A 144,179-nucleotide genomic window follows, 5' to 3' on the forward strand; every position below is an offset into this window, starting at 1 on the left:
ATTAGGTATGTTTGCCACCTTGACTTATTTATGAAAATAATAAAGGCGGGTTTAAAAATCTTTTTAAAAAAGCAACTTTTTGAATATAGAAAACATAATCTCTCTGCACTGAAAAGCATTTCTCTCAGGCCTTGCTTGTGAGCTTCCCACTGGCATCTCTTTGGCCAAGGTGGGAACAGAGTAGACATTTAGAAAGATTGAGCTCATTTCTTAGATTCTTATGGAAACAATGGAGCATGACTGAAAGCCCATTGGCTGCAGTGGGAGGTCCTTTGTTCCAAACAATCAGAGCATACACTGATGGCTAACTCTTTTTGTATGGGTAACCAGCTGCTCTTAAGAGAATTTAGAGACAAATGCTGTAGAATTCTCAAGGCATAGAACAATTTGCTGATGCATTCCAGTAGTATCTTTTCAACAGTTCAATTTTATAAACACAAAGACACCCCGACACGCACATATATCTTGCATTTTGTCATGGAGGAAATCTGGGTGGTCTTTAAGAGCCAACACTGATTTGATGGCACGTAAACAATCAATCTTATTGCATTACAATGCAGCATAATCCTAAAGTTAAAAATAAATCAATAGAATTAAATCAATAAAGCTATAGATTAAAAGAAGAAGAAGGAAGCTCTTCCAGAAGAAACGGATCTTGTAATGGTTACTTTGAACTTCGCATAAGGGTTGCAACTTAGTCAGTTTTACTTTTTCTCCCTTTTTCCTGTTTGCCGATATATGAAGCTTGTTTGATCTAATCTGGATTTTTTTTTTTAAGTTTGTTTTGCATTCTCTGTGCTTTTAGGCCTATTTTTTTTTTAAAAAATACGCTTTTGGGGGGTGGGTATATTTATCAAACTGACACAGTCTTCAAAATGTCATAATATAATGGGTAGGTATATATGCTTTTCATAAATAGACGTACCTTTGTGCATGTCTTCCGCTACTAATCATTCATGTTAGGGTTGGTGACCAGCACTGTAAAAGATGGAGAGCTGTACTTTTCCAACCTTTGCTGTATTTATTAATATTCCTCCCTTATTCTTTTGAACAGCTAACTGGCACTTTCCTTCTCTCTAATCTGCACTCACAGCATCACCCCTCTCAGAGTTATTCTCCAGGTAGCATATCTAGACCATTGCACACTGGACTTTACTGTCCAGGGAAGGCTGATTCCATGAACTCTGCATACATTTCTGTAGTGTTATAATCCTCTCCAAAACACACCACTGATTCAGTGTGAAGGATAGGTCATTTCCTCAAAGGGTTTTACTTTTAGAATTATCTGGTAATCCTCTATTACCGAGTTATTCTCTCTTGCCAGCGAGAGATGACAGAAACAAATGTTTCGACCACAGCGTCTTCGGGGGCACACTTGGGCTCCCATCGGCTTCATAATAATAAGTCTCTCATGCCTGAACAGAGAAATGTTTTGGTGTCAAATGATGGTGGTTCTTTTTTGTTTTTGCCTTTAATAATATATATTTCCATTCCATTCCCAAAGGAGAGGTTGTTCACTTTGATTAATTCAGAAGCTGCAATCTCACTGTATCTTTTTCACAACATGGTTCCCAGAGGAAAGATATACAGGGCAGTCACCTGAAAAGAGTGGAAATAAATTCAGTGTGCAGGAATAAATATCTAGCAGTCAGCAAGACGCTTAGGAAATCGTTGGTGTAAAGTGGCAAAAATCTTGTTGCTCTATAAGCCACCTAGGGAAGTTGCCAAGGTTCAAATCCACCCTGAGGTACAGAAGCTCACTGGGTGAATGTGAGACAGTCCCTGCTTCTCAGACCAACCTACGTCACTGGGCTGTTGTAAGGAATTATAGAAGGAGAAAGCATTCTGTATGCCACCGTGAAGTCTTAAATAAAACTTATAACATATATATCTAACAAAGAAATTCCACCCAGAAGAAACCAGATGAGGCTTTTTTTTTGTTTTGTTTTTTACAAGCAGGGTTGCAAGGAAGTGACAAAATGTATAACTATGATTTTCATAGTGCTATGTCAAAATTTTATGATGATGATGGTTGGTTACACAGTCAGCCAGATGTTCTGGCATTTTTATCCACTTATTGAGTCCTTCCCAATGACCTGGGATAGGCAGATGTCGTTGTTGCTATTATTAGTAGTAGTATTATTATTTTGAATGGTGTCTTCTCCTGCAAAAGCTGCTGTTGCCTGTTTATGGGCCTCTCTGTCAGGAAAATATAGAATTTCATTTTGCTGGGTTTTCATTAATGCTATATGGTGGACAAGGATGCTGTCTCTCTCTCTCTCTCTCTGTCTCTCAATCCCTCCCCCCCCCCCCAATCTACTACATAACTCTGCAGCCACTCTACATCGACTTCTTGATCTGAAAATCCTTACAGAAAGATATTCTATGGGAAAAATTTTCTCTTAAGGCAGCCTTCCCCTGGACCATTACTGAAATATGGAAAACGAGGGAAATGGCAAACTGCCAAAGAGAGAATGACATAAAATGGCGCCTTTCAATCCTGAGAACCAACACCTGCAAGTGAATGCCATCCATTCTCCTTTTGCAAAAGGTGGGGAGCTCAATAAAGTTGAATGAATATGGCTGAAGAATGCATGGCGGTTTTTTGGGGTTTTTATTTTTTTTGTCACCACACTGGCTATCAATGATCTTTTAATGCATACAGATGTAGCAGGATAGTTTTAGACAACGAAGTAAGTGGGCTGCATGGAGCCTATCTAGCCAGGATTCATTGATTTATATATGTGTTTATTTACCATCCTAATTCCAAAGACTGAGTGTGATTTACAGACTGAGAAGGAACAGTAGATCAAAGATCTTTATATTTTACTGAATCTTTAATGCTACTGATTTCCAGGTTAGGATAGATATCTAGCCACTCTGTACATCTGATGAAGGGCGCTGCCACTCATGAAATTTTTTTTTAATTAAAAAAATGCTAAAAGTTACTATCAGACTCCTTCTGACTTTCAGGTCTAGGATGTGGCCCTCCAGATACTGCTCAGTTACGATTCAAATAGGGACAATGGAAAGCAAGACAGAGAATTTTAATTCAGCAACACCTGGAGGACGACTTGTTCTACAACATGATCCTGAGACAGTTTTCAATTCCCTGCACCATTTTTATGCATGTCACATGCAAGGATTCCATCACATGCTAGGTGCTATCTTGAGGTATCTTTTTTTACTTGCCTCCCCCCCCCCCAACTCTCCTGATGGGAATTGTGAGTGACACACAGGAGTCAACACATCACTATCAAGGAAGACAGAGATGGCATCATCATTTCCAGAGTTCAGGTATATTTTTTCCTGCCAAGAACTGGAAATTCCAGATTCCATGATGGGAAACTCATGCTATTAAGCACACTGTTTCTGTTGTGAATAGAAGGTGTTTGTATTACAAGGCAGTTGTAACACTAATGTGCTTTTATTGTTATTTTGAACTGATGATAGATTAAGGTCCATGGTTAGTATTTGCATTGCTAAGTGGGACAGGACATGACTCAAAACAATGAATGCTTCATTATCTTTCCTGAATGATTAGTTTAATCCTCTTGCCTGTTTTGGAAAGGATATTCTTTCTTTCCTCAGCAAAAATTCAAAATTGGGAAACCCAGTTGCAGACTGGTGCTTTTCAGGGTGATATTTAGCTCTTCTTCAGTAATCAATGTACTTCTGAGAATCAGGTTTTTACAATGTCATGAAGGCTTTTTCCATTCATATAGTTAAATGACCCAGAGAAGTTAGGGTTTCAAGAAAGACAAATGAAGCGAAGTGGGAATTTTAACCAAAGTTTCTGGAAGTTTAGCATTGCTATTATTGTGGCCCAGCAAACAAACAAAACACTCTATACCTTCAAATAGGAATATAGTGTTTTAAATGACTCTACAAAACTTGTTACTTCTCCCGTGATATTCTTTTTCCAATAAGAAAAAATGTGGTTCCTAATCATGCTATAAAAACTGGATGAATGCTATCTTTATCTATGAAGATCTCTTTCCTATATCATTATGTTCTGCAGTTTTCTGTCTGAATGGCTCAGTTTGCTCTTGGCAGGAATCTTTTGTTGTTATTTCTGTTTGATTAGGTAGTATCTCTCCTGCTTTATGAGGGAATATTTGCAAATGGATAAGGTAATTATGTGAGCCTTTGAACCATTGTTTAAATATTTTGACAATTTTGCTGTATGCATTCGGATCCCCAAATGTTCCATTAAATACCGGTTAATATAATTGCACACATTTCTTTCTTGCTTCTCAGCAGTGGAACAATAGAAAATTACTGCTCAGAGACATGGAGAAAAAAATTACCAAAAAAAACCCAAACCACAAAACCCAACCTTCAATCCAGTATAGTTTGACAATAATAATCATAAAAAATGTTATTGCCTTTGGTGAAATATTGGATGGTTCTTACATTCAGAAGAATAAACAAAAGAGCACTGGTCTGGGTGTGAACCCTGAAAGTGGTCACAGGCAAAAAACCTTAGTTTCTAAGCACATGCTGTGTGATTAGGGTTAAACTGGCTCATGAATACTGTTGTATTTGTTTCTTCTTGCATTAGAAGAAACACAGAAGAAGCTACAAAATTATCTAGAATATATGAAGGTACTTCAAATCTATGCTGGAAATGTGGACAACATGAAGGGTCCACATTTTATCATGCCTGGTGGACTTGTAAAAAAGCCAGGAAATTTTGGGTTTAAATACATACAGTGATACAAAGAATTTTAAAGATCAACATTCAACTAAAACCAGAACTTTTCTTGCTGAGACTAATGGATAGACAGTTAGAAAAGAGTTATGGAACATTGTTTTTGTATATGATAACTGCTGCAAGACTATTATATACACAAAAATGGAAAGACTCTGAAGCACCCACAATGGAGGAATGGCTGATGAAGATGACAGAATTAGCAGAGATGGCAAAAGTGACTTGTCTGATTAGAGAAAGGACAATAACTTCATTTATTAGTGACTGGAAAACTCTTATGGACTTTTTTGCTGAAAAAAGAAAAAAATGAACTTGTGATTTATGAGTTTGATTATTAGAAAGGTTAAACTATGGAAATAAGGAAATTATGATGTAATCTTAAAGAAAGAGGGTAAAATATAAATGCATTTATAACCACTGCTACGAAGATCGGAAGACACTTCTTTATAATATTTTCTTTCCCTTTATCTTTCTATTTTCTTTCTTCTTATTATTTCCTTTCTTATCTAATCACTATTTTCTTTATTTCTTCTCTAAAATGTGTATTGTTTTTATCTTGTTCAAAATTTCTTTAATAAAAAAAGAGAGAGAGAGAGAGAGAGAGAGAGAGAGAAATACAGAAGAGGGAGAGTGAGAGTGAGAGAGAGAGAGATGACCTTGGCCAATCTTGAAGCAGGTTCATTTTTCTCAGGATCACACAGCTGTTCTCTGCAGATGCTGTATGATCCCAGGAATATATACATTTGGTTTCAGGATCTGCAGACAAATGCTACAATCATACTCATGCGTGTGCCAAAGCGCCTTCTGCTTTGAATCCCAAATGCTACACAATCTTACTGGTTAGTGTCTGGATAGAAGTCCACCATAAAATTCTACAGCAACAGGTGAGACCAAGAAGTCAAAAAATATCTGAGAAGAAGATTATGTCAAAGCATGTTTCCATGTAATCTCCAGGATTTGACCTTGACTTTAAGAAGTGAGTTCTCAGAGAAGCATATATAACCATGTAGTGTGTATCAGCTGATTCAGCTTATTAATCTAGGAAATATTTCAGATCCAGCAACCAGTAGAACCATGCTTCCATGTTACCAGCACTGTATTGAATCCTTGTAATTATCTTGGTAAAAATGGCTCTCAAAAAACTGATGGTGGGGTGATGGCAGGACAAGATGGGCTGACACAGTACAATTTTTTTTTTTTGGTTGTTGTGTTGATGGAAATCTATTTGTATCTTTAATTTAATCAAAAATACAGAAGGAAGGTAGGTTGTTTTTCTGTAATAACAGACTGTGGTTCTTTGCATTTTCTAGGTAGTGTTTATACCTTATTCTTGCTTCAGTTCACTTTGATGTTCTGCCGCTTGACGCTTCATACTTCTTTTTAGAGACTTAAATGGTACCTACTGGCCTATTATGCTACTTCATCCTACTGATTTAAGAACCAAGAAGAATTTCCTTCCTTCCTTCCTTCCTTCCTTCCTTCCTTCCTTCCTTCCTTCCTTCCTTCCTTCCTTCCTTCCTTCCTTCCTTCCTTCCCTGCTAATCTATTTTCTCCCTTTATATTGAGAGCAAAGAGTCAACTTATCTTTTATCCTGATCAAATTGCAGTTTTGTTCTATTACAACATTTCGAGATTATTGCATTTTATTCCTGTTGTGTCCCCTTCTTCTCTGACTTTCATCTCATTTCATCTCAAATGAACCCAACAGTTCTGTGAAGCCTCTTGTATCCACATGTATCTTTTACAATCTCCCTCACCAAAAAAAAAAAAGTCTGGTCTTCATTAAATAGCCTATAGGGTTGGCTTATTGTATTATGAATTAGAGTCACGCAGAAATGACCTTTCAATTATTATTTTTTTAATCAATTTGTCTTGGAGGAAAAAATGAGCGAATGATTTATGTAGATGAAGGAGAAATTTTCCAACAATTTCTAAAGGGAAGCATATTTCTTTTTACTAGCAATTGCTCCACTCATGGAGAAACAACAACAATGGGAGAGTTTCCTCATGATTTCTTCTCTTGGAATGTCGTTAAAGTATGGAAAGACAAAATGTCTGCAGACTACATTTATACACACACTACATAACCCAATTAAGTGCACAAAGACTACACTTTATCCATTAGAATTTAATTCAAACTCAGCTCACCTTTGAAAGAATTTCTCTGAAATTGTTTTCACTTTGAAAAATCTAGAGCAAAATAATTTCCCTCAAATTTAATGAGAACTTGAAAAATGTGGGAGAATTCCTCAGCTTGTTACTACTCACCCTTCAGAACTGCTTTTCAGAAGAAATGGTTACTGGGGGGAAGACTAATGGGCAAACTCACTCTTTCACCTCCTTCCTTGATCTCAGGAAGAACAGCACTGAGCACAAATTTGGACTCAACCCTTTTATTTACTATAAGTAATTTATTTAAATCTACATGTATACCACTGACTAGAGAAAAAATATCTCTCAGAGCTATGTTTATACACACACACACACACACATACATGCATACAGTAAGTGTGTGTGTGTGTGTAAAGACTATCTTAATAGTGCTATATTTATTTGCAATATGTGCGCTCTGAAAACATGGGAATGTCCCCAATTCGTTTGCCTGAACCTTTAAGAAGATATGATACATTAATACTCAAAGTAATGGGCTTTGCCATAAGTAAGTGTATACAAGTGTATACAAATGATGATAAACTGGCTTCAGATAGCAAAACTGAGGCTAATCTCTGCCTGCAGCCTGAGATGCTAAGTGCTACTAGTTGAAGGAGACCACACTAGCAATCTAGACCATGGAATCAATATAGAAAAGCTTTACATCTTCATAAATTATTCATTACCCTACTGGTCTCCTGCTAGTATCACAGAAGCCCAGGTTTTATCCATACTACTCTCATCGTGATTTTTTTTAAAAAAGCATCAGATTTATGATGGTCAAAGACCATCTACCAAAGGTAGATCAGGGTGATTTGAGTGAAGGATGTCAATTTAATTTAATTAAGTGTGCCTAATATTTACATTTTAAATTTACACATTTTAAATTTTGGGGGGAAACATTGATGAGAGTCCAACATTATTTGCTGAATCAACACTGATGGCTGGGATTAGTGCCATATAATTCTTATTAAATATTTGATCTTTCACCCTCTTATGTTAAGTGGGAAAATAAATCTTGGTGTTTTTTGTCATCATATCTCTTCTCTGCCAAATGTGGATAAAAAGAGTGGCTAGGTAACCTTTAGCTGTGATCTACTAAAAACCAGATGGCAATTTCATCAAAGGACAAAAAAGCATTCAGAAATTCAGCATTCAGTACTCCAGCTCGTGTAAATATTCAGGTCAACTACAGATATCTTGATATACCCTACATTAGTCCTACACAAGTTCCGTTGACTGAACATTGTAGGATATGGTGGGCGATCTTTCTGTGGTCAGCAGAGGCACTTGGCGCTGAATAAATTTCCTAGTTGAGGGCTGCAGAACATTGCAGAGATGGAGAATAAGGCTGAACTTTTTGCCATTTCCTTCACTTTATTTATTAATTTTAGGGAAAAAATTTTAGGTGCATTAACCTTTATGGGGTCTGAAGGATCTATTTTCCTCCAAACAGTTTTTTTTAAAATAATGCTAAAAATGGGCAGTTTTGTTACTTAGTTTTGACTGCATGATCTAGGGCACCTTTGGAGGTCTCACGGGAGGAGGAAGAATTAGAGTTGTGTGTGAGATGGGCAGCTATATAAATGAAATGAAATAATGAAATAAATGAAATGAAATGAAATGAAATAAAATGAAATGAAATGAAATGAAATGAAATGAAATGAAATGAAATGAAATGAAAAGATGGCTATAGCAAGCCAACCTTGGCTAGTTTCATAAAATGTGTTAAATACTTGGACAGCTACCAGGAAATGCCAGAGCTGGGATTTTTGTTTTTTAAGTCCTAAAAGAAAGGATGACAAACCATTTCCTTACTGTTACTAAGGAAACAACATGAAATGACCAAGAGTCAAGCTTGAATTAAGAAGTCTTTACTTTAGAGGTAGGAAATCACTTGGCAAATTCTTCTGTTTCATAATTGCCTCCATTTTTTATAGAAGCTTCAAACCATCCCCCTAAAGTATTTCATTCCAAACATCACAGAGGGTAAAAAATGGTGGCTAACACAGTTGTAGCTAGAGAGAGATAAGGAAAATAAAAATTGGGGGGGGGGGACACATCCTGTGCTCTGCCACTGCTAACAGTGTGTCCTGCCTTAAAGATAGTTGGGTAAGTTATCTTTCCCCTGCCTCTGGCGAAATTTCATGAGATAGTTCCCCCAATTTCTCTGCCTACAAGTAGAACTGAATTTTAGAGATAATTTGGACAGAACTCTAATTTACACATAAATCACTTCAGAAAGAGTCTTATGTCAGGGTCAGACTATTTACCTCCCTGGCCCAGTGTTGTCTACTCCAGGAAAGCCACCCTGCGCATTCCACATGCTACTGAACTAAAACTCCCAGCCTCTCTCGAAAACATGGCCAATGAGCAGGAATGCTGAGAATTGTAGTCCAACATCTACAGTGCCAGCAGTTGTTCTAACCGGCATTATTTCCTAGGAGCTCGAGCAAAATTTCTTGGTCTATTTCAGAACAGACCCCGTTTCACTGGAAGACATGAAAGATTGAAGCTTACAAGGAGTATGTTCTGCTGCTGAGCTATGGAATCAGTAGAAATATTTTTTTAAAAAAGAACTAAGAAACATCAGTGCATTTTTTTAAAAAAACCCACATAATTAGACAATAACAAAAGGAACTGACTCAGGAGATTTTGTTATATATCAAAAGAAATGTGATGAAGACCATGAGCTAAAAATGAGAGCACAGAGATACCATGGCTTTGCTTTATGCTACATCTTTTATATTGTGTATCAAAAAGCAATGAATTCAGGAAAGCGAAACGTGTTCTGATATACACCGTCACGTTTATAAAAGGTCCCTCTCCAAGAAGCAAGCAAAAACAGCTGCAAATTTCAATTTCTCTCAGAATTAAATAAATGAATAGGTTTGAAGAGCACTTGGTGGAGAGTATGTGTTCATCTAAACCCTGAGTTTTTGCTTGCTTGCTTGCTTTTGGTGGGTTTTTGGAGGGAGAGTGCTTAGGAAGAAAGAAAAGAAAAAAAGAAAGAAGAAAGAAAGAAAGAAAGAAAGAAAGAAAGAAAGAAAGAAAGAAAGAAAGAAAGAAAGAAAGAAAGAAAGAAAGAAAGAAAGAAAGAAAGAAAAAGGCCAGGGTACCTAACTTTCTAAAAAAGCTAGTCACTGAACTGAAACAGTGTCTCAGTACAGCACTGATGATTTTAATCCTTTTCTGTCAATATATTTTCATATTAGAATACATCTGTGAAACATTTACAAGCATTACCATACAAGCTGTTTTATTTATTTACAGTGGGTTAGAGGAAATTCACTGATATCAAAGATTAAACATCCCTGATTGAGATCCTGCTTATTTCAATCAGTTTACCCTAAGCAGAATCACGTCTGTATTCTAACGTATAGCCTTTTGAACCTAAACATATTGAATCTTATCAGTACTGGTGTCTGAAGTCTCACCTTTCCCATAATATCTGGTGCTTTTCCCTTTCTAACACTTACAGAAATGTATCCAAAATATACAGCATGATTCCATTATCATTCTGTTGATAATAAAGTACATTCATATTGCTTCCAATAACTTTTTGAAAGTAGCCAAACCTGTAAATAATATATGACCTTGAAACTATCAATTTTTTGAGGTTGGCAGTAACCCACATCATTTTTATGATCCTGAATATAATTGATCTGGCATAAGTACCTACTCTGAACATCTGATGCAAACAAAATGTTTTTAAAAAATGCAGCTGATCAATTACTTGCAAGTATGAACATAGGAGCAAATAATTCTTATATAGCATAACAAATGGTGGCCAATGATGCTTGTCCTGCATTGCTGGAGATGAAGAAAGATCTTCACTACAATATTTATTAATGAAAATAATCCAATTTTGTTTTATGTGCTTTGTTTGTAAAATAAGGAAAGAAATAATCTACAGTTCCATCCAGTAACTCAAAGTGCTAAAGAAATTAAAGCAAAAGAATGTTTATGTTATATGTTATATGTTATATGTTATATGTTATATGTTATATGTTATATGTTATATGTTATATGTTATATGTTATATGTTATATGTTATATGTTATATGTTATATGTTATATGTTATATAGTATAGTATAGTACAGTATAATGTAGCATATTTTTGGATTCCATTTCCTATGTCAAAGCTTCTTGAAGTATTTCCAGTTAAAAAGTGCTAAATACATAATAAAATATATAAAAACAATATAAATCTTTATTCAATCAAACATATTTTAATTACAAGCAGGAATGAAAGTAAAATCAAAATCTTATTCCAACGTTCATTCTGGAAAGATTTCAACCATGAAGTAGCATAATATATGAACTTAACCATACAAACTGAAATGGTAGATTATTTCATTTCAGGTCATTTTTAAAAGAATAACTAGGAAGAAAACTAGAACTTTTAGCATTATTCAAATAAATCAAGTTTGAATATTCTTTCTTTGCTTTGTTCTTTGGCTATTTTCTTTAAAAGACAATTGATTTTGTTTTTAAGCAATTGCTTTCATTTTTTAAATTATTATTATATAATGGGTTAATGGGGTAATTTTTTTTCCCCCGCATTTCAAATGGTGTGGTCTTGAGATCATGGAAGGAGGATAAAGTGTCAACACTTCCTATCATAGAGACAAACATATGAATGGGATTCCTGTAGCAAGTCAGGCTGTTCCCTTCTTCCCCCTTCCCCCACCACATCAACTGGAGAACCACTTTAATTTCCTTAGATCAGTGTTTCTCAACCTTGGCAACTTTAAGATGTATGGACTTCAACTCCCAGAATTCCCCAGCCAGCATACAGTTTAAAGTTGCCAAGATTGAGAAACACTGCCTTAGATTACCAAACCTTATACACAGAAATGCTTCCATTTGAGAAAACTGGCCAGCTGTTAGCTGAAGTATTGTGGGGATCAGCTGCAGGTGCCAACTTATGTAATAGTGTATAAGTCAGAAGAACAGAGTCAGGAGTATACCAAAATACTTTTCAAATGTTTGTGAAGGCAAAATGAAATCTAAGAACATTCTCATAAGTAGAAAGCAATGAAGGATTAAGGACCTTTGTAACAGAACTGTGAATTAATTGTTTTGAAAAACACCATCAAATATCTCTGATCTCAAGGCAAAGTTGAATAATTCCAATCAGATTTTTCATGTCTTTGAAGTGGAGTAGGTCAATTTGAAGCTGTCTCCTGCAGATCAATTAGTCCCAATGTAATTCTCCAGAAATCCAAGGCAGGGATATTTATTTAATGTATTTTTTAATCAAATATGTATGGCTACCCACCTAACCAATGGAACTCTATCTAGCTATCTAGCTATTTAATCCCTCCCCATCATTTATGTTAGTGTGGTAACTAAATAAAACAAACTGAGCTTGAAGATAGAGCAAGAAATAGGGGAAAAACAATTGTTAGCCATTTAGGGATAATCATAGCTGGGAGTAAATATGCATTTGTTTTTACCTGAAGCTTTTGCAATCTTCAAAATGATAAAATCATTTTAAAAGCAACCACACCTTTTTTTACAGACCAGAGTTCAGCTTCACATAACAACACACACACACACTTACTTATACAAGCATTCTAATATCTGCCGTTCCTTTTAAAAAAATCATTAATTAGGTTCAGAAGGTCTTCAGTTTGGAGCAATTTTGCATTCTTCTTGTGAAGCCTGGTAACTGTTCTTCCAAGATAGCAGTTTGTAATACTTGGTCCACAGGGATATAGGCTGAAGGTACTTTTTCAGGCTATTATGGATTGCATGCCCTGTTATTAAAGGTGAAAAGAGGACACGGTGGATAAGATCAATGGATGAGTTCAGAATACTGTAAGCATTGATTAAAATGTAGTGCATGAGTGCACATATGTGAATTATTAATGTAATGAAATAACATCAAGGAACCATTTAAACCAAAGTGATTATTCAGAAAGTGTGCATGTAAATCAATGCAATGCAGCATGTATCACCCTATTGCTCATGAGCATTCAGCTTCATATTTTTAGGCATTAACCAAAATTGCTCAAACTGGAAAATACCTTCAGGATAACATACTATTTTCTATTTTAAAAAAAACAAAAAAACAAAAACTGAGAATCACATCACGTTGTACAATTCAATGAAACAAAACATGTGGGTCTAATTTTGTGAAGGAGAAGGAACCTTTATCAAAACAATTCTTAAATCTGACTCAACTAAACACTGGAAATAAGCAGTGAATTTGGGCCTACTTTAAAGCCCTTACCTTGTAAGATAACCATCATGTTCAGTAATGTTTTCTTAAATGCATTTTGGATGTACATGATCTTCTCCCCAAACTCTAATAGCTATAAACATGCAGCCAGTTTATGAAAAACTGCTTCCTGTATCAGCACCAACACATATATGCATAATTTTATATACTTGTACCATGTGAATCCCCTTCATGGAACACTGCTGTGTCGTGGCAAAGGGGCTTGCGTAACGCAATGAAGGCATGAGCTATGCCACGCAGGGCCACCCTAGATGAACAGGGCATGGCGAAGAGTTCTGACAAAATGTGGTCCGCTGGAAAAAGAAATGGCAACTCCCTCCAGTATCCTTGCCAAGAAAACCCCATGGACGATGTCAAAAGGCTAAAAGTTATGACCCGGAAGATAAGCCCCTCAGCTGAGCTATTTAAAATACTAAAAGAGAATTGTGTTAAAGTGCTGCACTCAATATGCCAGCAAGTTTGGAAAACGCAACAGTGGCCACGGGATTGGAAAAGGTCAGTTTACGTTCCAATTCCAAAGAAGGGCAATGCCAAAGAATGCTCAAAGTACCACATAATTGCACTCATTTCACATGCTAGCAAGGTTATGCTCAAAATCTACACCCTAGGCTTCAGCAGTATGTGAACCGAGAACTACTGGATGTACAAGCTGGGTTTTGAAGAGGCAGAGGAACTAGAGATCAAATTGCCAACATTCGCTGGATCATGGAGAAAGCATGAGAGTTCCAGAAAAACAACTACTTCTGCTTCATTGACTATGCAAAAGCCTTTCATTGTGTGGATCACAACGAAATGTGGCAAATTCTTAAAGAGATGGGGGTACCAGACCACCTTACCTGTCTCCTGAGAAATCTGTATGCGGGCCAAGAAGCAACACTTAGAACTGGTCAGGGAACAACCGATTGGTTCAAAATAGGGAAAGGAGTACGACAAGGCTGTATACTGTCACCCTGCTTATTTAACCTATATGCAGAGTACATCATGAGAAATGCCAGGCTGGAAGAATCAAAAGGTGGAATTAAGATTGCAGGGAGAAATATCAACAACCTCAAATATGCAGACGATACCACCCTAAATGGCAGAAAGTGAAGAAGAACTAAAGAGCCTCTTGATGAGGGTGAAAGAGGAGAGTGCGAAAGCTGGCTTGAAACTCAACATTAAAAAAACTAAGATCATGGCATCTGGACCCATCAATTCCTGGAAAATAGAAGGGGTGGAAATGGAAGCAGTAACAGACTTTATTTATTTGGGCTCCAAGATCACCACAGACAGAGACTACAGCCATGAAATTAAAAGATGCCTGCTCCTTGGGAGGAAAGCTATGGCAAACCTAGATAGCATATTAAAAAAACAGAGACATCACCTTGCCGACAAAGATCCGCATAATCAAAGCTATGGTTTTTCCAGTAGCAATGTATGAGAGCTGGACCATAAGGAAGGCTGAGCACCGAAGAATTGATGCCTTTGAACTGTGGTGCTGGAGAAGAGTCTTAGAAGATCCTTGGACTGCTAGGAGGTCAAACCAGTCAATCCTAAAGGAAATCAACCCAGACTGCTCATTGGAAGGATTAATACTGAAGCTCAAGCTCAGATACTTTGGTCACCTAATGCGAAGAGAGATCTCTTTGGAAAAGACCCTGATGCTGGGAAAGATTGAAGGCAAAAGGAGAAGGGGACGGCAGAGGATGAGATGGTTAGATAGCATCACTGAAGCAATTAACATGAAAGTGAGCAAACTCCGGGAGGCAGTGAAGGACAAGAAGGCCTGGTGCAATATGGTTCATGGGGTCATGAAGGGACATGACTTAATGACTGAACAACAAAAAAACCATGTAAATATCATTCTTCCTCCATCTATGATTCTATCTGATTCACCTTGACTTATGATAGATCCCACATCGAAGAGTAGTCAAGTACCACCAACTGGCAAAAGAAAGTCACCCCCTTTTTTTTAATGACAAGATTTTCTAATCAACTTGAAATCAGTGCAACTGTATCTAGAAAGCTGTAGCAGTTGAACTGAAGCAGAGCTTCATCTGTATTAATTTATAACAGAAGACAATTGCAATTTTAAACAGTTGCAGCATTTTTTCCAATTTTATGTTACATATTTTAAAAGAATATAAGAAATAAGTAACACAGGTTATCTGCAATAACGCAAAGTTGCAGCCTTTTTTTTCAATTCTTTATTATATATTTTTAGAATATAAGAAATAAATATGTTAAAAAAAAATCAAGCACAGACACTGAAATACAGGAGGAGAAACAACTAATCTGAAATATAAAACTAGTATATTCCAATACACCATTATATTATGAGATACTTCATATCCATTTTCTAGACAAAATTCACATATCACAGTTGAGCTTTAAACTAAAAAAAACCCAACTTAGTTAACATTGCTCAAATCATTAAGGAAAACTATAAATAGCAAATAATGCGTTATAAAATATGAGCTCTAGAAACCAAATTTTGGTTGTGGCAAAATTCCACAATGGTTATTAGGATTTAATAGAAATTCAGTGCAGGACGCCACTTCAGATTTTCTTACTCTTTTATTAAGAAATGTATTAATGTAAGCAGCTAAACAATTTGGTTTTCCTGGCTACACCTGGCAAGGATAACTAACTGCCTTGTGTTGCACTACAGATTCCTACCTCCTTCCAGGACTTACAGTGCAGGCAAATGGTGTAAGTACCTGTAATTAGGGGAGATTATAGTCCCATTAGTAGAGAAGAATGTAGAGGTACTTGGGTAGCCATAGTAAGGTCATCCCATAGTATTATCATTAACCACATTCTGATTGTAAAGGTCACAGTACCATTTACAATATCTCTTCTTGGATTCCTATGCAACATGCATACCAATAAAATATACTTTGTTGCATCTATCTCCAAATATCTCCTTATTGAAGTGAGCATTTTTCCCACAATGATTAAAACCTAGATCTTGAACAGTCAGAATTGTAATTAATTTCAATTGCCAGCCCTTACCTCCACTCCAGTTTTATTTCCATTCTTTCTCTTAGAGTTGACCCTGACGATTTCTTAAGACCCATCTGTGGCATTTTTTTTCTCTCTTATGAAAATCTTTCTTACAAGAAGTAAACTATTTCTACTCTCCTTGTCAAAGATAATATAAACTAGCAGAAAGCTTTTGGTTGGGTGTCTATATGAAAGTAGGGAAACATGATAAGCTGGCAAAAAGGCATGGCAGTTGCAGGCTTATTTGTCTACCTACCTACCTACCTGCCTACCTACCTACCTACCTACCTATCTACCTACCTAAACATTGGTCACTTGAAGAGCATCCACTCACTTCATGCGCAATAAGAAGTCAGCAGCCAAAAATCAATATCCAGAACTCAGTTCCATCTGAATTGATGGAAGTACTTTTCTTTCTTCCACCTTCTCCTACCCTCAAATCCAGAGAGCTATGATCATTTTAAAGTTGATTTATTTTCCATTTCAAAATTTTGTGGTTCAATCCAGGCTTCGCAATAGAACACACCATGTTTGAGCAAATGCTCAGGCCATAGGTAGTTCATTACTGATACTATTCAGATTTGGTTGAGGGCCCTTCTTTATATTTGTCCAGTCCCACCCCTGTTGCATCGTCCCCCTCCTTGCAAAAACAGTGCTGTGCAAATCCCAGTGCTTTCCATCTGGACCTTCCCAGGTGGTGGGGAGATAAGTTGTTAGCCAGATTGTAAAATCAATAACAGCCTACTGAGATCGTGTTGTTTATCAACACCTCAAATCTGATTTTATTATGGAATCAACTATACACAGTTGAACATGCCTATTCAATTTACAAATGTTCAAACTGAACAAAGTCCACTGGCCATTTATATTAATCCATCAAAGCTAAAATATATCTGAAGTTTCTTGTCAAAATTAAATTAGCTAAGTCTATGTGGAAGAACCTTATTTAATAGGCTCTCAACACACTGAGTTCAAACAATATGATAAACCGGGAATTTCTCTGGGACCTTCCAAATGTTGGGAGTTCAACTTTCAATAGTCAATTATCATGGACAAAAACATATGTCAACGTGAATTATGGTCTCTCAATTTCCCCAATATATAGATTTTTTAAAAGTTTGGATTGTGTTTATTTATTTATTATTTTTGAGAGTGTTTTAATAAGATGTGTCTAGCATTAAAATACCTTCCGTCAGGGTTTAATTCCTTTTAGAATGTCTGTAGAATTCATATGTCCAAATGCAGACTGGCCACCTCTTATGTTTCAGGCATAATAAAAGATTTCCTGCTTTCCATTTATTTTGAAGAGATTTTTGTAATGCTTTCTGAAAAAGAGAGTGAATGTGTACGCAACTCTGCTGTTCCTTCACATCCAGCCCCAGTCCAATTGCTGAAGTTCTGAGTTAAATCAAGAGGGTTTAATTGTGAGGTTAACTGTTCTAATGCAGGCATCCTTTTTATCTAGTATATACATCATGATTTAGAAGTCCAGCACAATGCACACTTACTGCAGAGTTCATGAGTAGAAAAAGAAATCCTTTGGCATCCATCTATAATACAAATGTTCAGGCAGCAACAGATAATGTGAAAATGTAGACATTACAAATCTATAGATGGTTTCAATTTTTATCTCTCAAATATCAGAAGGTCTGATTAGACCAGGTGGTAAATCTTCAGTCACGTTACTTTGGTTTAATAGGTTGTAAGTTGTGGTTGTTATCTTCCCAGCCTGATTTATTGAAAAAAACTTCTTTGATACAATCCTGCTATACCTGGTTTTGATTCTCAAAGGGTCTCTCAAAGATTTCTTATTTTGCTTTTCTATGATCATTCCTGGGTCTAATATCACATAAGCAGCTATGTTTTATGGTTTAACACCTCTATATCATTAAGGCAGATATTTATGATTATATTGATTTTCTTTGAGTGTCCTTGTTATGAATATAATATATCAGGAAACTCTGGAAATCTTTCCAGAGTTTTGAGATAGATTATCTCTATTTATTTGGACTTCAGTACCCTCCATGCCAGCATGCTTTTTGGAACACCTAATAATAACATTTTCTGCAAATAAATCAGCAGGATGGAAATTACTGTTGCCTTCCATATTTTGACAGATGCATTTCTCATTTCCACCATGATATGCATAAACTGACACACTGTTCTATTAAGAGGTTTCTGGAATATAAAAGATATAGTATGTTTATTATAAAATAAAATATATATGTTATAAAATATATGCTTTGCCAATCAGCCTATTGGTCCTGATTATTGGTCTAATGGTCCACAGGTACATAAAAACAAACAAACAAACAAACAAACAAAGATAATGAATGTAAAGCTTATATATGAATATCTGCCATATTATATGTTAAATGTATTTATATGTTGCAATTATAGTTAGAAAATATAGTCAAAGCTCTAAAGACACCTCCAAATCTGAGATCTATACTACATGCTTTTTTTTGCATGGAAAATATTTGTACTTGACTACTCTCAAGTAAAAATATGACCTTTGGTTGAAAAGCAGTCTGGCCTCCTGCACAAGTATTGACTATAACTTACAGAATTCCCACTGAACTACTTTAGATAGAAATACATTCCTAAAGCATTGGCATGGCACAGTTTTGGATAGTTGGAGAAGGCAAATTGTTGCACACATTATTTTATATAATTTGTTGTTTACTTTCCCAACAAATATAGATCTCAAGATGGAAGGAAGGAAGGAAGGAAGGAAGGAAGGAAGGAAGGAAGGAAGGAAGGAAGGAAGGAAGGAAGGAAGGAAGGAAGGAAGGAAGGAAGGAAGGAAGGAAGGAAGGAAGGGCTACAAATAAAATAGGATTGAGATTTAATATAGTTAGCAAAACATTGGTGAAAACCTCCATAAATAAAAATATTCTCACCTGTGGAGTCCTTGGGGTTCTCTGAGCTTGGTTGTTTTCTTGCAAATGTTTCATTACCCAGCTAGGTAACATTTTCAGTGCTAGGATGGAATGGGGTTTGCTGGCAGGGCATGCCACAGTATATACTGTAAACAGAGAACAAACCCCATCCCATTCTAGCACTGAAGATGTTACCTAGCCAAGTAATGAAACATTTGCAAGAAAACAACCAAGCTCAGAGAACCCCAAGGACTCCACAGTTTGACCCTGAGCTACACATATTCACTTATATTGATATTCTCACCTATCAAGGATGCTAACAATGATAGGCCACTCAGGAAATGAGTGTCACAAAGTGGATGCCATTGTGGAACACATTCTGCACCACACTGTTTTTGAACTACTTCTAGTGGGAGCAGGACTTCTGATGATTTTAATTAGAAGGAAATAAATGGAAGAAAATGCTTTGAATGCATTGGATCCTTCAAGATATGAACCAGCATGACAAATTAATCTTAAAAAGCTTAGCTGCTCTAATTATGCCAGGACTAGGATGGTATAATCTCACATTAGCCAGGCCTATGCACATCATCCCTGATCTAACTTGGAGGCTGAAGATTTGGAGGTGGCATGATTCAATTGCATTTTGCACTGCAATCAGAGGCACAGTAATTCAGTTTAAGTTGAGTCAAGATTCAAGCTCTGATTCAGAAAAAGATTTGACCATAGACTATAATAAAATTGACTTCTTGTTTGGGAGAATGAGAAACAAATTATAGCAGTTGTAGACCCCCCAAAGGATAGTAAATCAAACTTCAAAAATACTCTTAAAAAAGAAGTGCTTAGTTTTCAGTATGCCAGGTTTAACATGACACAGAAGAATGCCAATGGTATCCTATCACCACCTTTTTTTCTGGAGTGCCAAACAGCTTGATATAGTTGGTTGGCAAGCTCAGTCTCTCCTGAGAGGGCATCTCATTTGCTTCTCTCAGGTATCAGGTCTGGCATAGCACACTGGCAAGTTTTATGCTTCTTCTGGGAAGGACATTGAAGAATGAAAATTATTTGTCCTTGTGTTGTGATGTAATTTTTGCACTCTGTGCTTCTTTCACTTGGTCTTTCTCTAAACAAAGCACTTACCTAACAAAGCAAATTTTAGTAGAAAATGTGGGGGGAAGGGAATTGCAGTGCAGGAAACAGCTAACAGAATCCCAGCCCCAACATCATAGAGTTTCTTAAGGAGATAAAACTCATTGGCCAACCCGGGAACTCACTATTAGAGAGGCCCTGATAACATTCAACTGTGCAAGCTTTCTCCAACCATGAAAGGAATAACTGTTACTTTACTGCCAGTGTTGGAACTTAAGTTCCTCCAGGTTATTTCAGAGGCTCCTGATTCTATTTGATGCTTATAACTAATTTGACAGTTCTGTTTGGAAAGAGAATCAATTCAGAGATTTAATCAAATCATTGTCAAATCAATTCTTTCCATAGCCCAATTCCTTGCACTCCGGTTCCCAAATGAGATGTCACATTCTGCATGAGATGGAGCTCCTAAACTTGCTTGAAAGTCAACATTGCACTAGCTCAAAAAGGAAGTTTTTAAGAGTGGTTTATGTTTATAAGATCTTTACTTTTACTTTTATTTTCCTTTTTATAGGATTTAGATTCATATTTCTAAGCCAGTTTGAGTTTGACTGTAACACAGAGAGGGACCTATGTGTTGAAATAAAATGGTCACATAAAGGATGAGAGCTAGAATCTGATCTGAGAGACCCTGGTCAAAATGGGATAGCCCTATTTCTGATTGTACAGAGGACAGGCCCTCAAAATACAATCCTCTATTTAAAAAGGCTGTCTGATCCATGCCCCATTTAAAGAATCATACAAAGGAAGATTCAGATTGATTGCTTTTCAGGTATATAGGATTAAACTTCCTTCATTTATTTACTCCAGATAAGGCATACTTTAATTTAGATCATCAGGATCATCACAAATAGGAATTGTAATTCTTTCCTTATCAGCTTCCCAACTTTAAACTTAATTAAACTTTATTTCCCTGTGTGCTAGTCTCAGTCTAAAGCTGGTCTCAAAGATATTTGCTGGAGTATATAACAAGATGGAAGGGAACTGAACACTGTGTATACAACCAAACATGAAGCTTGATGCTAAATTACAGAGAAGATATTGATGAAACCTTATGATTTATAGGTAGGCTTAACGTGTGGGAGACGCTGCCTCCCAGCTCTGCCTTCTGCTATAACATCCCCCCCCCGGATGAATTAAAAGAAATAAATAAATGAGAAAATGGTGTTCTCCAGAACACACACCAGACTTGTAAGGTTGCTTAGAAAATTAAAGTGAGGAATATGCGCACTTTGATTGGTAATATACTCTATTGCTCAGAAAGAAGGTAGAAAGGTATGTTGGTGTTGTAGACAAAAGGCTGGTATACTTGAGGGTACGGTGGGCAACAACATTTCCCAGTTTTGAATGGGAAATTAGTCTTTTATAGCAGCTACTTTATTAGTAGACAAGTCTTCTACTTGCTGCCATTTTGTAAGAACATCCACAACATTCTATCAAAATGTGCCTACTGTTATTAGAGTACTGTATGTGCCTTTCTCTCTAGTCCTGGAGTGCCACCCCCTTCCTCTTTAAAAGAAACACACACACACACACACACACACACACACACATATTCAGATCGGATGTCTCTTTATTGTGATATCACAAATCCTTAAAGGGCTTCTATTCTTTTGGAAAAGCAAAAAGATCATCATCATCATCATCATCATCATCATCATCATCATCATCATCATCATCATTTCTCCAGCTCCATTCCGAAGATGGAATCTCTACTAAGCTTCCCAACATGCTCTCAGTTAATCTCTTAGCCAGCCTATGAGGTCTCTGTCTCTAAGGACCTAAAGTGTCTTTATAGCATCTCCTAGACATCATCAAAGTGATAGAAAGCCTGTCCTCATCATTGTTAAATCAACACAACGATGTCTGAAGGATGTTCAGAGTTGGTATAAATCACCAATGAGGGAATGACCTATATTATGAAAGGTAAGGATAAGGGTAGTTTGGGGAAAATCAGAGAAAGATTTGTTCAAGCAGAAAACAGAATCTGGCAATACAACAACTGTTAAAGAACAGAAGTCCTGGGAGTGTCAAAGACAGTAAGAGATTCAGGCAAGAAAGGTAGCTGGTCCTATGTGGTTATAGCAATTGTGCTAAAATGTCAGCAAGTAGCCTCATATATTGGAGACATACTGTATCTTTAAGTTGGAGAGAATGGCAAACACTTGTTTGCTCATCAGAGTCACATTTCTAATGTCTGGTAGTCAGGGGAGCCTGCTGGGAGAGGGGAGGGATTCAAGATAGCATCCACAGTGTGCGATTAATGCCCTAATTCTTTTTTATATGTGTTGCGAAGCATGTAAAAAGACAGCTGGGCTTTGATTGCATCGATGTGGCTGCCATTTTGATTTTTGGGATCTCCTTCCTGAATATGCCCCTGCTGGTTGTGTATTTCTCTCTCTCTCTCTCTCTCTCTCTCTCTCATTCTCTGTCTCTCTGTATATATATATGTGTGTGTATCTCTCTCCCTCTCTGTGTAACTTTCTCTCAGTAGGAAAGAAGCCATTTTCAAACTATAAGAAAGACCCTTTTGAGTTGAGTGATCTATGTAGTGACTACATAGATGTGCTCATAGTTTATTTGGCTGCAGTATAAAAATAGTTTGCTACAATGTGGGATTCCCTGAAAATCTCTCATCTGAGTACTAAACCAGGCCCAGTTCTGCTTTTCCAAAGCTGGCCACTTACCCCATTTTTCCCCCCCAAATTATTTTCAAAACAATTAAGATGCTTACAAAGTGTTCTGAACCTATCTTGAACTGAACAAACATGTGTTGAAAAAACACATTTGCAATTTTTTAAAACAGACTTTTTTGCCTTTTCTCATTGAACCATATTTTTGTTTCTTAAAGTTGACAACATAGATTTTATCTAAAAAAACATTTAGTGGAATTGTGTGTGTGTGTGTATGCATTATGTATGTACCTAAATTGCTGTTATTATTTCAGTTGGATTCAATTCTACACATCTATTTTTGGCATTAAAACTTTCTGCATGGGACATCACCTTGAATAAATTATATCTAAGCTTTATATTTATTTACTGTCATATATATATATATATATATATATATATATTGAGAGAGAGAGAGAGAGAGAGAGAGAGAGAGAGAGAGCATGCTTTAGGCAGATTTAACTGGACCCATTTAAAAAAAATATTAACGATTAATAATACAGGGGAGTATATATAGAAACAAGTATATATATATACATATAACTTTAATTGGATTATCTGGGAAACTGGAACTGGATGGTAGAGAATCATTATGTTTTCTCTTCTTTTATTCTTCTCTTCCATTGGAACTACTATGCTTTTCATTATGAAAAATTAATTATCATATTAATTATGTGTAATTAATAAGTTTATGGCACCTACAGTCACTTGAATAGTGATGTGGTGGCATATATAAATTTGAAAAATAAATAAATAAATAAATGTTTAAACCAGGTAAAAATCCTCTTCATGACATTGCTTTTTTTGGGGGGGGGGAGTGAGGAGTGTCAATTTTTCTATTAGAACAATTTTCCCGCATATGTTTATGATTTTGACTAAATGTTACAATATTTTTTATTCTCCAGCTATTATGTCTAGTGATTGGTTTGGTCTTTTCTGTTTTTATTTATGTTTAGACTGTTTTCAAAATCCAATTTTTTATTAAACATTCTGAATTATAATCTCCTCAGGTTAGATTAATAAAAATATACTGTCTTTCAATATTTATGTAAACAAAACAAAACAAAAAGAGAAAGCAACATTTGGAAGTTGCCATTAAGAAATCAACAAATTTATAGAATAATCCAAATGTCCATGGAGGAGTTAAGAACTGCTTCATTATAAACACAGCTGGAATTCTTTTTTTTTCTTTCTTTTTTTTTTTCTTTTTTCTTTTCTTTCTTTTTTCTTTTGTTCCTTGTTTCATCTCATGGAAAATTATTAACCATATTAGAATTTTTGAATGCCCTGAATTATGAAATTAATTAGGTTCTTTAGTCACAACAAAGAAGTGTGCGTGTGTGTGTGTGGCAAGAGAAAATAAAGATTATTATGACAGACAACCACTGAGCTGTTTTGCATAATTACAGGTATCTGTAGGCAAGGAAGTTTCACATTTGATCTCTTATTCTGATTTCCATATATTTAACATAAATTCCTTAGTGGTTTTATCTGAGATTTTCCAACAAGAGAATGTTTAGCAAATGATATCTTGATTCACATACATTCTGACACTGCAGCTAGTCTTAATATATTCCCTGTGCTCACATTGGAATACTTTCTGCTTATATGCAGTTATCTCTACTCTGTAACAAAAACAGTCTTAATTCACAAGATTGAAATAAATAGATAAACCCAACCTAAAAATATTACAGAAGCAGCATCAAATTAAAGACTGTCCTTTGTTAGGTATCTGAGATAAGTTCCCAGGTATTATGCTGGCAGGTCCTCCAACCCCATAGATCAGTGTTTCTCAACCTTGGCAACTTGAAGATGTGTGGACTTCAACTCCCACAATTCCCCAGCTAGCCATGGAATTGAAGTCCACACATCTTCAAGTTTCCAAGGTTGAGAAACACTGATCTATAGTTACTAGCAAATTTTCTCTAGGCCACATGCAAATCGTAACTTGTGGACAGGCACAACCTCATTCAGAAAAAGATGGGCGCAGATTTATACAGACAAGAAAATAGCCACAAATGCTGTATGGATTTGCTGATGGCATTATACCTTTTCCTTGCCAGAAACATCCCACTGTTGATTATCTTGAGTTTATTGCTTCTAAGAACAAGATGCTGTTGCTAATGAAACTTTTAATAATGATCCCCTATTACTGGCGTGTATAAAACGGCACACAGATCTATCACATATGCACATTTGACTTGGAAATCAAGCTCCCTTCAAAATAACGAGTCTGAATCAACCTATTGTCCAATCTAGCCCTATGTCCTAAAGAAGCCTGTATCTTCCACAAATTTAAGAATGTCCTGTAATTAAATGTGGAAGGTATACATTCATAAAATATTAGTTTTCTCTGATTCTTACCATTTTAGCTCTAGTAACATAAATAACACATTTGGTTACAAAATATTCACGTAAAATGCACTGCCTCCGCTAAAGCATTGGAAAGAAAGACTGTAACTGAAGATATATAATCCTTTCAAAAATGGCTGAAACATCTAAGATGTGCAGATTCTGGTACCCAGGGATTGAGCAGTTCTGCATTTTCAAAACTGTATCTGAGATGCTTCAAGGCTGACATTCACAGTCAACCACTCAAAATGACAGACCGTGTTTGAAGTGAATACCCCCCAAAAATAAAATAAAAATCCTCTCAGACATAAACTCTAGCATGTAACAAAAATAAAATCTTCCCAACCCTTCCCTATTCAGGTGGGATTTTTCCCCCCCTTTTGGAAAAATCTTGCAAGTTCTCAGGTAAGAAGGAGAAAAACAAGATGTAGCATACTAGAGTTAGGACAGAGCTAAGGTAATATTGTATCTGAGCTTCCAATGAGAAGTTGTAACTCTGCAAGAATGTGGGAAATTCAGAGAAGCAAAGAGAACCTTTTGCTTCATAAATCAATTTCTTTCCAAGGAATATTCTTGGCATATTCTTGCCAAGAAAAGTTAATGGATATTCCATAAATCCACAAAGAATTGAGCAAACCCCAAGGGCATATTTTCTTTAGGAAATAATGATATCCAAATACTTTTATGCATATGGCAGAAGTGGGCAGTTCAATGCCCTGGAATTCAGTTATTTCAAGATCTGGAATTTGACTCAGTCACAATTGCTAAAAAAATGTACAGGGTTGGCTATAAAAAAAGCTTAACATTTTTTAAAACCTAAGCAATCCACCAGCCCAAAACTAGAAGAAAATCAGAAAATCCTTTAGCATCTTCAGGTTGGATATGGACCATTACGGACTTTGCCATCCACCAAAACAGACCTTAACCGCCAGAAATGTACATTTCTCTGGTGCATTGGGTGCGGTAGAGATGCAACCATCTGCAACAGTTGGCAAAGCGTAAGCCAACAGTCAATGACAAAGCTTATCTGATTTGAAAAACATGACATTATAAACAAGGACAAAAGAAAATGACCATGTACAATGGGAGTAACAAATATCTGAGCGCAAAGCAATGGGGCGAAGCTTTATCCCATCACCTACAGTCCACATAAATCACCCTCTGCCTTGCTATATTCTAATAAGAAATGTTGGTATGCAAAAAAGTGTTGTTATTGTTTAAGACCTGTCTGGGAACAAAAGAGGTAGCATGAAAGATTATAATGGATGAGCTTACCATCCTGGCAGAGCAACAATTGAGGGGGGGAAATGTGCAAGAGCATTTGTGAAAGACCAAGATGAAAAAAGATATTATTAGAATTGTGGTGGGTGTTGACTTTGCAGTATGATAATAGGATGGTGGAAAGCGAAAGTATTAGATCATTAAGAGGCTGGCAACATTTGTGGCTCAGAGACTGTTTTAGGAATAGGCGTTCCAAATAAAATTGAGGCAGCCTTCAAATAGAACAAGGGATAATGGTTAGGTTATATATTTTGAAACACCATGAAGGCAACAGAAGATCCTTTGCTGCAGATATTCCAGTTCCAAACACATTAGAAAAGTAGCCTGAAGGTTCTACTGTATAAGCAGATTTGTCCTTGTAAGCAAGCAGGGTGGGAATAAGAAGCTCTGAACCTTTTTGATGGATTAGCCTTTATATGTCTAATAAATAAATACTATCTTCATCAGTGGACAATAGTTTCATCAGTTTCATACTGATATCCGTGGGAGCTAAGGAACTTTTAACTTTTTCTTTGTTACGTAAGAAAAAGTTAAATTTGCCTTAGCTCCCACTGATACCAGTATGATTTCTAAATTCATTTTGTGTATTATACTGTTTACATGTTCATCCATGAGCTCCATCCAGACATTCAGATAGGACAAAAAATAATAATAATAATGTATGCAAAGGAGTATGAGGACTGTGTTCTTGATAACTACTCATTAATCTGAAATTTTGCACTGAAGTTTATATGTCCCCATCCCAAATCATGTAGAATTTGAATATATCCTAGAAGAGTGGGACATGCAAGTAGAAATTTCCAGTATTGGCTCTTGTCAGTCCTGAACTTTGAGAAACTATTGGAAAATATCTCTTTCCCCAGAGAAATTCACTGAAATAGTGCCCTTCTAATTTATCTGCCGAGAAGAAATATAATTTTTATTTGCAAGCCTACATATTTGCAGTCTTTCAAATGTAGTCTCAAGAGTAACAATAATTCACACGCTACAAATTCCAGATTTAATAAGGAAAATGAATGTGGGGAAAGGGAGCATTTTCTATCTTTATGAACTTCACCAAACCTAGTTCTGTTTTGGTTTGTTTTTAAATAAAATGCTTTAAAATGAGAGTTCTCATATTTTTCAGTACTGTAATTTCTAAAACGATAAAATGAATTTGGGTGAATAAAAATATTTTATTGGGATTATGTTTAGGGCAAGAAAAAATATACCACTTATTTTAATAATTATCTATCTATCTATCTATCTATCTATCTATCTATCTATCTATCTATTTATCTATCTAGTAAAATTGCAAGAAAGAACATTGTAAGAACATTGTGAGTTTATCAAATCAAATGTTTTCATTGAACATAAACAAACAAAAATGGCCAGTAAAATTTAGAAGCATATCTTTAATAGGAAAAGTCAGTTTGCTTAATTTTGCCTAATCCCTGAAATCTGGATTTCAGTTGAAGACAAAGAAAAAATTCAGTTGAAACAAAGAAAAAGGTGTTTCCTTGCCTTAAAGCAGCTTTTCTTAAACTGTTATTAAATCCTGAAGATTGCAAAATGCTGGCAGGATGGAAATTGTTTTTGACATTTCCCCTCCCTGGAAAGCCATGCCAAGATAACCAGCCCAGCCCTCACCTGTGCTCCCTCCCTCTCTGCAGAAGGTTCCTTAGTGTAGAGCATCAGCTTCACCGAGGAGCCTCATGCTCTCAAGCAAGATTCCTCCTGCTTTGAAAGGCAAATGCTGGAGGGAGGGAGAAGGCGCAAACTAGCTGAGGCCTCCTGCAAAACTTGGGCACCATCCTACTGCTTTGAAAAGGAGTGGGAGGAAGGCTTTCTCTGGAGGTCCTCCTTCCATGGTTAGGACACCCTGGGAGTCACCATCCACATTCTGAGAATCACTGCATGAAGCTTATTTTATTCCTAAGCAGGGTTTCACTACCATAGCAAGCTTGGAATCGATTTCAAATGATAAGGTGAAGAACAGTTGCTTCTACCATTTAAGTTTTGCAATGAAAATATAGTCCAGAATTTCTCAGACTCTGTGACATCAACTAAAATAGCAAATCTTTTTTGTATTATTTATGAATATCTTTCCTTCACTAAGAATGAGACTGGAATTTCAAATCCAGTCTAGGGCGCATCTATATCAAGGATAGCAGATTTGATCTGTTAGTATTTGAGGGTGCAGGGGTAACCACAAAACTTCTTTATGTGTGTGTATGTGTTTGTGTGTGTATGTATATATGTGTGCATATATGGACTTCCGGTGGAGGACAAATGGCAGAAGATCCCTCCGGCTGAAGCTCTTCTGAAGCTGGAGCATGAAATGTGGTTAATTTGGTGTCTCAGGAATTTTTTCCGAGACACAAAGCATTCTCCAGGCAAGGGGAAGCTATCGAATCGTGTCACGTGTCTTCTGGACAGCTATAGCTTATCAATCAAACATGGTTCACAAACGGTGAGCAGTCAGCTGGGAAACGGGCGGATCAGCTTGTCGGCGCTGCGTTTAAAGCCTCTTAAAGAGACACTACTTCCGACCACTCCACCTCTAAAATCACTTTTGTTGTAAGTTATTTAAAGAATTTAAAGAGGCTATCTCCACTACAGAAATATTTCTTCTCTTGGTTGGACTTTCATTATTTTCTGGGACTTTTAGAGTGTGTTGTATTGGATTTGAAGGATTGAAATAAGAGCATGCAATCTGGAAGTTTTAATGTTTTTAAATAAGTTTTCTATGCTATTAGGAGACTACTTTTATCTATATTTTACTTTTGCTTTTAAAAAGGAAGAATTTTATATAAGTTTTTTTTCCCCTCTCTTTTATTCTTTGTGGAATTGAGAAAGATTTACTCTTAAGCTGTGGGAAAGTTCTGGTCTGGCAATTTTCACAAGTTATGATTGGCTGCAGATTCGATTCTCTTTTGTTTTGTTGGTAGTTTGTGAGAAAGCAAAATTAGATTTTTCTAAGCTGGGATTGGCTGCTGATTTGCCCCCTTCCCCATCTTGCTGTTTGTTGTGGCCATCCAGTTACATTTGCATTTGGGAATTATCACCTTTGGCCACAAGAGGGCACTAAAACATTAAATTGGACTCTATAGAAAGGAAGAAACAGCTTTCCTTGTTTCTTTAAGTTTTAACTAGGGATAAAAGAAGAAACAGAAATAATGGCCACCAAAAAGCATATAAGGCATGGATTTGGTGAACTTGAATGTATGAAAGGCATGTTTGAAGAATATACTCTCAAAATTACACAAACCATTACTCGAAGTGTTAACCAAATATTTGATCTAAGATTTGCTGATCTTGATAAAAAGCTTGACTTAAAACTGGATAAAATTGAAAAGGAATTGGAAGAAGGAAATAAAAAAGTTAATGACACAGTTAACTTGTTGGAAAGTGAGAGGGACAAAGAGTTGGATAAAGTACCACTGGAATTGAGAGATCAAGAACTTTGTTTAAGGTCTAGGGAAATTTTTGAGATTAAAGGAGAAAATTTAATAAATAAGATGGATTAAATAGAGAAAATTCTTTGTATAAATTCTAAGTATGTAACTGTATATGTTAAATCAAGAGATGTGTTGGTCTTTCAGGTACACTTTGATTTTAAATTTAATACTGAAAACGTGGATATAACTAGGCCAAAAGAAATATCAGTAAGGATTTCAAGGAAGGGAAAGGATTATACTGTTTTGATAGATACTTTGAAAAAGAATAAAATCCTCTTTTGTTGGGAAAAATTAGAAGGATAGGGTGAATTAAATTTTAAAATAAAAGAATAGTTAGAGTTATAAGGCTTTATATCTTAGTGATCTACGTATATGCAACTGTTTAAATGTTTTTGTATAAATGATGAATATGTTATTGTTAAAATGTATAAGATGTTGTTCTAGATGAATCTGGAGGATGAACAGGCCAAGGAAGATGAAAGGTCCCACAAATACCTACAGCAGAAGAATGGATTATCTAATGGACTTGGTTTAAATGGCAAAATTAATAGTATTAATAAGATATAATATTGTTTTTTAAATTTGTCTCCTTATGGCAACCCTTCTTAGATTACATGCTTGTGGGGGGGAACGAAAGTGTTGATTATGGGTTTTAATAATTAAGTGGTTTGTGTTGATAGAAGTAATGTGAATTAGGATTAACTAGTGGTAAGAGATTTTTTTTAAACAAGTTGTATTTATATCTGTATGGGAGATAGTCGGAAGTCACTTTCCATTCTATTCTATCTATCTTCACTATTTTAGTTTTTGTTTTTTTCTTTTAGTTCTATTTTCTGTAGTCTCTTTTTTGTTTTTAATTGTATTCTTAATATAATATAATAAAGTTCATATAAAAAAAGTATATATGTGTGTGTATATGCATATATGTGTGCATGTGTATATGTGTGTATATGCATATTTATTCATTTATTTATTTATTATTTATATTTTGAATTTAGATACTGCCCATCTCACGAGAAAGTGACTCTGGGCGGTTTACAATAAAACAACAAATAAATATTGGTTAACATACAATAAAAACAGTATAAAAATACAGTAAAACCAAACACATACATAAATAATAATAATATCTTCCAAGATGCTGGTGATTGAAAAGATATTAACATATGGGAACATCTTCAAGGTGTTAGCTACCTCCAGGGTTGGTTGACCCTTTTCTCACCCCATGCAAGTTGGCAGAGCCAGGTCTTGACTGCTTTCCAGAAGAACAACACAGTAAGGGCCTGCCTCACCTCTGGGGGGAAGATATTCCAAAGGGCAGGGACAATAGCATGTGTGTACAGGTGTGTGTGTATATACACACACACACATACATAGCATATATGTCTGTATGTGTGTATATATGTGTTAATGCATATTTATGTATATGTTTGTGTGTGTGTGTGTGTGCACTCTCTGTGTGTATGTCTCTCAGATCTTTTTATATCACCACAATCATGACTTTCTATGGTGTTTGTAGATAAAATGTTCACCAATTACAAATAAAAATATAACAATAAAATCAACAATAATAAAACTCTAAGGGCAAAATGGCACATAAGATTCTATAGGTGTTGGTTAACTAGTTTAAAAAGCCTTTAAAATAGTCATAACATAATTAAAAGAACAAAGGTCCTTCAGTCTAGAAACAATAGAAAATCACAACCCTCTCCATATGTGATGTGGCTCCTCTCACTGTATATTATGACTTCCCCCACTATGACTCTAGATTGTGGCAAAATAAGAATAAAATAAAATAAAAATTAAATGCAGTTCCCTACCACCAAGTGATTGTCTAACCTTAGCCCAAGTCCATTGAAATCAATAGTCCTGAACCTGATCATCCAACTGACTTCAGTAGGTCTATTCTAAACCTGGCTGATTCAATGTCTTGGTTTCAAAAAGCAGTAAATATATTTATGAAATATAGTTTATTTTCATGTGACAATTACTCTTCATGCTGATACGTTAGCATATTGAAGCCATTTAGACTTCACTACATTAATGCAAACCATAGTGGATTTTAAGATCAGTATTTTTTTTTTTCACTTGACTTTTTTTCCTTCATTTTTTTTCCTTAAAATTAGAAACCTTGGCAACCTAATTGAAGAAAATGTGAGCGTTCAAATAATAGAGTTGAGTGTGTGAGTGTGTGTATATTATATGCACAAATATGCTATGAAGTAGAAATTATATTTTAAAGTTAATTTTTATATGTATGGAATTGCTAGGCTGGATGATCCAAGAGAATTTCACTGCAGTTAGTTTTGTTTGACAGATGCTAGCATTTATATTCCTAATCAGATATTACAGTTTTGAATATTGGGAAGACAAGAACAATTTACTTGCCTTTGATAATGTTATCTTTGACATTTGAATAATATGAGAAAAGGAGTTAGATATCTAATGCCTCCTGTGTATTATTATATAGTATACCTATGCTGAAAAAGAAATTTCAGCAACCTGGAATTTGTATTAGAGCCCTTTACATGGTAGCCACACTGGAATAATTTATGTCTTCTTTAGTCCAAAGAAAGTCTGAAAAGCAATATTGCAAATGGGGAAGCTTGGATCCTCAAAAATCTATTTTGTTCTTGTGATCGCTTTGGCAGGACAGTTTTACAAACCAATATATGTATACAAATTCCCCTCTCACCCCTAAGGGTGGTCTGTGTCTTCCTCAATCTCAGGTCTTCCACCAGAGGCCTGGGAGTTTGAGGGTTGTGTGCAGGATCTTAACTGTTCCTAACACTGCACTCTTCTGGACAGAGAGCTCTGATGTTGTTCCTGGGATCTGTTGGAGCCACTCTCCTACCTTGGGAGTCACCGCCCCAAGTACTCCTATCACCACTGGGACCACTTTGGCCTTGACTTTCCACACCCTCTCTAGTTCCTCCTTCAGGCCCTGGTACTTCTCCAGCTTCTCATACTCCTTCTTCCTAATGTTGCTGTCACTTGGCATGACTACTTCTAACACCACTGCTGTCTTCTGGTCCTTGTCTACTGCCACGATGTCTGGTTGATTGGCCAGTACCTGTATATATATTTCTAAGCAATCATACACAGATCAGTCAGGTTATACTTTTAAATGACATTGGTCAGCTAATCTACTGAGTCTTTTCCTCCTTGGAATTAAAGGATCTTCTGGCTGTCACTTTTCCTTACACAGTGACAACAGATTCCAAAGTCTGAGTCAGGGATTCAGTAATATGGTTCACCAAGGTAAAAGAGTTAGTTGGAAATCTTTTTTGGATGTTTTAAGGGCACTCCTGTGCACCTTTGGTTGTGTCCATATGGTGATGGCTCAGTAGAAACTCTAAGCCATATGCTACTTTATTGCTCCCTATATAAGGACTCTGACAGAGCTTTATACATCCAATCTTGAAGAAATTTCCAGGTAGGAAATGTGATTTGTATTTAATGTTGCTTCTTTCAGACAAGGACTCAAAAATATCTGCCCAAATTGCCCAGTTTTGTGCTACCATCTGTACAATACACAGTATCATTGTCTAGGTTTGGAATTTTTTACAATAGTATTTTATTTTGATCTATTTTAGCATTTTCATTCTTAACTATTTTAGACCCTATTATATTTACTGTTTTTCTGATATGTATGTATGCATGCATGTATAAGGTTGTATTATTGATATTATTAGATATTTTGACTGTACCTGGCCTAAGGGGTGTAACAAACTTGATTGATTGATTGATTGATTGATTGATTGATTGATTGATTGTTGGAAATCCAACTCCCAGAGTTGTCCAACACAGATAGGCAGAAATCATGATGAAGGTAGGAAAAGATGTTCATGCACTGTGAGGTTGGAACATGAGTCATATAATCCAAAATCTTCAGGTTGTACGTAGCAAAGCTGTCAAGAATCAAGTTCTCAAGACATTTTGTTCATGAAGTATCTTGTTTCTTAAATAAGTGGTATGCTTTTCACCTTACACCCAGAAATAGATCTAGATTGTTTAAGGTCTCTTGGAACTTCAACACTGACATCTTCATGCTCTAGGACTCATCCTGGGTTTCTTACTCCACCACCAAAAATGAGTTGTCAAGCAGGATATGACAATATAATTGTCATGTTCTTTAATCTTATTTTTGGTCTCATAATCACTTCTCTTCAGTTTGTGTACTTGAATTCTAGATTTTAACTGCCATTTTATTTAGCTGTTTATTCTTCTTAGGTGTGTGGTAGGCAAAGTATGATATATACATTTCTATAAGCCTTAATCAATTATTATTCCTTTAAACTGAGATGGCAGTGTCCAGCATTAGATCCATCATGTGAAGTACTGATGATTGTCTGTTGTAGATATGAAGATATATTATCAATATTTCCTTAACAGATGAAAGAGCATTTTCATATTTCTGAATATAGAGCAATTTCAGTGTTTTGTAACCTCAAACCTTCTTTGCTTTGTAATTCAACTATCTATCTTCAATTGTAATATGCCAAACCTGTCTAAAGTAATGTATTTATTTTCTTGAATAAACACAATGCCTTAAGTAATCAAAATGCCATCTTCATGCTACAGTAAAGATAGAGAAGAGATAGTATTATATAAAAATATTGATAATGGCCAAATAAAATAACTCCTATGCAAACTTCTGACTTTCCTGACAATTAAATTCAAAACTAGAACACTTTCCTCATTCATTATGTGAAAAGTAAAAAACTTCACGTATAAATAGTAAAAAGTGAAAAAACATAGCATAATGTTTTTGGAAAGGAAACAAGTACATAAAATGCATTATTTTAAAAATGAATTTGTGTATATAGCTTTAAGTATAAATTCTGCATTATTAAAATTGTATCTTGCTAAGGTGGCTCGGTATCACTATAGCACTATTATTATTTTTGTCAGCTGAGACAAAATAATGTTAGGAGCATCCATATAACATCATAACACCCCCTCCTATTTGCAAACTGTATTTCTGTCTCATAAATAAATTCAGTTGACTTCAATAGGACTTCCCTTCAAGTAAATGTGCTTTGATTACAATCTCAGCTTGTTTTGTACGAATGTCATTAAGGTTATGTTGAAAGGAAAATCTTTCACTGGGCAGATATGTACATTTGCATTAGGAGAAGAACTGTAACTCAGCAATAAAGAACATACATTGAATGCCAAAAAAAAAAAAAAAAACCCTCCAAAATTCAATCCTGGTATCTCTAGGGCTGACAAAAATGCTGCCTGAAGTCGTAAATAGCCCCTGATTGTCAGTCTTGACAAAAAAGTAACTAATCAGGGATGTCCACAGGGGATGGTCAAAGAAATCAAGATGGTAGCCATGATGGTATGATTAAAGCTCACCCTTATTTCATGTGATGTTTTAATATGACATTTTTGAGCATAAACTGTGGACACCTCTGAGATTAATGATTTGATTCAAAGTAGAAAGCATTCTGTATTTTTATTTCCAGTACAACTTTGTGTGTGTGTGTGTGTGTGTGTGTGTGTGCTGTCTCTCTCTCAGTCTACATTTCACTTGGACTAACAAAGTTATTACCGCATGGATTTGTATTTTTTTTTTTTTAAATGCCAACCACATGAGTATTACTATTTTCCATCTGCAAGTGCAGTTGATTTATGACTCAGTATATTGTGCAAACTGAATCAACTGAATTAATTCTATAAACAATGGTTCAGTTAATCATGTGCACACATAGCCACTGAGTGATATTGTGATGGAACTTCATATTTCAGATGCTAATCTGAATAACCTTGTTCAGGTTTGGCTGCAGGTCTTCATACTTTATAAAAGCCACAAAATGTATTCCTTGAATGGAGACAGTTTGGCCACCATGAACTAGATGAGGGGAATAAATAAATAAATAAATAAATAAATAAATAAATAAATGAATAACATTATGTTTACTTAAGCCCAAGAAACCAGAATACTTTTATGTATATAGCCGTGGTTGTTTTTATAGTGATAGAATCATGTTAGCTCTATCTAGTGGTTGTTTGCAAAACTGCAACTTGCCTGGAGTTATTCTCTTCTTTTTTAAACATAAAGTAGCTACAAATCACACAATAATAGGAACATTGTATGAGAATCTTAAGTTCTTTGCGTTTAAAGATGTTTAGAGTGCATGACATCCAAGGACAAAATTCAATTTCAATCATTTTCCTAGATTTTCCATGTAAATCTGTTTCCACCTTGGGATACAAGTTCCTTACATTTCTGTTAGTCTTCATTCAATATTAGAGGGGGACAAAAACACAATTGATAGGTACACACTTGACAACATGCCAGGATGAGAAATAGGGACATCGTTTGTTCAATATATTGTACTACATCACGTTTACAGGGATTCCATTTCCAGCACACATTGGGTTTCTCCAGTTCTGGAGGGATATAGCCTCAGAAGATGTTAGTAATTGGGACAGAAGCAATATTGAAGACATGGAAGCACTTGCAAGCCCAAACCAAAAAATAGATAAAATAGAAATTTATCTGGCAAGGTAAAAAACCTCAAGTTAAATATAAGGTGTTGCAAAATGCTAAAAAAAGAGCAGGTCTGCTCTTACAATTTTAAATTGTACTTTGCTGCTTGTTGTTTAGTTTGGTTGAAAGCATGTATCTTGCTGAGAAATAGCAGATTATTGAATTTGGAAGGACACGAATTGAGATTTGGGTGGCACGGCTATTTATGGTATCATAAAGTTAAGGTTAATGTAGATTTTAAGAATCACTTTATTAGACGTGCCACTTTGAGAATTTGGAATAGATATAAACCTAGATTGTGTCCGAAAATACCTCTATGGTTATTAATTTATTTTTTAAATATTTATATTTCAAATTTAGATACCACCCATCTCGCAAAAAGTGATTCCACAAGAGGCATTTTATTGGAAAGAAATGGTAACTAAGAAAAATGGTTAACTTATGGCGATATTCTTGATATTCACCAAGGAGAAATTAAAATAAAATCAAAAGAGGATTTGACATCACAAGGACATTCATGTCACTGGTTTTCAAATGTACAACTTGGAGAAAGATTTAAAGTTGATAAAAAGACATATGTTTTTGAATGAAACAAAGCTGTTTTGAAATGGAATTGTGTACTACTTATTCCTAAATGGTATATGCTTTTGTTGAGATTTGAAACAGAAGATGAATAAGTTAAAGACTGTATGATAAAATGGGCCAAACATTTTGGATATAATATACAAGTGGAACAATGGGAAAATATGTGGGTGAAAGGGTCAGAATTTACACAGTGTTATAACTGACAGAATTTATATAAAATTATGTATAGATAGTGTTTGTCACTGGAAAGATGATCAAAAATGTACAAAGCAGTTTCAAACATATGTTGGAAATGTGAACAACAAGATGGGACTTTTTATGATCTTTGGTGGACTTGTAATTAAGCTAAAAAAAACTGGACTCAAATTCACATATTAATTCAAAAGATTTTGAAGATAAACCAGTCAAAACCGGAGACTTTCCTTTGGGGACTGATGGATAAACAATTGGAAAAAGCTCATGGGCCTTTGTTTTTATATATGATAACTGCAACTAGACTTTTATATGCTCAAAGATGAAAAGACTTGACATTACCTACAATGGAAGCATGGATGGTGAAGTGGATGTAGTTAGCTGAGATGGCAAAATTGGCAGCTTTGCTTAGAGAACAAACATTGACTAACTAATGCCAACTGGAAACTGCTTTTGGACTTTTTGGAGGAGACAGGAAAAAAAATGAAATTATGATATATGGATTTGATGATTAAATAAAAAGGTTATACACAATACGTAGGTTAAGAAGTTGTTTTAGAGTAAGAGTTTATTATGATTTACTTAAATCTGCTGAATGACAAGTCAGAAGTTATTCTTTTTGTAATTTTTCTTTTCTTTTCCTTTTCTTACTTTCCGACACTTTTGTATTCTTTATCTCTAACTCTCTCGCTCTCTACTTTTCTCCTTGATTATTAGTTCTTGTTTACTTTTACCTTTATGCTTTTTATAACTTAATAAAGTTCTTATTAAAAAAATGTTGTCTATTTATGTAGAACAAATTGTCTACCAATGACACTGCCATTCATCAGAAATAGTAAATTATGCTGCTAACAGACATAGATACGTAGTTGGAAAGAGAGAGAGAGAGAGAGAATAAAAGCCATGATAAAATAGTTCAGTGTTCATTGTTCTGTCACTGGATTACAGAGTTTGGACCAAAAGCTTATTACCACTATGTAGAATTTTAAAGACTTCTGTCTTTCTGCATCAATATCTATAAAGCCCTTTATATTATAAATACTGGTCAAGGCACACTTTTCTCCAAAGCTGTACACATATCCTTTTCTGGAGACTTGATATACCTCTTCTCCTGGGGGGTACAGGAAAAACTGAATGTTTTGCTTGGATTTACTAGTGCAGCAATAAGATTTTGAAAATAAAATGCTCTGGATCATCAAAGCCTTGGGCTGGAGTAAGAAGCACTGCTTGGGGGAAAAAAAAGCCACTGACTTCTTTCCTTTACAACCATCCATTACCTCAACAACTCAGGATGCAATCCTGAACTCATGGATTAGGAATAGGTTAAATACAAATACTTCTCATGATTGTGGTTGCTATTTTACAAGTTTTCATTACTGCTGTTTATAGTTTGTTCTTCTTCTACAGCACACTTTTATTCTGTCAATAAACTTCTGTTAATTTTAAACTATCTTAAACTGTGTAAAAAACATGGGCCATAAATGCTTTAAAAAAGAAAAAAGAAAACATTTACTAAAAGGCTTGAAGTAGAAAAGGTTTATAAATAGGCTGATATGCTTTTAAAAAGAATTATTTCCCACTCTGTTCTTTCTTTCGGCGGTCTTTTCCACCTAAATTCCTTGAAGCAGTTATCTGATCAATAGAAACATGGTACAAAGGTAAAGCACATACAGTACAACAGGAAAACCTGGCAGATGAGTCAACAAGGCCAACAGATCCTGTACTATAAAAATCCTGATACTCAAAGCTCCATATAACAATCAACCATACATTATTAGAGAGGTGCCTGCAAGTTCAAACTCTTGAAGGACCTCATCAATATTAGTTGCCTACATTCCTAAGCGGTAGGTGATGTCTCAGTTCAGTTCAGTTCAGTATCAGAGCATCCTAAGGGAACAAAATGGTGGATAAGATGGTTTCAGTTATGACTGATGATTGATTATGTGCCATCAAGTCATTTTCAACTCCACGAAGACCAATGGATAGAATTTCTCCATGGTGATCTAACCTTAACCTGGTCTTTCAGGTCTTCCAATGGTGCATCCTTCTTATGTAACTATATAGCCAGGTCAGAAGGTCCAAAGAGACCTTGAGTATGGGTGTATTACTGACCATGGCTTCACCTACTCCCCTTCTTTCTTCTGCAGTGGATGTGTTGTTGCCTCCTCTTTCACAGCCAACATGCACTGTAATTGTGGAACTGAGGAGCATGTTTGCAGTTTTAAGGGGAAAATAGCAGCATAGAGTTTATCAATCTGATGTTTTCTTTGATATGCGTCACCAAAGAATGCACAACAATGGCAAGGGGGTAGAACTTTTGGAACAGTTTTAAAAAGAAGGGCAACAAGGGTGACATGGGAGCTTTAATTTAGTCCCCTGAGAAGAAAAGATTGAGTAAATTTGGTATATTTAATCTCAGGATGTAATTGAAATATCAGGTCTGTTATAAGAACTGAAACATTGTGGAGCAGAGTGACCAAAATATAACCATGGAGAAGACCACAGAAGCAAGCAGCCAAAGAGATAAGGAATCAATTCTGACATTAGAAAAGGACCAGAGGGCAGCAGCCAAAGATAAGAAAGGTAACTATTCACTGCCATGCAGCAAGTCATCTCTGACCCAGCAATTTAACAGGTCAACTAAAGGACAGCTAAGGTCATGCAGGTTGGAATCCTGACGGAATGGGGCTGGCAAAGGATGAAAGGACAAACTGTGTGGATCTCCATTAGAAGACTTTCACCTGGGCATGCTGCCATCAGTATCTTCCAAGAGCTTCTCTCTTCCAAACTCATGTACATTTCCTGGTCTTCTGGCAGGGCAAATGAGAATGAATGTGTGGGGGTTAGCATGTAATGCTTAAGTGCATATAATTAATAAAAATTATACGTTAACAGAGACTTCTTGTTTGCTGGGTGTTCCCTTAAAATGCATTACTGCATAAGATCCTGAACTCCTGTTTCTTTGTTGAAAGTGTGTCAGTATATCCTGATAAATCCCACCCCCCACCCCTGACAAAGGCTATACATCATGAAGCTTCAGCCAAACCTACCTAGTGTCGGATTAGGTAGACTGCTAGGGATATGGAAAGCATATGTGCCTCAGGCACTGTCTGAAAGTGAATGAGTGAACTATAAGAGGAGATTCCAGGGCATAACATTCAACAGGTGGAGAATGAGAGCAATAATTTAAATGCTCTTGGGGAACTCAGTAGTAGGCATGATGAACTGGAAAAGCAGAAAAGCCTGGAAGGATAACTTTCATGAAGGTGAGGTGTTGGATCATCCAGAATGGAGGCATTGTTTGATTTAATTTTAAACAACCACATACATATAAACCCAAAACACCTTTGTTTCAGAGTTCCATTGAGGATATAGTAGATATAGTAGGATAAAGTAGGATAATTTTCAACACTGGTTGGATGTTGTTAAAACCCCACAAAAGGCAAAGATGTACAAATATCTGAACTTGCATCAATCCAAAACAAAGGCCTGAAACTTGCAGTCCTGGTTTCCAAGCAGGACACTAAATGTGCACAATGTTTGAGGGATTCTATAAATACAAAGAAGGACAGAGCTTCTGTGAAGCCATTCTAAGACTTTCTTAAGTGGATTGTTTTCAACACAAGGGCACACAGCACAGTGTCTGAAAAAGGGAAGGGATGAATCATGGATGTTTCAAACACTCTCCTCGACCATTTCATTCCCATATTTCATTTTTGAGGATTTAATCTCTCTCTCTCTCTCTCTCTCTCTCTCTCTCTCTCTCAAAAAAAAAAAACCAAACAAACAAAAACAAACAAAAACAAATTTCTTTTCCATCATGCTGAATGAGAATGAACTTCTGAAAAAATACATAAGCAAATTTCAACATAGCTTTAAGAACCAGTCATGCTTTGTGGAACCTAGATGGAAAAGGGTAAAACCCTGCTGACTTTCATCAAAGAGTGTACTTGAAACATAATGACAAGGAAGCCAACTCTCTAAACTCCAGAGAAAATGTTTGAAAAGTGTAAATAAATGTCAAAAGTGAACTGGATACAAATTTCTTTGTGTGAGCTGGCTCCCTATGACCACTTCTAGAGTTTCTTGTTCATGAACAGCATTCTGTGAAAGGCAAAAAAAAAAAAAAGTGATTTTTTTTGGTCAAAGATTTAATTTTGCCTTTAGCAATAAAAATGTACAAAGAGCATTACTTGGGGAATTATCTGGAAAACAACTAAGAACAATTGTTCTTCCACCTTTATAGTGCAGAGCAGAATCAGTTGGATGTCAGTAGATATAAAATGGCAAATAATCTCATGGATGAAAGATAGGAGCCATCTGCCATGTTTACCTACAAATTATGGGGAACTAAGCAATACAACTTGTTATTTATGAAACTTGCACCACTTCCACTGATTTCTTTCTTTCCATTTTTATGTAATATTTCTTTGTTTTCAAAAGGTCCATAAGAATTGCTCTCTTATTTAAGTAGACACTAAGAGTTCTCTCTTTTTTTATTAGAATTTTTCAATATAGTAAAATTATTCAAGACAAACAAAAAAGAGATAGAAAGTAAGAAAAGAAAAAGGAAATAAGAAAAGAAAGAGAAAAAAAAAACCATATAATTATGTCTCCCACCCTTCTTTCTATGAAGTAATGATTGTCCTAATCTTTCCCCCATCCTTTTCATCCCTTCTTAATTCCCAAATCCTGAAATTATCAATTCAATCTTTTCTTCTTTCAACAAAAAGTCCATATAAGGTTTCCAGCTGAAGCTAAGAGTTCTCAAGTAGCACTTGTTAACCATCTATTCAACTTGGTGGCAAAAACTCGCTGACCTTGGCTGAACCACATACTAAGTAGAACTGGACTTGATTTGTAGCTAGAGTGGAGTACACCAGGAAATCCCACACTTGAAAAACTGAGAAAACATTCTTGAAGAAGGAAATGGCAAACAGCTTCCATATTATCTTCCACTCCCCACACGATTGTGACCATGTACTCATAAGGAATTAGACTTGAGTCAAGTGAAGCTACATTTTTATATAATAATCTGCCCCGGTAGAGGTTAGCATCTTGCCAATCTTGGTTGATCTCCCAAAATTATTTATTTATTTATTTATTTGCTTGTTTGTTTGTTTGTTTGTTTGGCTTGTATGCCGCCCATCTCCCCCACGGGTGACAATAAAAAAGAAAAAATACAATTCTCTCCAAGATGGCTAAAAACTATAAATAATTAAAAAACGTATTACAAATACCCTAAAAAACCTTCTCTAATTTTGGCCCTATAAAAACCTGTAAGATGCTGGGGGGGGAGGGCAACCCATCACCCCACCAGCCATCTCCACAGGTGCGGGCCCCCCTCTGGCCCCCAGGCCTTCTGGCAAAGCCAGGTTTTGATCCCTTTCCTGAAGGCCATGAGGGAGGGGGCACACCGGACCTCAGGAGGCAGGATGTTCCATAGGGTGGGTGCTGCAGCAGAAAAGGCTCTCTGCCTAGACCCCACCAATCGAAATTAAGCAAATGGATCTCATTACTTCTTGGATGGGAGACTACTAAAAATTCCAGCTCGCCTAGGAATTTGAGAAAAACACCCCAAATATAGGTAGCAGTAAGCTAGGGGCCCGAGGGCTGCAGTCTAATGCTACCTTTACTGGGGAGTGAGTTTTATTGAACACAGTATATTTAACATCCAGTCCACATTTGTAGGACTGCACTGCCAAGTTCAGTATAATCAAAACTATTTTATCTGCATCACTGTTGTGAAACTTATTTGTCAAATGGCAAAGGAACTATAAAACAATCTTTCCATCTACCATATTGGGATCTGGATGTGGGGCTAAAAAATCAGAAGCGAAAGTTAAAACTCACAGTGGATACAATATGAACAGTGGGTCCCAACTCCTTTTTTTCCACAAGAAGCACATCTGAAGCAGACACTGAAAGAGATATCCATGGTCAGGTAAGTTAATTTCTAAGAAATGCAAATTCCAAAACAATCAGCATTTATATAAGTATGCTTATATGGGTAATTATCAAGCTGTTCAATTATTATGGGTAAATAAGTCCCATTTTCCCAGCAAAGAGATTAAAGCAGGGCTTAGATTTCTAGAAATGTTAGATTTGGGGTCTTTTCTGTGCCAGAAATAAGGTTTGCAAATAATTCTATAAACACGCTGTGTGGTAAGTGTGGTACTGAGTCATTAGTCTGAGATCATAACTTTCAGACTTACTGCTTAACTCGAATAAGTAGATACTGAATATTTAGTGCTCTCTGGGTATATTATTGTATGCCCTGTTTGTTATTAATTCTGCCCACTGATATATTGGAATCTGCTTCATTACTGACTAAATAACTCTCTGATTTAAACTGGATGCCATATTTTTTTCTAAAACTTGGCAAAGCTGATTAAAAATATTCTATTCTATTCTATTCTATTCTATTCTATTCTATTCTATTCTATTCTATTCTATTCTATTCTATTCAACATACTTAAGAAAGCAGCTATTCTTTAAGGGGTAGTACAGAAACCTATTTTCTAAAATCACAATTTTGCAATTTTGGAATCAATATTGCCCTTCATTACTATAATAATTATTTTGGAATAAAAAGTTTTCAAGCAATTGCCTGGATGATTTACCCTTTGAATTGCTTGTTTTCATTTCCCCCCCCCCTTTTACATTGTCATTCTCATATTCCTCCCAGTATTATTTGGAATGCATTGTAATTCATCAGACGTTCACTGAAATGAATGGCACTAAATTGAATTACTTCTAGAATGTGCTGAAGGCCAAGAGTGAAATGAAATCCCAGTGCAGTGGCTATGGAAGAGATGGAAGTGGGGCCAACATAAAACTTCATCTAGAAAATGTAAGACTTCAACTAATTTTACTGGAGATTGATTGAATTCTGTAGGGTACTATTTAAGGACAAATATTAAGACTTTTTGAAATTATCTGCTGTGTGCCATTTAGGTGTGTGTATCAGAGATGAGAGAGCCAGTTTGGTGTAATGGTTAAGGCATCATGCTAGAAACTGGGAGACTATGAGTTTTAGTCCTGGCTTAGGCACAAAGCCAGCTGGGTGACCTTGGGCCAGTCACTCTGTCTCAGCCCTAGGAAGAAGGCAATGGCAAACCACTTCTGAAATCTTCCAAGAAAACTGCAGGGACTGACTCGAAGGCACATACATATACCCATGTCAGAGATAAGCAACTTCATTTGTAACCCTTGAAGCATCTCAGTATTGTGTCTCTGAAATTTGGTGGCAAAATGGTTGATTTCAGTGGGCAACTGCAGGCATAAAAATGCCAAAATAAGAGTGGGAATGAATGCATCAATCATCTGTGATACACAACTAACCTACAGCAGTTCTAACTTTAAAATGGGAAAAAGAAAATATGCTGGATTTTTTTTTTACCCAGGGTCCCTCTGTGAGGTCACCATGTTATGGAAGCCTTCATACCAACCATTGGCTGATCCAAAGGGTGAATTATGGTCCCACACCCGTTCCTTCCCAAATCCATTCTCTGCAGATCTAGGCAAATTATAGATCATGACTTTCTTCCCCAAAACTCAAGTTAACACAAGTTTTTAAAAAGTCCCAATAATATATGGGGACTGGCCAGTCTTACAAAGCTATTCCATGATGTCCATTCCTACCATAGACCTTATTTTTACCAACTTTTATGGATAAGAAGGATCCAGCACACTGATTTATTTCCTTTTGTGCAAAACCATGAATCACAGATGCCTTTTGTATGAGTTCACTTCCAAGTTTAAGCAAAAATTCTATAAAGGAATGCAAATCATTCACATTTCTCTTAGTCTACTTCAAGCCAATGCATCTTATGGGAGAAAAAAAAAAAGTTTCTAGAATTAAATGTTAGAGTTGTCCATACTTCAAAATTGGCTAAGAAGAAATGATTCTGATCTCATGCAAATGCAAGCACAGCATCCTTTTGTTATTTACTAAAACAGCCTGACTTTTTCAGGCTTCTGCCCAAACCTGAAAACAGAACTGTGCATTTAAGAATAGATGTCTGAAAACAACATATTTCGTCTCCATCCCCTGCCCCCCAAGGCCAGGTGAAGGCTGAAAAAAATCAGACTTTTTAAAGAGGTACTGTGTAAAGAGGTACTGAAGCTCTGAAACAATTCTTTCCACATTTTCAAAGCATGTACAGCCAACAAAATACAATATAAATGTAAAGTACAATATACATAAAATCAGCAAGAACAAATGCGAATTCTATGTATTTGAAGCTTCTGGAAAGGTATCTAAGAATTGCATATGGAAAATAGTCAAAAGAATTTTGAACAAATATTTTACAGTTAAGCAAGTCTTGCATTTTAAAGCATTATTAATATGACATTTTAGTATGTGTTTTATAGTGTTCTTACTATTGAACAATATCTTTCTAATTTTGGCCAAATGAAGAATGCAATTTATCATACATTTCAAACTATAGAAGTAAATATATATATTCATCCATTACTTATACCTTTGTTGTTTTAGTTTAGACATTCCATTATCCCCTTTCCCAAATGAATATAACTTGATTGGATCAATGTTTACTTCGTAGCTCATAACTGTAAAAACTTAAATTCTCATACTACTCCTCATTCATTGTAACTCATTTTCTCTTATATTATTTGCTTATATGGACAATGTATTCCTTTATAAATCCCCAAGTACTCTTTTGATTTAATTTTATATTCTGTAGAACTAATAAAAAGAAAACTTTAATGTGGCAATTAAATAGGTGTCAGGCTGATTCACAAACAACTATTTTTGTTTGATTTCCAGTGTATTCATATATTCCCTTGAAATTAAACTATTAATTTCCTTTATTGTGCAAACTTCTTAACAACTATATTATCCGTACTTCTACTGGGAAACTTAAAAGTCCTACACAAAAAGAATTTGCTTTGAAATTCAATTACTTGAGGTTTTGTTTGTTTGTTTTTCCAATGAAGGTGGGGGTAAGATTGATACATTTTGTACCATAAACATAGCAGCCTTTTTGCTAATTACCTTTGGGACCATGGATCAGCTAACTATAACTTTTTCCTGTGCCATTCACTCTTTGAACCAGGTGTCAAAAACCTGATCACATGGCAAGATACCCGGTAGACAGTCTCCATGCCACATTGTCCAAATTTACCAGGGACATGGTGCCAGTGTGGGCCTGAGCCATGCCATGTGGCCAACCCAAGCATCAGATGTTGGCTAATATCAACTAGATGTTCACATATTTTCCTCCTCTTTGCTTTTGCTGTTTTTCCTTCGTTACTGTTGCTGTTCACATCATATGGATGTTAGCAGCATATGTGCCTCAGAACATATAACGAAGAAGGTCTGGAAGCTTATCCTATCTTGCAGAGCTGTTCTACTCCCCCAAATGGGAACACACAGCCACTTTTGTCAGGGATGAGCTTAAGCCTGCTCCTCCCCATCCATAGCCCAGCAATCTCCATGCAGTGGAACAAGAGCTTGACAGCATCACTTGGCTGGCTAGAAGGCAAGAAATACAGCTGAACTGTATGGTGCCTGACCTTGTGTGGAGGAAGGACGCCTCCCAGAGTCTTCATATAGATGTTAAACAGGAAGGAAAGACCTAGCTACCTCTGCAACTCATTAACATGATCATTTAAATATGTGTAAATATATGCATATATACATACACGCACACACACACATATTATATCACACTAATTAGAAGAATAAGAAACACACACACACAAAATTAACAAAATAATAAAATGTGTTGAGTTAAAAGTTACAAAACGGCGGGATAGATCTTATTCAATATCATCAGACCCTGCAGCGCTGATGAGGAAGCGTGACAAAGTGAACCACTTGGACCAGGTGCATGTTGCAGAACATCTGGTGGGTGGAGAAGCGCTTTACCTTGTGAAATTTCCAATTGCTGTGTTCAGCGGAACTGACTGCACTCTCTTTGAAAGCGATATGCATGCCTAGCCTAAACGTTGTTCTCTGTCCCTGTGTATCTGTAGAATGGATGACTGTTTGATTTCCAGATAAAAATGGTCCTGCGTTAGTTGCATTTGTTTTGACAATGGCCTTTCCCCAACCTCCCCTCTTTTACCTGTTTTTCTAATCTGTTTTATTTGCTTGGCACAAATCTCATGGAGTTAATCCTTCAGCAGCAGCACAGGAAGAAAGGGACAAGTAATGAAGAATAAAACTGCATAGACAAGCCCCCCCCCCCCAAATGCACCCTTTTCACAGGAAGCAAACTTTATTATCTTTATTGGCATTAAAACAAACAAACAAACAAACAGACAGACAATATCGATAGGCAGACTCCTAAGGGTTGCCAAAGCACAAAGCATGCGTCTTAAATGATTTCATTAAACTCCCATTTCACAGTGCTGGGACAATAATTAGATTACATGGCATCCTGTAAGTTTCTATTCTGTCAAGGGAGGCAGAGAAAATATGATTTTATTACAAATCTGCATTTCACACTATATAGATTCAAGCCTACTTTGAACATCAGTTTAGGCCTCTTTTTGCTAATAATGTGAGTAACTAATATTTACTGCTCATGAAGGGAAGCAATAATTATTATAACAGTCCTACTAGAAGCATCCAAGTGGTAATCCTGGCCAAAGTACACATGCATAGTCAAAAGATCAGGAAATGGCCTTCAGTAAGTGGCCTTACTGAAACTTCAGAAGACACAGCTACCATGTTGCACCACACAACAGTTTAGAAAGGGCACTTACAGATGCTTTACATGGCTCTGTCTTTACACACCATATGGAACTATGGAATTTGCTATCAACAATCAAGTATTTGCACTAAAACAGATAAACCATAATCCTGAGTCCCTCATATCTAATTTATTCCTAAGCATGTGACTTGTTGAGGCCTTTCAGAATAACCAGCCTTGAAAGTCAGAGGTGATTTTGCTAGGCAAGTCAAGCCAGGTAGGATAAGATGGATAAGGGATAGGGTGAAGGATAAGGGTGGCAGTTTTGAATGAGTTATTTATTTATTAGATCCTTATTTGATTTATAGTGCTTTCCTACTCAAACCACTCTTCAGGGTAACTAGCCACATGGAAAAAGAACAAGGAAATCCATTAAGTTAAAGTATGATTTAAAGTTAATTCTAAAATTGGTTAATAATGAAAAATCTGACAAAAAAGTGCCTCTTTTTTCTTCTAACGGTCTTCTAATATCCAGCCAAGGCAGGGCCAAACAAGGAAATTACACTCCATAGCCTATGAATAACCCAAGAGAAAGTTCAGTCTTGAGTGCCAAATAAGTGAGCCTCTAAGAACGGATACATCTTCAGCAAGGTATCTACTACAGATCTTAATCTCCAGGCAGATTTAGAAAGGGAGGGGCAGTCCTCCAGATAATCTGTTCCTCAGCCATTGTGGACATTAAAGGTCAATAGCCAGTATTTTAAGTTACAACCAATAAGCAGCTGACAACTACTACAGGAATTTCACTGTGGACAAGTTGTGTACCTTTCTCCATTTAGCCTAGCTGCTGTCCACCATTTTTCTGAAATGAGGTTAAAAAAAAAAAGTCTATGTCAGGCCAATGTGAAGGAAACCCAGGACTAACGGTCAGAAACAGACAAGACTGGTTCTGCGTTAGACTGGTGAACTATTGTGACCTTATGATGTAAGGACCCTAAAACCACACCTCCTGTGTTATTATATTATAATTGCACCCCCGCTTGTATATTATGGGATAGGCAAGGTGTTATACACATGTGTGATTGGTATCTAATTTTGACCAATCCTATTCTTCCTCCTGGTTTGAGTATTGTATAAAAGGCCTAATGTGACAAGCACTGAGTGTGCTCCCTGTGTAGTGACACTTGGATGTGTCCTCCTTAATTGCTGCAGTAATAAATGAGTTGGGTTGGATTTCTCTCATCCTGTGTGTTATTTGGAGACCCTCATGCTGGATTCTCCTTCCTACCCACACCGGTTTTCCAGCCAACAAATGATTCAGTGGCTCAGTATGATTACACTTAAATGTGTTGCCAGCCCAGAAATCCAGAAATTTCCATGAACTCTTGTTTATTAAACCAGTAGCTGCCTGTTTCTCTCAGGGTGGCTGTATCTCCAGGTACCCTCTCCAGAGGTACCCTGATGCTAGAGGTGTTTCAGACTGAATGGTCTAATCTCTTCCCTCAGGGTTCAGTTATAACTATCTAGGCCAGAACCTAACATACATTCCTTCATGTTGCCACTTAATTTCCTGTCATGTACTTCATAACCCCTTCTTTCTTCTAACAATGGTTCTTTGTTAATAAAACCTACATTGGCAGTTAGATCAGTGAATATGTGCAACTCCTATTTTCAATGGCTTTTCATGTTCAGGTGAGATGAAATTACTCAAAAAATTCTGTTTGTGTTAATTAACTGATTTCCACAAATGTAGATTATCTTTGATTATACAGCCATTCTTGAGCATGCATGAACGAAATAGCTAGTGCTCAGAATTTTCAGGCAAGACACAAGAGATTTGGCTCTCCCTGTGGAATGGCTTGTTGCAAAGAACGTTAAGTTTAAAAGGCCTGTCAATACTACTGAGAGGAGAAAGTTGATTTCTCTAAGGCTTCAGTTCTAACACAGCCAAAAGAAAACAATTCTTAGAAGAAACAAGCACATCTAATGCATGCATAGTTTTGCTTTGATACAAATACACTAACTTATGCAATGTCTTACAAGTTATCATCCCAAAACTAATAATAGAATACAGTGAGTCATAAAATACAAAGACCAAGCCATTTAAAAGAAGTAAAAAATGCCTGAGGATTTTTGCTGGGTGTTGAGAGAACTAGATTTCTCTGAGGATGAATTCCACAATTCAAGTGTTTTCTTGGGATATTCTCTTGGTGATAGCTATCTTTCCTCTCATAGATGTCAAGGAACACAAAGGAGGGGTCTTAATGAACGAAGATGATCTAGATTTGTATAAGGTGGGTCTAGACTGTGAAAACATTTGAAGTTCCAAAGTTGGCAGAGAAATGGCAAGATAACCAGTTTTACTAGCATCCTATAGGTGTAATTGCTCATCTTCATGCTAGCTCTAATGCTGATTTTAATACACTACTAAGATTTCCTGGGTACCATTTGATCCATTTGCATTGGATCAATTTTAAATTTTGAGGTCTGAGTATCTGAGCAGAACATTTTGGACTGGGACTACCAAAAACTTTTTTGATTGCTGCCCTTGTTGACTTATTTGAGATAGTCAAATGGGTTGACTGGATCAATTCAGGGGTAGTAAACACAACTGTGTTCGTTGAATTGGAATCAACTATACCTCAGTCATAAATATTCCCTTTTTGGGGTAAGGTGTTTGAGGGAATGGGTTTGTGAAGCTGGAGATGTTCTTGGTGGATACTGTTTTTCTGCCATCTCTTTTCAGTCTGGATTCAGATCCAATTTTAGAACAGAGGAGGCTTAAAAGATGGAGTGCAACTCTGCTTGGACTCCCAGCAGCTTTTACCACTGAGAACTTTTATCACTGATTTTAGGGAGAAACATCACCTCTATGATTAGAGGTTGTAGGTGTCAGGTTCGGTCAGCACGAGGTTTCAGGGAAGCACGGGGCTGCAGGGAAGCTCGCAACCAGACCACGCGGAATCCACCGGCGGTAGCTAGCGGGGAAAAGAGGAACCGAAAGCGCCGCTAATTAACGAGCCACCTGCGGCCAGCTAAACAGGAAAACCGCAGCGGAAGCTTTTAATTACGAACTGATAACGGCGCGAGCAAGCAAGGAACGGGGCCGCAGGGCAGCGAAACAAGATCGCAACGCAGCACAGAACCCGCGGGTCTGCACGTAGCAGGGAGGGGCCAACCCAGCCGGAGGGGGACTGGCAATCAAGGACAATGGACTCTGACCGACCCTGCCATCATGAACGATCAGGGGGGACATTGGGGGGCCTAATTGCCCACAGCCGCAATGCGATCACGAGGCGGGAAAAAGCGCGGGAAGGGGGGAATATAACAAGTGATGCAATTGTACCAAGCCAGTCCTGGCTTTGCTTGTGACTACTACGTTACGCATGAGTAAACCTTCTTTGTGAACCACACGTGTCACGAGAGTTTCTCTGTCGAACGGGGCAAATCTCACATAAAGCCAGGACTCACCGTCAGCGCTACCCGGCACCACCGAGGAGCGTTTTCTTTCTCAATACAGGCATGACCAGCGACGAGGAATCCGTGGGTCAGCTGGAGCGCGAGGGATCCAGGCTCGCGGAAGGGCGGTCGGAGCCGCCCGGGAGCGACGGGGCAGCGGCCAGGGCCGGGCGCACTCCATCCGAGCGGTGGTCGATGGGCGTGAATCAAGGACCAGACGATTCGGGCGTTACGATGACCCGGGGTTCGGGGTTCCGGGACCGTGAGTGGAGCGAGAAATTCGCCCGACTAGAGGAGAGAGTCGAGCGACGCCTAGACGCCGTGGAGGCGATGCTCCAGACCCTACTGCAGAGAGTGGGGCCACCGGCGGTAAACGAGGAGGCGAGCAACAGGGGGGGCGGTCCGACACCCCCGCCGGCACCACCCACGGCGCCCCGGTCGGAGGACCAACGGGCGGCAGACGCCCTGAGACTTCGAGGTATCACTGGGAAGTTCTCAGGGGACCCCGAACAGCTGCCGCACTTTCTGACGCACGTCAGGGGTTCATGCAGAGGGGTGGTCACCTATTCGCTAGAGACGAGGACAGGGTATCCTACGTGGCCGAGCTGCTAGATGGCCAAGCCGCCAGCTGGGTGATCGGGCTGTACGATGCCAACGCGGCGGAACTACGGAGTTTCCCGGACTTCATGCAGGCGCTCCGGGACAGATTCGAGGACACATTGAGCGCCAAGCGGGCGGAGGACAACATCCTACAATTCAGGCAGCGGGGCAAATCGGTATCGGAATATGCCCTGGAGTTCCGGAGGTTGGCCGAGAAGCTCGCGGACTGGCCGGAGTCCCTGAAGGTGAAGTATTTTAAGAGGGGACTCAACCCAGAGATCCTGGAACGGGCACTGGGGCGGGACGACCCGGCCACAGTGAAGGATTGGATCTGGCTGGCCGGAACGGCGGAATCGGCGTGGCGGCAGATCCAACAGAGCACAAGACGACGGGACCAGACGAGGGACCGGCCGAGGGAGAGGACCCCCGAGGAGAGACGGAGCGGTCGACGGCAGTCCACCGGGAGGCGAGAGGCGACCAGAGCCCCGAATCTGTGTTTCCGATGCGGAGGCAGAGGCCACCGAGCGGCGCAGTGCCCGACGGAGCGGGAAGGCGCCCCACCACGGCCCGAAGTCAAAACCCCGCGTGCGAACGGGAAAAGGACCGGTGACCGACCGCGGAAGGGGGCAGTGGCGGCGGTGACCGAGAAAGGACGCGGGGGTGGTCGACCCCGGAGACAGCATCCTCCGGAGAGGACTCGGAGCCGGCGGGAAACGAGGCGCGCTCGCACTGAACGGCGTCCCAGTGCGAGCAGGGAGTCGAGGCGCGCGGACCCAATAGGATAAGAGGACTGCCCCCCGTGCCGGGTGAGGATCCCCGTCCGGGGGTGAGATCCGGAGGGGAGGCACAGCTACGGGCGCTACTGGACTCGGGCTGCACCCACTGCTTGATGCACCCAGCGGTGGTCTCGGGGCTCGGGCTACAGCTGAGGCGCCTCCGGGAGCCCATTTCATTCAGCCAGTTAGATGGCACGCTGGCAGGGGGGGGACCAGCTCAGTATTACACCGAGCCGGTCCAGATGACGATCGGGAGTCACCGGGAAGAACTGAGGTTCGTGGTGGTCCCGGTGGCCGACTACGCGGTGGTACTCGGCTTGGCGTGGCTGCGGCGGCGGAACCCACGAGTCGACTGGACGGCGGAGGCAGTGCGGTTCGGGGTCGGCAGACCGGCGAGGGGCGAGAGCAGAGGGGACCGAGCCGTGGAGACGGAGGCAGCCGCAACCACCGGCGGACAAGCGGAGGGTCCGGGACACCGGGAGACGGGGCGAGAGCAGATGGGGCCCGAGACCCGGGCGGCGACAGCAACAGCAGCAGCAGCAGCAGCAGCGCCGGGACCCCGGAGACCCGCCACAATCCCGAGGCGAGGGGAGGCAGCGGCGACTGGCGAGGCAACCGCAAAGCGAGGGGCCGGACCCGGGGAACCCCCGACGGGCGGCGGAATCCCGAGGCAGTATCGAGACCTGGCGGCAGCGTTCGGGGAGAAGGAGTCTGACCAGCTCCCACCACACCGGCCCAGTGATTGCGCCATCGAGCTAGAGCCAGGAGCGACCCTGCCTAAGCCAAAAATGTACTCCCTGTCGAGGAGGGAGATGGGAGCCCTGCGCGAGTTCATAGACAAGAACCTAGCACGGGGATTCATCCAACCCGCGAAGTCACCATTAGCGGCCCCGGTGTTATTCCGGGAGAAGAAGGACGGCTCGCTCCGTATGTGCGTAGACTACCGGGGGCTGAACGCAATCAGCACGGAGTACAAATACCCCCTCCCCTGATGAAGGACTTGATGTCGCATCTGTCGAAGGGGAGGGTGTTCACAAAACTGGACTTGCGCGAAGCCTACTTCAGAGTTAGGATCCGCGCAAAAGATGAGTGGAAGACGGCGTTCAACACCCCGCTCGGAAGCTACCAGTTTTCCGTGATGCCGTTCGGATTAAAAGGGGCCCCGGGGGTATTTATGCAGCTAATTAATGAGGTGCTGCACGACCTACTCTACCGGGGCGTCCTGGTCTACCTGGACGACATCCTCATCTACACCGAGACCCTGGCGGAGCACGTGAGCCTGGTGCGCACGGTGCTCCAGAGACTACTGAAGGCACAGCTGTACGCAAAGCTCTCGAAATGCGAGTTCCATCGAGAGCAACTAGACTACCTCGGCTACCGAATATCCAGCCGGGGAATTGAGATGGACCCGGCGAAAGTAAGGGATGTCCTGGGCTGGGAAGCGCCGCGAACCCGGAGGCAACTCCAAAGCTTCCTAGGGTTTGCGAACTTCTATCGTCAGTTCATCCCGAACTTCGCCCAAATCGCCCTTCCCCTAACCGACCTGCTAAAAACCAAGGGCACTGGGAAACCCCCAAGCCCAGCATGGCACTCGCGTGGACTGCAGAATGCCAGGGGCGTTTGAGGAACTAAAACAGCGGTTCACCGCGGAGCCGATCCTGCGCCATCCCGACCCAGACCGGCGGTTTATAATCCAAGTGGATGCATCAGACGTGGCAACGGGAGCAGTCCTGCTCCAACCCAGCCCGGAGGGGGCCATCCACCCGTGCGCCTACGCCTCCCGCAAATTCACCGAGACGGAGAGGAGGTGGATGGTGTGGGAGAAAGAGGCGTACGCGGTCAAGTGGGCGCTGGCCACGTGGAGGCATCTACTGGAGGGGGCAACTGAACCGTTCGAGGTGTGGACGGACCATAAGAACCTCGAGGCCCTGAAGACCCCGCGTAAGCTATCCCCCAAACAGGCACGGTGGTCCCAATACTTCGGGAGGTTCAGGTTCACACTGAAACACATCCCCGGGAAGCGCAACTTCTTAGCGGATGGACTGTCTCGCATGCCCCAACACGCCAGCCTACGGGAGGAGATCGTGGACTCCGTCATCCCCGCCAGCAGGCTGGCTGCAAAGGCGGTGACCCGAAGCCAGACCAAGGGGGAGCGACGGGACGCGGCGTCTGAAGTAAGGCAAGGGTTCGCGGAGGCAGCGGAGCGGGACGGTTGGCTCAAGCAGAACCGAGAGGCGCTAACCGGCCAAGAGGGGTTGTGGTGGCACGAAGGAAAGCTGTACGTGCCCGAGGGTTGCCGACGGGAGGTCATGGAGAGAGCCCACGACAGCCGGAGCGCGGGGCATTACGGCTTCGTAAAGACACTCCACTTAATCCGGCGGCAGTTTTGGTGGCCCACGCTCCGGAAGGACGTGGAGGCGTACTCGGGGGTTGCCCGGTGTGCGCAACGGCGAAAGGAGCCAAAGGCAAACCTAGAGGCCTACTCCAGCCGGTAGCGGAACCCGACGGCCCTTGGCAAGAGGTCGCCATGGACTTCATAGTGGAGCTCCCGGAGAGTAAGGGGAAGACCGCCATTTGGGTGGTCACGGACTTATTCTCCAAACAAGCGCACTTTGTAGCGTGCCGGCGAGTCCCCACGGCCGAGGGGCTGGCGAAACTGTTCGTGCAACATGTCTACCGACTCCACGGCGCACCTCGACGTATCGTCAGCGATCGGGGCGGCAACTTCATCGCGCGGTTCTGGCGGGAGTTCCTGAAGCGGGTGGGGACGAAACAAGCCCTATCCTCCGCGGCGCACCCGCAGACGGACGGAGCCACGGAACGCCTGAACGGGGGCTCGAACAGTACCTGCGCTGCTACGTGGGGCACCAACAGGACGATTGGGCGGAGCTACTACCATTCGCGGAGGTGGCATACAACAACGCCGTCCACAAGAGCACCGGGTTCTCTCCGTTCAAAGTAGCCACCGGGAGAGAATTCGTCCCCATGCCGGAGCTGCCTCAGCCGGAATCCCAGATCAACTCCCTGGACGCCTGGTTCGCCCAAATCGACGAGACCCGGCGAGCGGCGCACGCGGCATTGCAAAGAGCCAAAGCCGACTACAAGAAGCACGCGGACCGCAAGAGGCTCCCCGAGGAAAAGTGGAAAGTGGGGGACCAGGTGTATCTGTCAACCAAAAACCTAAAGACGCACCAGGCATCGAAAAAACTCAGCCCGAGGTTTGTGGGGCCGTTCCCAATTTCGGAGATCATCAATCCGGTGACCGTCAGGCTGACGCTCCCGAAAAGCCTCGGGAAGATCCACCCGGTGTTCCATTGCAGCCTGCTAAAGTTGCACCAGCCGGGGAACGCCTGGCACAAGGCGGAGGGAGTACCACCACCCATCATGGTCGCCGGGGAGCAGCATTTCGAAATCAACCGGATACTGGACGCCCGGAGGCACAAGGGGCAGACCCAGCTCCTAGTGCAATGGAAACATTTCCCCAAGTCCCACAGCGAATGGGTGAGTAAAGCCCACATAAGGGCGCCGGACCTAGTGCGGGACTTTTACAGTAAATACCCCGGGAAGCCGAAATAGGACCGAGGGGGGGAGTTGTCGTCAGGGGGGCGGCATGTCAGGTTCGGTCAGCACGAGGTTTCAGGGAAGCACGGGGCTGCAGGGAAGCTCGCAACCAGACCACGCGGAATCCACCGGCGGTAGCTAGCGGGGAAAAGAGGAACCGAAAGCGCCGCTAATTAACGAGCCACCTGCGGCCAGCTAAACAGGAAAACCGCAGCGGAAGCTTTTAATTACGAACTGATAACGGCGCGAGCAAGCAAGGAACGGGGCCGCAGGGCAGCGAAACAAGATCGCAACGCAGCACAGAACCCGCGGGTCTGCACGTAGCAGGGAGGGGCCAACCCAGCCGGAGGGGGACTGGCAATCAAGGACAATGGACTCTGACCGACCCTGCCATCATGAACGATCAGGGGGGACATTGGGGGGCCTAATTGCCCACAGCCGCAACGCGATCACGAGGCGGGAAAAAGCGCGGGAAGGGGGGAATATAACAAGTGATGCAATTGTACCAAGCCAGTCCTGGCTTTGCTTGTGACTACTACGTTACGCATGAGTAAACCTTCTTTGTGAACCACACGTGTCACGAGAGTTTCTCTGTCGAACGGGGCAAATCTCACAGTAGGCAGTATGCCATACTAGTTCCACTCTATTTGCACAGGCAGACTTAGAGAATAACTCTGGGTAATTAGGCCTCTATATCTATATATTTATATACAGTATCGATATATCTATATCTATCTATATAGATATCAATAAATCCAGAAATCATCAGTTCATTTTTATCCATTCTCAGCAAAAAGTTCATAGAGGGTTTCCAGTCCTTTATAAAAGTAATTGTTGTTTCCTCCTAAATCAAACAAATCAATTTAGCCATTCCTGCAAGCTCTGCCATCTTCATGATCCATTCCTCATACCCAGTTATAGGTATGTTTGTATTCTTTCATCTTTGTGCATATAATAATCTCGCTGCAGTTACCATATGTAAAACCAGCCATCCATGAGTCCTTTCTAATTAACTATCCATAAGTCCTAGTAAGAGAAATTCTGGTTTCATCTAAATATTAATTTTTAAACTCTCTTTAAAGAAATCATATGTATTTGTGTCCAATATATATATATATATATATATATATATATATATATATATATAGCTTTTTCAGAAGTCCAACCTGCATGGTAAAATGTCCCTTCTTGTTTTTCACATTTCCAACATTATTAGAAGTACCCTCATACGTCTTCTAATTCCTCTGGTAACATATGCCAAAGGTTCATCATTTTATAAAAGTTCTGTTTTAAATTGTAAGACAATGTGAATTTCAAACCTTTTAACCATGTTCTCTCCTATTGATCCATTTGAATTTTATCACCAAAGTTCTTAGCCCATTTTATCATGCATTCTTTAACTTGTTCTTCTTACTAGGCCTCTATATCCTAGTAAATATGTGTGGGGTACATATTTTGTCCGTTTTGTCCACAACACTATAAATCTATATGAATCTATTGAAAATAGTTATCAGAAATTTGGGGACTCCTTGATACAGTGATAACACATCCCCCTGAAGAGTGAGGCACTTAACATTACAGTGTTTAGATGCCTATGGATTGCCTAACTCTTCATCCAGGCCTTTCTTATATGAAAGTTGGAAATGTAGTTAATTGTACTGTTTTGCTTTCATTGTATCTTTCTCTCCCCTCATCCCCACCTAGCTTTTTTAGTGAACAGAATATCTTTTATATATTATTTTAATGTATTGTTTTATTATTGCATTTTATAACTTTATTGTAAACTGCTCTGAGATGCATTTTCATGAATGGTGGTCCAGAAATATATAAAATAAATACTGCAGTCTAGTTGTTGCATTGTGAACAAACAGCTGTTTCTCAACTATCTCAAATGGAGACTATATTAGTTTAGGCTGCAGGGTTCCAGAATGTACATTGGTGAGGAACCCAGCTGGCTTACCAGCTTAAACTGGTCAGACAAATACTCTGTGTCATGGAGGAAATGTATGTATTATTTAATGGATAAATTAATTAGATATCCAATGCTACAGGCCTGTTCTTAATTTTTTTCAGGTTAAGTATGATTTCACTAGGCAGCTAAGCCAACTAGTTATAGTATCCATACTTGAAAAATGTCCTGCTTTTTCTACCACCTTGAGAATTGGAATGGGGGTGAAGGTGGGGTGGAACATGAGTGGAAATTTCACCCATCCATCTTACAGATGCTAAATCATTAAAAAAAAAAAAAAACTGATTCCATAGTTTGATTTATTGTTACTTCCATTTGTCCAGAAGGAATGATGTTACATCCTACTTTAGTTCTTTCCTTTGTTTTCCTAGCATGTCTTCTTTTGCTTTTAAGGGAAGGCTACTAATTCAATTACACCCATGTCTTTGTTGAGCTCGATTTGTGAGCTGCATAAGGAGGTAGGCAGCCAGAAGGCAGTAAAGCTGAACAGATGAGAGAATATCAACAGTGTATTACAAAGAGCAGGGGACATGATATCAGCACAGCTTTCATTACAACTGGGCGGCTTAAAGCTTGAACGCAGATGACCAAGGAGCAGAAAGAAGAGTCGAATATTTTCTGGTGCTGTCAAAGGAAGCAAAAAAAAAGTGTATGTGTGTGAAGTTAAATAAATTGATCTCTCAGGACACTAATTTTAAATCATGGTCTGCAACAGGACTTTAAGAAGGAGAGATCTGATCGATGAAGAGTGGCCAGCAGCAAAGACGGGGAGAGAGACATACACAGATGTTGTAAATCATAAATGATTAGTTGACAGGAAAGGGTGGGATGGAGAGAATATGTGCACAAGAATAATGTCTATGGTGCCACTGGAGGCCGTTGAGACAATTACTGACTGAGAGAGGCCAGTGGCTGCTGCTAATAAAACCATTTCAAAGATACAATTTAAATTGTCAAAGGGTCTGACAAAATGCATGTTAACACTCACTGAGAATCTTGTACATCTGTGTTTCTGTTTCCCAAAAAGCAGATTTGCCTTTTGGAAAGAAAAGGGGTCACAGGAGACCATGATGGAAGACAAAAATAGTCTGAAGCTAAAACAGGCAAAAGTTTGAGTCTTTGAATGCCTTCTCGCTGGACCACATATATAGATCCTATCAACTTTGGACAAATATAAAATCCTCTAAAGCAATGTGAGTTATTTTGAAAAACACTGACCATTTTTGTTTAATCTCTTATATAATAAAAGAGTTGGACATTCATTCTAATCCAACCACCATTAGATTAATATCATTCTCTGCCTCCAAGAGACCACACAATTTATCAGATCTAACCAACTTTCCTCCAATCCTTCATGTACCCACTGTTTTTTTTTGGTCAAACTGCAGGGGAGCTCGTAAAGAAAACAGCAATTCAAGCAAACCCAATTACAAGTATGACAATAGAAAAAGGGGTGGAACTTCAGTCCCTCATATACAGTTGCCATCTTGACTTTTTTGATGCCACCCTCCCTGCAGATGTCACTGACCAGTTATTTTATTGAAGTGGAAATCACCTTTCTGTTAATGCTAAAAATACTAGCAAATCCAGCATGTGATAAAATATTTTAAAGATACCACAATAGTGCATCTCACAGGAGCTCTCAGCCATATATACCCATTTTTTTCCATTTAAAAAAGGAGAGAGAGAGAGAGACAGAGAGAGAGACAGAGAGAGAGAGAGATGTGGTACTAAGAACAATTCCTGAGTTCTCTTGGTTCTCACAACCACATAACAAAGCCTAGTTCCCTTGGTAGTATCACTTACATCTTTTCCTCAAAGGCACTTAATATTCTCCATCTTGGGACAGCCTATCTTCTGATACTTCTTGCATGATTGTCCTTTTCATCTATGGTTCTATGGACATTTAGAAGAGGCTATCCCAGAAGGGAGAACACAGTAACTGACAAGGAGGAAAAGAGAAGGAAGACCTTACTGGGTAAGACTCCAGGCAATAAATCAGAAAAGAAAAGAGTGAATAAAGGTAACAGGAAAGGTGGAGGGACAAAACTTTTGATTCCAGGAAGCAAATACAAAGAGATGAGCCCAATTCTCAGAACAGCAATAGAAGGATAATGTTACCTGAGTGAGGAAAGAAAGAAAACTTTAGAAAGCTAAAGACAGAGGAAAAGAAATGCAGTAGTTCACTGAACACCAGTAGCTAGGATACTTGGATTATATTTTATTGTAATAATAAAAATGGTGTAAAGCCACAATAAAGACAGTTATTACACCAACTGGGAATTCTGATTCACCCTAATGCTTCTGATAAACAACAGTTATAGAACTTTGGTGGTTCATAATTCTAACCTTGAAAGTATTTCCAGAGAAAGAAAATCAGGAATATTTCACAAAATACTTAATATTGTTTAAGGTCACAATCCTATCCAATAAGAGGATCACAGGATAATTTGGATTTCTCCCTCTGAGACTGATAAAGACAGCCAGCTTTCTAGGCCAATGTTCCTAATGCCAATTTCCCAGTGTCTGAATGATCAAAAAGGACATGCAGGTTCCATCTTCTGGAATCAGTATTTCTCTGGAATATCTTTTGTTCAGCAAAGAATATATTCTACTGCAGAACAATTCCTTGCGTTGCAAGAAATGAGAAGGAAATCCTTAAAAACTAAAGTGTTTTGTTTACTTATTTATTTAGCAACTTTATGTGATCTTAACTGTAGGTGCCTAGTCTTTTTTAAAGTTGTAAATGGCATTGCAACATTCCGAAAAGTTTGTTGTAAACGTTTGCATGTAAATTGGAGATGTACCATATCCCAGCATTTAACTTATCATCCAGGGTTATGACCCTGCCCTATTTCTCTTTAATCTAGTTCCAAATGACACCGCTTTATATGAGGGGTAACTACTTTTTTCGCAGCTAAATTATGTGTGAGAGAGCTCTTTCTTCTTGATGTTGATGACATGATTTTTATTTTTCACACTGAAAATGAACTATACAGAGTGTTGTCACTCTTAGCCACACAGCCTCCTCCAAACTCACTTGCTATTAGTTATAGTCAAACTAAGGCTGGTGTTTGTTAGTTTAACACATAAATACACTGCTTCCCATTACAAATCTTGAATCAGTTCCCAATGAAATTCAAAAAGTGTTAATGGTTAGTTAAAACAAATTCATATACAACATACATTAAAATGTTATATAAATTATGCAATATATAATAAACAAACAAACAATATAATAACAGAGTAATAGCAGCAGTGGGGTAGTTAAAATATCCCAGCAACATATGATTTAACATTATTAAAAGGCCAAAAATCAGAAGTCTTGAATTGTAAATAAAGGATTGATTCCTGTCTTATAGAACCCCCACCCACCCACCCACTGATACCAGAATCTACTCTTTGAGGTCATGGCCTGGTCATTTATACTAATCTCTAAAATTAAAAGTTAGCCAACAATTAAATTTAATTGTAACATTTTGGTAGCCACCAAATGTAGCCAATTTTACCTCTTTTGAAATCAAAACTTAACTGGGGGTTTGAAAGAAGTGACATATGCACAAAGCAGATTTCCACAGATCATTACTTTCAAGTGAGTTTTGATTCCTGGTGACTGGTTGACACGTCCCTGCAATTTTCTTGGTAATGTTTGTGGAAGTGGTTTGCCATTGCCTGCTTCCTAGGGCTGAGAGAGAGTGACTGGCCCAATTTCACTCAGCTGGCTTCATGCCTAAGGTGAGACTAGAACTCACAGTCTCCTAGTTTGTAGCCCAGTGCTTAACCACTACACCAAACTGGCTCTCTAATTCTTGAAGTACCACTTCCATTTTTACCTGCTGAAACTAATTTTACCCAATTAGTCCTACCTACTAGTAGACAATTTAATTGTGGGTGGAACTGCTTTCTCTACCAGATACCATATTAACCAATGTCTGTTTTTGGGAGCAAGTGAGAATTAGGTCAGCAATACAGGTCATCAGTAATTTTAGAAGGCTACTTCAGAAAAGGTATATGACTTTAAACTCTGCCCATGTCACAATGGCTTGGTGGAAGACATGCTACATTTTCTATTTTATTGTTCTGGGTTCTTCCTCTTATATTTAATTCAACTTTTAATTTAACTTAAAGGGAAAAGAAACTAGTATAAAATGTAGAAAAAGTATCTTCTGACAACTACTTGTAATAATACGATATTACTGCAGTGACAGATTTTGTTCTGCCACCTTCTAAAGTAAGTAAATTCTTATCCTCCAAGCCAGGACTATAGCTGTTATGAATATTATCTTGCATGTAATCATACTGTCAGTTATATAACCTATGGGTAAATTTATATGAAATTTCAGGCTAAATGTATTTCTTTTCTAGTTCTAATATACAGGGTTCATTGAAGTTAAATTTGCTTGATGATATCTGCTGGAAACCTGTTAATACTGCCAAGATGTAGAAAGACTGTAAATCTCAACATTCTCTTCTAGAATGGTCAAAAAGCCCCAGGTTGGCCAGGAATATTTGGATTTGGAATATATTTAATAGAGCATCAGGTTAGGGGTAACTGGATTGGGATAATGTGAGGCTCTTGACTCAGGTAGAAAATTAGATGATTATTTTAAATTTTATGTTGTCATTGCTAAACTCACTTTCCTAAACATGTCATTTCTTTTACCTACTGATGCAAGACAGACATGCATTACATGTAGTTCTTTTATTATTTCCCCCAAAGAAAATTTATTGGGTTGGGCAGTTTCAAGTTGGATGGAAGTTAAAAAACAAAACAAATCTGGGAAGCTGTTTAACTAAGACAAAAAAAAAAAAAAAAGTCAGCTGCACAGATAGAGCATTATAGAAGCACTTGGAGATGCGTCTCATTGTCCAGGGGAATACTTCTCTTGCTTCTAAAGCATTCTAAAATGCTACATGGGACAACTTCACTATTTACTCATCCGAGATAAACTTAAATGCTCCAAAGAAGCTCTTTAAGAAGTTTTAGTTTCCCTTGATAAAGAGGCATCTCATGAAACCTGCCAGAGAAATAGATAGTGCCATCTACTTTTTGTAGGGTATTCATTTGCTTGTTTATTTGGATGGTTGGTTTGGTTTTTAACTTCTTTCTTGTTCTTGTTAAGAACTAGGTAAAACCTTTTTTGCCCAGCCATAAGTCTATTCAAGAGGCAAAGTATCAGAATCTTAACTGTTTCTTGTTTAAAGTAGGTAGCACCATCTAAGCAACCTTAGCTGATTTAAAATAAATAAATAAAATGAAGCAGTCTCGGACCTGGATAGTACTCAGTTAGAAGACTACTAGGAATTCTGAGGGTATAATCTCAGAATTATAAAAAGAAATAAAAGAAAAAGAAATCCAGGAAGACAGTGACAAACCACTTCTGTATTATTGCCAGGAAAATTACATATCATTGCTCATTTTACTTCATTTAGTTAGCCATTTCTTATTGAACCATTGGATCAATCAAAACTTTTAATATTTCTAACGGTAAAACATGTAGGGATTTGAATGCTTGGGAGAAAAGAACTTTGGAGCTATATAAAAAAATACAGAATACAAATCAGACTCTTCCTCCTTTCAACCACTATTTTATTAAATGGAAAAAGAGTTTTTATTCAACTACACCATAGGTCATAAACAGACATTTTAAGGGCACTATAAATATGCTGCTGCACTTTTAAAGCATGTGTGTGTCTGTGTGTGTGTTTATACACACACACACCCCACAGATACACACACACACACAAACATGTTGTTTTTGTACCTTCAAGTCAGTGTTGACTCCTGGTGACTGCCTGAACCAATCCCTGCAGCTTTCTTGGCAAGGTTTTTCAGAAGTGGTTTGCTATTGTCCTTCCTAGGTCTGAGAGAGAGTGACTGGCCCAATTTCACCCAGTTGGCTTTATGCCTAAGGCAGACTAGAACTCACGGTCTCCTGGTTTTTAGCATGATGTCTTAACCACTGCACCAAACTGGCTCTCTTATATGTACAGTATATATTATAGTGTTATTATCTAATAGAACTTTGAGAGTCTTTTATTATATATTGCGCAATATTACTCAGTACATAATACTGTCAAAACACTGCTGGCTGGTATGTATGAAACCCTAAAACAAACTAACCATTCATTGATCTGCACGGACAGTTAAAATTCAGAGACTCATCCCTAGGGGCACTCATGAAAAGGGGATGTTAAAAAAAGCCAAGAGAGTACCCATGCCTACCATCTTGACTTTGTTGAACTATCTGTGGTCTCCACTGCTCATCCCCTTTATCTTCTGATGTTTGGGAAGCACCAACTTCAAAGAACATTAGCTACAAAGAAAATGGAAGAGAAAATGTATTTGAATAAACTGCCTTCCTTAGATATGGCTTGCGTTTCCCAACAGCTGAAATTATATGTAATGTAATGACCCATCTTTTTTAACACCTGCTAATTTTTATAACACATTCTTTTTTCTTGAAATCCATTTTGCAAGGATCATTTTTTTTTTATCCAAGCAAATGTGAAATGACTGTGCATAAATCAAGAAACATTCAATTTTATACCATATTCTTCTCCATGAAGATATCTTGTTATTTTTTTCTGCATCAGATAAAAGAACCATGTCTCTGTGGATACAATCTTCATTTTGTTTTAAGAAGGTGGTTTCCTTAAAGAACACAATCCAAAGTATTTTATTTTACAAACATTTACTTTCACAGAGGCAATAACTGTAGGCCAACTAGTTACCACCTAGTTTTGTTTTAATTTATATGTGTGAAACCTCCCGCTAGGAGCACTGCTAAGCAAAAATATAAAATTGCAGAAGCACAGCATTTTTTTATTTTATTTTTTTTACAATTTTACTCACAGAGAGATGCTCAAAGCAGAAAAATGGTACTTTGAAACTCTGGAACCTACTAGCTAATATAGCAACTTCACAACTGCTGTTTACTTTAGCCTAAGTACGAATCTGTGAAAATAAAGCTGAGAGCCAACAATTCTCAGGGCAGAGATGTCAGTAAGGTCCACAACCAATAACTCTTCATTTTCAAGATATGAAACACGGTGTAAAGAGTCCATTGAAAGGTGGGGAGAAAAGCAGCATGTTTAAACTGCTGTGGTTATAAAAGGGAATTGCATTCTAAATTGGCAGAGGACAATCAGCCATTATGTGTGGCTTCTGTATAGTTTCCAATAAAGTCATCTCTTTACCCACACCATTTCTGAGAGACTTCTGCTGAGTCTGGGGCCTCATTCACACACCCTCCTTTCACCAGGGTCAAGGTGGCCTGCTAATCATTTTCTGAACACAAGTGATCTTGCAGTGGGCCAATGGGAGCTTTGGAGGTAACCAATCTGCCTCAGGCCCCTCCTCCATGCAAATCAGAATATCACAAAGATGGTTGCACTTTACAACCAGATTACTTTGATTCATTTTCTGCCTGCCTCAGAGGCGGGCTTGTACTAAGGTGAAGACTCCATTGTGGAACATGTCAGAAGCTGTATCTCAGAAGTAAGGGAGGAGGGGAAAGGAGGAGGGAGGGCAAAATATCCACAGGGTTTTGTTTTGTTTTTTAGACTAGAAACTAGATATTTTCTCCTTCTCTAGCAAGCCTCCATGCTTGCTGGAGAGAAACCTGATGTAATGTTATGTGGGAATGACCTTGAGAGTTAAAGGGAAGAGATGCTGCCTAGGGAACAATCGATAAAAAGAGAAGGAGTCTGCAGCTGCATAACGGGCCCAGAAAGAAACTTAGAACTTATCAGGCTGTAAAAAGAGATGGCAGGAGATTTGTACTTTCAAACTCGCAAGACTCTGTTAATGTAGCCTTACAGTAAAGTACAATTAGCTCATCTTGTTGTGTTTCCTGCCTGGTCTACCTGGGAGGTGACACCTAGAGAGACAGGGATCATCTGGTGGGAGAAGGCAAGGATGGATACTTCATGAGGTTGTTGTTCCTACCTGACTCTGAATAAAAGAAAAGGCAAAGTTTGATTTGTGGGAAGGTCCTATTTCCTCCAGCAGCCAAAGCAGAACTGGCTACAGAGGACATTTTCTTTATACCCCACGATCCTTGTTTACTCAATTCATGATTTATTATCTAGTTAACAGGAACAGATGCACATCTTAAATAATTAATTTGTCAGGTTGATTTTATGCAGATTACTGGGCTGGTGGGGTAGAGATACCTGCTTTCAACACTTATGTGACCCAGAAATGCACCTGCATTTTTGTGGTTCATCTGTTGGGGTTCGGAAACAAAAGGGACAAAACAGTATAGCTGTCCATGATTCTTCTGGATGGGCTGCTCACTATGGCGTTCTTGTTGCCTGCATTCTCTCATTTTCTGTAGGTAACTTCTTTTCCTTCCCTTCCTTTTCAATAGTGACTGATTTTTCCCCTTCCTTCATGTAAAAATTAATTTACACAGTTTACTTATCTGTGCAATTTGTTATAATTAGCAAAACATTATTATATTCTGCGCTGAATTTTTTTCAGCCTCCCAGATTTTCACAAAATCCTGCAGACTCATTAATCATAAAATAATTCACCCTTTGGTGATGTACTTTTCTTCTTTGTTAATTACCCATCCCTCCCTTTTTTCCATGTTAGTTGAAATTAGGAGACATACCTGAAACAAAGAGTTTCTACCTCAAATTTTAGCTGGGAATTAAAAATTTCCTTAGCTCTATCCATCATTTTAATGTTTCTCAGCATAATATGATGGAGTGAATTTGTATCACCATAAAAATGGGTTTGGTTAAGTAGCATTCTTCCATCTGGATCATTCTATCTTCCCTCACAGCCTGAGTTTCTTATTATGCCAATATACTTCAGTAATCCAATTTTTCACTTGTTATTCTTGTCACCTGCTTCTGCCCTTCTGGCTATTGGCTCTTTTTTTTTTTAAACTGGAGAACAATGAATTATTATGTAGAAAATAATGGAGTATTATTTCACGGGCCTCCATTCCTACTTTTGGGGTCAAGAGGTTGTCTGGACAAGCAGCGGAATTTTATTTTAAGACCGAGAGGAACATGGTGTCCTCTACCGTACCTGAAGGCCATAGACCAGCTTCTATGGCACAGAGAAAGATATACATAGAGGGTACTCTTATAGAGAAGAATGACAGAGGTATCAACCTGATTGGTCAAGGATAACCCCCTTCAGCTACCCCACAACATAGTACTTGCCATCTGAGGAATACAATAAACTTTGCCTCATGGTAGGGCTGGCCCTCTTCTGGAATTTCTAGAAAGGTGAATAGGATTAGTTCCCTTGAAGAGATAAAATCCTAGTGCCTTCTAAGAGAGTGTTTGTTTATGAAGGAATGACCAATAGTATTTACGGTTGTATTTAAATTGCCACATTCATGCATAGCATTTGAAGCATTCCAGTTTCAGTATTCACTGTAGAAACCATGTTGTTAAGTAGATCTGTCTTGGGGACAAAGCTGAGTATCTAAAAAACTTGCTGTGTCTCAGAGGTTAATGCAATCTGTCTATGTTTTGAGATAACTATTAAATGCATATTTTATGACTACAATGCCCACTCTGCTTTTTCCTCAGCTTTACTGGGGTTTTTCCCTTTACCTCTTGAACAAGTGTTCTGAAGAACTTGTTTTTCTTGGTCCATATAATGGTTTTGGTCAATTGCTGATTTCAGGTTTGGATCAATGTGGCTACCTCTGTTTCTAAAGCACCTTTAAATATACTCCTATCAATATCTATATACTACTAAAACATGTGTGTCTGTGACCATCAGCTGGGTGAAATGGTGCATCATAGGGCAACAATTTTTGAACCAAGGTACCTCAAATGGGTTAACTTATAGAATGCACCCAAAATCTGGGACCCATTACTCCTGTGGGATTGAAATTTGGGAAATTTGTGGCCGCTTCAATACTGCTGCACTGCTGTGGTCAGCCCAGGTCATGTGATCATCATGGGCATCAACCTGAATTCTTTCCTGCTTCCCTCTCTCCCTTGTGCCCAATCAATTGGCAGCAAGGCCTAATGGGTGAGCAGCGATTGCTTTGGAAATGAGGCAAAAATTTGAAATCTCTTAATGGTGGTGGGCATTGAAGGGAGGATGAGGGAGTGACTTGGATGCCTGCTGGTGAGATAGGGCTGATGGGGGTGGTGCTGGCAGTCAGTGGGTGAGCCCTCTTCTTCCCTCAAGGGACAGGGCCCTTGGGGACATGCCAGAACGGGGAGTGGCGGTACAGTTTTCCTCATGGTCCGTAGCTCCCTTTGTTCCACCTCTTCCCAGCAAAGTGGCAGGAAGTTCCACAGGTCAGCTGAGGAGAAGGAGGTTTCTCCAGGGCTGGCCTGAAGTCATGAGGGTAGGACAAACAAAGAAGCCTATATTATATATGGGGAGAGAGGGAGGAAGGGAGGGAAGAAGGAAGGAAGGAAGGAAGGAAGGAAGGAAGGAAGGAAGGAAGGAAGGAAGGAAGGAAGGAAGGAAGGAAGGAAGGAAGGAAGGAAGGAAGGAAGGAAGGAAGGTTTCTGATGCTCCCTGCCAGCTTCTCACAAGCAAAGTCAATGGGGAAGCTGGAAGTTGTAAATCACTCCCATTCCCACTGCTTTTTTGCCCTTGGTCTTTCTGTTTCTCTGTTTAGGTAAAGAAATATCTTGCAATGATGACCCAGTGGGTCACAGGTTGTCTAGTTATACAATATAACTAGCTTGTTAGAGAGATGTCTCCTTGATTTTTTTTTTCCCCCTCATGGTTTTGAAGATAAGGGAAGCATTTTTTTAAAAAAATATTGCCTATCAAGATTAAAGAGAAGCAATTCATTCTATCTACTCAAAATTTGATCCCCAGATTCCCACTAGGCCTCAAGTTACATTAACTTGACATATCAGTGCTTAAGTCCAATATTTTCTTCCAGGAACCATAGCATCTATTCCAATGCCAGCCTAACTACTTTAATTGTAATGAATAATGGGCCAGCCAGATCCTTTCTTGGTACTTAATACCTTATTCTAATACATTTATCAAGAAATAAGGTTTTTTTTCCTTTATGGTCAATATACATGCTTCCAATATATCAATCTTGTTTTACAGAAGCAGCTTTCTCAGAGCTGGTTATGATTTAAACGACAAGCAGAGCAGAGCAGAGCAGACCTTTCATTTCTCTGTATCTTTTTTCTTCCCTTTCCAAGATGTTGCACTGAGCAGGAATGTATATCATCTCCCTTTGTTTGGCATCATCTTACAAATCACAATTTAAAAATGTTTAAGATTTTACTTTACAAATATTGGAAAGAAAGTTTGACAACGGCTCAGTGATGGACAACATAGAGAATCAAATTAGGAAGGATCTGTGGGTGGCCAGTGAGGTTACATGATGAGGGCCAGTGATAAGGGTCGCTTTGTGAGATGGGCGGCAATATCATAAAGAAAGAAAGAAAGAAAGAAAGAAAGAAAGAAAGAAAGAAAGAAAGAAAGAAAGAAAGAAAGAAAGAAAGAAAGAAAGAAAGAAAGAAAGAAAGAAAGAAAGGTCCACCAACCCTGCACTTGTCGATTCCTCTATGTTTGAGGAACTAGAATAAAGATGAAGTTTGCCTGTCTTGTCTTTTCATTACAATTTTCAGACTGTAACTATAAGATTTCAAGATACTTTACAATAACTACAACAGGTAAATTAAAACACAATACCCCTTCCCCAAACCCCCACTAAACTAAAGCCTGCCCTTCCATTAACAGTGCCCAAACACACTATAGAATCAAGTACCTTCCTTGCCAAGATATTAGCGGGGTTCCAGCAGGTAGGGGCAACTACTGAGACAACATGTCATTGTGTTCCCAAACCTTCCCTTCACTTGAAATACACCCAAAGCAGACTGAATCATGCAGGGAAAAACAGTCTGCTAAATACTGAGGAGCCATATAGGGGTTTAAAGAGGAAAAGGTATTGGGTAATCTGTGTGTTTTTCCTTTGACTGTAAATAAAGTAGTAAAAGTGAAAAACAGCACTTTGAATTGGACTTGAAAGCAAATTGTAACTAAGGGAGTAACAGGAGCATTGGTGTCACCGTGGTAAATCTGATATCCCAGTTAGCACATGGGCCACCAGATTTCAGGCCAGTTGTAGCTTCCAAGTCAATGTCAGCCCCAGGTAGAGTGAATTGCAGTAGTCTAACTGTGAGATGATGAGCCATAAGTCACTGTTGTCAGGGCCTCCAAATCCAAAAATGAACACAATTGGTACACCAGCCAAAGTGAGCCTCTGGCAGAAGCTGTAAATGCAGGTGGAACCCCAAACTGTAGACTTGCTCCTTTAAGGTAAATGTGACCCTATCCAAACTGGAACCAGAATCATCCCACATTAATCTCTAATAAGCAAGGGCACAGTCTTGCAGAAATTTAATTTGAGGCTTGTTTGTTTGCCATCCAAGACCTACAAGCACTGGGTCAGAACTTTGATGGCATCTCCAATCATTTTTGCCCTGTCTGTATGTACCACTAAATTTCTTAACAGTTCATCTGTCACAATTGTTTTGGACATGCAGAACCAAATTGCATACACTATACATGGCTAGACCTTTGCACACTATCATAGTAAAATCATCCATGGATGTGAATTGCTCATATATAATATATCTACATAATTTCACTCAAGGATAAAAGTTCTTTATATAATGTTAAGGTTTGTACTAACATGTAATCAGTGGTTTCACAAATGTAAAGCTTCCCTAAAATTCATTTTTCCCCCAACAGTGGAAAACAAGGTTATTAGCAGTATGTTAACACCTTGTTTGCCTAAGGATGAATTGCATTACTGACAATTTCATCAATCCTGTTATTGAGAAGTCCTGAAGAATAGAAAAAGTGTGAGACTTGTAGAAGAAGGCAGATGCTTTAGGGAAAAAAATTAAAAATTAAAGACCAATCAGTTATATATTGTTACCTAGAAATATTATAGAACAATTCATAAAGCAATAGTCTATAAGCATCTTAAAAACAATATGGACTTGTCAAGAATAACTTGCCAGACTAAACTTATGTTATGATTGGGCAAGTTCCTTAATAGATTCTTGGAATGCTATAGATATAATATATCTTGATTTTGGCAAAGCATTTCCCATACCAGTATCCCATGAGTTTTATGTATGGGCTAGATAAAATGACAAATAAAATTAATTCAAAGGTGACTTAAAATTGTGTACAAAAAGTGCTCATAAGTGGAAGAAAGTTATTTCTCTGGAAGAAGTATCATGTAAAGTGCCAAAAATTTCAAATCTCAATACACAGGCAGAAAAAATACTTATTTGCAGATGACACAAAAATGAGTAGGACTGCTAATAACAAGGAAGACAGAAATAAAATTCAAAATGATCTTGATAAATTAGAGAAATGAGCTAAAAATAACAGAATGACATTTCAAAGAAACAAACGATTTATGCACTTAGAACACAAGAATCAGATAGAAACAGAATGAGGAATACTTAAAATGACAGGAGTATTTTTAAAAAAGATATTGAACTAAGAATTGATTAGGGATAATTGCACTTTATTCTGCATTAGTTAAACTTCATCTTGAGTATTGGGTCCAGTTCTGGCCACTACACCTCCAGAAGGATTCAAAGAAAATAGAACAGACGCAGAGAAGGACAATGAAGATACCAGAGTCTGGAAAGTAGGATCTATAAACACTTCAGAAAAGAAGACTGGGAGGCAACTTAGCTGAAATATGTATAGGAGAAAACCAAGATCTGTTCTTTTTCAGCTCAGAAACCAATACACAGAATAATGGATTTAAATTGAAGGAAATATGATTGCAGTTGAATGTTAGGAAGTATTTCTTAATATTACAAAAGGTCTCTTAGTAGTAATCTGAAATTTAAGAGGAAGAAATAACACAAATTTGCCTGCCTCTCACTCATTCCCATGGACATGAGAGTGAAGACCAAAATCAAATAAAATAAAAACGGTGAATTTAGAGTGTGCATTTACATGTGTATCTATGTGATCTATGTGTGTATGTGTATATGTCTTATATATAGGTCAGGTCAAAGATATGTACTGTACTTTCCATTCAATTCTGCCAAATGTTCATTTTAGCCATTCATTAGGTATATGCTTATATGATCATTTGTAGCAATCAGAAGAACGTTGCAACACATTTGGCATAATGACTAGGACATTCTACAATATTTGCTCAAATTCAGATTATTTTCTAATTATTCCTCCTTACAATATATAAAGGATGTTCTTGGAGAAGATTAGGGCTGTGGAGAAGACTGATGGGCAAACACTAAACACTAGAATGCTTTACCACAGGACTGATGGCTTAGACTAGTATTATGTTCATTTTACATTCACTTTCCAGTTCTGAGAAGTCAACATGTATACATTTCACTCAAACCTATTGCAGATTTTGCACGCACCTGAGTGTATTTTGTGCTATTTACATTCTAATTCTGTACACTACCAAAGAGAGTAGATTGAATGATTTCTGATAACATAATAGAAAAAAGATGTCAACAACACCCTGTTGAGATGTAGATGTCCCAATGATTCTTTTTTGGGGGGAGGAGGGGGTATATTGTACTATAGCCTTGTAAATTTGAAAATAAGTGGGAAAGAAGAGAAAATGCAAAACAATACAACAATTTATCAGACTAACAATGCCTATTTCACTATTCATTTCCATTTCCCCCTTTTTTCATTTCCATGACTTTCCCCTCTGCCTGTTCCTTGAAATAGACATGCCATATTTGTTCTTAGATCTCCTTTGGATTTCTCAGTGTGAGGCAGAGAGAAACTCAAGGAAAAAATGGATGAAATAACTGGGGTTTCATAAAGTATCACATTTTTAATTATACCACTATCAAGACTGTTTCATACTCACTAATTAAAAGTAGCCCATGCCAAGTATTCTTGGCACAACTCAAGGTGACAAGCACATATTTCTATGCACTTATCCTGTCAGGGACTTCAAAGTTGCTGCCTCTTGACAACACAGGGTACCATGCAAATAGATTTCATGCAGATTTGAGCTCAAACTGTAACTTTAAACTTCTCAAACACTGATTGCATTGACTTTCATCTTGGTTGGTCTGAACATCATCCCACCAGTTGTCTTGAATTCACAAACTTTGGTTGCCAGAAAGGTAGAATTATCATTCTTATATCATGTGGGTGCTTATTATTTGATACCAGAAAGATCTAGGAGAAGGGATCCAAGTTGCCTAACCTCTAAACTAAAATTGCCTTTGAGATTTTCTCTTGGTAAATTACATGGACACATCCATGCAATTTTTTTGGCAACAGTAGGGAGGTGATTTGCTGTTTTTTTTTTTTTTTCCAGCATGTGACTTTCCAGTCCAACCTGTGGCCTTGCAATTCCTTGGTTGCCTCCCATCCAAGTACTAGCCAGGACTGACTCTGCTTAGCTGTTTAAGTCAGTCAAAATCAGCTAGATGCTGCCACGTGGTGAATTAATTTATTTGGATATGCAAACTCTTCTGAAGAATGTAACTAATTTAATTAGAACCCCTTTAAGAATCTTTTAAGAAATAAACCTCAGAACTCTTTGGGTTTATAGATTCTGTAATATCCTATTTAAAATTTCTACTTGTTGATTCTAACCATGCTCTTAGAGAAAAAGAAGAAGCATGTTCTACTTTTGGAATGAATATATGGTGGTGTGCAGGTAATTGAAGTCCAGTATCTCTCTAATATTCTTTTCTCTTGCAAAATTCACCTAAGTCTTTCAACTATTTCTACAGTATCTGTCATGTTCCCACACAGACAAAGGCGATTAGAAACTATATTCCAGGAAATTGTAGCCATATAAGATATTTTAAAGTTACTAAGGCAAGGAGCAATGGTAGTAAGAATATACAGTATACCTGTTTAGATCTCAAACACTAAGTGCCCACTTGAAGCTGTGCCGTTGCAAATGAGTTAACTTGGATGTCTTCTTATCAGTGTCTGTTCATGATGGATACTTGTTTACATTGTCTGCATACCTATTGTCTCATTCAGATATGTCCACCACATACGGCTTGCATCTTTCAACCACTGAACTTTCTTTTCTTTTCTTTTTCCACCAGTACTAGTACAGAATGGGAAGCATTCCTTTTTAAAAAGGCCAGTGATCTACCGATTTTAGGAGGCATGGGGCCATAATTTGGTTTTAAAAATATTAGGAAGATAACTGCAGATTATTAAGAGCTTTGTTATTTTTATCAATCTCACTGAACCACTGCCAGCAACTACCCAACTTTTATTGCACCAAGTGTTAAATCCTGATTTATGATTTATGTTGATTTTGATATTAATTGTGAGATTTTTGATTTTGTATTTTTCATTGACAACTGGCTTTTCTGAGATATTCTTTTTCCATTAGGTCTAAAGTTCAAAAATGAAGCATTTGACATGCATTCTAGACTTTATAAAGATATATCTACACCCTTCCAACATAATAGATTATAAAGAAAATGATGTATCTTATATAATTTGATTTAATAAAGGCATTTCCCTTGATATCTTCAACTTCAAATTTACTTGGAATCTTAATTAGAGGAATGTAATTGAAAACTGACAGTAGAGAATGAAAAATAAGGACTGCATTGTGAACTGCAAAGGTTCATCTTTAAACAACTCATGCTAAGTAATATGTATGTCAAAGGGTGAAAACAAGTAATTTATCTCAGTTGCTCCAAATTATTGTTTATTATCCAAGCTATATTTATCACATTAACAGAGAGAATAAAGTCAATAGGATAGCTTTTATTTCTATAATTTTCCTCTGGAATGTTGTATGCAATTTCTGAAATTTATTCTATAATATAATGAAACCTAGCTGCCAGGAAGTGAAGCTCATAATTAGCAATTTAGTTATTGTAAAAATGTCAGGAAATGAAAGAAAAGATAAGAGGCAGTAAGGGGATAGAAAGTCATATACAGTTATCCGTTTGTAAAAGAACATGAATATGCTTCATGCAATGGTTAAATAGCAAAACACTAACTGCTTCCACCATACATTAGTTTTATATATTTATATTATTGTATATATTTATATTTATAAATATAGAGTGAGTTTCCTTCAATCCTTTGTGAAAGGAATATATATATATATATATATATATATATATATATAGTATGAAATACAATTTTTAAATTGTATTTCATACAGTACACATAGTACAGTACACACAGTATATGGAATAAACAGCAAAAAGGTGATTAGAGCTTTGATTTTGAAAAGTTAGAAATGGACTAAGATGGATTTGAAATAAGATTTTGGAATTAATTATAAGAATCTTTCCCATGGGAAAATGCTTTTTGTTTTGAATTCTTTAAAAAAAAACATGATAGGATGAGTCTTTGAAGATTGGACACTAGAAGGAACTAGAAGGAATTAAATATTACACTTAAAGGAGAAGAACACTCAAACTTGACTTACAAATACAGAATGAAGCAAAATATTTTAACATTGGACATGTTGAAGGATATTTTTTGAACAATGGACACAGAAGTTAATTTTAAGAGTGTCTGCCTAGACCTCAGACAAGACTGAGACTGATGACTTAAGTTGGATTTAAAAATGTCATGCTACAAGAATGATGTGGAAAAAGATGCTATGCTGGACATATAAATGAAACCAGCTGATGTCTTAATAATTCAAAGGGATATACAAATATCAAATTAAAAGAGTGACCTGGATCATTTTCTTATATTGGATTTAAAAAAGAAGCTTGTTAAAACTCTGAAGAATTTCATGAGAAGGACAAAGAAAAAATGAAAAGAAATCAAGTCCTAGGACATTATTTGAAGGGAGTAAAGATCAAGATAGGAATATGAAGTTGGTTTATTTGATTAAAGTTAAAATACATATGTTGTTATCTCTGGTAACACTTAATGGAGTTTTACTGGTCAGGATTGAAATGATGAGGCTTTAAGGATTTGTTTATAAATAAGAGATGGGATATAGGAAGAAGATATCATTTGTTGTATTTTAAGAAAAGGTGATAAGTTACTAAAACTGTTTATACTTATGATGATGAAGGGGGAAGTCATTTCTTTATATATTTCTTTTCTTTTCTTTTCTTTTCCTATATTCTTATTTTTTATTTCTTTTCTATTTTTCTTTCTATTTCTTTTTCTTTTCTTTTTGTTTCTATTAGTTTTTATCTCTGCAATTGCAATTTTTCATAAAATTACTATTAAAAAAAGAAAATTGGGAATGAAAAAATTAAGCCAATTGCAATTTATTTATGCAAGTATATATACTAAAGTTATCTGAATTTCACAAACATGGATGTCTCAGTTCCTGCCCCAGAAAGTGTCTCCACTTATGTAAGTATAAAAGTAACCTGTTTATTGTAAATGCAAAATGAATGTTCCCAGTATGCAAACCTTAAAACTTAAATTTCACAATTATCTGGGAGTTTCATGCTTTAATGAAACAAATTAATGTTCAGTGACTGGGATATGATTGCTATGGTTTCCCCTAGCTGCATTTGAGTTTATTTAATAATTTAATTTAATTTATTTAATTTAATGTTTTGCCTTTAGTTTCATGGAGCCCCATCAAATTATTCAGATTTAACCCTTTTATGTACATAAAGCAGCTTTACTTCCACTCAGATTGTGCATAAAAGCTGAAGAGCTGAAAACTGCAGGGTGGAAGAGGGGTCTGTGTAGCAAAACCATTGGCCTGTGGTCCACTCCTAAGTGTACCATAGACTGTTTTGTACTTAAAGGCCTATGGCTCCTTTTTCTCCAGAAGGAAAACAATGAACATGCATGTTAAAACTTGTGAGTAATATAATGTGTACTTTGTCCTTAATTCCGGATTGTATTTAGGAAATAGCAGAATTTGCGGCTAAAGAAAGAGTGTCTCAGAGAGAGAGAGAGAGAGGGAGAGAGAGTTTTTAAATCTACATCAACTCTTTGAATAATTTTAAATATACCTAAATTTCTGTGAAGCCTAAAACTACCGGATTCTTGTTAAAATATACAATCTACAGCACAGTTTGCTATTTTAGAATTACTTCATTTCCATATACACTGTTTCTTTTTACCTTGTTGGTGTTGTTTCTTCATCCGTTACATCTCTTATGCTTCTGTAGAAATGATTTCTCCCTGATTTATAGTGTTTTAAATTTTAAAAGTCATTCAAAGTATAATAGACAAGGATCTTTTTATTTCATTGGAAGTAATTTAAACACAGAGAGAAAGAGAAAGCAGGAATATACTAGAACCAATTTGACAATAATATTCCTAACCACATACTCCTTTCTTATGACCAATATAACATTAAGGCAACATTTTGAATTTGATACATTCATTTTCTTTCTTAAACTCAAGCTTTCTTAAAGTCCAATACTTCCCATATTCAAAGCATTGTGTTCCTGTACTTTTAACATAACTTTCTTTTAAACTGGAGTAAGCGTGTGTTGATTTTCTCAGTGAATCTTTGTCAGAAGCAGGTTTTATCCATATGCCTATCCATGTACATACATCACTGCACAGTACAAAGAGGTTGGATTTCTTATTTTCTGCTGTGATGCAGGCGAAAAAGTAATTCTTGAATATAGAAAAAACATTAAGTGTATTTGAGTTAAATATTAATTAGGAACTTCCTAATGGTTATCCTGATCTTTCCAGAAACATGGTTCTAAACCCTAATCCTTTAAAATGGAGGAACGTTAATCCAACCAGTCATTTCCCTTCTCAACAGATGATTTATACAATCCAGTCTGAAAATGCCAACAATTTAGTTATCTGAGGAGAACTTTGTTTAATGAAGAATATACCAACTTTGTGCAGGAGAAAATTTTATCTGCAAGTTGTCAAGAGAAGATTAATGTTTCTTGTTAAATAAGTGATACTATGCAGAGTATCACAGGTAGGAGAAAATCTAAAAAGTACCTTACTGGAACATCCCTAGGGCTACATGAGGAGTGGGCTTTTTTTTAAAAAAAAAATTAATTAATTGTTTTTCCCAATTCTCATATAGGTCACTGTCTGAATTAATACATAAATTAAAACTGAGATTTTTTTTTTATGTATTTTGTAGTGGGAAGTCTGATTACCAATCTGTTCATCAAGTTTCTTACATACTGAGTCTTTTGTCCACAGTGTGAAATTGCTCATTTGGAAACTGTTGTTGCTATAAGAAATAAATGTAAGCTACAATCTGACATACGTGGGATAAGATGCTCTGAATTCAGTGGGATTTATTTCTGCTGACATTCATGCTTCATATCATAAAACAAGTTCTCCCCTCACTGAGAAATGAAGTCTGTGGATGACCACCATGCTCTAAATAGAAATAGCCAAAATCATTAAAATCTGCTGTGCCTTATGTTCTCTCCCTGTACCTGAATTGTCACAGCTGCTACCACAATGAAGCAAAAGGAAAGTTCACTGAATTCTTGTTCTTTGTCAGCCTTTAATAGTTTTGATTGCCTAATTATCTGCTCCAGTGCAATGGTAAAATGTTGCAACATTTCATTTTCCCCTCAAGGAATGAACACCGTCTCCGAAGAAGTTACCATCTGCTCTTTTTCTTGAATACTAAGCTGGAAAAAAAATCCATCAATGCTTCTACGATTGTCACCTTTATGTCCCCCCCCCCTTTTTTTTCCTCCACAAAGGAATGGAATTCCAGTAAAAAGTAGCTCACCATCTCAGAGAGAGGGACACCATCCAAATATGTCTCATATGTCTCTAATTCTTTTTCTTCTTAGAAGCAATTCTGTGTGCCACATCAAAGAGAGGGTAGATGGTCCTTCAAGTTTCAGAGAGGACTTGCAGAGTTCTGTGACTTTACTCTATCTGTAAAGTGGTCTTTGCATACAAACCTTTGAACTGGATAAGGCAATTGAGTTGTATGTCTGCTGTTGAAATATTCTCCCTGCTCCCTGATTTCTGGAGCTCTTCGATATCTTGCCAGTGTATTTCTTTTTATTGTTTGAACCAATAAAAGGCCCTGCATAAATTCTATATTTATTACCCTATTTATTAAAGATTTAGATAGGCTTGGGGTATGTGAATGCCTTACGTTTTAACTTGCTGCATTAAAATGTTTTTATTGCTCATAGGGTTTTATTTATTTTATTGAGATTCCCTATCTCAGGATTGGTAGCTTCTAGCCAACTTTGGGCTTTGAAGCTAAGTTGGGTCAGGTACGGTTAGTACTTGGATGGGAAAAGGCTATAGGCTAGATAGAAAGAAATCTAATGGCAAACTCTTTTCTATTTTTACAAGAAAAGTACGTGACAGTCTGGAAAATCATCAGGAGGAGCCTGAAGAAAACATTAGGTTTTCTATCTTTTAGAATTCTGAGCTGTGTCACGAATTTAGAAATGCTTTCTACTACTTGATATTAATGTGAGTGTTTCAAAGGAAAAAAAAAGGGAGATAAATAAATGATGATTATCTATAAATGAAGACCTTGGCCTTATCAATAAACCTGAATACAGAGTATCAATTTTAACTGGCAGAAACCAATTAAATATGGAAGATATGCTTTCAGATTCATACCATTCAAAGTTTATCAGATGGAATGCGTAGTTCAATTATTTTTCCTTGCATGAAGAATATAGATCTTGGTCACAAATGAGAAATGCCTGTTAGGTGAATATCCTTCTTAAGAAATTGGATTATATATTTCCAGTTATACACATGCTTCCAATGAGAGATCTTTGATTGTCCCACTGACCATGCATTTTCCCCCAATTGCTTAGCATATAATCTGTTATTGTATTCCCCTGAGCGCATTCCAGTTCTTATTTAAATCAGTAACTGAATTCCTGATGTTTGAAATGAAAAGAGGGTTAATGGTTATAGTTAACATTTTCCAGGATAAAGGAAAAACATGTTAACCTGTAACGGAGTGGGGGTGGGGAGCAAATAAAATTCATACCATGACTAGGATTTCAGTTTTTTCATTCTTTCCTTTTTTCAAACCTCCTGATGAGACACATCTACACTTCTAATTTACCTAACCCACCTGGGGCTAGATAGAGGCAGGTGAAGGTTTGTAACACATAATTTTGGTCTGAGAGTGAGGTGGGAATTTATTAGTGGATATATTTATTATATATTATATATCCCATGGAGATACAGGAGTTCAGGATCATATTAAGTAATGATATGCTCCAGGAACAAACAACATACAGAGAGTCTCTGTTAACCTGCAAAACTTTATTATTTATAATTATTTAAGAATCACACATGGATACTCACTTGCTCTACTACATTTTGGCTAAGGAATGTACAGGACTGGAGAAGACAAGAATGTTCCACAGATAATAGCTGCATGCATGAATTGGAGGCCTTTCAGTATGAGAGCCAGTTTGGTGCAGTGGTTAGGGTATCAGACTAGAAACTGGGAGACTGAGTTCTGGTCCCTCCTTAGGCATGAAGCCAACTGGGTGATCTCAGGCCAGTCCCTCCCTCTCTCAGCCCTAGGAAGGAGGCAATGGTAAGACACTTCCACAATCTTGCCAAGGAAACTGCATGTCCAGGCAGTTGCCAGGAGTCAAAATTGACTCAAAATCATGCACGCATACATATACACACACACACACACACAGCTAGACATATACAGCTTGCCCTTTTATCCTTTGTCAGCAATTCCCATCATATTCTTTTCCATGTCACCTCAGACTTTAATTGGCTGTTACATGAACTTTCAAAGTTCTTAACTTTGAAAGCTGTCAGTCCAGACCTCATCTGGTCTTGATAGATTGTTTCCCTGTGATGTGCTGCATGGCAATTCTTATCTCTCCTAGGTGGTATCTCTGGTTGCTTTATCCCTTCCTCTACACTTTTGCATTTTTCCTGGGTTCAGTTATGTCCATATGTTTCTCCCAATATTTTATTTCTTGTAACATTCTCACCTTGTTGCAGTTCAGGATTCATACTGTTTTTACATGTAAGTTAATCCCTCACCCCACATCTGGTGTTGTTTTTGCAAGTTTGTTTAAAGACAGTCTAAAGTATATTACATGTGTTTGATTATCTTCAGAATGTTCAAAAGGACCAGGAAGCCTTGCTCATACTCATTAATACCTTGGTTACTTCCCAGTTGGACTATTGGAATGTACTCTACAATGAAGACCATCCAGAGTTACAACCCATCCAGAATGCCATAGCTTGTGCGGTACTGGGCACCCCTCAGTTTGCCCATGTTATACCATCGCTATGCAAGCTGCACTGGTTCCCAATTTCTTTCCAGCTGCAATGCAAAGTTCTAATTATCTGTAATGGACAATAGCAATAACCTTGAGGAACAGCTGGAACTAAGATAATGGTCGGACAAAAGAAATCTGAGTCTGAAGCAAAAATGTAATTTGATAAAGCATCTCAGACTTGACCCTCCCTTGTTCTCTTGAAGATAACGAAAGGGAGTGGGGAGGTACATTCAGACTTGCAAGACTGATGTCAGCTTTTGAGATAGATCAGACTAGGAAACCCAAATTTATGCATGGTAATACTACTTTTATTATAAGATTAAAGTAACAGAATCTTGCATTTTTACATCCAGATGCCAGTCCTCCTCCTGAGATTTATCCTAATATTTTTCAGAACTGTTATTTAAAGTCTTTCATTGAATGTATTTACTGTCATATTTTGTCCTGTATACACTGATGTGTTACCCAGGCATCTCTTGTTCTGAGGGAAAAAATGGTGGCAGTGAATACAAAGTAGCAGCTGTTTGTTGTTGTAAAGATCAGGAAATTTGAGGAGATGCTGCACTCTGTATCATGCAAGCTTCTACATTGCTCTTTAACATAAGTGAACCTACCTACCTAAGATATATATATATACAGGCAGTCCTCGTTGAGTTACCACAATTGGAACCGGCAACTTGATCATTAAGTGAAATGGTTGCTAAGTGAAACTGTGACTGTACTTATGATCTTATGATCTTTCCTTTGCTTTACAGACCTGTTAAGGTCATAAATGTGAGGATTGGTCGTAAAGTTACTTTTTCATCACCACCTGTGATGTGAATGGTCAGTTGGTAAATAAGGACTAGCTGTACTCACCTTTAGTTCCATGCATTGCTTCCTTAAATATAGAGCAGACTTCACATATAGAGCTTTTTCACTTAAGAGGGGAGAAGAGTAGAAGAAGATCTAGAAAGAAGGAAAGAAGGAAAGAAAGAAGCAAGGCAGGAAGGCAGGAAGGCAGGAAGAAGCAAGGAAGGAAGGAAGGAAGGAAGGAAGGAAGGAAGGAAGGAAGGAAGGAAGGAAGGAAGGAAGGAAGGGAAAGAAGCAAGGAAGCAAGCAAGGAAGGGTGGGTGGGTGGGTTGGCTCTGGAATTGTCTGATTTTATTATTTTCCAATTATTTTGTTTTGATGTAACTGTATTTAAATTGTAGTACTATAAGAAGAGTGTAACCTGCTTAGAATTATTTCTAGATTAGAGTGGCATATAAATCTGTAGACCATACTTGCAGGCTATAAGGAAAAAATAGTCTACTTTGTGGCCAACAATTTTGAAATTCTAACTTTTTGTACTCTTCGTAAAGGAAAAAAAATGGTAAAACTGCCGGTATAGCTGTTATTATAGTAGATCAGTGTTGTGCAAACTTGGCCACTTTAAGATGAGTGGACTTCAACTTCCACCCATGGCTGGCTGGGGAATTCTGGGAGTTGAAGTCCACTCATCTTAAAGTGGCCAAGTTTGGACAACACTGTAGTAGATGTTGCTGCAATCCCAGAATTCTCATTCACTAAGATGAGAAGAAAAATTGCTTCTGATTTTTTTTTTTTTTAAAGAAAGTAACATTGACATTTGCATGGGGAAGTTAGAGTTGTTTCATTTACCTAGAAGAGTTTGAGAGGTGGATGTGAGTGGCTTTCACTGTACAACTCTCTTTGGTGCAATGTCACCTCTATTGCTTCCTTTACTTTAATGAAATCCCAAGTGAAGACATCATGAGAAAACATGGAGCCTTTTTGGGTCATGATATGTGTGCAGTTCAGGAAGATGCAAAGTGATGGAGCTGGGAGTAAAAAGTAACAATGGCAACAATCTTGGTGACTTCCCAACAACAGGGTAAGTTCAAAAACACAACCAAAGGTCATCTGAAAGAAAACTGAAAGAGCCCTGAGAATGAACTATTAAAATAGAAACTTCTTTTGCAGAAGAAAACTTTCAGAATATTGGAAGGCAGATTTTGGCACATTGTCAGTACATATGTTGAAAACTCATAACCCAAGTATGATAATTTTGTTAATGTCATCCCTGACATTCTTGACATCAGAGTACACACTGTACAGATGTCATGTACATATGTCAGTGAAGATTGAGTCAATCTGGATGGAGACTGAATTTTAAAGTATTCAGAAAGAGCTCATCTCAAACACGATCCAGATTATATGAAAACAAACATCCTCTTCACCTCTGTCTGAGCAGTCACAGAAGATATCACTGAACTAACTATCAACTTAATGTTTTGGGTGTTTCCTGACCTATTATTCTGATTTTTTTAATGAAGTCCAAAGTAAATATTATACACTGAATATACAGTTCTTTGTTTGCAAACTTATAACAAATTAGTTTTTATGGGTTATCATTTTGTGAATGTCTTTATTAATTGCAATTCTATTTTTATATATACAACTTCTCATCAGACAATTCTTTTGTTAGCATTCTGAGGATGATTTATTAAACTATACTTGATACTGAATTATTATCTAAAGTTAATGTAAAATGGACATCTAAATTCTAAGATTCATACAAATGGGAATAGTCCACGGGCTACTGAAAACAACTCATTTGTGATTTTGTCCTTTTCCAAAACAGATTTCTATAGTGCCTCCTTGCAGATCAGCTTCTCCAATTCAGGCCAGAAAAAACTCAACAAGGTGTTTATAGCGCAAATGGGTGTCAAATAAGAAACCCAAACTGCATGGTAGAGAAACTTAGAGGTTTACTAGTCAAACTGCCCAAGTCAATTTAGCTATTTAAGTCAGTTGCTTAAAATGAACAGTGGTTAGAGAAACTTAATCAAACACTTACCTCTGGCTTGTTCTTAAAAAAAAAAAAAACAATCCTTCCCCCCCCCCCCCCATAGTTATATTCATTGACCGAGAGCCAGTTTGGTCTAGAGCAGTGTTGTCCAAACTTGGCCACTAAGATGAGTGGACCATGCTGGCTGGGGAATTCTGGGAGTTGAAGTCCACTCATCTTAAAGTGGCCAAGTTTGGACAACACTGCTCTAGAGGTTAAAGCTCCAGGTGAGAAACCAGGAGAATGTGAGGTCTAGCCCTGTGTTAGGCAGGAAAGTCGGCTGGGTGACTTTGGGCCTAAGGTCACTCTCTCTCAGCCCATGATGTCAGGCTCAGGCAACAAGCCAGTCGATCAATTTCTGTTGCAGCCAATGGATCAACATTTGGTTGATCCAAAAAAAGTGGACCCTGCACCTGTGAGAAAAATGCTAGAAAGAAAATAAAAAGTTATATTCATTAACTATTGCTGAGACTTACCTTCTCAAGTATCTGTTATGATATGTGTCTCATTTTTAATGCATATGTACGTGTGTGTGTGTGTGTGTGTTAGAGAGAGAGAGAGAGAGAGAGAGAGAACTCAAGGGGCAAACGTACCTACTACTCCTGCCTCCTATTTTCCCCACACCAACAACCCTATGAGGTGGGTTGGGGTGAGAGGGACTGGCCCAAAATCACCCAGGTGGCTTCCATGCCTATGGCAGGCCTCGAACTCACAGCCTTCTGGTTTCTAGGGCAGCACCTTAGCCACTCCACCAAACTGGCTCTTTTTGAAAAGTAGCATGGTACATTTGCAAACCTAGAATGCATTATTCTGCATATAGTAGCTTAATAACTTTTTTTAAATATTCTCAGCATTACAATTATCTATACCAAAGATTGTATTTAATTAGTTTAAAGTGTTTTGCTTATACGGGCCCAAACTGCATGTCATTAGATCCTGTTTCTGCCTCTGGGCTCGCTCTCCCATGGGCTATTACAGTGAGGAAGATGGTTCAATGGTTTGTTGACCTGTGTGAACTCTTTGGTGGCACTTTTTCAAGCAAGAAACACTTTTTCAAAGAACAGCCTATTCTGGGACAAGATATGGTCTTTGATCTAATTCCATGTAGTCTTCAGACCAATTTTCAAACCTTCTTAATTAATAAGTTCAGAGCTCTGATAGGAGTGAATTGTCCTTTGCTTGGGGACTTGCTCTGTAGCAGGGAGGGAGGGAGATGTCCACACCCATTTTTAACTTTGCTTCCATTATTGACATATAGCCTCTATGAGTTTAATTCCAAGAGGAGGCATCTCTTGATGGAAGAAAGGTTGCCTACCTCTGCTCTTCATTATTAATGTTCCATATTGATGTCTTGGGGGGAAGACATGCAACCTTTGCCATGACGCTTTGCTATGGCTGTAAGCAGAACAGTGAGGTTTCCTGTTACCAGAATATTTGTGTGGATGTAGTTACATCACTGAACCTCTGATTCTGTCACATACAGGACAGTCACATCTTTCAGCATTGCACAGATAAAATGAAACATATACCTGCAACGGGAGGACCAGGCTCTTAAATACGATTCTTCACCAACATTATGTTTTGTAATGTACTCATTTTAGAAGAGACCAATCTTGAAATACTTTCTGGAACAGACAGCCTGCTAAAACAGTCAATGCCAAAGAAATTCTAATCTCTGGTGATTAATGTCTCAAGCCTTGTTAAAGGTCTTTCTCATATGCATAAAGCATTTTCCATATTTCCTTTTTAGGAAGCCCAAGAGAATGTAGGACAGTTGTGTTCACAGTTATTCTTTCAACTTTCATTTGTCATTTTTACAGGGACAACCTGATCCTGCATATTTTAGTACTTGTTTGCACTTATAGCTAACATGTGTACTGTTGCCTTTCCTTTCTCCTTCATCTGCTGCATTCTGTTAAATATTTGATATATCCAACTGTGCATTATGTAGAAATTTTGCCTTAAGCCCCCCCAAGCATGGTCCTTGTAAAAACAAAAAAAATGCAATTTTGATTCAAAACTAAACTTGGAAGTCACTTTGTTATAAATGTAGCTGGAATCACCAGAGGTTTGTCACCTTTTTTTGTGGATTAAAAAAAATTTTTTTAAATCCTTTATTATTATTTTTTTTTACTTTTTAAAAGTTTTGTTTCACTTTATATAACAAGCTCATCAGTGCAGAGATGGCTGTGTCACACCCAAGTATTAATTTCTTTGCTGTCATTGTAATTCTTATATTTTTCTTTCACAACTCTTTTGACCCATTTCTTCTACCCTCATTATTGCAGGCCTTCCTCCAAGTAACAGCTCCCTGGGCTGGCCCAAAGTAAAATGAGAAAGTAGATCCTTCAATGGTGTCAAGCTAGGCCAAGAAATAGACACCACAGGGATTCCAGGAATGTGACTTTATTGTTACAGACATATTAACAGATTCTTGAAAGCTTATCTAAAACCTTCACTGTCCCCTTTTAAGGACAACACAATCAATGCAGGTCTGTTCTGGGTCTCTTTGCCAAGACTGAACAACTGTTTCTCCTCTCCCACCTCTTTCTAGATCTAGGGTCAGAGCTAAATTCTTGTATAAGTAGCAGCCCTAATGGAAATATCTTCTGTCTGTGCACATGATTATGCAAACAATCTTGGAATTTATTTAAATATTTGGGTATTATATTTATATTCTGCCTTTCTTCCAAGAGCTCAAGGTGGCTTCCATGACATTTGTCCTCCATTTTAGCCACACAACAGCAGTCCTGTGGGGTAGAGTGGGCTGAGAGAAAAACCTTGTGAGTTTCCACAAGTAAGGGTGGATCGAGTCTAGATCTTTCTGATCCTACTCTAATAGCTTAACCACTACACTGTACTTGCCCTTCAGAAGAATCCTCCCGAAACAGCTGCACTGGTTATTCTAGAACAGTGTTGTCCATACTTGGCCACTTTAAGATGAGTGGACTTCAACTCCCAGAATTCCCCAGCCAGCCATGGGTGGAAGTTGAAGTCCACTCATCTTAAAGTGGCCAAGTTTGGACAACACTGTTCTAGAAGGTGTGGCTACATCAGTATCCAAAGCCTCATTACTTAGTAGCAGCATATCATGGCAATGTAGCACATGCAATGCAGTTCCAAATGATTTGCCCAGCAGATGGACAGTATATTTTTCCTTTCTTTTTCAAATCAAATTCTTTATTACAGGCCAATGACCCAGACCAAATAAAGTTTACTAAATAAAACCTACAAAACAGAGCTACAAGATAGAACATAAAAATAATTTAAAGCATACAGGATTAAACATATACAGTACAATCATGATTAAAAATATGGAATAATTGCACTATTTTGCTCTCAGCGATGTAAGGTTTACCCCGTTCGTCTCAGAGAAACTCTCGTGACACGTGTGTTCAGCAAAGAAGTTTACTCAAGCGTAACGCAAGTAAGGACAGACAAAGCCGGGGTTGGCTTGGTATAGCTTACATGGCATTTTACAGCTTCCCCGTTTCCCGCGCTTCCCGTTGCTTAGTTACAGATTACCCGCAGTAATCCCCCCTTCCCCAAATAGCAGATTCAGTCTGGTGTTTTTGTCTTTCTAACTGCAGTCTATGGGTTGTGCTGTTGTTGTCTTTGCTGAGTTTGCCTGTTTGCGCGCAAAGCCGGGAGTTCTCGATCGTTCCTTGATTGCTTCGCTTCTGAGCCTCTGCGCTTTCCTTTGTTTGCAGCACCCGAGGGGAGCTGCGCTGATACAAAGTATCCGCCTGCGGTTTTGAGTTAAGCGCCACCACCTGTCCGTAATCAGCTCACGGTTTCACGTCCCCTTTTCCTCTGCTCGCGCCTGGGCGGTGAAATTGACTTAGGCGAAGCTGAGCAGTGCCTTCGCTGTGCCGGGCCGTGCCGGCTGAATCTGACAAGCAATATGTGAGTTTTACAAGCTGCAAAAACAAACTTGGCAGTGGCCAGAGTTACCGTGAGGTCCTTATCTGCTAGTAGAAATTGCATATAAAATTCTTTAGTCTGTCCCGGAAATGGAATCAGAAGAGGCATTAGGAGCTCTTTGCATGTCTTGATAGAAATTAGAGTATAACAGAATATGAGTTCATGTTTCAATATTACCATCTTTACAAAGGCAAAGTCCTTTCTTATTAACTTTTCTCCAGTGGACTATAATCCATGAAAATCCATGAGATTATATATTACTCTTTAAGATGCAACAATACTCTTTGTCATTTAAAGTAAACTAAATTATTTAAAGTCCATTATGATCTACCTGTTCTTCCAATCAGTCTCGAATTCTGTAAGGGTGGGAGTCCTTTCCATCCCTAATGCTTTTGTTCTTGGTGTCAATTCTCTTTCCTGCTGAAACATACTTGGTGGCTGTGTAAATGATTATTTATGCTTCATCAAAAATTAGGATATGCTGCACAGAAAAAGAGAACAAAGGGAGACGACATGTATCCACCAAATTTGCATATGCCAAAGGCTGTTGGAGACACATTTAGAAATTATCACTGTAACTTAAATAGAAATATAGTGCAATTCAGGGACAAAAAGAAGGTAGCTTTGTGAATACCAGAAGAAGCAGCCAATCACCTGAATACGTAGGTGGTAAGTGATGATTTCATCATTCTGTTATTTTTGAAATATCAGAACAGGTTGCTCTTGTTCTTAAAGCATCAGTGTTTGGGCTGGTATCCTATATAGTGAACTTACTGCAGTTGTATATGTATCAGGTCCAATTTGATTTGAATCATTGAGCTGATCTGATTTGAATTATTGCTTCAGCTCCGAAAACTGATTTAATCCAGACGTACAGATTTAGACAAATAATCCAAATCAGGCTGATCAATCTGATTCAAACGTATTTCATTCCAACTAATATCCATAAATACTATCCTGATTGTTTTGAATTAAATCCATTTGGACGTGTACAATCTTATTGGATAGTAAGCTGCCTTTGGAAATACAATTTGGAGGTTCCTTTTAATTGCCTTTGAATCTAAATATCCAAATTCAAAGTATTCAATATTCACACAGTTCTAGAATGTAGCCCTCAACATATGCATGGCCATGAAAATGTTTACCTTTTTTATTGAAAGGACGTTACAGAATTATTGTTGCTTAGTTTTATTTTAGTGCATTGTTAAGGAAATTGAATATTTCATTTTTACTTTATGTTAATTACTTTGAGAAGTCTTGCTTGCAAACAAGCAATCACATTTTATGAGATGTTTTATCAGGAACAACATTAGGTTGTTGTTTTTTTCCTAGGAAGAAATGGAACTGGACACAATTTAATACAAATCCAGCCATTTGGATAGGATTTTCATTTCAGTTGTGAATGTTTTAATAAATTGGAAGCCTAATAGATTGTATTGGGAGCGAGGAACAGGAAATTTTGAATACCTGTCATAGATCTATATGGAAAATATGAAGAAAATATTTCTTTTTCACATGTTTTCAGGTATTTTCTCTAGTTTCTTAACCATTAAAAATGTTCACATTAATTATTTGCAGATAATCTTTCAGCTTTATTTTAATTAGGAAGTAGGCAATGATTAATAGGGCTTCCCTGATATAGTGATGATCCAAATAGCTCTTAGAACTGTTTGATAAGGTTCTACTAAATAAAAGTACAGATAATTCTCAGTTTAATCTTTGTCCAGATTCAGTAAGTTCACAGATTGTGTTGGAATTAGTCTTCACTTACTGATCAGTTGACAGTCTTCCAGCTAGGCCCACTTTTGGAAACAAACTTTTAATTGACAGCTGAGATGTGAGATACAATTTAAGTGGCTTTCCCAGTAACATCAGGTATACAGGCACAATGACAAGAGTTAACAAGTTTTGTGAAGCTGAAATAAATCTGAACCAGATGTTACAGCTTTGTTTTTAGGCAACTGTGAGCTGGAGAAGTACACAGCACTTAACAGTTCATTTTCTGTATTTTTTTCCAGACAGATGATCCTCTACCTGCAGAAGCTAACCTCAGTAAGAACAAGATTAATCATTCTTTTAATCTCTTAAATTAACTGAAATGACAGTGAAGAGAAGGTTTAATATCATTTTAGGAGGGGAAGATCTAGATGCTAGCTAACATTTGTTGTCTTTGTAGCCTGATGCAACAAAGTAACATCTGAATTCCTTGAACATATTTTTTTGTTCTAACATACTGACCATCGTTTTAATACTCCTGCCCAGCCCACCTGCAAATTTAACTCATTTTATCTTCTTCTATCTCACATCTTCATATAATAGAAGTTTTTAAGCAATAAGACAGAAACAGTCCTGTTGCAGCTAATAGCTAATGTGCAGCATTTATCTCTCTTAAATTATACAAAATTATACAAAAAGGGTATTTTGCAAGCAGATTAGAAACACCAGAAAAATACTATTATAAACTCTCAGCAAACAAAGTGGCTTTCAGCTTCTTATTAACATGGACTGAAACAGGTCACCTTCTTTATCTCTTCATTTGATTTTGACATGCCACTTTAAATGTATTTCAATATTTGACAAGAGAACAAATGTTGATTAGTTACTAAGTTGTAATTAATTATGATTTGAAGATTTTGAAACTTTTGTTTTGAATGAGTAAAAAAATTCTGTATGTACATTCCTATGTGTAAAATACAATTGATTTCAGAACATGTCCAGTTGTTGGTATCTGATCAGAATGATTTAGTTTCCCTGAACGTAGCTAAATTTTGTTATACTGTCTGCAAAATTAGGCAGATTTTGATTGCCCACAGATAACCCCACCAATTTGTATATATATTATCATGTGCTGTTCATTTTATTTAATGTGTTTTTAATGTATTTCAATGTACTTTTATTTGTAATTCTGGTCTGTGACTGTAATAAAGATGATGATGATGATGATGATGATGATGATGATGATGATGATGATTTCAGAACATTAGATGAATTTTTATATACATATTTTAACTGAATTATCTCAAACAGCACACTGTAAACAGATTTAAATAGACAGAGAAATGAATGGTTGAGTTGGAAGATGCCCTGAAACTTTTCAAGTGTAAAATCCTTTGGGTTAGTATTTTCTAATCTGCACATTAGTCTGAATGGTCCTCTTGTTATCTCTAGTTGAAGCTCTAGTTCTAAGAACATTGATAATGATGCCAGTCAATTTTATTAAATTGATGTCTTTTTTTTAAATGACCATTGGACATTATGGAGATTTATGCTCTGCTTGCTCTGTAAATAATGCAAAGTTAGCTTCTCACCCATTATAAATGAATCAGAATGAATTATTTCCAGGTTCAGTAATTTAAAGAAGAAAAAAAAATAAAAACATCATGGAAAATGTTAAGTGCTGTCTGCAATCAAATTGTTCACAGGACAGGAAATAATTTCCTTAATACCAGTCAAGGCTTGTTCTGCTAATAATTCCCACAATGGTCCTCAATTACCATTCAAATCTTATTTCAGAAATTTCAGACATTGACATACTGTGGATCTATTGTCCTTATTCCATTAACTTGCTCCCTAATTGCAAGTTTTGTCCTTGGCATTACTGTAGTGTTCTGTGACCTATGAGGGTATTCTCCACATCCCACTATTATAATTTTAAAGAAAGATCTTTCACTTTTTCTTTTGTAATCATAAGACATGCACCAGTTTTATTACTGACCAATTGCATGTAACAATTTCCTGTAGCTGTTATCATTTCATATTTTGATGTCATGCATAAGAAACATTTCAAACACACAAATGTTACTCTATATTTGTTCCCGGGGCACTGTTCACCGAACTAGGGTAATATTTATCCAATTTTTTTTTCCTGGCCAAGATTCCATACTTTAGGAAACTAAAGTCATATTCTTGGAAGCATATCATGTCTCAATATTGATAAACGATAGAGTGGTCCTCTAGAATGGACCAAAAAAAACCAAAACCAAAAACCCTGCAGGAAATTTTTCATTGAAACAGTGAGTTTTGAATAAGGTTGTAGCTTGGGAGAAAGTAAAGTGATTCTCCTATTTGTAATTTTTAAAAAAATGAAAGGAATCTGGTGGTACTTTTTTTCTAACAAAGGCTTATGCCTTTTAATAAAATTGGTTAATTGGAAAAGATCCTACCAGAGTCTGGTTTGTTTGCCGCCATAAATTAACACATCACTCCTCCTACACTGTTTCTAATAAAGGGATGGGCATGTCTTTCTGTTTTACTTTTGAAGATATTCACGGTTTTGCTTTGTTTTTAAGTAGAAATTTGTTGTGTCTAATTTTGTCTTAGTTTGCAATTGAAAAAAAAAGTTGGCACAAATATTTGATATGCATATTAATATCTTATTTCTCTCATCTATGCACTTCTTGTAAGTACTTTTCCTTAAAATATACAATTCAAATTAATTTCAGCATTAACTCTTTTTCAGCCTTTTGCAATGTACATGAAGTATTTGGGATTCTGCATGTGCAATCTTTATTTATTTACTTCTTAAAGTAAATATTACTTTTACAGTGGCAGGATAAGCAATGGCATATTGGGTCTTTTCAATATGTATTATAATTGTATTATAACTGTAGAGAATACAGGTTTACCTGTAATACCTATATCAGATGATTGGAGTCAAGTACTCATATTATTAATGCAGATGATACTGACATCCTTGCATTGCCATGTTGAAGGAGATCAATTGCACTAAACTCTTCTGAAGTCCCAGGAATAGAATCTATCAAAGTGGAAGATTTTTCTCCCTCTTTCTTTCTCTCTCAGCTCCCCACCTTCTCCTCTCTTCCCCAGGTCGCAATACCATCAGTCATGTTGTCCAAATGAACAAAGAAATGAAAATTCCACTCAGTGTGGATACAGAAGGATATCTTTCACTCTGATATTAACATTAAAGACAACAAGTAAAGTGTTCCTCAAACTGAACTTGGTTCCCGACGAACACAGAGACATACAAATGTAGCTTTCTTAGCAACAGTTCACACTTTGTTTGCCACTGATTTCTTCTGTGGCAAAGAGGTTCTCCACCTGGAACTTCTCATTGTAAACCATATTCCTCAGATTTTCTGATATTCTTCCTTCCAAGGACTAACCAGCCTGACCCTGCTTAACTTTTCTGAGATTAGTCAAGATCTGCAACATAATGCCACTTGCTACAATAAGCACAATACGCTTGTAATTTATTTCAAAAGCTTATTAATAGGAGAGAGATGGTGCAAGTACTGAACCTAACTCCTTCATTCTCTGCAATTCAAAGATTACAGTAAGCAGTGAGATTTCAGCCTTTTAAAAGGGGCTTAAATGAATTCAGCCCTGCTGCAGGATCAATCATGTGCACATCACTATAATTAATTTAGCGATTCGTTGTTCAGCTTATTGGATGCTTTTCTGCCAGTAATTAAAAACAAACATTTTAAAGATTTCACAAAACACAATTAGCGTTATGGTAAAGCTAAAGGAACTGAGGAAATAATATCATACAGAAGCTAATATAATTACACTGAATAGCATACATATATATATATATAAATATGCTTCATCCAATTGCCTTAAAGTCTCAATAGAATTAACCTGATAGAACTCCTTCTGATGTATGCGTGTGATTAGGAGTAAGCACCTGTTTTTAGTTTCCTTATATAAATAGTGGAACCGTATTATGAAATATTATCAGTTTGTCTTTATTCAAAGGAATTACATTTAAGAAAAGATTTCTCAGATCTAAGTCACATAGTGCTAGATAGATCACAGTCAAACCCTTCAAATCACTTTGAAAGCACAATAGTAACCTGTGAAGAAGTGTTATGTATATATTTCAGTGAGGTCTTATCTTAGACCAGTAGAAGTTTTTAAACTGCTTAGAAATGCAGTTCATTTAAGAAGCTGAGGAGAGAGATTTTCCAGATCGTTCAAGCTGGAAAACAAGAGATTTGTTTGCATAATACAGAAAATGCTATACAATGGCTTCCATATGATTATGGCCCATCAATAGATTAAGATAAATAAGACAAAGAATAGTCATAAATAATATCTCTGTCTTCACTGAAGTGTTTTTTTCCTCTAATCTATCCCACTACACATATGTAAAAACACTAATCTATCTTCAAATTTTCTTATGCAATACATTATGTTACTTTTGCTGCTCATTGGTATTTGATTTACGTCATTCTTCCTTAACTTCCCGGTTTCTTTATCAATCATCATTCTCACTGACTAAATCTATTATTTTGTTAATATTTCAAAAATAGGCTATAGGAAAAGAGAGAGAGATGTTCCGATAGTTGGATTACATAGGAAATAGTGGATTGAAGATATCAAAATGGAAAGCTGAAAATGGCTATATTTTTACATGAAGTATCTTAATTAAAGGCACATAAAAGAAGCAAACAAAAGGAAAAGGCTTGGTTTCATGAAAAGGATTCCCTTTCACCTTTTGAAAAGCAGAGAAGATTCCTGTAACACTGCATAAACTTTGAAGTTTGCTTTTAAAGCTGGTTTTCATCACAGCAAGAAATGATGAGAAAGAAGTCGAGTGCCCTTTCAATATCCCAAATTGACCATGAGTTACTTGGTTTCTGGTTATTTTATTTCATTGGTGCTGTTCCCTGGTAAAGGCTATTAGTATTGCAGGTGATTTGTAAGCCATGTTCTATACTGGAGTCAATAAACTTGTTTTAAGTTATTCCTCTGTATTATATAACTAAGAGAAAATATTGTTTCCAATATACAATACGGCTGCCATGTCTCATTTGGCGCCAAAGAACAAATACATGAAAACCTGAGAGAAAAAGCTTTTCAGTTTGTGGTGATTCTGATGCAGTGGAAGAGTATTTATGGCTAACAGGTTTTTTTTTTGTTGTTTTTTTTTACTTAGCTTCCATAAAATCAGAGCTTGCTCATCACAAAAATTGCATAACTCCTTTACCATAAGAAAAAAAGTGTGTCTCTCATGTCAATTTCCACTTGCCATCACATTTTCAATTATTTAGTTCCAGAATCTAGCCTCTAACGCTCTAACAGGAACAAGATGTGGAAGCCATGATCTTTCATACTTTGAAAAATACTGGATTGCCTGAAGCTGTTAGATTTGTAAGACAAGTAATTATTTTCTTAGCTCTAGTATACGAAACACGAGAGCATCTATATCCAATGGTTCATTGTCTTTAATTTTGTTTTTGTAATTCAAAAAGGTTAGATTGTCTTGCTGAAGAGGGCTAAAGAAATGAAATACTGTATTATAGTTTTTGCATAAAGACATCTTTCTCTTGCATTACTGGACTATTCACAAATTTTGTAAATATTCAATATTTATAGTTAGGCCTATCACCTAGATAAGGTGTTCCATTCTAAACTCTTGTGGTATATTGACTAAAGTGTTGGATTTTCACCCTGGAGTATTTTATGGAAAGTTTAGTTCACTTGTGTAATTTATTATGGCATATTGAGCATGATTTTCTGGGCAGTGCATTCCAGAAGTAGGTGCTCAGCAGTAAGAATATATATTTTTTACCTTGGAACCATTTTTGGAACACTTGGAGATGCTTGGGCAACTTCATACTATAGAGACATATGGTACATTCTTATTAAAGGTCTTCAGTGTCAAATTTGGTTTCCTATAATTGGTTCTTGCTCCTTTCAAAGACATTTGTCAAGTAAGGTCATCATTAAGAGATGACCCTAATATTTGTTTATTGTTTATTTCAGTCATAGACCAGCATCAGATTGACCCTAATATTAGCAAAAAAGAAAAGCTGTCTTGGGTGGCAAATGGTGCGCTGTGAACAGAGGTATGGCATCTAAGATAAACTGTGGTTGATAACTGTGTTAGAGGATACTTCATCATCTGTGTTGAAATAAAGTGAATGGACAGAATGATTAGCCACCTTATCTAAAATGGATGTATGAGTATTATACTGTCATTCATCCCAGGTTGTGAAGTGCCTTGGGGCTAGATATTATTGCAGTCCTGATATTACTGCAGATTCATAATTTATAACCAGCGTATATGGTTTTCCTGTTTTTGTTTGGTACCAAATTGTCCAATTAACTTCAGTGACACCATTGTAGAGTATTCAATTTGGTTCATGCGGTTTAAGATTATATGTGGGAGAGAGGAGGGGGAGGAAAGCTACCACTGAATGATTAAATATATATGAAGGGGAAAAAATAGCAGCTACTGATATTCCTTAAGCATACCAGTATATTTGTGTTGCATAAAACACTAATTGAAGAGTTTTCCATAAAATTTTCTTTATTGGCCAGTCCCTTTCATCTCTCCATTATTAATTCACTATCTGATTTGCTTGCACTCTACTTTCTCTAAACATCTTTCAGGACATTTGGTATTTATATTATAATTCCACCTAATGAACTGCATGGAACTTGGAAGTGAAAGGCACCTTCTTATTCAGAGTTTTCAGTTATTAAGTTGACACTCAGGTAAATGAAATCTAATTTATTCTAATGCCCTGGTTTGATTAAGGAACTTGCATCTTTCAAACAAACTCCCCAGTGACATTTTGTGTTCATTCTAATAGACCTACCTACAGCAAATTTTCAGTTTACAAGAATTATGAAGGACTACTTCAAAATGAGGTAGCGACTAGAATAAAATTATGTCAGGTGCTATCATACATAAAGCACACATTTTGCAATTTGGCTGCAATTTATGAAATCCCTTTAACTTAATATTTGTTTTAATGCTCACATTTTGCTACTATAATATCTACCCAATGCTTCTAAAAAGAATAACACCAACAAATATGATGAAGCCATCTAAAAGCAAATAAGAATATGTAAAACTTTATACTTTTTCTCAGGATCAGCCAAAATCAGCTAAGTGTTGTCATATCCTGTGACCAAGAGTTGAAATATAATTAAAATTTGGATTAAAAATACAGAGCCACAGAGAAGATATATATAGAAGTTCTCTAATCCAAAGGCATTTTTTAAAAAAATTAAAAATAAAATAAAAGATGTTTATATTGTGAGAAGGCAGGGAGAAGTGAGGGCCTCAAACGAACCATGTTTGCTAGGGGAGAGCGCTGTGCACCATGGGGCAGCCTTGGGGGGGTGGCAGGAGGGAGGATGGGCAGAAGGCACACTCGCACCAGAGTGGAGAGGGACGGCAGGAGGGAGGAAAGACTGCAGGCAAGAGGCACGTTCGCTCCAGAGTGAAGAGAAACGGCAGGAGGCGGCTGTCGGGTCAAGTGGGGATTGGAATGTGTATTGCGCTGATTGGATTCGGAAAGTGGAATGTCTGCGGTTTTGCAGTTAATTAGCGGCGCTCCGGGGCAGTAAAAAAAAGGTGAGATTGTGAGCCAAGCCCTCGCAGGAGGGGGAGGACAGATAGGGGGTATAAAAACCTGTCAGACCTTGCTTCGGGGTTCCTCCTTTGCTGCGGGAGGGACCCACCTTTGCAAACGTGCCCAATAAAAACTTCTGTCTACTGGACAACCGAACCCGTGTCTGTCGTTTTCTGACAAAATTGGCGAGCCAGCCAGGAGTCCTCGACGTGGACCGGACTGTGGGGAACCGGTGAGTAATCGGCCGTAACACCCCGTTGAGGTGTCTCCCGTTTTCCCCGGAGTCGGGTCCAGGACGGGACTCCAATCGCCAGTCAGACAGAAGTAAAGAGGAAGTCGGCCGACGAGGAGACCTCCGGGAGGTCTGGTGAGTACAGCCTACCCATAATCTCGGGGAGATTAGCGTGGTTACGAGGCGTTGGACGCCGCAAGGGGACAGAAGAGTCCGGGACCTTCTGTAAGGTGGGAAACGTAGTCAGGAAGGATGGGTAAGGCGCAGAGTAAGAGTGTAAGGCCAGGGGCCAATGGGAAAAACGCAGTAGGGGGAATCCCCACGGATTCTCCATTAGGACAATTGTTGCAACAGTGGGAGACACCCTGGTTGTGTCCATTCACCAGGGGTCTGGAAAAACCGACCATGATAACTTTGTGCACTAAAGAATGGCGAAAATATCCACTAGTGGACCCCGAATTCCCCTACCATTGGAATCCCCAGTAATTACTGGGTGACCCAACTAAAAAAACTACATTGTGGAGCATAAAATGTTAACACAGGAACCCTATGTGGAAGTCTGGTTCCATGTTCATTGGGAGGGGCCTCGACCCAAGTTAGCCAAAATTTTTGTCCAAAAAGAACAGGAGGATGAGGAGGACCTCTGGCTGACTAGACCTCAATGGGGGCCGCTACCTCCTCCTCCTCCTCCTCTTCCTATCGCTCCCCCTCCGGCGCCCCCACCCTATCCCGGGCTGCGGAAAGAGCTGGACCAGCTGAACCAAGACATTCAGAACTTGCCCTTTATTCTAAGGTCGGCCAGTGCCTTCCCCGTCCGGGAAGTCCCGAACGGAACGAACGCACAGGGGGTGGCCGTCACCAGTTACGTAACGATTCCCATCAAACCCAGTGAGTTGAGGGAATTAAAAAGGACCCTCCCTCGTATGCAAGAGAACGCCCATACCGCCGCCGAACAATTGGAACTTTATCTCGGCCCGGTGGAATACTCCTGGGGGAACTGAATTACATTTTAGCCCACCTCTATACGCCAGAAGAGAGGGGCCAGATTCGGCGAGCTGCGCTCGGGGCTTGGGAGCGAAGGAATGCAAATGTCCCAAATGCCCCGGCCGCAGATACTAAATTCCCTCTGGCAGACCCAAATTGGGATCCCAATAATGCTGAACATCGGGAGAACATGAGAGGAGTTTCCCCCTGTACGACTAGGGGGGTCATGGTTCCCCAACCGGGACCCACGGGGAACCCTTGGTAAACATCACGGTGGGTCCCACCGGCGAGGAACGGCAGTTCCTGGTGGACACCAGAGCCTCTCGAACATCCCAGGGATTGCGAAATCCCGGGGCGCATCGGTATCGGTGATGGGGGTGGGAGGCTCTCTGGTCAAGGCAGACGTACTGGAGGAAGTGAGACTGGAGTGGAATGGGAAGGAGGTAACTGCAGATGTGTTACTGATCCCACAGGCGAGAGTGAACTTGCTGGGAAGGGATCTCATGGGTAGTCTAGGAGTGGAGTTGTGGAATGTGGAACAGGCAGAAAGGATGTGTTTGTTGCGGGAGGCGGACGTGGAGGTTGTGAACCCTGAGGTATGGGCAGGAGAAGGGGGCGGGGCGGTTTCGCATAGCCCCAATTAGCATCCCCTTGAAACCAGGGGTGACGGGTTTGCGGCAAGCCCAATACCCGCTGTCCCGGGATGGGAGGCGCGGGCTGAAGCAACAACTGAGATGGACGGTGCTGCCCCAGAGGTACACCGAGAGCCCCTCTTGTTTGGACAGGCATTGGAAGAGAAACTCCAGGGGTTCCGGGCCCCTGGGGGTTCTCGGGTGCTGCAGTATGTGGATGATTTGTTGGTGTCTGGAGAGAAGGAAGTAAAGGTGAGAGAAGACTCAGTGGCTTTATTGAACTGGTTGGCTGAGGAAGGATTGAAGGTGTCAAAAGGGAAGGTCCAATTTGTGGAAAGGGAGGTCAAGTATTTAGGACATGTACTCCGGAAGGGCGAGAAGTTGATTGATCCTTCTCGGATACAGGGGATAATGCAGTTGAAGCCCCTCATACTAAAACGGAGGTGCGGCGGTTTCTGGGTCTAGTAGGATATTGCCGGCTATGGATAGATGAGTACATGAGCAAGGCTCAGTTTCTGTATGAGAAGTTGAAAGGATCATCTGACAGGGTAGAATGGACAGACGGGGACACAGAGAAGTGGGGGGAATTACGAAGGAGCCTGGTGACGGCCCCGGCTCTGGCTCTACCGAACTTGGCCCCCCTTTCACCTATACGTTACAGCCCATGGGGGAACTGCCATTGGAGTGCTGACTCAGAGACGGGCTGGGAAATATCAACCAGTGGCCTTCCTGAGCAAAGCCCTAGAACCAGTGGTGAGGGGATGGCCGACTTGTGTGCAGGCAGTGGCTGCCGCTGCTGTGCTAGTGACAGAAGGGAAAAAACTCACTTTTGGGAGCCCCGTGATTGTCCATTCACCCCATCAGATCTTAAGTGTGCTTAGTCAGCAGGCGGCTGCTTGGATGACAGAAGGAAGGATGTTGAAATATGAGACAGTTCTCCGGATAAGTCCTGATGTGGTGGTAGGAACAGACAGGAATTTGAACCCAGCGGAGTTTCTTGCGGGGAGTGGAAAGAATGGGAGCCGGCAGAGCACGAGTGCTCCACCCTGTTGCAGCTGCAAACAAAGACCCGGGAGGACCTGCAGGAGGTCCCGCTGGAGGAGGGTGAGGTCTGGTTTGTGGATGGGTCTAGTCGAGTAGAGCAGGGACAAAGGAAGTCAGGATATGCGATAGTGGCGGCGGAGGGAGAGACAATAGAGAAGGGGGCACTACCAGGGGATTGGTCGGCTCAGCTGTGTGAAGTGCACGCTTTGAAACGGGCACTAGAGTTGGGAAAGGGAGTGTCCCTCACCGTCTACACAGACTCGCGATATGCCTGGGGAGTAGTGCACATTTTCGGGAAAATTTGGCTGGAACGGGGTTTACTCACAGCTGCTGGAAAGGGAAGGTTGCAGGGAGGAAGCAGGTCATTGGGTTACAATTGAGGGGACCCCAGTAGTGAGCCGTGCTGACATGAGGGGGATGGTGGAGAAACTGCACGAAGGGTCTCACGGGGGTACAGGCTTTGGTAGACACTGTAAAGCTGTGGGAAGGGCCAACGGGGTGTTGAAGCAACATCTCACCAAACTGGGATTGGAAACAGGGCTACCTTGGACAAAGACACTTCCGGTTGCCCTGCTTCGAATGCGGACAGCCCCTCGCAAGGATGTGGGGGTCTCCCCATTCAAGCTGATGATGGGAAGACCTTTCCTGGCTCCAATGGGAGAGCCTATCCCCGAGCTAAAGGATGCCTTCCTGAGAAAGTATCTCTTGGTACTGTCACAATCTCTCTTGTCTCTAAGAAAACAGGGACTCCTCGCTCAACGGCCCCCCTTGCTGAAAGACCAACACCCCCACAAGCCAGAGGATTGGGTCCTGATAAAGACGTGGAAGGATGAGAAGCTGAAATCATCTTGGGAGGGACCATACCAAGTTCTCCTGACAACTGAATCAGCGGTTCGGACCTGACAGGGGGGTTGGACCCACTACCATCGGGTTAAGCAAGCTCCCGACCCCCGACCATGGACTGCCCAACCGGGAGACAGACTCAAAGTAAAACTTAAAAGGAACTGAACTAAGGCAGGGGAGGAGATGACCAACATAAAGGCGTAGAATTGGCACAGACAGCTTTGATCACTGGGGATGATCCCCGTGGGAGGGGGGGGATGTTCTATCATTTTGGGTCTTCTCCCATACCAAGACCCTGGACTAATCAAAGGCAAATGGCTCTAAATCTCTTGGGGATAACCAATGCAACTCAATGTGTATATTTCAACAATACCCAGAACCGTACCCCCATTGCCCTCAAAAGGTCCTGCTTTCACTTGTGGAGGGGTCTATAATATCCCTTACGCCTCAACCCCTCTATACCTACCTAAAGGTTTCTTTTTGTTATGTGGACATGAAGCTTACACCTATGTTCCAGCCTATAGTTCAGGGGGCCCTTGTGCCATAGGGCGCCTGACCTCTCTATATGCCCTGCCTCCAATACAAGCGCACCCATCAAAAGAAAAAAGAAAAAAGGAGCTGCCATCTGATTGTGAGAGTGATGTGACACTCTTGTCCGAAACAGAAGCCATGGCTCTGGCCCTCTCCTTAGTAGGGGTTCCTGCACTAAGCAGAAGAACTTACCTGGACCTAAGGAAGGTGGCCTGCCTCCTGGCTAAAAGTGTCAACCTTACATCCTCTCTCATTGCAGCCCTCACTGAAGAAGTCACTGAGATCAGGAGGGTGGTCATTCAAAATCGGATAGCTATAGACTATCTCCTATTAAGGGCAGGACAAGGCTGTGAATCTTTTCAAGGTCTTTGTTGCTTTAACCTAACCAACAATGAGAATTATATTGAAGCAAAACTAGCCAAGTTGAAGACCTTAGCCTCTCGCATATCCGAGGATCCAGAGGGATGGAATTGGTCGTGGCTCACTAGTTGGTTACCTAACTTTGCTTGGTTAAAACAACTTTCTGTACTATTGGCTTCATTGCCTTACTGGTCCTAGTATGTTGCTTAATGCAATGCCTCCCTGCTTGTGGGAATTACCTGTCCCAGTGTGTGAAGCCCCGGGTCCGGGACGAGGGAGCAATCCTGTTAGCCAGGTTTGAGGCCCAACAGAGGCGTGAAAAGAAAAAGGGGGATTGTGAGAAGGCAGGGAGAAGTGAGGGCCTCAAACGAACCATGTTTGCTAGGGGAGAGCGCTGTGCACCATGGGGCAGCCTTGGGGGGGTGGCAGGAGGGAGGATGGGCAGAAGGCACACTCGCACCAGAGTGGAGAGGGGCGGCAGGAGGGAGGAAAGACTGCAGGCAAGAGGCACGTTCGCTCCAGAGTGAAGAGAAACGGCAGGGGGCGGCTGTCGGGTCAAGTGGGGATTGGAATGTGTATTGCGCTGATTGGATTCGGAAAGTGGAATGTCTGCAGTTTTGCGGTTAATTAGCGGCGCTCCGGGGCAGTAAAAAAAAGGTGAGATTGTGAGCCAAGCCCTCGCAGGAGGGGGAGGACAGATAGGGGGTATAAAAACCTGTCAGACCTTGCTTCGGGGTTCCTCCTTTGCTGCGGGAGGGACCCACCTTTGCAAACGTGCCCAATAAAAACTTCTGTCTACTGGATAACCGAACCCGTGTCTGTCGTTTTCTGACAATATGCATGCAAAAGTCTTCAGAAGACCAGCCAACTATCAGGCAGGAATTCTGAGTTGCTGAGCATTGAGATGGATTAGCAAGGTGAGGTGCAAAATTGGCCAGTGGAGAAAGCAGACTTGGTTCCCCTGGCTGCACAGTTTAGACCCATGGTTCTTACCTGGCTGCATGGCAGTTTCTTGTTATAGGTTATGTTGTTCTTTCTTTATTCCTTCTGAGAAGAAGGAAATGCTTTGGCCAGGCTTCTCCTTCTTAACACTGACTAATGAAAGAGATGGCTCTTACAGATGCAGCAATTTATTCACTAGAAACTAGGCAGCAACAGAAGAGGAGGATGACAACCTTCTGGCCATAGTAACTTTGTGCTGTGGCAGTAAAAGCTATCAACCCCCCCCCCCCATACATGTGCACAGGTGAGCTGCATTCACTACCAAACCTATGAGATACTGCCCCCCCCCCCAATACATGTGAACTGCTTAAAGTGCCTTTGTAATAAAATATTACACAGCAAGCTGAATTGACCCTGAGTGGTGATAGGAGGAGGAATCAGACAGGAACCAGTGACCCAAAAACCCAAATTGTTTATACTCACTGGCTATATCTCAGAGATAATATAGTTAGCATGCTGATCTAGTAGGAAGGGATAAATCATAAGAAGGCCACTCAAATATGTTTAGCAAAAATATTCCAACATTATGCTATAATTTACACTGTTTCTGCAAAAAAATACCCAATTGTTTGGGTATTTGGGTAGCCAAATACCCAAACAATTACAACGGGATGAAATAGTGCCGGTACAATGTCTCAAACCTTTGTCTCCCATAGAGAGCTATATGAAGACCGGCATTCAGATCCAGTAGGAGGCATCTGGATTCAAATAGATTAACATGGAAATGTTCAATGTATTGTAACCTGACTCCTGGTAAGAGAAATTTTTAAATATGCATATTACAAAAGTAAGGGGTATTATCTGGTACGTTGCAAGGACTGAATGTCGATGGACCTGAAAATGGCTCTGTATGACATATTTCTGACCACTTTGCTCTGCAAAGTGAGATTTCAGTATATGAGAAGAAACAGTGAACACAATGGAAATGAGTTTCTTAAGAAGTGTGGGTGTTAAAGCAAGGTGAAAAGGTCAAGAATAAATACTGTAAGTGCTAAATGAATTTAAGCGAGTGGCAAGAATGAAGTAAGTATGTTGAATGGCTTGGTTCTATAGAAAGAAGGAGTGAGGATTAAATAGCAAAGTAAATACATGAAGGAAGAGTAAATGTGTTGACTGGGTAGGGAAGATTGAGGAAGTTGCTGTTAGATAGCTTTGGTGAATAAATGAAAATCGTATAGCAAAATAAATATATGAAGAATGAATGGGTTGAGAAGATGGAGAACCCAAGAAAGCTATTGTGGGGTATATCTGTGGTGACCTTCAAAAAGAGAGAGGTGAGAAGTTCAAAGAAGAAAAGGTTACATATGAAACAGTAAATGGATGTGATGAAGGCAAGGATGATTTGCAAGTTACAATAGTAGGGAGGGAACAGTGTTTGGTGTTGGTATAAACCAACTTTAGCATTCATTCATTCATTCATTCATTCATTCATTCATTCATTCATTCATTTATTTATTTAAGATACTTATATTCTGACACTACTGCCAAGATACTGGGAGTAGTTTCCTCTCATGTCCTGACTTTCTTTTGCTTACTATTTCTTAATCATTTTCTGCCCTTTGCATAGCACTGCTTACTCCAAAAGGGAATAGCATGGTAGGTATGCATGCATGCAATTTTAAGAGTATCTATAGAACTCTTCCTAAATTCTTATAATGTTACAACCCTGATACACTATTCTGAAACAAAATAACTGCCTTAATTTCTTCTTCTTCTTCTTCTTATACCCATTGTTATTCCAATGTCAATTATTGTTTGCATATTCCAATAATACACAATTAGTATGATTACAATATAATAGCCATCTGCGGCTTTCCTAACTCAGTAATAATTATATATTTGGTTGATATATACTTTTGGCCTTGGAGATTATTAGTTTACAGTATGGTTATTATTACCCTGTAAAAAAGAAGCACCATCCAATTATCACAATAAACTCTCTTCTTTTGTCAAGTCAGATATTAAAGACTCTTACTAAAGTTCCTCAGTTGTATTTTGCTTTCCATTTGTAGTTATCCCATGGTTCCCCCTTTTTTTTTCCAACAAAGAGAAATCTGCTCACCAACAACTGATTTGTTGAATCGTTGCTAATTTGCATATCACACTCTTAAGCTCCACTAACTGTCATTGAACTCATCCAGCTGGTTTAATGCAAATTCCTTATTTTCGTGAAGGTAGAATCTCTTAAACTGATAGTCAGTGTGCAGTTTCCAGCACAAAAGAAAGATCACCATATCGGAAGTCAAAGGGGAAGGAAGAGAACTGAAACTTCCAAATATTGTGTAAATGAAATGTACTTGAGTTAACATATTTGCTTGCAGATTTAGTTACTAGATGTTGCCTTTTCTCTTTAATTTGGGGATACAGTCAACACCTGAAAGTAGTTAGTTCATAGGTTGACATTAGTAGATTTATAATTCCCAACTCTGTAACAAGCCAAGGTTTCAGTTGAATTAACTTTTCCTAAAAACACACACTAGCATTTATGCATCAAAATTTATTGATTTATTGATTTATTGATTGATTGATTGATTGATTCATTCATTCATTCATTCATTCATTCATTCATTCATTCATTCATTCATATACTGGTTTTCTGTAATGCCTTATTTGTAAAGGAAAAGAAGTCCTCCCATTTGCAATCCATAAGTATTAGGACTATACAAAACTTCAAAGCTACTTCATTAAGTAATATTTGCACACACGCACACACACGCCAACCTACAGCAAAGTATCCAAGCTGCCTTGGCTCTCTTGTGAGGCCTCCAGTAGCCCACAAAAGAGGCACAAAGCTTTGTGCAAAGAATTCAGAAGCAAAGATTGGCAGTTTGGCCACTAGGGAGAAAGGGGTTAGTAAGTTTCAGTGCATAAGAGATTGCCAGTGTATATGGTTAGGGATGAATGAAGACTTGGAGGCCAACAGGAAAAGAAGCTGAGGTTAATAACTTGGTGTTGTTTAATGCTGGCCCTGTATTTGTGTTATATCTTCAAGGGTCTATGTGCTTTTTTTTTAAAAAGAAATATTCTAAGTAAAAGCAGTGAAAATTCAGCAACCAGTTATGGGTATTTCCCCCCCTTTTGGATGTCACAGAAATAAAGAAATGTACTCTTAAACACATACAACCTTCTGGTGGAAGGTTTGGTAGCAGGCACAATGAAAATTAATCCAATAAATGCTAAAAGAGAATCTCCTTGTTCGGGAGATTCTCTGTGGGAATCAGTTCTCAAATTCAGGATGAGCTTCTGTTACAGCAGAAGCTACACATAAATACCTTCAACAGAGAAAGAATAAAATTAATTTCCCCATGAAAATTACAAGGCTTATATTGTGTAGAAATTATTTTAAATTAAAGTTTATACATTTTCACAGTTAATTTATTTTGTAAGTGAAAGATAAATCAGTTTGTTTTTTCATGATTCTAATAAACACTTTATAAAATAACTTGATTTATGAGGAATTAATAGCTGGCATAAATATGTTGGTCCTCCATTTAATAAATGTAAGTTTATACTGAAATGTGATGAAGCTATGTCACCGGGGTGAGACTAATACTTATTCCAGCTACTGTTCTTGAGTAATCAACAGCAGCAGTTAGAAATTCAGGTTATTAGGCTAATTAACACTTTTGCTTAGGTATTCTTGGCTCCATATAACTGCCATTCTCATGCTGATGCTACCTGAATAGTTCTCAACACATCATTCTTAGGAATGCAAGCCTTAGAATAGAATCTGGTCTCCAAGTGTTATGCTCCATGATTGTGTTTAGATACTAAATCCTTTGCTCCAAGAAGAGGTTCCATGCAATATACAGTACTATATCACTGACCTTTGGCAATCTATCTGCTTAAATATTTCCAGAGAACACAAGTCCTCTGTCTCCTGAGGGCTCCTGCTTAGCTGAAATCTGCTTTCCTGCAGTTTCCAAGTAACAAATGTGGTTCATTCGTTCATTCATTCATTCATTCATTCATTCATTCATTCATTCATTCATTCATTCATTCATTCATATATTCGTTGGATTTCTATGGCTACCCAATTGTATACAACCCTGAGAAGCTTACAAGGGTTAAAACCGCAATATAAACAATTAAAACAGGAATCAAAAATTGCCATACTTGGGGAAGAAATCACATTTTACAAAAATAATTCAGGTTCAATTGTGGGTACATAAAATGTCTTGGCCCAGTGTCTGTGGAAAGAGCCTGATCATCAAGAAATTGAATGAAAAGGCTCAGATTATTACAACTGTGGAGTCTGAGAGAGAAAGAAATATTTCTAGCTTTTATGAGTCAAATATGTCCCAGGGCTTTTAGTATTTAAATGTCACAGGTAACACTTTGGATTGCATCCAGAAGCAAATTAGCGACCAGTGCAGGTGATGTTATATGTTGTGTTCTGTTAGGCCACAGGGTAATATGTGGCTACTGAAAGCCTTAAGAGTGGCTTCAAACATCCTGGTCTGGCTGAGGACCTTAAAATAGTTGGGATAGGATGATGTTCTCACAGTGGAACTACTTTTGGGCTCTGGCAAAGCAAAGCATTGTCAGGACCTGGGAGAGCTCAGTGCAAGAAGCAACACACTGGGTCAGCCCTCAGGGTATGAGCTGTTTTTCCAGAGTCTGACAGTGCTCAACTGAGGGGTTAAGAAGATGGATGGATGGATGGATGGATGGATGGATGGATGGATGGATGGATGGATGGATGGATAGATAGATAGATAGATAGATAGATAGATAGATAGATAGATAGATAGATAGATAGATAGATAGCACCCTTGCCTTAAGAAGCCACCTGTGTCTCAGCTTTTAGTTATTGGAAGGGTTAAATTATTACTTTAATTATGAATTTATATCCCTCCTTTTTTCCATGAGCACTCCCTCATCCCTATTTTTTCACTACAATAATAATCTTATGCAATAAGTTATGCTGAGAGACTTCCAGTGAACTTCCATGGCTTAAAGGGGACCAGATCTCCCAGGTCCTAGTTTTACATCGTAACCATTGCATCTCAGTGGCTTTAGATGGAATGGCATGAATTTGGATAACCTGGGATTCCTCATATTTCAAGGCTTTGCTGAACTGCTGGCCTTGGGAACATAACAGCGAAACCATAACAACGTACAAAAGTTGTCATGGAAATGCAATTGTTAATTTGATAGAAGATAGAACTTATTAAACACATGTGAAATAATTATATTCTGTTTAATTACAATTAAACTGAATTAAATTAAAATTGTTTATTTTATTTATCATATTTATGCCTGCTGCAGTCACAAGACTCTCAGTGGTTTACAGTAATTACAAGCAACACAAGCTTTTAAATAAAACATCCATGGTAGGAATTAAATGCTGAATATATAAAATTCCAAAAGCATAAAACCAAAAACATCATTAAAAAAAAAATCAAATGGAGGTCCTACATTCGCCTCGGGAGAACATCAGATTTCAGGATAGTGGAGCCAACCTCCTTTGTTAGGAGACCCTGCTCCATAAAGCAGGTGTTGCTATTGAGACCCAGCAGCTATGAGTCTTCAACCTTTATATCTTGCAGAAATGGGGTGTCATCAACACTTCTTCCTGGGATGCATAGGTTGGGAAGGTCGATTCCAGTTGGAGGAGGCAGTTCTGCATGTACCTCAGTGCCAAGCCATATCACACTTTAAGGTAACAGCCAGCCTTTTGAATTACACCCAGAATAGAAAATTAGTGTAGGGCTGTAATGCGTTTGGCTAACAGTTGGGCCACAGTAATCTTTAGATAAATTGATGCTTCAGAATAGTCCTCAGAGGCAACCTCAAGAAGAGGATGTTGCAGAAGCCCAAGTGAGTGAGGATAAGGGCATCAGATACTGTTGCATGGTCCTCTTGTTCCAGGTAGGGCTATAACAGACACAGTGGTCAACTGGGCACAGAGTCCTCTGGCTATGGCCACCTCTTAATCATCAGGAGGAGAAAAAAAAAAGTTTTCTTTTGGTTTCAGCTACTTCTTGTCCTGCCTCCCTTTCTTTGGGAATAAGGCCCCTGTCCCAAAATACCATTCAAAGGCTAAGCAGAGCCCTTGATCAGAAGAAGGAGGAGGAGGAGGAGGAGGAGGAGGAGGAGGAGGAGGAGGAGGAGGAGGAGGAGGAGGAGGAGGAGCATTGTGTCATTGTGTTACCTCTAAGGGACAGAACATGTGTGTCTTTTGTTCTGATGATGTGCATCAGTATTTGCCCAGTGTTGGGCAATATTATGAAATGTGTTCTTTAATGTGTTTTTAAAACTGATTATTTTTAAAATCAACCATGTAAAATAGTTGGAATCTGTTGTCCTTCAGAGAATTCTAAGGATTCAGTTCTGATGGTACTGAATGATTAGTTATATTCCATAAGTCGGTCTCCATTCTTAGTGACCATATAGATAGATTTCTCCAGAATGATTAGACAGCACTATAATAATAGAATTTAAAAGGACAAAATTATTTTTGGTTTTTGTTTTCCTATATCATAGGTATTACAGTTTGTTCAGTCCCTACTTTCTGCCTAGATGGTCAAGGGTACAAGCCTCAGACAGATCTTGTTTTGATCTTGTCAGGGGACTGGGCACAATTAGAAAGAAAAAACAAATCAAGTAGGCTACCCTAAATTGATTATACAAACATCCCAGGTTTACTAAAAATATAAAAGCATATAAAAGGTATATCCAATATCTACATCTCCATTTTCATTAAATGATAATAAATTTAGCAATAAACCATGTTCGAGAAATGTTATTTTAACCTGTAATGCATTTTTCATTTTTGAAAGGAAACAGGTTGCAGAATAAGAAAATTTCTTTTGCACATCATTTTCATTTTGGGGCTGTCTACTTGTCCTTCTCTTTAATTTTCTCTTCCATAAGGATTTTTTTTTTTTAAATCACACTGAACAAATTCCATGCAAACTGGTAGTTGAACCACGGTCCAAGTTTGGAATCTACAAATTGTTTCCTCCAAGATTTCCTTCAGATTCACCAACTGTTTTATGTTAGTACAGCAGCAATAGGAAAAGCCAAAAAATATCTAGCAACATTTTTTTTTTTTTAATTTACATGCTATCATTTGTCAGTGTGACTCATAACTATAAAAAGACATTTTGGATGCTATCTAAAGGTCAAATCAAGAAACGTAATTGATAAATTTGATATTCATGAAAGGGTTGAATAATATAATAATGGAATAGATTCTCCAAGCAATATAACAAGTGACATAGAAGCTAGCTCTGGTGTGACTTCCTAGACAGGATCCTTCCAGCTTCACTTTACAAACAAGCCAGCTACTGTGTCTTCAACCAGCAGGGGGCTCTGGTGCTTTTACCTTATACCTCTTGTTTATTAATAATTACTCCTCCCTCTCTAGACAGTTCTTTTCCTGGCTTTTTGTAGCCATTGCTCAGAATGAAGCTTATGCTGCACTTCTTTCTTTCCCAACTTTATGTATGTGCATCTTGCATCTGCTCCACAGCTTACATTTGAACTTTCTAACTCAGAGTTTCTGAGTTTCATTTTCTGCCTCTCTGTTTCTTGCAACAAATGACCTTTAACTGTCTGGAGGTCCCAGATTCTAAATTCCTTCATTGCTTCTAGCTGTCTAACCTTTCTGTCTGCAGCGACAGGTCGTCTTCTCTTAACCTCTATCTTCTCTTTGATCTTTTTTGAGTAGAGGTATCTGCAGCATCTGGAAGTTTTGAAACTCTGACCCTTATATACTTACGTGTAAGTACAAAAGGAGTGGAGTCTGCATTGCAAAGAAGTGATGCACATTTCATCATTCCCCTTCATGGATTTATATAGGAGTTCTCATTCCCCCTTTATCCTAACTCCCTCTTTGCAACCAGATTTTATTCTACCATATATTCTCTTAGTATATTCCCACCAGTTTGCACTAAATTTAACACAATCCCAATTACATATGTTTCAAAACTCTGAGATATATATGTGTGTATGTGTGTATATATATACACACACACACACACGCACATATATATACATATATATATATATATACACATATACACATACATATATATATGTGTGTATATATGTATATATATATACACACACATACACATACACACACATACATGCATGTACATGCATACATACACATACATACCTACCCATACATGTATGAACGGCACAACCAAGTAGCTGGCATTGTGTCTGAATTGCACAACCAAGTAGTTGGCATTGTGAACATCTGCACAGTATATGGGCTAGACACCGCCCCCCCAAGTCCAGATGGGAGATTCTACAGAAGATTGTGGAGAATAACAGCTAAGATCCTATGGGACATCCAGATCCAGACAGACAGGCAGACATCATGGTAGTAGACAAAGACCAGAAGACAGTGGTAGTGATAGGTGTAGCTGTGCCAAGTGACAGCAACATCAGGAAGAAGGAGTATGAGAAGCTGGAGAAGTACCAGGGCCTGAAGGAGGAAATAGAGAGGGTGTGGAAAGTAAAGGCCAAAGTGGTCCCAGTGGTGGTAGGAGCACTCGGGGCTGTGACTCCTAAGCTGGGAGAGTGGCTTCAACAGATCCCAGGAACGACATCAGAGCTCTCTGTCCAGAAGAGTGCAGTGCTAGGAACAGCTGAGATGCGGCGCAGAACTCCTAAACTCCCAGGCCTCTGGTAGAGGACCTGAGATTGAGGAAGACACGTACCACCCATAGGGGTGAGTGGGGAATTTTTTTCATATAGTTTGCCTTCACTTGATTGGGAATATAAAGTTTGGAAGTAGCTTGCTTATATCATATATGTATGTAAGTATGCACATATTAATGTCGAGGACATTTGGAATAAGGAAAGAAGCTATAGCAGTTGAATACCACCAGATGGCTATTCACTGGTATTATGTATACAGCCTAATTTCTTCCAGGAATTTGACAGTTGTTTAGCAATGTGGGAGAGGAACGTAACAAGCAATCAGAAAACAAAAGCCATTCTTAATGGTGCTTTTTTGTTCTTGAAATCCAGCCTTTATCAGTGATCATCTGCCTAATATCTGAATAAAATCACTCTCCCTTACATCTAACTCCCAAATCATCCGAGCACTGACCAAAAATGTACAAGACTTGGAGCATGGATAAACAATCATGGACAACAGTGAATATTTAAGTATTTCCCTTACCTCCTTTACTCTCTGCCCCACTTGATTAATTTTTATTTCTTTGTTGTTAATTTGTGAAATAAATAAATGGGATACCAGCATACTGCAGAACAACGTAGCAGCCTTTAGTATTATTTTATATACAAGATTGCTTTGCAGACCCATGTACATCCCTAGAAATTCTGAGAAAATGGAAAAGGTGGGTGGTTAAATCTCATTTGTCCATTAAAGAGAGAGAGAGAGAGAGAGAAAGGCAATTTTGAGCAAAAAAAGGATCCCAGGGGATTAGAGACGGTAAAGGGAAATTACCTCTGCATGCATGGTTTTGTTCCTGAGTATGGCAGCCATTTGATGAATAGGTATGCCACCCTATTTACTAGAAAATGTTTCCAAAAATCCAGATGTGATCACTAGGTACCACACAATTTTTCTCAAATCTACTCTGAAGCTTTCATTTAACATATCTCTGAAATTATTGTCAGTGTAAAAAAGTTTCTACTTTTCAAGATGTTTCCTAAAGAAAATGACCTCACTATACAAGTGGTCCTCGTTTAGCGACCACTCGTTCAGTGATTGTTCGAACTTACAACAGTGCCAAACAAGTGGTACTTACAACTGGCCCTTGTACTCATGTTGGTCACAGTGTACCAGCAGTCATGTGATTGTGATCCATGGTCTTGGCACCCAGCTTGCAATTACAATGTGGCAGCATCTGACAGTCATGTGACCACAATTTGTGATCTTCTTTGACAGCTTCCTACAAGCAAAGTCAAGGGGAAAGCCAGAAGGAAGTCACAAATGGCAACCATGTGGCGTCCTCACTTAACAACCCATGCTGATTTGCTTAATGATGGCACCCATAAGTGCTGGAATTTCTGTTGCTAAGCAGTCATGTGATGTGCCTACAAATGTATCACTTAGCGACAGAAATTCTGGTCCCAGCTGCCATTGTTAACCAAGGACTAGCTGTAAATATCAATTTTTTAAAATGTTTAAATAAACATTGACAATGAAATTATTGAGTAACAATCAGTCTGGTAGCATAATATTATTCTGCTATAAGAAATAATATTATTCTGCATAATATTATTCCACTATAAGAAAATTAAGATAAGTATGATATCCATATTGTGGAGTCCTTGGTGCTGTCTGAGCTGGGCTGCTTGCTTGCAGACATCATCACATATCTATATTGCTGTAAACCTGCTAAGGTGCTCATTAAAATACATTTTCTCAAAGGTTATTCATTTAATATACTAACAGTACAATGGAGTTCATTGTGATTCACCCTTGAATAATGTGTTTTTCTTTTTTATAAATTTTAATTATTTATTTGTTTTAATTTGATGTAAACCGCCCAGAGTCCCCCATTGGGGGGAGATGGGCGGGGATAAGTCTACTAAATAAATAAATAAATAAATAAATAAATAAATAAAATAAGTGAATAAGGGCATTTATTGTATAAGGACCATGCTAAAGAATGCTTAGACTACTGAACAATTGCAATTATCTCACATGCTAGCAAGATAAGGATCAAGATTTTGTAATCCAGACTTCAATAATTCATAGAAGAAGAAGGTGAATTTAGAAGACAAGAAGAATCCAAGGTCACATTGATCAAAGACATAATGGGCAGCACAGGCCAATATCTAGTAGCCCATTGGGTGATATCCATGGCATATGGTGGATTTTGATACAGAATGTAAAATGGATGAATGATAAAGAACTGTGATGGAATATACCTACAAGAGTGATGTGGGAGATCAAGGCTATCAGGAGGGAAGGGGTGCATTCCAGGAAGGGAAAGGAGACAAAAGGCAACACAGTCTGCAGGGGGAGCAAGAGAAAAGTAAGAGGTTCAGGATAGCCACTCCCTAGAACCTAACAGGGTATATCCACTAGTTGCTGTAGTACAGATTTAGTTTGGCAAGATTCTGTCTATATGGTGTAAGCAAATAAAGGAACTGTACTTGACTGGACTGTCTCATCGTTGTTCTTGGGCTGGGCCTACAAGAACATAAATTAACAAATGAAATGAAAGAAGGAAAAATAGATGTGTTATGTCCCTGTGAAGATAAGAGAAAGGAAGGCAATGTATCTGAATAAAGTTGGTCTGATACTGGGGACTGGGGTTGAGTAATATATTCAGGAAAGTGAAATTGTCAGTTTAATTATGAATGAAAAGGCTAAAAATGTATGTCAGAAAGTATGAAATGGTGTCATCTAGGTTGTGTGCATTAAAATAAGCATCCATAAGTTTAGTGATAGTTACATGTTTTACTCCAGTGAATGAAGATAATGGAAAAACTAAAAACTAAACATGAATTTTGCATACACACACACACACACACACACTTTTAATTAATGGATCAGATGGAATAAGAAGAATTAAAAAAAAGAATATGAATCTAAAGCATGGTCAAGTTGATTGCATATGATTTATTTACTTACTCTGTTTCTTATACGATTTATTTGGTTGCCTATCTCATGGTAATAACTCTGGGTAGTGTACAAGGACTAAATAATAAAAATTGAAAGAATTGCTGAAGGATACAAAGGTGATGAGAGGCTTTAAATGTGGGACAAACCATTTCTTTAGTACATGGCAGAAAAAGGAAAGAACTGAAGGAATCTAGAGTAAAAATCAGTGACTGGAAACCCCTCATGGACTTTTTGATGAAAAAAGAGAAAAATGAACTGGTGGTTTCTGGGTTTGAAGATTAGAAAGGGTAGCTTACGGACAGAAGGAAATTATGATGTAACCTTAGAAAGACAGGGTGAAATATAAATGCATCTATAAGCACTGTCAGGAAGATCGGAAGTTGCTTCTTTATAATCTTTTCTATTTCTTTTTCTATTTTCTGTCTTACTTATTCACTATTCTTCCTTATTTTCTTTCTTTTCTAATATTTGTATTGTTTTTATCTTGTTAAAAATGTCTTCAATAAAAATTATATTAAAAAAAGAAACTAGAGTAAAACTAAAGGATTGTAGAAGTGTGTGTTTTGTATGATTTAGTATGAAAAATATTCGATGATATATTAATTTCCCAATAGAATGAATGTAAGGCAAGCTCAAAGAAATAGGATACAGATGCTGCTTAGAACAAAAGAATGACATAGTGTCACAATGTAGACTTAGGCAAACTAATGGAAATGATTTGCTGCAGATGTTAGATTGTGTATGATGAAGCTATAAGTATTAATTTCAAAATGTATATATCAACAACACAAGTAATTGTGTTTGACAGAGAAATGGAATAAACAATTGCAAGCTATACATAAATGATAAACTAGAACAAGTAGATGAATTTGTGTATATTAGGAAAGTGTTTACTAAGGATGGGAAAATGAATGGAAACTTTGTAAGAATGCTGGCAGAAAGCTAGCGATAATATGTGGTGTATTGCAAGGAAATGTTTGTCAAAAAAAAAAAAATGGCTATAAGAGAATGTTTCTGCTCACTTTGTGATATGGAAGTGAGAACTGCGTATGCCAAGAAACAAAAGTAAGTTGAACACAGAGAAATTGGAGTACGTAAGACAGGGCATGGGAAAAGAAGAGGGGATAAAGTCAACAATTAATAGGTGCTGAATGAGCATGGATTAAAGGCAAAAATTAATGACAAGGATGAAAAATACTTGAGAAGATTTGGTCATATGGAGAGAATGAATAAGGTTTTAATTGTAAAACAAATACTTGAAGGAAGAATGAATGGGTCAAGTAGAAAGGAAACAACAAAATTCTGGCTTGATAGAGCTAATGAGTTCCTGGGGGTAGGGGAGGGGGGAGAGAGGTGAGCAGAACACAAAAGGCAGTTTCATGTACCACATGGACTTTTTTGAAGCAAGGATGATTTCCAGGAATTGAAACGTATGGACAGGAAATCTTGAAAACGTGGAGGAGGCAAAAAAGAAGCTTTGTAATTCATCCTTGCCTTGATTATCGTTGCCTAAACTCCAAGGAGCATAAACTCCTTGGAATTTTCCCTGTATTTTATCCCATCAGCAAGGTATTTTGAGCAGCTCAAGCCATGCTGAAATGCCTTCCTGAAATATTCTGCCCTTTTGTCCTTTCCCTGATTCCCTTATCAAAGTTAGCTCAAAAACTTGCATTCATTGTTCTTTTCAGACATGCATTGACTAACAGTTCCAGATGGGCTGCTGAATGTTCTTTTTCATTTTGCAAGAAAGCCAAGACTTTTTTATTTTTTTCAATAGCAACATGTCAGTCTTATTTCTTGCTCTCCAACTGTCCATGGAATCATAAGCAGCTCATTCTAGAAAAATATCTCTCTCTCTCTCTTGACCTAACCCAACCGAAACAATCTAATATTTCTGTATGTTTTCTACTTCTAACAATGCAGTTAGTTGAATTCTTACCCCAGCTATGGCCAGCTGTACTTTCTATATAATATCCAGCTTGGATAGCATTCTATTGTTTGCCTTAATTTCAATTACTAATGCAGTGATCCCCAACCATACATATACTTTAATTTTAACTTTATAAAATAACCCACAGAGCAAACATTTGGCAAGCCATCTCCATCTGGCTTAAGTGTATTTTTTAAATCATGGTTGTACTGAAAGTTCAGAAATAGAAGTGGAAATAAAATATTTCAGGACTTCTATTTCTGAATGTTCAATATTTCCATGATTAAGAAAATATTTTCTTTTCCTTATTCAAAGAACAGCCTCTCATGCCACATCTCATACAAATTGTTCAAGCCAAGTTTGTGATATGGCAGTATCTCCATTGGATTACAGTGGGAGTTTAATCATACTTGGATTCCAGTTCACACAGAAGTATTTATATAGACTAAATATCTAGTATTTCAGTTTTCTAGATTACTTTAGTTAAATATAAAAAAGCTTTCCTTCCTTCCTTCTCTCTTTCCTTCCTTAAAAGAGTAGTTGCAGGATTGAAGAATGACAAGAATGTGCCTGATCTGTTCATGTAATGATCATGTAGAAATATAAGTTATAAATAACCACGTAATATAAATTAGAAAATATTTCTAACATTTTGCATTAAGACATAATCCAAGGAACAGGATTTAAGAAACTCTTATGGTATTCTTATCCATATTAAAGTTTATATGTTATATTTGTGTATGGCTGTGGTAGGAGGAATAAAAAAAAGTGGTTCAGAAAGACAGAAAGTTATAGAAAAATACAGTGACTGGTGTTTATGGAAACTAATTTTAGATGTTTCCCTCCCCTGCCCCCATCCCCATTTCATGACTTTAGCTTACTATCTCTTTCTGCCTTTTGCATAGCTTTTCTTACTCCATAAAAGAATAGTTAGATGAGTCTGTGTGTTTGCCCAGATATGTAATAGATATAACCTTCCTACTAAATCTGGGAGATTTTATAATTCTTTTGCATTAGTTTATACAGGATACATCTCCAAATTCATGGAGTATAATAATATTAACTAAATATAAATAAACATAGTGAGCATGGAAATGGGTAGTCTGGGTGTGTAACCAAAAGTTGAGCTCACCTTGAAAATGAAACATCTATATGGCTGTGTCTGTGTATATATCATTTCTGTCTGTGGATATACATAATGACTGTATATGTCTTCATTTTTATAGATGCAAAACTCAATTTTGTAGATGCTAAACATCTGGATGATTACAAGAATCTGCCTGACCACAAGAATGCTCACTGTTAAGTAGTCGCTATTGCCATCTCTTAGCCAGCCATTTTTATAACCTCAGACAGTAGCTCTAGTTTCTGTCCCAAGCCAGCCCACTTCTTTGTCCTGATCCTGCCTGTACTTCTTGAAGCATGGACATCCACAGGAGAGGAACAAGAGGGAGCAAATACAAAACACTGTGCAAGTTCTACCCTTTCTGTACATACATTTTGACATCACACACATGCATGTAAAGGGGAAAACATTGTGATAGAACATCACACTTCATTTTGAAGAACCCTCCAGATTCAGCAGATGTCCCTGCTTTAGAGTGAGGTCTCCAGCATGCCACTCAAAGGCCCCAGCCCCTAGAATCTTGTTTATCGCTGGCTTAATCTCAGGACGCTCATTTAAATTACTCATGTTGATGAGCTATTGCTTTCTGTTCACTTTTTAATCTTAGTGTCTTCTTTTATATGCCTTCATATTCCTCTGAAATTACAACTTGCTTGCTGAAGGAGGTTGCAAAACACAAAACAAAATCCCTTCACTTGAATGAGTGGTGCTGTTCTAATAACAATGACTTCACTCTCCCAATTAGGCAAATTAATTAACAATGTTAAAGCAATGATTCCATAATGAAGCTAATTAACACAATGTCTTGTGCTCCCTTTCTAACACACATTTATCTCCAGATACTCTTATTAAGACCATACATGCAATTACTGGGTTTCCATTTCCAATATTAATGATGCACAATTCACAAAACATATGTATTAAGTGATTAATTATAAAAAAATAAGGGCTTTTTGACAATAGACTAGGCCTACTAAATAAATCTACTACAGCTGGCCAGCCATTTGTGTCCATGAACTGAATTAACTCTTCTAGGCCAGGAACCTGTGAGCTTTGCTGGTAGGGAGAACCAGATTGGAGGCGAATGGCTTTTGTATTTTCGGAGCTGGGGGAAGCAGGTACCATTTCATTTTTTCCAGGATGTGATTGTGAGTGAAACCCAACACTGATTATATCTACCATTAACAAATGCATTCAGTTTATAAAGCCTATGTTTGCTTAGTCTGAGCTACAAACCTCATGGCCAATTGTTAAATATTCTTGCTTCTTCCCACCTCCTGCTATTGATTTGGTTGGTTGGTTATTTATTTAAATGTATTGGCCATCCAACTTCAATGGACTCCTCTTTTTTGTAATATCCTGCCTGACAAAGAGTTCTGGAGAACTCAAAAGACTTTCTGTGCCATTTTAGTTGATTTTAATAAAGGCATTACTTATTCTGGATTATCCTTCTTGATTTCAGTGAATTTGAGTTACTTGCCTTATACTATAGCTGAAGTCACTGGCCTGATTTGCTCAGCATGCTAAGTCATATTTTGTTTATTCCAGGTTTATTGACAAAATTATAATTGTCTGGGTTTATATAGTGTACTATGTCATCAACCATAGTATACAAACCACAGTGGCTGGATTCATATAATATGCTGAGCTAAAACCATCAAACCACATGATGATGTCGTATGATATGCCAATATATCAAACCATGACGTGCAGTTCTCTTTGGGAAATTTGTCACTATTGGAAAGCTTGTATTAACTCCACTAAATGATAACTACTATTATTCCAACCCAAATATCTTAGTACAGATTTTATAAATCATTTGTATAATGTTTCTCAAAGATATGGACTCACTTCAGACTTCTCCTGTGATTGTGCTCATTGCAATGAGAAATGAAAGCTGAACTGAACTGCTCGCATTGCCATTAACACCAGAAATTCTGCTGATTTTATTAAAGTGTTCACATTTGTAGGCATTCATTCAGTATGAATTACATATCTCTGTCACCCTGAATAAAAGGGGCTAATGCTGCAGAACTGGATAAGCCTCCCTGGAAATCCTAGCTGACATTTCAACAGTGGCAGGATCCAATACTCAGATCTTGCCTCAGAAAATTTTTAGTAATTCTACAGCTAAATACAAATGGTCTTTCAAAATGTTCCAGGTAGAGACTCTTATGGCATCTTCCCTTGATATATAATTGAGGGTTGACATGTTAGGGAGACTGCAAACCTCTGGAGAGAGAATTGTGTAATCAAGGATAGGACATTTATACACACGCCTTGGTCACCTTATAACCAGGTAAGTGCTAGAACATCACACTCCACCTTTGAGAATTTCTGTGAAACTCTCTTCTCCTTGAAAAGAATTTCAAAAGCAAATTCTCATTCATTAAATTGAATGAGAATGGGTTGTTAAAACGCACTTCTGCCTAATCAGAAATGAAAGTGCTTCAGCTTGTAACTTTATTAAGCTAGTCATTGCCTGTAATAAACAAATTTGAAATTGATATGAGTTTGTTGCACCTGAGGGGTCTGTGTTTCCATTAATTGTGACTTAATAATGTTCCTACAAGTTATGAGCCACAATAGACAGGACATATGAAAAACTCAGTCTAGTTAGAATAGTAAACTCTTATCATTTATCACTCCATTAAAAAAAAAATGTCTTGACCATTATCAATTACTGGGAATTCTATTATTCACTCAATAGGACCCTCCAATATATTATAATTAAGTAAAAGGATATTTTGTTTGTGATTATGAGATTGCAACAAGAACAAAAAATTAACATTCCACCCTATTTTCTGATGCATACAATCCAGAAAAGGTAACATACAATCTAATTTGCTACCTAATTTAGCATAATGTATAGATTAGTTTTAAGATTCTGTGGTTTCTGATTTATAGAATTGGACTGACTATAAAGTACAGACCAATTTGTTAGTGATGCTTATTCACTGGTATAGATGACAGATTTATGCCAGAGCTGAACAGAGCTTTGAATTTAAATGGAAAAAGTTGCTTTGGATCATGTAGGAGTGCTCCTGAATCCTCTATTAGCAGTTCCTGAAACCAAAGATGCCTCTTCTCAGGATTATGATGCAGCTGCAGTTATATGGAATATGGTGGTATATGAACATTGTAATGAATTAATTAATTCAATCTGCAATTAAAGTAAATCTCCCTTTTAATTTGGCACACTACTGCCTCAAACAAGGTGAATAGATCTGTTGATAAATTTCTTTTAATGTGACAACTGCTCTCTCAGTGAAACAGATGACACATTGATTTTACCTCTTACTGTTTAGTTTTTCAGTAATTTTTCAGACATGGCAACTTTAAGACATGTGGACTTCAGCTCCAAGAATTCCCCAGCCAGCATGTTGGTTAGGGAATTTTGGGAGTTGAAGTCCACATGTCTTAAAGTTGTCACATTTGAGAAACACTGGTTTAGGCTATAGCCTTTTTAAAAGGGATATATAGCAAAACCCTATATGACACTTTGGTGACATTTTTAATGCCTTCCTAGCCATATCTGATCTTCCTGGAACACTACAGAGCAAAGGCTGGAAGAGTGGCTTTTTCCCCTCCATCAATTGGTGTGTACTAGAAAACCTAAGTCTCAGTGGATTAGAAATCTAATTCCACTAAACTCCAGAACTAACAAGTAATGTTCAATATATTTATTTCAGGCTACATGGAGTTAGTCTTAAACTTTATGAGCTCCTGTACATCAAGCTAAGCATTTACTGTAGTGAGTCAATGCATCTAGATTCCCACTTCAGAAAATCTAGTACTTGATGTTCTGCACTTTCTGGTTCCTGTTCCACCTTGCAATTTTGGTACTGGATCAGAGAAGTATCTTATGGAATGATATATGCTCACACTAGAATGCAGAATTATAAGACAAACGGATGCTTTACTGCCAGGGGAAGACCAAGAAGACAAGCTTCTTGAGATGGGAAGAAGATTCTGCATACAGATTATTCTCACCACACTTCCCACTCTGTTCATCTCACTTTAGGTATCAGAACCTTGTGTCTAGGCCTCCCATGGAGGGACTCCTCAGAATGATGCTTGGTGAAAGAACTGGGGCAAAAGTAGCTCTGGAGAATTGCATACCTTAAATACTATGATGTGGCTGCTCCAGAGGCAGATGGGAAGAAGTGGGCTTGCTGCCAATTTCCAAACCAAAATGTTCTGTTGACCTTGGTATTACTATTCTTGGTGACAGTCACATTTAATTTTCTGCCTATATAGATCCTAAGAGGATGAGCAATGAAATGGGAAGATCTCCATTCATATCTCATCTCAGATGCTTCCATAAATGATAATATATAATCTGAAGAATTGTTTTACAGAGCTTTCTAAAGACAGTGACAAGTGTGAACATGCTTTCAATTATCAACAATATCAATGGAAATGTTCTAACTTTCCCTAGTGACTTGCTTTAGGAATGATCTTCAAATAGCACCAATATAAATTATTAATTGTGCAATTATTCAATGCTGAAACAAAAGATACCTTGTTAAAAATTCTCACAGAGTCTGAGCTCATTATGATTAAGTAGAAATGGCACCAATATTAATGTATTATTTAACAGGATGTATTTAAGCTGCCAGAAGTTCTGAGTTGGATACCTTATCAATTTATCAATTCCCTTCATCCTCAACAATCATTTATGAGAAATTCTGGATTTTTAAATTATATAGGCATAGCTATACATACAAAGTTAAAACAAATATTACCCTTTCAAATACATAATGTTCTAATTATAACAAAATCAAGTTGTATTTAAGTATGTGAAATTTAACAGAAATAATCCATTTAATGAACAACAAACAGTAAGCAAATCCCACAAGTGTGAGAAGAAATGGTTTCTTAGCTGCAAATTGCTGCTGCTGCTGCTGCTGCTGCTGCTGCTGCTGCTGTTGTTGTTGTTGTTGTTGTTATTATTATTATTATTATTACTATTATTATACCTAGAATATCCTTTTTCATTATTTTGCGGGGAGGGGTAGTGTCACTCCATGATCTTTATAGGATCTTTATTCCATAGCTTTAAAGTAAATCTTGTGCTTCCTCAATCAACAGTATGCTATTGATGGACTTGTGAAAAATGTATACAAAGCTATACACACTATAGAAAGTTGTGAATGACACTGAAATGAATTTTAAAGCACTTCTTTTAATTCTTTTAATTTAATTTAAATTATTTTAATATAATTTTTTTGAGATGGATTAACACAGAGAAAACCAAGTCATCAACAGAGACCTGATTAAAGTTGATTCTCATAATTCTCCTTTTAAATTATTTCTGTTGAAACAGGTTCTGACTCCCATCATGGTTTAGGCATGGTAAATTATAAAATAACTGCCCTTTTAGAAATTAGATTGGGATTATCATTAATTCATGATTATTTTAGCACTTAATAGACATTTCATTTTTGCAAAAAGGATTCCACCAACTACTTGATTTCATAAATGTAATGGCATGCATGAGGACTATTTTTCAGCAAGGGTTTATTAGAACTCAACTGGATCTATCTCCCAAAACTTAATAACTCCTATCTTAAAAGTATCAATCTTTTTTTCCCCCATCCTTTAGGAAGAGGTATCTCAAGTTAATTTTAAAAAATTGAGTCCTTTTCAATTATTTTATATCTTTTATTATAAGACTAAAGTTAATTAAAGGGAAAAAAGTTTATAAGGAAATCATAATGAATTGAAGATAGCTTTTATAAAAGATGGGCACTTGTATTGTTCCGCAGATTAGTTTGTTAGGGAAAAAAATATTTCCCCATAATTGTGTGTTCTCCATACTAGAAGATAAACAAAGCATTGAGTTTTCTTTTTCATCATAGTTTAAAATTCAAATTATTTCTTTTTTTCCTCTTCTTGTCTTCACGCAACTGGGATTATCTTATTTTGAATCGAAGTTTCATGTTATAATTAAACAGGAATAGTTTCTAGGGCTGTCAAGATATGCTCCAATTAGACAACAATGTGGTCCTAATGTAACTGTGTGTCAGAAGCAGCACTACCTGTACCATTTAACTGTGCTGTCTCAAAGAAAGTTTGACACTATCTGTGTGTCTATTAAAATGCTAAGCTAACAGCTTAACTAAAACAAAGGTGGACAGGGGAATTTAAAAAGATCTCTCCAGCCTCATGAAGGCATATCATAAGAGAAAGGAGATAAAGATATCTAAGGGTTCATCCTCAAGTCCTGCTTGCCACAGCTGAAAGTTACCATTTTTGAGGGACATATCTTCATGATCACACCTTTTTCTCATCTCCAGCCCACTGCTGGGGCAATTCTAGAATTGAGTTTAGTTATTCTGATGTGGAAGTGGTTTTCCTACTTCTCATCACATAAGGCTTGCCACCTAGTTAATCTAGAGACCACAGCAATGAGCCTGAGGTTGATGTGGTCAGGAACTGGTCCTATTAGTCATGTAAGTCTCTTTCAGGCCCACATTCCTCCTACATTGAGTAACTGGATGCTGCAACTTTATTGACATTTTGTCCTGGGTACAAAACTGACGACACTTGGCTGGGAAATAGGCATATCACAACCCCTGGCTAACAATTTTACACCAGTAGTAATTTCAACCATTTTTAAATATGATCTACCCTGAGATAGGTGTATCAGTCTCCAGTAGGTCATCACATCTCAAATTTAAATAGACTGCCATTTATTCAAACAGGAGTTTTAGGAGGACAGAGTGGCAAAATCCAAAGTTTCTAGGCAAAATTTCTTCTGAGAGGAGCAGCTTACACAGCAAGTAAAGATCAAAGAAGCTACCAGACCTGTGGTGGGCATCTAGTGCATAGGAATACTGATCCCTCAAATTATCTTTGGCTGTACTTCCTCTCTTCATTCATTGCTGGTAATGTGAATTCAAAGGCAGTACTAGAATTCACTAGGGTGTTTATTCCCATCTAGCTCAGCCTCACCCTGGGTGAAGCTCCAAATTACTCTGAAATCTGAGCCTTTCAGTAAATTAGTTGATAATGGCTCAGGATTAAAGGGCTGCAATTTGAGATGTGTCCAACACTGGAGGTACCATGAAGTTCTCAAAGCTGATGGCTGGTGATGACCGAAAGGGTGAAAGTTGCCAGAAGTGTTGATGTTTGTGTTTGAGCTCTATTCCAAAGGGATGGTTGAGAATGATGGACTGTAGGACAGTAGCAGATTTTGACCACTTTATTTCTCAGGAAACCTAAGGTCCAAGGAGAATTCAGAGCTTTTTGTCCTTCTTCCATTGAAAGTCTGAGAAAAAAATCCAGGTGCTGAAGCAGTGGCAAGAGGTGCAAAAGAAAAAGTGTTTTCTTTTTTCTCTTTTTAAATTATTTTGTCCCCCTAGTTTTCTACTGGAATTTCCTGAGGAACATGTATTTTATCCTAACTGTTAGTTCTCCCTTCTACAGTTATGATCAAATAGGAGGAGGTGTTTCGAGTCCCATGACCCTGGCCCACCAAATGTTCAGAAGAGCAGTGGGCTAGGAGGGAGGGAAATAGGCAAGGCAAAACCCACCAATTGCTGCTCTGATACTACCCCACCTTACATTGGGTAAGAGCATCCTTGCTGCTGAGTAAATGCAAGCTGTAGGGGAATACAATTTATGTCAACTGACTAAACCAGCTAACAACAGACTGCAGCAATGCAAATGAATGCAATTTCACATTATCCTCCTTCCCAAAGAGAACTCATTTCTACAAACATTACCCAACTCCTTTGCTGAAAGAGAAGAGTGACTTATACTTTCTATATCTGCTAATTCTTTAGACAACAGTTGGGCTCCAGATTACTTAAACAAAATTGTATTTCCCAGCAAACAGGCATTAGAGTCACCCGCTTGCCTTGTGGACTCAAATCTACTGCCAAATTAGCTTTTCAGTCCCAGGCCAGTTCAAAATACATGGAGGCATATTGGGAAAATAAGTGGAGAATTGCCATTCCTTGGGAAGGAAGGGGTTGGTACTCAAAACGTGACATAGTTATTGAGTGATGGGCTACAGAGTGTACATTAGATGGATTTGGGATTACTGGAAAACATCGGTGACAACAGAAATGCTTTGTGACCTATATCTTTTATTTCATTCCATTGACCAATGGACTAATTTGAGAATTTGAGTTGCCATATATACTCACACATTGGAAGGATCGATAATGAAGCTCAAGCTCAGATATTTTGGTCACCTAATGCGAAGAGAGATCTCTTTGGAGAAGACCCTGATGCTGGGAAAGATTGAAGGCAAAAGGAGAAGAGGACGGCAGAGGATGAGATGGTTAGATAGCATCACTGAAGCAATGAGCATGAAACTGAGCAAACTCAGGGAGGCAGTGAAGGACAGGAAGGCCTGGCGCAATATGGTTCATGGGGTCACGAAGAGTCGGACACGACTTAACGACTAAACAACAACAATATACTCACATACAGTATAAGTCCATTCGCAGCTAAGATGATCCTCAATTTTTTAACCAAAATACCATGAAAAATGTGCCACCTATGGATAAGGTGACCTTTGAAATGTTCATATGTTTTAATTTACACAATTGGCTTATCCATGAGTAGAACATTTTTCATGGTATTTTGGTTAAAAAATTGAGGGTCAGCTTATCTGTGGATGGGCTTATCCATGACTATATACAGGGTATACAGGTATTTTTAAAAAGTGTTACCATATATACTCATGGATAAACCCATCTGCAGATAAGCCAAACCCAATTTTGGGGGTGTATTTTGGTACCTAAAGTTCATGGCTTGTCTGCAAGGAAATATAGTAGTCACTTTAAACAACACGGCCACATTTCCCCAAAACATTTTTTTTGAATCATGGAATTTAGATTGCCAGCTGTTTCTTTTTTTCTTATGGTTACATTGCTTTCGATACCACAGTTATTTAAATTATCCTTCTCTACATAAGCCCATAATTTCATCCGTGCAGTCTGCACTTCTCTTGCAATAGACAAGTGAAAAGTGATTTTCTCTGCGATTTTCACGGAGCTCCCCAGTGGTTTCCATTTGAGCATAACTGATCAACAATTTTGAAATACAGTATGAAACACAGAAGACAATTCCTGTCAGAAATGTGTTTCATAGACTTCTGATCAACTTTTTTTAAAAAAAAAAAGAATGGCAACAAAAGATGCTTGTCAATAAAATAGAATGAAGAACATCAAAGTAAGTTGTGAGATGGTTAGAAGATTGTGAAGCACTTCTAAGGTCTTATTATGTGCTTATACATGTGTTATTCTATTTAGCCCTCTTTTTGGCTATGGGATGCCTTTGTAAAATTAAAAAAAAATTAAAACAAAGCAAGTAATTTGAAAGAAAAAAATAAACAGTGTATATGACGGAAAACAAAACAAAAAACAACAGCAAAAACCAATTTCTTAAGATCATTTTAATACCTAGATTTGCCAGCAAGACAAATTCATATCAAGCACTGAGCCAAGAGAAATTTTACCCCATTCCTCTTTCTTGTCCTCTCAACCTTACTAGTTGAGCTTAGTAAGGCAATCATAAGGGAAAGAGAATAGAGTTCTTCCAGGATACCCAAATCCACGTGAAATCTTGCATGGTTAATCATCAAATAGGTATTATTCCTTCTCCTCCTGCTCAGTTTTGGTGCAAATTTACCTGGAAATTCAATTTTCACTTCAATTGGCTGATGTTGGGAAAGACTGTTTCACACCATAGCTAAAGCTCCCTAGACCCCTGAAACATCACAGCTAGCAAAAGCATACAGTTGAAATTCTGGTGGCAGCCCCTTTCCTCTGATATCTGTTATCCAACAGCACAGTATTACACTGGAACATGATCACTGTGTTTTATTCAGCAGGTAACGATGCACATTAATTAAACTAACTTTCTTCACTGGTGGAAGCATTTCAGTAAGAAAGAATTATTGGAAGGTTAATTTCCAGTATTCCTTAAATAATCTTAAAGCTGTCAATACTAGTTGCACGGCCATTATAGAGGCTTTTAACTACACAGTTTTCATGGCCTGTGACTTAGTCGTCTTCAGTAGGGAAGGTGAGAATTCAAAACCAATTTTAACAAATGCATCAAGAAGAATATTGTTTCCAAAGATGGGAATAGTTCATTCAGTGTTGCAGACCCACTGCAGGATTTTACTCCTTCAGAGGTCATGGGTATAAAAAAAAGGTAACAAAAATGATCAGGGGATGAGGTGAATGTATTGTTATTCTGGTTTTCAGTTATTGCATATTTTAAACATTGAGGACCATAGTGAGCTTTCTGAGGTGCTCAGAGTTGACAGGTTGGAGTGGCACGGACACCTGTGTAATAAATTTGAATGAATCAATGATCAATAAAATAAATATCATTGCTATGAGAAATGATGGAGAGAACAAGATATGTTTTGCCTTGAAAAAAACAACTGGAGGGGGATATGATATTCAAGTATTTATTGGGTGAGCTGTCATAAAGAAGGTGATGCTTTGTTCTCTGTCATCTCAGAAAATAAAAGTAATTGAAATGACAGGAATTCCAGGGGTGCTAGGAAAAACTTCCTAAAACTAAGAGCAGTTTGACAGGGTTACCAACTACCCTGAGAGGATATGTTCAGGCAGAGATTGGACAGTCAGAGATGATCAAAGTTGCAGCCTATTAAATTCCACAGGTGTTCACGTCTTTTTCCCCCCCCTCCCATTCATCAAAACCTACACCATGTTTTTCTTCTTTCTCAGCCGTAGAAATTAGTGAAAGAATAAACATGAGAAACTTGTTCATGTTGAAGTACATGAAGATATATGAAGCTGTCTAGGAAGTGGATAATTTGTGGAATCAAAGTACATACAGTATACTAATACTGGCATAGCTTGGATATCAAGTATTCTGTACTGTAGATTTCCACCAAAGACAAGATATATCACCAAGGACAAACATATGCTGGTTGTCCCAAACTGTAATGGAGATCTCTCTTAGGGGTTGGGTGGGGGGGAAACAATGACATGGGACAGAAAGCCTCTTCATTCATACATACACACGTGCATACACACATGTGTATGTGTATGTGTGTGTGTGTATACACACACATACACACATACGTACACATACAAACACAAATATATTGATGCCTTTTAGGACAACCATCAATGAACAGTCAAGAAATATGCCACTGACTTGGCAGCCATGAAGACCTTGGAAAAAATATTCAGATGTGCACCATGATGTGCACCTACCAAGATTAGAATAGTGCAAGCAATAGTCTTCCCTCTAATGCTTTACAGAAAATGAAAATTGGACTTTGAAGAAGTAGGATAGGAAGAGTACTTGGTATTGAAGAAGATCCCTGAGAATAACATGTACCGCCAAGGAAACAAACCAATGGATCATCAAACAAATCAACCCAGAGTTCAAGTCACAAATGGTCAGGCTCAAATTATCCTACTTTGAACACATTATGCAAAGACCTGGCTCTCTGGAGAAGGCTGTAATGCTGGGAAAAGTGGAAGGAAAGAGAAGAAGAGGACAACCAGCAGCAGGGTGGATGGACTCAGTTACAGTGGCAATATTATTGGAAGACCTGAAGGACCAAGTTAGGGACAGAGCATCATGGAGAAAATTTATCTATGTTGTCACTAAGAATCAGTATTGACTTGTTGGCACATAATCAATCATATGTATGTATATGTATGTGTGTGTGTGTGTGTGTGTACACACACGCACGTGCACACGCACAGAGAGAGAGAGAGAGAGAAATTTACTTACTTCTTTTTCACAATATCTCTTGATTCTGATCTATTGCTTTTAGTCTTCCAGTGTATGGTCTAGAGGATGAATATATAAACCTTGGCTTTCTCTTCTACCAATTTATTCTTTTATCTTAAGAGATTTTGTAGCAATAACTATAAAAATAAAAGCTAAAAGAAAGTAGTGAAATAAGAGAAAGAATGGCACTTTGCTCTTCTGAGTTTTGGTCCAGATTTTTTTTTTTTTTTTTTGGTAATATAGGCTACAGGATAAAAGTCACCTCTGCTTAGTACATTGTTGTCTCCTGCTAGGCTTCTTGTCTTGTTCTTTCACAGCAGCTAAGCAAACAAATCATGGGGTCATGAAGAGTCAGACACGACTTAACGACTAAACAAAAAAAACAAGCAAACAAAGGACAGTTTAACCTGAAACAATCATGTCAAAATATAATTTATAAGAAGTTATTCTGAAGTGTAATCCAGCCCACTGCTGCACATTCTTTATTTTTCAGGATATTTCTGGTTAGCATAGCTATAAAAATCAAAACTGATAAACCTTTTGCTAAGTAAAACCATGGCAAGTTTAATCTTTTCCTTCCAAGTCTTTTTTTTTTTTTTTCCCCCAATAGCACACTAGTTGTTCGCCAACAATGAGTGTGACAGCATGTCAAGCCCAGGGCTGTTGGCCATCTTGTCACATACTCACCAAGTGTATACACTGTTTTTACTTTGTAGAAGCTGAAAGAAGAGATAGCACATTTTCTCACTGACAGTAGGAATGCAGCTGTGCTGGCATGGGGGAGAAAAAGCTGAAGACTTAAAAGAGAGGTGGAGGAGGAGGTAGATAAAATTGGATGATAAACCAAAATGGAAACAGCAGTGTTGGCTGTTGAAGGCTTGTTGGTTCCAGGAGAGCCTGGCGCAAGACTCTTGACGTGGAGGTCCAAACATAACTGAAGAATGAAAAGGACAATAAGAAATATGTCTTCTCTCTACAGATAGTTTCCAAGGGAGTCTGAAGAGAGAAAGAATGCCACCTGAGAGAGACTGCCACCCCACATAATGAGTTACTTACTTAATTCTAAGTAGGAACTTGAAAGGAAACATAGAAATAATACTGCATACATATGGTATACTGTAGGCCTACATACGTATCTGGTAGAGGAATAATTAACTTTAATGCATGACTAGGTACACCCAAATCAAGGTGATATTTTATGGCTTTGTTGCTACTTTGCTACTGTTTATCAGAAAAGGAAGGGGAGCAGAGGAAAGTAATAATGCTATTTTGAAATGACTGCTTTCCTGAGTGTAAGCAGAACTAGTAGCATGCCTTATTTTGGTAATAAAAAGGAGAAAATGTGAGCCGGTGGTAAGGCTGAAAGTCAGAAAAATTATCCATCCCCATCATCATATAATAATCAAGAAAATCCAAGAGTCTGTTCTCCTCAATAAAAATTAATTCCAGTAATTCATCTTCTTGAAATACCGTAAAGGTATTAACATGGAATTCCTCTAAGTTGCTATATCAATCTTGAAGTAATATTGATTTTTTTTTCAGATTGCATCTTTCCTTAGAAACTCACTTGGACTTTTATATATATATATACATATATATGTATATATATGTATAATGATATATACATAAATCTGAGATATAAACGAGGTTAAATATTTACATCTACAAATAAAGCCTTTTGTTCTTGGGATCATGTTTCCAATATTTAAAAGAATTTAAACACCAAGTAAAGCCCCAATTTGTACATGTCCTTGCATATATTAGGGCCTAGGGGAGCCATATGACACTTTCTCCAATTTATTGAGTAACCTGAAAAATTATAATATGACTGATTTATATTACTAACTTTTAATATAGAACATTTATAATTATCAATAAAACACTTGTATATAATAATAATTTTGTTCATCTCCAGCTGTTTTTAGGCCTAAAATATCCTGCAGTTGCTTTATAAGAGATGCTAATGGTTCCAGTATCAAGTTAAATATTTTTTATTTGTTCAATCATGTCTTATTCTGAAATATAAACATATACTTAAATATATTTAAATATAATTTAATAGTTAATTGTAAATATTTTTATTTAATTTTTTATTTTATTTAATTTTTTTATATTTAAATTTAAATATAAAATATAAAAGTTAAATATAAGAGGAGATATAGGGAATCTTTGATAACATCCATGTAACATAATGAAAGGTAAACAAACTGCAACTAAAATTATTTCTGGTAGATTTCTTTTTCTTATTGATTAACATGACAAGGAAAATAATCTAGTCTATGAGCCTTTTCATATAAACAATTACATTTAATCAATTTAATAGAGGACAAGTTGGATAGTATTTCTCATTTCATGATTCTTGTACTCAGAGGTAAAAATAGTAAAGTCTCACTTGAACTAAGTGTGGCATGTTCATGCTTTAGATATTTAAGGATTTTGATTATAATAATAAAACCTAATACAAACTTAAAGAGAAGAGAAAGAAGGGGTAAAAAGTGCAAGGAAAAAAGAAAAGAAGAAGAAAGAAGAAAGAAGAAAGAGAAAAGTAAGAATATAATAAAGAATAAATAAATAAATAAATGACTTCCAACCTTCATCACAACAAGTATAAACAAATTTAGTGACTCTTCACCCCCTTAAGCTTACGAACAATTATCTCTTCATCCCATATCCCACCTCTTATCTATGAACAAATCCACAAATCAGTCCTAGTGTCAGCAGAAAGCCATAAAAGGTCACCAGAAGTAGCAACGTATCTTCTTTTAACCTTGATCAAATAAACCAATTTTATATTCCTTCCTTTTACTGTACGTCTAAAAATCTTGATCTTTAGTCCCTTCAAATATTGTCATAGGATTTGATTTCTCTTCATTTCTTCTTTGTCCCATCGCAAAGTTTGTCATGGCTTTAACAAGACTCTTTTGGAAATCCAATAGGAAAAAATTGTCCAGGTCACTCTTTTGGTTTGTCATTTGTATTTCCCTTTTAAATCTTGAAACATCAGCCAGTTTCTTTTGTAGAACCAGTGAAACATCCTTTTCTAAGTTATTCTCTTGTTGTCAGTTGTAAATCCATTTTTGATACCACCTCTATTTTGTCACATAAAATTTGTTTTACATCTGTCATTTCTTCAATAACATCTTTTGGACATAGTCTATCTGTAGAAATAGACATCATTACTGATATTGTTGATATTATAGCTACTATTTTCTGATTCCATTCTTCAAAAGTCTCCTTCAATATTTTCATTGTTATAGTGTTTTGCATCATTTTGTTGGTTTGTACTTTTTTCCTCTACCTAAAATCTTTAGTTCCTTCTAGTGTCCAGTTTTTAAAATCATGAAATTGCTTATCTTTGTTATGTTTTGCAAAAAGCAAAACAAGATCTATTTCCCACGAGAAATTGTTCTTTATAATTAATTCCAATATCTTATAGTAAAAGTTTCAATATTCCAATTTTATCTGTACCCTTAGTCTGTTATAACTTTCTAATATCAAAATGTTATTTAGCTTTTTGCTGTTTATTTCAGATTCTTTAAATTCTTAAGCTTATGATTAAAATTTTCTTTTGTACAGGATTGAAGGCAAGGTCACCTGGCATTTTCAAACTTGTCATTCTAAAGGTCTCTAATAGCTTAAAAGTAGTTAATGAGCAATTTCCAAAAGTGATTAGGAAGTGAGGTTAGCAAACATAGTATCCTTTAAAAGTCTCTACCATGGTTGTGAGCAAGATGGTTATTTCCATTGTCTCCCAGCATTCAGATCCATGGAAGACTGCTGTCCTGCTGTATCCTTGCAAGAAGCAGCCGTCTGGGGTACATGTGGGTGATCTCCCATCCTCTCTTTGTCCCGAAAGTTTCCAAAGAGCCAGTCTACTCACCGTCTCTTCATTGGCTCCACTTTTGTGGAGACATCTTCAGTTTGCCATTCCTCCCCAAAAGCCCTGGCATGTTCATGCTTTTCGACAACAGTAAGAAAGTGTTTTGTCATTGCCTTTTGCCTTTATGTACTTATTTTATTTATTTATTTAGACAGACAGAGAGACTCCCCAGGCTTTGATTTCCTGATCTTTTATCGCTCTTTGATCTTTTTTTTTTAATCCTGCCTTTATTTTTTATCTTGCCTTTATTATTTTTATAAATAACTAAGGAGGCAAACATACCTAATGAAAACACATTTAACCCATACTCCTTCCTCCTCCTATTTCCCCAACAACCACCCTGTGAGGTTGGGCCAAGATAGAGTGACTGGCCCAAAGTCACCCAGCCAGCTTGAAACCAGATCTGACCCTGCTGTTTGTCTGCCTCATTTGCATGAAAAATGAATGTGGAAGGAAGGAAGGAAGGAAGGAAGGAAGGAAGGAAGGAAGGAAGGAAGGAAGGAAGGAAGGAAGGAAGGAAGGAAGGAAGGAAGGAAGACTGAAAGATAGCATACAAACTGCTATATTGTTGGATAAGAAGTTTACAGTAAATGTTGGATTGTAACATGCAGTAAAAATATGGATCAAAAAGAACAAGGCAGTTGTGTTTGACAGGGAACATGGCGGGAATTATTTTTCATACATGGTGAAAATTAGAGCATAAACTGACTTTCAACCTGTCTTGGATCTGGAAGGCCTAGCAAGAGTAACCACGCCTTTCTCATCTAAGGGCTTGATTACTGCAACTTGTTTTACAAGGCTCATGAAAATTATTTGGAAGCTGAAGCTGCTAGCAAAATGGAGCTGCCTGGCTGATGACTGGTAACATTCAGTTCAGAAGAATGAAACTACGGTAATATTGTAGGACCTGCATTGGCTACCAGTAGATAGCTGATACCAAATCAATGTACTTATAAAGCCTCTGATTGTTTCTTTTTTTCTTGCTGCCATTACTATTGTGCTAGCAGTAGCTCTCACTGACTCCTGTTTCCTTCACCTTTTTATCTTGATTAACTCAGACACTTTCCACCTTTACCTTGCTGGAACTGATCTTTCAAAACAGCCTGAACATTCTCTCTTTGCTAACTTCCCAGATGGGAGAAAATTAGCACACTCAAACTCAGAATATCCAAACTCTTGGAAAGCAACATATAGCTGAAGACTGCTGAATTAATTCTGTCTCTGTACAATAATACAGTGTGTATGGCTGCTGCTTTTATTCTGAGTAATCATTTTGTCCCTCTAAGTTCAATTGATCTGACACTGAACCTATTTCAACAGATGCTGAGCTTGTTCTTTCTTCTCCCCAAAAATCAGGTTGTCCTTCAAAGAGAACTCTTAAGAGGTAGACAGTGCAAGAGCTCTGATCCTCCTCCCCTAACGCTGCAGTGTCTTGAGTTCTTGGTGTTCTCTGAATTTGGTCATTTTCCTGAAGACATTTTGTAGTAATCAGTGTATGGGAGAGTGGGTTTTGCTAAGTGTTTATTTAGTAGCTTGCCCTGCCTGCTTTAGTTGGGGGTTTGTTTTCTTCTTTGATAATCCTTGATTAGGGTATGGTTCCTTCCCTGATTTTTTATCTGGTGCTTTTTCAGCTTATCTGGGAGTTGGCTGCTGGGGATGATGTGCTTTGGGCTGTTTGCTTCCTTCCTTGACTTCTGGCTATATATCTTAAATAAAGATTAACCCCATCCTCATACTATTTAAAATATATAACCAAAAGTCCAGAAAACAGCACATTGTCCCTGGCAACCAGCCCCCAGATAAGCAGAAAAAAGCATCAGATAAACTATCAAGCTCTTTCTATTCTACAGTTTTCAACACCTATTGCTAATAATGACACAGGGAAGGTGACCTCTTTCTCTCCAGTTGTTATAGCTAATGTCCCTCATGATTATAGCATACCTAAAAAATCAACACCCAATCTCTCCTGCTCTTCTAGACACTCTCCTGGTACCTTCCTCCAGAGGAGTAGTGGGATCTTCACCAGAGTGGCAGATCGAGGAATTACTGCTATAAACTTTGAGAGATATCAGTGTAAAAGACAGCACAAGCTAACAAGAACTTTATTCTGCAACAAGGAGTGCACCCCAAGCTTTACAACCAATTGCAAGGGCTGCTACTGATGCCCCTCCCACTCAAGAACCCCCACACCCATCTTTGTTCTGGAATTTTGTTTCCTCTCCTTCTTCAGTGATGGGACACAGTCTTAATACCATCTGAAATTTGGGGTACACATTTATGTACCTTATTTTACATACCAGTCATAGACCTGAATATACACTCACTTCTTCCTGATTCTTTACAAGATTGGTCTCTCATTTTGGAATTAGAAATACTGTCCTTAATTCATCAGTTAAAAAATGGCAAGCAAAGTCCTTGGATGTATGTGTGCAAGTGGTTCCACCAGAGTTACTGAAAATAAGCCCTAAATAGTGGGCCTCTGTTTTGGCCCCCCTATTTACACACATTGGCACCTCTCTTCAGATCCCCAAGTATTGGAGTAACTCAATAGTAATTCCAATACATAAGAAAGGGAATAAGACCAACCCAGGTAACTATTATCTCATTCACTTGCTCAGGGTAATTAGTTAATTACTGTATACTGGAGCATCTCTTCCAAAGCTTGATGACTAGATGATCCAAGAGAAAATTCTACACAGGGAACAAGCTGGCTTCCAACCAGGCTTTTTGATAGTGAGTCAATGAATTACTTGTACTATCTGTCAACAAAATATGCTAAGAGGTTCTCTCTCTGTTGCCTTTATAGATTTGAAGGTACTTGTTCCAATTAAATTATTTAAAACCAAAGCCTTACCTTGTTCTGTGCACAGTGTAGTGTATGCAAGAACATTCCTGCGCTAGAGTCAGTACAATCTAAACTATTGACATCCACATTCTGAATCCCACACTCAGTCTTCAATTGCTCTCCTTCAGTTGGAACTGGGATTATCTCTGTCAAAGCCCACTTAAGGACGTGTCAGTTAAAATAATGGCTCCAGCAAATTTTGGGAGGAGAGTCTCTGGCACAGGTCATACCCCTAGACAGCCATATTTTTCCATGGAAATACCAAAGTTCATCTAACCTGGCTTATTGCAGACTTACTGTTTATTTACTTTCTTTCTTACTTACTCTATGCATGCTGGGTCTGGAAAGAGCTTGCCACTTTAAACCAAGAATTCAAGATCTTGACTTGCTAAGAGTCAGAGCTTCTACGTCACACCACTGCTATTTCACTTACATTACCTATTCCATATATATTCTGTATTGTCATACAGAAGGGCAAACTTTATACTTTGGCAGTGCACCTTTTATGAAGTGATCAGTTCAGTAAAGTTTCCAGGAAAATAGCTAAATTTTGTGCTATAGCTATTGCTGTCAGAAGCCATTGAACTTAATTGGAATTTACATACTGTAAAATTTGTAATTTATCAAAGTCTCCAGTTATTATACTCAGCTCCCATTCTTTTTTCCTCTTTTTTTCCCCTTTCTTCTTTTTAACTTATAGCAATGAGTGTTTTTATTTTGTACTGTATAACCACCTGGACATTTTGTCCTGCTATGTTATTCTAAGCTGCTGGCCTTTGGCTGTAACAAATCATATTTTTCTATGGCTTGGATCTGATTGTCTTTCAGAACAATCTACTCCTGATACATACTGATCCAGACATCATTTGTAGATTGTCCTTCATAATATATTTCAGAAGTGGGATCCCAGAAGTGGGATCCCAGAAGTGGGATCCCCCTCTTGCCTTGGAATAGACTGCCTCATGAAGTTTAGAATGGCCTTTTCTTCACCAACATTTGGGAAAGCGGTTAACAAAGTGTTTTTTCATGGAAACTTCACAATATTATTCCAGTGAAACAAGAAGAGATAGGGTCAAGAATTAACAGGTGCTGAATAAAAGTGGATTAAATAGAAATGTGAGTGACTAGTATGGAAGAAGTATGCTAAGATGATTTTATCATACAGAGACAATGAATGAGAATCAAGTCACAAAATAAATATTGAAGTCTGAATGAGTTGAAGGAGATGATTTACAGGATAGAAAGGTATGAGAAGTATAGTGGATAATGTTGGACTAAACTAGTTTTATCTGTACTTTCTTTTTCTCTTCTCATCCTGGTGACTTCTTGGACCTATAGGTTTCTAGACAGTACAAGAATGGTTTATTTTTACCTTCTTCCAAAATGCAAATAACATGAAACAAATAAAGTGAGAATTAGAACTCTTGAATACATAAATAAAAGAACCACTGCCATTATTCTCCCTCTGTAAATAAATTTATCTAGCTCATAGTAAAATCTAGTAGCCTACAGAAGCCTTTAACACCCTATGCCTATCCCTGTTTACTCAAATATAAATTCCAATCTATTCTGTGAAACTCACTTTCAGGTAACTATTGTAGGACTACAGCCTTAAAAGCACTTGAAGAAATGAAAATTCCTTAATGCCCAAACTCTGGCAAGAAATATATTTTTTAAAAAAAACCAATAATTTGTACATGTAAAACAGGAAATAATAATTCTGTTAGAACTCTATTCATTTTTATTTCAGTTAAACTCCAGGCATTCATTCATTTATTCCTGGCTCAGATCAAAAGATATGGCTTTCAACAGGAACAAGGGTAAGTGCAAGAAAATGTCTGGTTCTTTGCAAACCTTTTGGGAAATAAAACTGTTTTTAGTACTAGGATAAGAACAGGATATAAAACTGGGAAGAAAGGTTATTTGACTTTCTTCAGCTGTGCTACCAAGCCACCTCCCTCAAGATAGTCTTCTAGAGATGTTGGACTTCACTCCCAGAATTCCCATCTAGTCTGGCATTTCAGCATCTTCGAGGGATTTCAGGTATGAATTACACAGAAGTGACTTATCTGTGGCTATGCTGGCTGGGAATTGTAGTAACAAAGTCTGGAGAACAGAATCAGAACCCCAGTTTGAAGAAAACTGATGTGTAAAAGTCTCACATTGCTTTTATTGAGGCACACTGATCTTGAACAGTGTGAAAGGAAAAAAAACAAACTTGTTTTCCTTTGCTTTCTTCCTTCTAAACTGTTCCTGTGCAATGCAGGGCTTAACCTCCCAGTGTAAACCTCACCACCCCTAACTGCCCTTTTAAAGGTGTTCTACTAAATTGAGTCCTTTTGTAATTTTCACCTTTTCAAAATATTGATCCAAACTTCACCCCCACAGAGAATTAAATGGGAAGCAGCAAGAAAATAAGATCAGCTGTGTATGGGACCAGGTGGCCTACTAGCTTGAGTTTGTCTAGTTACGTAGACTTTGTTGGATACTGTTCTGCTATATTTGTTGTGATGAGTTCCCAAACTGGCTGCTGTGTTGTAAACTTTTGTAATCAAATTCTGGCCTTAAAAAAGACCAAAAAATAAAAATTAAAAAAAATCCTCAAAGCAGTGGTTTCTTCTTCTTCCCAACTGCAATGACAGTAATCATATATTGTTATCTCATTTTTATCTGCCACTGTGTTCCCCAAGGATCCCCAAAGCTTCAGCTTTTTTTTTTTTTTTTTTAACAACATGCAAGGCCAGCTAGGAGAAGCTGAAGTGTCTTTTTATTAATCTAGGGTGTTTCATGCTTCTGTAAATCATAGCGACTTCAGATTTCTCCTGAACATGGTTCAGGAAGCTCCCTGACATACAGAGTGAATAAATTACCTACACTGAGATAATACATGCAGATATTCAAGGAATATTGAAACAGGAATGAGGGGAGAGAAATAATCTCATGTAAGTCTCATTCTTATGCAAGCAGTATGCATATATTCAGGATTCTTCTTGCTATGAAGAGATGAGCTATGGAAAAAGAAATAATAACCCAAAAAGATGACCCACCATTTGCAAGAACCTAAAGGAAAAAAAGAAAGTTTAAGTGTCCTGAACAACTGCTGGGTTCTAATGATTCTAGACACTAAATATTGATTGCCTGGGGTATGTAGGGGTAGGGTACAATCTCTTTCTTGCACACTGGCAAGAAGCATCTTTATTATGAGATACAGGTGGTGATTCCAAGGATACATAACATTTAGAAGTGAGCTTTGTCCTTACCTAGAACTCTGAGAAAATACTTTGGTTGTGACAATGACCTTCAAACAGAAACCATGATTTACAGTGAAATGAATTTTTTGGACAGAAGTCATTCTCATGCTACTAAAACTTCTCAGTGGATACAACCACTTCAGTTTCAATATACTGTAATAGCACCTAACATACTTATGATTAATTATTAATTTCCTAAAGCCACTCCAAAAAAGAAAAAAAATGGTATAAAACAATACTTCCCATCCTTTTCCTGTATGCAGACCACCTGATCATTCAAAAGCTATTAAGGGCCACCGCAGAAGCCAGGAATTCATAACAGGATAACTGAGTGCATCATGGAATATGAGGCCCCTCCCCTGTAGATGTTCATGGAACCATTAAATTAAATCTAATTTAATGTTTCAATTAAAAAAAAAAAACCCTCCGAAACCTTGTGAGATCACTAAACTTTCATACAAGTGAGATCCTAAAATTGAGATAATCAAAGATTAACTAAAATTTTGGTACTTGAAAATGTGTGAGTTTTGAGCCAAGGTGATGTGAGTGTACCATTGGAAAACCTGAAAGACCAGATTAGGGACAGATTATCATGGAGAAAAGTTATCTCTGTGGTTACTAAGAGTCAACACTGACTTGATTTTTTATTTTTATTTATTTATATATCAAATCTGTCACTGCCCATCTCATTGAATGACTCTGGATGGTTTACAAAACAGTTAAAATCAATTAAAATTACAAAATTACATCTATTAATAAATAGAAAATAAATGATCTCCCTCTCCCTCTCCCTCTCCCGCCTTTGAGTCAGTGTTGACTCCCAGCAATTGCCTGGACAAGTTCTTGCAGTTTCCTTGGCAAATTTTTCAGAAGCGGTTTGCTATTGGTTTCTTCTAAGACCTGAGATGGAATGACTGTCTCAAGGTCATCCAGTTGGTTTCATGCCTAATGCAGGAACAGAAGTTACGGTTTCCCAATTTCTAGCCTGGTGCCTTTAACTACTACACCAAACTGGCTGTCCTTCCTTCTGGAAGTGGAGTTGGAGCTATTGATAGATCAAGTGCCTCATTGTGTCTGATTAACATTACTTTTCAGAAGCTCTTATGTCTGTTTGAATATGTGAGGCCCAAATATTGTTATACATGCAGTCAAGAATCAAAATAGTTAACAGTACTTGTATGAAATATAACTTAGAGATTTAACATTTGACATACACATAGCTTTAGAAACTTTCATTATTGGGAAAAGCTGTGTGTGAGAAAAAGATGTTTTTTGACTTTGAGACAACACTGACAGTATGTTTCGGTTTCGTTAAATGACTTTGTCTTTAAAAGCAAAAAATGCATGATGCTCTTAGTGATAGCTGCAATCATTAAACTTCATTGCAATAGCCCTTCTAATAACTGCAATCATCTTTATAAAATGAATCTGTAGAATCATTCCAATCATCTGTATTGAATTTATGCCAATGAGTCTAAAATACAGCTTTCAGGGAAAGATTATATCGCAGTGCTATTGTATCCTTCGTGCTCTTCAACAATAATATAGGAGGCAGCTACACCAAGAATGAAGCAATAATCTAGGGATGTGACAGAGATGAAGAATAACACAGTGTTTATCTCTTGTCCTGTCTTCAAACTTTGACAAAATGTTCTGGATAAATATCCCACAAAAATGTTGGCAAGGCGTGACTTCAGGAGACTTGTTTGGAAACAAACACCCTGCAGCTTTGCTGAAGCAAGTATACAGCCACACTATGGGCAGCCATTACAGGTAGCCCAACTGTAGTTGTGAACATATTATGTTTCTCTTCCCCAATTAGCATAGTCCTAAAGCACATGCTTAGTATCACAGGATTAATCTCCACTGACTTTAAATTGAGCTGGAAAAAAAAAATCCAGCTGAAGTTATGGAATGCTGTCACTAGCTAACAACAAAATGGCTTGCAAGTGGATCAAGGAATAGTTTCCTATATTCATGTGTGATCAAATTGTTCCTATGTGATCTAATCATTAACAGCTTTATGTGTTACAGGAGGAAAGTGAGCGATGGACTTTCAACACCTTCATTTAGAGCAGGAGAGCATAGTTTTATTTTGTTTTGTTTTTATGACAAGGGACCACATTGTGGTGCTAAAAGATTCCCTCCCCCATACATGCACTGCCTTAACTACCAAACCTATGCCCCACCCCTATCTCTACAATATGAACTGCTTAAAGTGCCCTTGTAAAAAAACCATTCCTGACTTGACCCTGAGGGGTGACAGAGAGAAGGATCAGTCAGGAACCTGTGGTCCAGTAAACCAAATTGTTTCTATTCACTGACCATATGTCAAAGACAGTATGGCTGCCATGCTGACCTAGTAGGAAGGGATAAATAATACTAAGATCACATGGATGGGTTTATCTAGAAGAGGGTTCCTCAACCTCAGCAACTTTAAGAAGGGTGGACTTCAACTCCCAGAATTCCCTAGCCAGCATTGAAGTCCACCCTTCTTAAAGTTGCTGAGGTTGAGGAATCCTGTTCTAGAACATTCCAATGTCACACTGTAATTTCCACTGTGTTTGCCTTTCTCCTTTGTCTTGTGTTTGCAATGTAGTAGGCCAAATGTCTGTAAGCTCTGGTTCTGCTTTTGACCAGGGCTGCTCAGCTTTGCTGGGAGCCCAGTATATATACCATTTATTGATTGTACATGTATAAAATTATATTGTATCTTTAAAGTGATTTGGTTGCTTTAGGTGAGCCAGGTTTTGGCCATAATAAGATTTAGCCTGTGAACTGAGGAAAGGCAAAGGTATCAAAATGGCTCACTGCTGTTTTCCTTACTCCACAATCCCATCTCTTTTCCTACTGCTGCTGCTATTATTACTACAATTAATAATAAATATTTCTACCATATTGACCAGACAGAATGTTAACCTTGAATTTAAGGCAATCCTTTCCCTAAAAGCGAGATTAAACTGAAAATAATCAGTTATCTCCATTTATAGCCAATGTAAAACAAACCTCTGGTTTAAAAGGTAAATTATTTGGGAAATCTTCCTTTCAGATAAATACAGTAAATTTATTAGAGTAAGCTCAAAGATGGGGGGAGGGGGGAAACCTGGGGAATATTCAGGGAATCTTTAAAATAAAATCCCATTATTTCCTTCTTTCTGCCCTGACGCAGAGAATTTTATCAACCATCTTAAACTCACTTGTTTTCATGACAGGGTACAAATAGCAAATAGGCGTTTTATCTCATATCTGAAAACAGAAGATTTACGACAGCCATGGAATGAAAGAGATAGATTGGATGGTCACTTGTTACACCCTCTTGGGAATATATATTAGAGCAGAAGCAGCACTTTAGGTTATTTAAACCTGTGTGACATGAGTGTGTATTCTCCAGGCAGTCAGCTTGTAAGCAATCCATGACAAACAATAGCACCAGGAGACAGTGGGAATGACACAGTCCATAAAACAAAGGGTACATTTGCCTTAAACCAGAGATAGCTGAGATGTACAATAGCTACATGTAAAGTTTTTCACCCTATGCATTTTTCAAAGGAATAAACATTTTTCTATTCCAGGAAAAGTTTCATCTTGTTTGCATGCTGCTGTACAGAAGGCCAGACAGGGACCTCTCTTTTTCTATGCAGGGGAGAGGGGAAGAAAACAACTAACCAATCTTGGCTGTATCTTCTCGCCGAGCAAAACACATATTCCAGTAACAGTATGAATGTGCCACCAGATGCAGCTTAAATAAGTCACACTTTCTGGAAAGAACATCCAAAGCAAGTTGAGGTTATAAACCGAGAAAGCTCAGTTAACATGAGTGTAAAAAGCCAGGGTTGCTTGATGCCATAAGAAATTATAGTATCATTTCTCCATTTTAAATTAAACCAGCCATGAACAGCAAGAAGATATTTTGAAGCTGGCTCACATGACAGGAAGGGTAAAATCCAAATAAAGCTATATTACTGTCTAACTATACAATGTAGCAATTGCAGCTTTGAAATAGTATACTTTTACTGGCCACTAAAATAGATATATGATAGATAGATAGATAGATAGATAGATAGATAGATAGATAGATAGATAGATAGATAGATAGATAGATAGATAGATAGCTGGATGGATGGATGGATGGATGGATGGATGGATGGATGGATGGATGGATGGATGGATAATGGAGGGATGCTATATAATTGCCTAAACAAAGCTGAGAGATTGGTGCTTGGGAAAATAGGGGATCAATTCTTTCCTTTTCTTTGCAATTTTCCAACTGAAATTGTCTCTCCAGATTCTAAAGATCCCCAAAGTTCTTACTTTCATTAAGCATCTTCTGGGGGGTGGATCATAGCAATGGGGAGAAAGCTCTTTCAGGAAGTGCATCACCATAAATGTTTCCTGTTCTATTTTATTCAGGCGTCCTCAATGAGTACTATCTGTACTTCTGGGCAACACACTTCCAGAAGTAACTGGAAGAGATGTAGAAGAGAGGAACAAGGATGATCAGGAACTAAAATGAAAACCTATAAAGAGAGATTGAAAGTGGATATGTTTAGCTCTGAGAAACAACTAATTTATTAAATTCCTGAAACACTGTCTCATAGAGCAGTGTTCCTCAACCTTGGCAGCTTGAAGTCCACACATCTTCAAGCTGCCAAGGTTGAGGAACACTGTCATAGAGGAAGGTCAGTACCTATTTATCTTATTCCAGAGGGCACTCAATAGAGCAGTGTTTCCCCAGCTTGCTGGCTGGGAAATTCTGGAAGTTGAAGTCCACATA

The sequence above is a fragment of the Python bivittatus genome, unplaced genomic scaffold, assembly GCF_059951505.1.
Source record: "Python bivittatus isolate LINGU-HERP-01145 unplaced genomic scaffold, Pbiv_v1 ctg000590_np1212, whole genome shotgun sequence".
NCBI classification, from domain to species: domain Eukaryota; kingdom Metazoa; phylum Chordata; class Lepidosauria; order Squamata; family Pythonidae; genus Python; species Python bivittatus.